Here is a 144,179-nt window from a genome sequence, read left to right as displayed (position 1 = left end):
AGCTTCCCATGAGTAAACAGCTCTTTCTCTCCAAAACAGATGATCAGTCTCTGTGTTATGGGGTCTTTGATTGATGTGGGTGGTCAGAGTTGAATGCTAGTTACTTTAAGCGGGCCCTCGGGCCTTGGAAGCCCTATCATTGCAAAGGCCCCCCTGTGGCGCTCTACCTGCAGGTATCAGGTGTTGTGGGAGCTTTCGTGGGGGGCGGGGTGGGGCAGGGCGGGGTGTAATTACACATGCATGTGAAGGAAAGGCCTCTGAGGGTAATGAGGTTTGGAGGATGCGGCCATCTCAGCGGGTGGTCCCTCCCTCCACTCTGACACCGATCCCCCTGCCTCTCTGTCTGCGTCTGCTCACGCGAGTCGCCCCGGTCCCCCCCCGGTCCCCCCCCCGGTCCCCTGCTCTCCCCATGCTTGGACAATCGGATGGGCTTCAGTGGGGGCCTGGAAGTGGCGCCCACCCCAGTTGCTCCAGCCAAGCAGGCTCCCAGGGCTGCTTCCAGGCATTTCATCACATTACATCAGATCAAAAGCAATAAGCTAATTACAAACGACTGTGGGCATGCAAGCAGTAAATACAGAATCAACATAATTGATTTAATCCTCTCAATGCTAAGTGAAAAACTTATCAATGCTGGGGCCAAAATTACAGCCCTGTTTTCCAGGGCAACAGCGACAATTGGATGAATTAAAAGATCACATGAAGTTCATTCAACCAACGAAAACTCTAGTGACGCCAGCGCAATGCATACAGAAACGCTCGGCTAAATGGAAAGGGAGAAACATGTAATTGTAGGCCTCGGAATTTCGCCTAGGACACATTTAGACTTACTTGTTTTGTTTGTTCATCTGTTTTCTTTTTGCCGTGAAGAGGGTTTTGTGTGCGCGAGTTTCCTCCATCATTCATTGCGGCTGCAGTGAGGGGGGGAAAGGAGGATGTTTTATGCATGCCTCAATATGCATCTTAAAAGCAAAAGCATTAGGAATGATAGTGAAGATGCAAAGGGTTTTCATCAACGTTTACTTATTCATGATGCTCCGAGAAAAGCAACGTATTTTAGAGCAAATCCATGTTATCATTGGAGAAGCTCCCCCACAGAAGTCATTTTCCACCTGAGGACATGCGCTTTAATGACAGTTTGAGGTGGTGCCACTGGAACAGAGATACAGACTCCATGTTCGCAACACATGCAATATCAAAGCAGAGAGGAGGAGGGGAGATCTCTACATAACATTTGTGCTGTATGATAAGGTTATGATTCCTCTCGTTCTTATCCTCTTTTTAATCATCATTCTGGGGTTAACATACAAAATTGATTTTCTTTTTTCTTTGGAGGCGGGGGGTATTTTCCACCTTACCAACCATGCGTTGCTCTTCTACTTTCTCCTACTTGTCCTAGAGGATTGCTCTGGTCTTGTCTGACATAAACGCACAATCTTAACTTATTTATTTTTTTAAATATACAAGAGTATGAGAATAATAATCAAAAGTTAAAAATCACAGATTTCTTTGGCAATTAAAACAGCATATTCTGTGTTTAAGAATCCCCATTGATGATTGCAGTACTGCACACGCCTTGGCAGATACACACCGTGTGTTCATGCTGCACAGTGCCGTACATGTGAGTGCTAGAATGTGTCTGTGTGAGAAAGGGAGAGCAATAGTGTGTGTCAAATTGGCTTGCCCCCTTCCTTGTCTTTTGGCTCCTGCTTTGCGGCGGCAGCCCTCTCTCTGACCTCTCAAATGTCACACAGCACTCTTATCCAGCATTGTTTTCCTGGAAGATGTCGACCATGGCCTGATCGTGAACTGTGAGCCCCCAACCTCACCGACGTGCTGGGAGTTTTTAGTACAAGTAAGCCATCTAATGGACAACAATGGAAACAATTTTCAGCGTCAAGCTCATCTATCTATCTATCTATCTATCTATCTATCTATCTATCTATCTATCTATCTATCTATCTATCTATATCTATATCTATAACTATAACTATATATATATAGGTTTTATTGAGTTTATAGGGTTTATAGGGTTTATAAAGATTAGTGCTCTGGAGTGGAGTTAATTGCAGCGAATGAATGTCCAAACAGCAACCAGTGTCCTCTGCACTGCTGTCTGGGGCTCGTTATTTTCTTATTTATCCTGCATAAATAACCTCAAATTATCCATAAAACATAATGTCTTAGAATTCTTCCCACTTCATCTGGCTCTGATTAATGTTTTTACAGCATGGAATTAAATGTGCTGGAGACACGACCCGTGCATGTATGGGCCCCAGAGGAGGAGAGCTGTGACTCCTTAAGAGGGGGGGGGGGGGGGGGGGGGGGAATTCTCTTTGTTTTCTGTAAAGGGACACGTTGCTCTTAACTGCTTCCATGTGGCCTCAGTCAGTGTGGATCTGAGGAGTGAGGTGGCAACAGATAATAACGCAAATAAAACGCATGGCAGTTAAAGCGAATATACCAGCTGTGCTGTTTGAAATGGCTGGTCGTCACTCAGCCGGTTGTGTAGGCGTGTGATTGCTGGAATGGGACAGAGCGGAGTGTGATAAACTTACAGTCTCACTTATGGAAATGTTTGCATGAGCTCTTGACGGATGAGCGGCACTTGTGTTTGCTGCAGTCTAAAAGAGTTCCCTATTGGTGTCTACCAAGACCACAGTAGCAGGTGTCTAATGTGACCATTTTGGTTATTCAACACATGAGTCCATTATGACCGCTGAGCCGTGAGAAGAATGGGGGGGGGGGGGGAGGGCTGCTCCTTTAAATGGAATCTTTAATTTCACAGGCCTCTTGATATCCCGCCGCAGTTGCGATTGTGTAACAGAAAAGAGGAATCAAGGCTTTTGAAAGCACATTAAGCAGAAAGCAATTAACCAACACACAGTAGTTAATTTTTGTATTAATACTTCAACAGCTGGTGCAGATTGCTTCCTCATTTTTATCTCCGCTCCAGCTGTTCTTCCACAGACAAGAACATTAAAGAGGATTTGTCCGTAATAAAGTGGCTCCATATATAGATACCTCGCTGAGAAACGGAACCCGTAGGGAACGTGGATTTACATATAGAAAAAGTTGGGAAACTGACATCTTTTCAATACCCCACTGGTCTTCCTTTCAGCGAGCACCTCCAATGGGAACTGTTTCAAAGCCCCCTTTTCTTGTCTACCGAGTGTTGGCATTGGTGTACATTTCAAAGTCCATTATTGACATCCTCTACAGATGTGCTGCTTGGAGGAACATTTGTTACATTGTGAATTGGGTACCAAAGGCAAGGCCCAGGAACATTTGATTAATGCTCTACATATGGTGTGTGTGCTGGGCTGCACTGCCTATGTGTGGGTATTTCCACTCTATTAAAAAAAAAAGAAAAAAAAAGCCAGAAGGCAGGGGGAGAAAAAAATATATAATTTTAAATAAAACTAAATTAAATGACTTTTTTTGTTTGTTTCTCTGGGCAACAGCTTTCCATATTTGAAGGATAATGTGGCTTCTATTTCTGTCTACGATAACCAAATGTATTATGTTTTTTGGATCGGCCGGGGCGAGGAGGGCCTGGCCATGGGGTCTTAGCTGACTGTCAAAACAAACATACCAAGAACAAGTTGAGACAGGCTGCCACTAGTGCCACATCCATCCTGCCTTAAACCAGCATAAACCACAAGACATGTACTTATGCACAGGCAGTTGCCACACCATGCCACATGCCCGCTTGATTAAGTGAGTGCTGGGTACGGCTGAGTGACAAGCCTCGGGCTTTCTCTCCTCTGCTCTGCTCTGCTCTCCTCGTCCCACTCATTCTGCTCTCTCAGATGTCGGGTCCTTGTAATAAAGAGGTAAACTAGTGCAGTTTGTCAAGTGGTCTGATAGATTTCCTTCATGAGAGGAGAGACTACGAGGGTCAGAAAAGGCTGGCTTGACGGGGGAAATTCTCTTTCACAGCAGTGCGTAGACGTCATGACGTGAACACAACTGGTATAATACCAGAGAGATTTTGGAGGATTTATGTGTTGCTCTGTAATGGAACATAATTGAGAAAGTGCTTGACACTTGATATGGATTTACAGTGCCACTTACCCAGAGAAATGTTTTTCTTTTGGCTGGTTTTCTGAATGCAAGTCTCAAGTGAGATGCCTGATTTTAGTTATTTGTGTATGAAGATTCACAACACTAATTATAACAATATTGCATGGGTAGCTGTGTCTTGAAGCCAATGAATCATTTACTCCTCTCACTGAAAATGATTTACAAAAGGGGAAAACTAATGTTTTTTTGCAATCTCAACACACGCCATATTTGCTTTTGTTGCTTAGATACGTATAGTGTTAATGAGAGCGATGCGCGGGGAAGAAAAGTGCACTGTTGCCACTTTTTGGCAGCAGAGAATTAGTGGCAAACATTATGAGAGAGCAAGCCATTAAAGTAAGAAATAAGTCTTAATTTATAGCTGGGGTCTGTTTGTTATTTGGCTTGGCTACTGCTTTGTTGCATAAGCATGTGTGGAACAATTACGGACACAGGGAGATGGGATTCATAATGGGGCTGAGGAGGATGAGGACTGTGCAGGAGGAGGAGGGGACAGCGGTCCTCTGCAAGCAGCGCCTCCAGATGTGCAGACGGGGGCTGCAACTCTGTGTGGTTCCACTTTAAACGTAGTGGGAGAGGAACATGGCCTGTGAAGTTGTTGCGCCAAGTTTGGCGTTGCTTGCATGTGTGTGTGTGTGTGTGTGCGTGTGTGTGTTGTGTGTGTGTGATGGTACGACCTTCATGATCAAATATTTCAACTTGAATGTCATATGCATGTGTTTCGGAGAATGTGTTGGCTGGACTTCTCTTTCTGCGGCTGATAGCTTTACAGCAACAGCCAGAGAGAGATGGGCTGTCTGTAAAGCACATGTTAATACACAAAGATTTATCAGTGAAAGGTTACCTGATTTCACCCTGTTAGCCCTGACACACAATTTAAACTCATTCTTTCCACTCACACACACATACAGACGTACACACATTTCCCCATGTTCCCCCAACTCTCACCTAGATGTTTAAATGTCATTGCTAAGTGCCTTATGCCTCAGATCATCAGCTCAGCTGTTGTTCTGGTAACGTACTTGGGCCACTCCGAGTGGTACTGCATGTGCTATCACGATCGGGGCCTCAACGAGGCTCCAGGGGAACCGGGCGTTACTTCCTCCAGCTCTTTCTCTTCTTCTCCAGGACGATGGAGGCTGCACTACTGGCCTGTGAGCTGGAAAGAATTCAAGTCAACTCATTTGCCCAGCTACCCGACACAAGAATCAGAAGTCACATCAAAAGCATAGCAGCACATTTATTAGACAATGTCCTTTGTCAAAAAAGAGCCACATTGTCCAGCCCGGTCTCCTAAAAATTACGTTTCCATACAACGAAACTGCATTGTCAATTACGTGTCAAGGGGAAGCGTATTTTCTCCCAGATTACCATTATTTTTGAGTCCATAGAATAGTCCATAGAAGTCCATGTTGGGAAGAAGGTGGGGTGGATGGGTGGGTTAAACAAACAAAGGACCTTCACCTTGGAGATCACTATTCGTGTCCCGTGTGAAACCAAGAGTTATTAATATTTCAAATTACTTCAATAACGTAAAAGACTTACTTTTTTTTTACACCAAACCATGATGTTTTACTAAACCTATAAAGTAAGTAATTTTGCTGTCTAAACATAACCAAGTGATTCTGTTGCATCTTGTTTCAATTTACAACATTAACCATGTGTTTAAAACTGTGACCGTAATTAGGTTTGAGGCAAACATAATTTGAGAATGCAGTTTAGTTAATTCTGAAGGCGACAGGATTGCATAGTCAGTTTCTATTGAAATAGCCGAGGAGCATTAAAAGCGTTCTTTAGGTCAAGGTTGCTGTGCTTTGTCTGGAAGAAACTTTTATTTGTGGCACAAGATGGCGCTACGCCAACTGTGGCACCTTTTTGGTATATTTTGGGTACATTTTAAATCATTTTATTGGGTTCCTTATACCAGCTGTTGTTCTCACATGTTAGCTGTGCTGTTGGTAATAATAGACTTAGCGTGTTGTCTGCCTCTGGGAAATGTCTTTGAGACTGGTTACAAGGGTGGCCACTGCACACACACACACACACACACACACACAACCAAGCATGTTGGCTATTGTAAGTACCATGGCTGTATATATCTGTGTTCTGGCTCTGAAAAGCATGCCGGATAAATCCAATGTCAGTGTGGGTGCTGTCGCCACTGTTTCAGCCACCCACACAGCTGCGGACAGCTGTTAGGACATGGCGGCCCTCTGCCGCTAACTATAGGCCTTACACCGACTCTTTCCATGGCTCCCAAGCGTTGTATTAAGGCTTTATTGCCCCATATTCACATATATGTGAGCATAGGCTTTACATGCCAAAACAATCTGCTCTTTTTGTACTCTGTCAGCAGCTCAGACTTTACTTGTCCTGGGCTGCTTTTTTTTCTCAGAGCACGTCTCCCAACTTTCCTGTGATCACCTGTTGGCTGGAACCAACAGCCGAAATGATGATTATGTACCATGCCCGGTCATAAGGAGACGGCAAGAAAGTTCACGTTTTGTTCTAAAAAGCTTTCCTTTGATTTTTACATTTCAAAGTCTGGTATCATACAAATATGCGGAGCAGAGATTATGCCACCCCTCCCCTTCCCTCCCCATCTTATACATGCTGCTCTCATCACTGAGAATGGGGTGTATCCATAATAACTTGCACATGTCCCACTTTTGTCTTTGCGGTTTTCATTCGGCTATAAATTGAAGGTAGACACTTTTTTTCTGCGCCTCTTTGGGTGACGTGTAAGACAGGTTTAAATGGATGTAATTTCACTTTGAAGCAATTGTGTGACTCATTAAATGGTGCCAGTTTGCGTGTACATTGCCGGTGGTTTTTGGAGCAGCGAGAGGGCCCTCCGAGTCGCCGTGCTCCAGGTCCTCAGCTCAGAAAAAAAAGACATCTGGCACCCATTCGGGGGAGAAGGCGAGTGCCAACACAAAAACATTAGGCGACGGACTAAATGCTCTCAACCCCAACCTAACACGGAGCGCATGACAACCAAAATCCAAACCTTTCGTCAGCATTTGCACTTCATTCTGCGTTGTGTTGCGCTATAGATTTCCTTCCTCTGACTCCAGCGCTCTCTGTAGTAAAACTGATCCTTATTGAATTATGAAGCAAGCATTGCACAACCGTGTAGCCCGGCCACTCTCAAATCCACTGTGGTCGGCATAAAGAGGATGGTTAATTTTTACATTAGAGAGACGGGAGAGGATTTGATGAGTGGCATGTTATCACTACTCCCCAAATGACCCCCAAACCTCAGTGTTCCTATTGGTACATCACATCCCAGCCACATATTCCAGAAACACAAAAAAATGTGTTTTTGATTAGGCAGATCAAATTCCTATCTACTAATTGTCACAACAGCAGCCCTTTTTAAATTCCTGTTAGCTTGCAAAAGTTATTGATTACTTTCACATAAGTGTTGTTTTTCCAATGGTTGCACACACCCTGCTCTTCCAAGAATCGTTTGTGGTTTGAACTTAGCAATATATGTGAATATTGTTTACATAAAATCCTAGAATCCCTCATAAAAGTTGACTCGAAATGCCTCCTTTCGTTTTATAGCATTTCAAATACTGTATTAAAATACTTTATTATGTGTCTTTAAATATACTGAATGAAAGGCAATTTGTCATTTTTTTGTTGCATTTCTTCAAGTTTGGGTCACAAGTGGTTAATTAAGACACTACAGAAACATGGCACGTGTCCATTTTCCTTCATCGCCACTCTTTTTAGGCAACGTCAAACTTGATCAAAACCTCTCCCTGAACAATTTTATAAACGCTATCTGTCAGCCGGGTTTGTGGTATTTGAATTGATATGCTCCCTGGAATCCTTTCACCCAGCAGATTTATAGCACATTATATTTAGCCAATGATGGCCTGGAAAAGTAACCATGCTGCTTTTCTGTTTTGCAAAATTTGTGATGAAACACCCTTTGAAGTCCTGAAGTGCTAAGTTGTAAATCAGTGGGACATATACACTCTTAATATGGGATCTATTACGTTTGAAATCAAGGTCACAGAAAGGGAATACTACATGTCATATATTTAAAATCAGTGTCACAATCCAAAATTGAGTGTTATTTTTAGGGCCAAATAAAATAACCTGCTACCTTCTTATCTAGTTTTGATGTTATCTTTGTAATCAGTCCTTTCCTAAGACTTCCATCCATCCTATGCAGAGATACGGGCAAGCACATTTCAGTCAAATACCAGATATTGCATTTTAAGGATGATACTGCAACATCTTGAATGCGACTCTTAACGGAAAACTCTGGAACGGTGGTCCATATCTGACCTTGAAGATACGCTAACGCTGTGGCTTCACGGAGATTTAACAGTTGTCATGAAAACATTAAGTTGAGACCGCTGCATCTGGCAGTCAGACAACAACGCCGGTACATCACAGTGTGGCTTTTTAGTGCCAAGGAGCGGTGACTCATTGCTGATAAACATCTGCATCATAAAATAAAAGCGTGGCCTTGCTTGTGTCTCAGTAATGGTACAGTGAATATCAGTTATGCGAGCAAGCATTTTCCCCCCCCGTATTATAGTTTATTCAAAGCATACATCTGCATCTGATACAAATATTGGGCACAGATTGAGTGAGCTCTGTCATGGTTTCCACATTTTACATGGGATGATTAGTAAATTATCAGTATAATTACAGTGTTTCTCTGTTACGCAGTTCCATAAACACTGCTGCTATTATCTACAATAGCAATCAATATGCTCGGGTTTTATGATATACTCCATTTCTTCCAAAACATCTGAGCAACATTTCTTCCAACAAAATAAGTTGTTGATCATAAAGCTGATCAGCATCTGTTCTTAGTCAGTGTAGACTGTGGAGGATATTCCTGATATTGTTGTTTGGAGGAGGTTTTAAAGTCATGTTTCCCACCTCGGGCAGTCATACTAATATATGTACCTCTCACACATTCAGGCATTCCAATTGAAGTTCGGTTTACTTAATCAAGAGTAGTAGCGTACTTCTCAGCCCGTAAAGTTTGAGAAAATAATCCTGATGATGTCATGAGGTACAGATCTCAGATTGTGTGGGGATTCATCTGGGAAAAAATGGAATGACACTATTGCATAGCATTATGGGAAATTTAGGTTTTTGGAGCTTGACGCATACTACTGTGTGAATAAATTGGCCTCTGCTGCTTCGTCGTTTGTGGGTTCTGCAGTTTTGTGAAAGTAAAATATTAAATTGCTGGAGCACCCAAATAAATTTAGTGCACTCGCTTTACATTGCATATTCTAAACTCTTCCCGTTCTACAGGCTGCTGAAAAAGAGAAGCTGCAACAGAAAGTACTCTATTGTACACAGATTATTCACGTCATTGTAACATAAACCTATGTACAATATTTGTAGTTCAGTGTAGATATGCCATATACATTCGTTTTTAGGGGGTTAGTTTCATTAAGAGGATCGCAAAGTACAAACAAATCTCCATTTCATTTGATGTAAAAAGACAAAGATTTCCCAGTGGAAATGAATGTGGCTTAGAGCATTAAAGGGAACCCTGGTGATTTTTTCCAAATCAATCCTGGCTACAAAAAAGTGAACTTAGATTGAGTGCATCTGCAGAAGTCAATAAGATCACTTAAACACTGCTTGCTAGATGACGACCGAGCTGCAGAGCCATGAACTTAATCTCAAGTTGTCCCTCTCTGCGCCAATGTCTGTTCCGTTAAGTGCTAGACATAATTTAAAAAACTCTGCAAGCCAAGTGATAATCAATAGCTTTCTCTCTCCTATTTATTCACACAGCGATATTTTTAATTTGTTTGTTTGTTGCTCAGAAACATGGCTGTTTATTTGCCCCATAGGTTTCTCTTGCTTTGGTTTGAGTCAGAAATTTGCATTGTTAGCAGTCCCAGAGGAATTCTCTAATGACAGTCCCAATTTAAAGCTTTCATTCAGCGCTGAGCAAGAAAACACTACTCTCTTCAGCTGGCTGGTATGAAAGCTGCCTGCAAAGCTGGCCAAAGCCATTGTTTTACAAGTGGAAACCCCAACGACAATTATGCCTTGCTGGTTACGGTTTGGCCGAGTGAGATCGCAGAAGCCTTCTCCTCGTGCTCCTTTACTCCAAAATGTGGCTTCCCACAGTTAAGGCGAAACAAACAAACAAACAGTCAGACAAAGAGAGCAACAGTTGAACAAACCGGAGGGGATAACAACGTCAAAAGACACAGCGACATGGCTGAGAGTTTACAGAGCTGTCACTCCAGCGAGTTCTAGAGACCCGATAATGCACATAAATGGAGGATTAGTGGTCAACCTTGGAAACACATGTGCTGAAAGCAAAGGAAGTGGAGCAGAGAAGGAAGTTTGGCACGTGCAGCAGCTGTGTAGTTGTAGACACTGTAGGGTTTCTTTGATCTTCTGTACTCAGGTGTGACAGGGCTTTGGCAGGCAGTGGGCCTGGTGCAGGCTGAGGCGGAGGCTGAGGCTGGACGGGCCCATATGGTCTCGGTGAGAGCGTGAGAAAGGGCACCTGCCGTGGAGCAAAGAACAACTCAACACAGTGCCGAAACATTTCCCCAAAAACTTCTGAGGCGGTATCAGCGCATTGGACGTGGTCGGCTAGGATGGGAAAATCATTTTTATATTTAGTTTGAAACTCCTTGGTGCTCCAGATGGATTGGATTGATAACACACAACAGCAAAAAGACGATTTCAAAGTAGCTGTAAAACATTACATGGGATTGACGAAGCAACTGCCACTATGTTAATTATCCTGATGTGGTGAGCTCCGCCCATGGCTTGTCGAAGTTGATTGCATTCACAATAATCCTTTTGCACAGTCTGTTAGTATTGCTGTGTACATGTTTTATAAACCGGTACCACTATAAAGGATGATTACCCCAGCATTAATGGTCCCTGGGCTGATTGCATCTCATAGAGCAACTGTCATTGTGTTGACCCTTTCATCCGCAGTGATCAGCTAAGCTCCAAAGGAGCCAAATAGGCTGTGGTATAAAAAACATGGTGCCATCATCAACTCAGCAAATTCACAGTTCGTCTGGTAACCCGTCTTAAGGTCTTTTAATAAATCAGTCCAAGTAAGGATTTATGAAAATGACCCAGAGGTCACAGGCGGTTTAATTGGATACTTGGCAGTAAATCCTCTAATTGTTTTTCAATGCGCCTTTACAGTTGTACAATAATACCACAAGAATACTAGCTTGCATATTTGGATACATAAAAGGAAACAAAATATAATTTTTATGTTCTGTCTGCTGGACACGCCTCTCTTTAATAAAATGTTGCATTTGAGTTTTGCCCTATAAACATTGTCTGCAAAATAGGAAATTAGCCTGTTACCCCAATGCTTAATGAGTTGCATGTTTTTTAGAAATCCAAGTGAACCGTTACCGCCATTTTGTCATGATTTGGCGGGCTGTGTTTCAGCCCTGGGCTCTATTATTTCTTATGGGCTAATTAAGACATCAGCCATTATAGAAATTCCTCCACACTCTTTATGGAGTCAAACCGTCATCTTTCGACTTGTTCCAACTCCCCCGGTGACTGGGCAGAGCTCAGCCCTGAGGTTTTCTCCTCTGCAGCTGTGATTTCTGGTGCAGAGACAGGTTAGCGACCACACTGACCTTTCTGACCCTGTCAGCGTCCGTCCAACACGACAACCTGAATAATCAGACGGATAAAACGTTGAGTTCTTTCTATGTATCTTGAGCAGCAAGGGCCCTCTCCCTCTGTTTCCAGCTCCCACTGCACCCTGACTGGAGTTTGTTAACTCTGTCATTTGCAGGGAGACTTTACAAAGGTCACTGTCTGTGTATTTTTCATTAACAACCCAGCGCCGCTCACTCCTCAGCTGCATAATGAGAACCATCGCCTCGGCAGATCTGGAGAAACATTTTTGGTGTCAGCAAATGTCGCAGCTTGATGGCATATAAATGTAATTTATCAGCGTGTTTATGTTGCCGATTTAGTAGGACATTTTTATGCCCCACTAGAGCAGGGATGCTGTGTCAGTGCATAATGACAATGTCACTTGCAATAACAGACAGATCTGATATTTGTGGCGTCATCTCATAAAGCAGCTCTGCGCAGTTTGTGAACTGTGACAACTTTATGATTGTATTTCTACTCTCTTTAGGAATAACTTTTAAATATGAACATACTACCCGGTCACTTAAAGAGACTAGACGGGACTTTGAACAAGTCTAGAATACCCTTTTTGTTCTTTAACTATTCTTTTACTGTATGTGTATGCTATCCTCATGTGGAAACAATGCATACAAATCCTAATGGAATGGAATGTGTTGGACCAAAATCCGCAGGAGGCAGGTTCTAATGCCATTGGCTGTTTTAATATGAACACTCCAGCTCTGGTACTGCACATGCACGACTGCTACATGGCCATAAAGATACTGCAATCTTCAAACAATATGACGGATTGAACCTCTCCAGCTCTCACATCATGTCTGCGAGAGAAGGGACACTTTTATGGCAGCACTAAAAGAAGCTGGCTGAACTTCTATGTTTGATCCTCCCAGGGAGTAGAAAAAAAGGGTAACACTTTAATCAGTTCAGTACCTTGTGTTTTTTGCATGGACTTAACAGCACTGTCACGAAGTAATTGTCAGACTAATTTTGCCTTTTAACCCATATTCCCTTTGCAGATGCAGAATTTTCCAAAGCCTTATCTTCATCGTATTTTGTAGGCATGTCCCAAGTGTCGTGGGCCAAAACTGCGCTGTCAATGACAATTACACAGACTGACGGCTATAAAATAAGGAGTAGGCTTCTTACTAACTTGTAAACAAGTTGAAAGATGGAAAAGAATAGCACGAGCTTCAGTTGACACTGCTGTAGTACTGGATAATGCTGATCAAAGGGTTTATGCTATTGGATAGCGGCCATGCTAGCAGTACAGCCATTGGCAAGCCACCATGGAAGAACTTGATAACAGAGAGCTCATTTGAATGTAGCCCTCTCGCTGCAGAGGTTTTGCATGCCAGCTTATTCATGAGACATGCATTCTCCGTTGCTGCTGTCATTGCTGGTGAGGTGGACTCCATATGGACGACTGCCACTATATCAGAACCAGACCAGTCTGACAATTCTCACTTTCTCAGATTTATGCTTTCTTTTAACTGAAAGGCACCAAATAATTAAATAAAGAACAAAAACTGGACAATAAAAAACACAAAAAAGAGAAAAGAATATGAACCCAGATGCAGAGAGTGTGTCATGGCAGGAAGAAGAATCATAAATCCTTTTTTAGTTTAAATCTAATCAACAAGTCTTTTTATTTTTCATTTACTTGCTTATATTTGATTGATAGGTCAGCCCTTTTTTCATGGGTCATTTCACTTCCAGCAAATATGTGCACAATCACACTGCCTCACTCAAATGAAAAAAAGAAACACTCTTTCTTTTTGTTGTCAATCTTGTAAACCACAACATTTGTATGTCGTCCAGTAATGACAATGTCAGACAGAACGAGCCCCAGAGGATTTTCTGGGCTTGAGTTCTGAGGGCCACAGGCTGACGGATACATGTAGGAGCACAAGGCAGAGAGGAAGCCTCATCATGGCTTTGTGGAACCACCACCCGTGCCCCTCATAGCCAAGACTTCCTCAGTGACCGGTATAGCATAACCTCAAGTGGATGACATATTCTGATGGCGCTCAGAGGAAAACAATGTTTTTGTTCAAGGGTGTAACTGCTATTTTTTTTATCACCGGCAATTCCACAGTGACTACAATCTATCGACATCTAAATCTTTGCTGATGAAGTATGGTATAATGCATAACCATGCTGTTTGGATTGGATTGGAGGATTACTGTTAAATGGTCATTTGACTCTTGCTACCATTACTCAAGCACATACACATATATGGGCCATCAAGGTCCATCTTCATTTCTGTCTTACAAAGGTATTATGTTTTAAAGCAGTACCTGCATTAACATATTGTTGCCTGAATATGTGGTTATTGTGTTTTTATCAACTTGAACTTAAACAATACAAAGGGACCAGCTGCATGCAGTGGGACACAAGCACGCAAACAGTTTTCTAGCATGGAGAGCAGCCTATGCAGCACTGCATCATATTTTTTCCTTTTAAGGGCACCCATTAGTGCATTATCTTATTTTCTCCACTAAAAGGGTACCCTAGGGGGCACTTTATCATATTTTATGTAACGTAGTGGCATCTAACAGGGCACTTCATCATGGTTTCTTCACATAAAGGCAACAAAGATGGCATTTTTTCATGTTTTCTCTTCTGGAAAGGCGCCCTAGAGGGCGCTTCAACATGTTTTATCTAACATGGGGGCATCCGAAACTAATGACTTTTCCATCAGCTTAAGCAAACGTTTGCATGCTAACATGCTAAAGTAACACAGTGAACATGATTAACATTATACCTGCTAAACTTTAACATGTTAGCATGTCACTATAAGCAAGTTGCAAAAAGGCAAGGTGGTTAGTGCTGTTGCGTCACAGCAAAAGAGCTCTGGGCTTTGGGCTTAAAACTGATCTGGAAATTCTAAACTTTTCTGTTTGGAGTTCAAAGCTCAGCCAACAGCAACTTCCTCACTTGAAAGATGTTTGATACCACACTTGATACAATATTAGTGTAAAAGAATGTGGTATTCCTCTGGAGCAGACTATCAATTGGGGAGAGATGTGAGTCCATCACTTAAATACTCTCACAGTCTGAAGTGCAGGTGGACATGAATTGACAGAGACAGGCTGAAAATGTACTGAGATGAGTGTAATGAAAAGGAAACTTGTCCTCCATTTAAAAAAGCGACATTTACTCTGACAAATTGTTGCTGCAAATTTGATACATTTGGTTCTTGAAATAAATGCACAGACTACGTATCTGATGGAGCGAGAACTGTCAAAGTTTCCTCTGAGGAAACACAACGATCCACTCCGGCCCAGTGCGGATTGTACCTGTGTCAAAATGCTCAACGTATCTTCACAGGCCCTTCACAAGTGCAAGCGCTGCACAACAGTGAGATTTCAAAGAGTTACACCAAGAGCTGTGATACATACGACTGCCTGTGTAAGTGATGAATCCTTACAAAGAGGCCCTCAGCGTCCCAGGAGATGTCCTCATGTTCACGGAGAGAGGTAACGCAGAGGACAAACCATTGCAGATACTGCAACCATCCCTCTAATCTATATTTATAGCACTTCACTTGCATTTAAAAAGTTTAAAAACCTATCTAAGAATGTTAAATATCTTTGATCTCCTCCTGAGCATAATGCAAACAGATAATTGTGTTTACTTTTGTCTGCCTATTGATATATACACAGATTTCCTTATGAATATAACAAACAGTATCAAAGATAAGTCTGTTCCTACAAGGAAGCTTTGTGACTGCTCTCTAGTCTGCAATTTGTCAGTGTGATATTTATATTCGCTTTCATATCTCCACCTGCACTAATGGCTTGTGGTCAGATAAGCAAGAAAAACACACTCCTATATGAATTCATCTGTTGGTTTTGCAATTTATTTCCTTATCATTGTCCCTGTTTATTTCTTTTTTTCTCTGATAACAATAGTCTGACAGTTACAAAATGGTCCACAGGTGGGTTCACATGAAGGTAAGCTAGCCCTATTGAACTCAAAGCTGAGAATGATTGATCCATTAACACTTTAAATACAAAGCTTTTAGGCTTTACCGGCCCTCAGTGGTGCTGCCACTCTGTCTGCCTCCTCGGTTTACCTCTGACAGCTGATCAGTCGCGCTCGTTCTCTGGAGTTTGAGCCGCTCGCCGCTGCATGCTAGTCAGTCATCAGGAACAATAAACCGAAGTTGCTGCAGGCGTGACGGCGTGGAGAGCGGAGAGGAGCATGGCGGCTACTCGTCAGACTAATTAACCATACAGACAGGGCCCAGCGCCATAACCCAAGACAATTCCAATCTGAGGGGCTGTAATTGAAGTGACAAGTTAATTACAGGCTGATATTATCGTGCGTTCCTTGTAACACCCCTCTCTAACCCCCTCCCTACTTCTCCCTTTCCTCCTGTCTCAATCTCCTTCCCGTTCTCTCAAACCTGCCTCAATTTCCATCCTCCGATGTGTTAATTAACAGCGGTAGCCCAACAGGTTTGGAGCTTGCGCACATGCCCTCCTGTACCCCTGACCTTTCCACCTGTGCTGGATGTATAATTAAACGGAAATAAGTCCACTTTGTCTAATTTTCATTTACAACATTTATGAGCTGCACTTTGCAGACTCGAAACTCCCACCAGCCACGGCAGCAGCACTGCCGCCACAGGCCCCTCGGCTCAGCCCTCTCCACCCGATCCCACCCAGCACCTCTGTGCACCTCTGTAATTAGCGTTAGCATCTTCTTTAAACAAGCTACATAAAGTTTAGTGGCAGGATTAAATCAGATCATTACCATAATATGGCTGTGCAATTTGCCCCTATCTCTCTGCTTTTCCGCCACATCAAAGCCCGGCGGAGCACTGGTGTAATTGGGCCATGCCGCCTTGTCAAGATGATTCAGCCTGATGGCTGCTCCTCTCCCTGAAAAACCTCCTGGGCATGATAATTAATGGAGAAGAAAGTCAAGTCAACTGGAAGAAAAGAAGAAGGAGGAGAGAAAAGGAATAAAAAAAAAAACTTTGGACAGCTCCACATGAATATTTCACACCTCTGACTTATTCAAAATTAACATTATCAATTTGATGTATAATGGATATTAACTTTGTCAACGCTGTTTCCTTTTAATCCAGCTATGTTTTTCATGATGTTTCTCAATCTGATTCCTTATGCTGTGACCTTATGAGTGGTTCTAATGATGTAAGTGAAGTGAAATCAAAGTTTGTTTGGCTCGTTGTATCCCTTTTAGATCAATGTTGTCATTTGCTGATGAGGTGTCGACATGAGGACAGCTGCCATTCAATGAGTTCACATGGAGATGATTTTGAAGCTGATTTCCCTTTGGAGTTAAGGTAACAAACAGTGCCTCGTGTATCTATTATAATTTCTTTTTCAAATAGTCTCGTGAGACCAATGCCAATGGCATTACAACAACCTCAGCGTCTTACACAAAATCAGTTTTCTTTGATAATTTACATCATTATGTCACCTTGTAGGAAGAATGCAAATTATAGGCCTGCTGTGCCTTTGTTGACACTCTTTGCCAACACACTTTGGTAATGAATAAGGCAAGGCTTCAAACACAGACAGGTGCTGGGCGTCTAGTAACTCTCACTATGAATATCCGGAGTAGAAAGTCAGCCTGGGTCACTGTTGATTTGTTGCAAATTAGCACCATATGTTTTATCTCTGCGTTTACATATGAATGACTGAAAACACAGAAAGGGAGGCTGGAGGTGGGCGAGGGGATGAATATCGATGATTTCTCTGTATGCCGGCTTTGGGGTAGAGGTGGGGGGCAGAATGGTGCCTGCCATTCAGATGTCCGTCATCTGTTCAGCCAGTGAGGGAGGAAAGACAATGATGGTGACAGTTGGTGACAGAGACAGCTGGTTGTCCCACCAGCCCCTGCCTGTGATCCACTGTGAGGTGACACCTCGCCTAAAAAAAAAAGAAAAGAAAAGTGGAAAAAAAACATCTTTGACTAATCAAAACAGCAGGCCAGACGCCCTGCCTGCGCCAACAGAAGACCAATGCCACGAGGACGCCCGGCTGGCATGTCAGACAATACCTTCTCTGTCACAGTGTCCCACTACTCCTTCTTCCTCCTTCCATCTGCCCTTCCTCGACTCTTCATCCACCAGCGTCGGGGCACGGGGGGCTGTCAGCTAAACCAAGTAACCTTTCCGCGCTTTCATTTCTTTCACCCCAAATTTGAATATGAAAAGGGACTCTCTCTTACCCAGTCAAAGACCATCACTTTAATGACATTTGGCAGTCATTTGATTTATTAGGTTTTAGAGGGAGGGGAGAAGAAATCCACTAAATATTTCATATGCCATGCTAATCCGTGTAATATTGCCAGCTGAAGCCATGTACCTGCACTGCTAAGACGTAAGGCACATGGATTTCTCGCAGTCAGATGGCTCGAAATGCCTGTGAGTCTACTGAATAATAAAATAGCTGTATTGAAATATTTAGACTTTGATTCCCATTAAAGGAATATTTAAAACATGAGATTTACGTTTCGGGGAAGAAACGAATTGTGATAGTAGAGACAGCAATCACAACACACTCACACAGAGCAACCTTCAGCCAGTCTGAATAACAGCGTCTCCCTCTGTACTCCCCCTAAAAAGTAGATTCGGGGAGAAACAGACGGCACAGGTTCAAACAAAGAGCACGCTGCCACGGCAGAACAAATGGCTCACAAGAAGCAGTTTGCGCGATAGCATGTGTTGTGATTCTATGGTTGATGTCGGGTGAAAAGCACAAGTGACGAGAGATAGGACTTACACATATATAAAACATTCTGTGACAAAAGTAGCTTCAGAACCGAGAATGAAAGGAAATGAGGTGTCAGCAGTTTCTTTCCACTCGCGACACTTCTCTCATCTCGGCCCTGTTTGACATTTCCACAGCTGCTCCGAGCAGTAAGCGGCGTACTGAGGATACCAACGCTCCCTTTGTTCGTGGAGCACTTTGTCCATTTGACTACGTTCCAGATAGACTGAGAGAAGAGACAAAGAGTGACAGAGACAGAGACATAAACGGAAGCATGTGGTTTTCAATCTGCATCTCAAGACCTCGAGGCCCAGAATGGCAGACAATACACTGTATTTGCCAAATGTGCAGGCATGTAGACGAATGTGCCACATGGGGCCTTCTTGCCTCCCATATCAGGACACTTCTGGGTAAATTATTCTCTCCCCATAAGTCCTTGGGAGCCACTTCTCCCTCTATCATATTTGACATTGACCTTGCCGTGACATCACCCCCTCTGGGCACTGTGGCATCACTGAGAGATATGATGAAAGCATCCAGAGGCAGGCCACCATGACTACACACAAAACAGACACCGCTTTGAACTCTCTGTCTCCTTTTGTTTTCGCTGCAGTTTAAGAGCGGGGGTGGTCAGAGGCCGGCGCAGCTCGTCGTAATGTGCGGCTCACATGTGGCCAGAGCCTGAGTAATGCTGCCTCTTTGGTCGGGCCATGGCGAGAGACGCGCCACAAATATCCACAGACTGAAATAACAACAACTGTACGACAGTAAACGCTACGGATCTAACATTTCATTTTTAACCAACCAAAACCAGCGTATTTTTCTGTTCTGTTCCACATAACTGCGCTGCTGTAGGCTATTTGCAATATGCAATACCCAAAGGCTTTGGAGCTGGGAAGATGAGAATTCACTCTGTTGAGAAAGAAGAAACTGTGATCTTCTGTTCCCAGCAGATTCTTTTACTTTGGGAATATGTGTCAGAGTGGCATGTGTCACATAATAGTATTGTTTGTAAGTGTGATTTCTATGCTCAAATGCATTGCCTTTAAGAAGAGATGATGCGCCTTAGATGTGACGTCAAATATTTACATGTTGTATATATATATATATAGCTTGTCACTTATTAGCTGATAGCTTCTCTCGACTCATTGTGGAGCACAATGAGGGCCCCTAAGATGCTGAAAGATGGAAATGAAAACCCAGAGGAGACACTGTTCTGCAGGAGTATCTGAGTTTGTTTGTGCCTGCGTGCACGTATGTACTCTATGTGTGCACATGCATTGGTCCTCATGCTGGAATTGCTAGTTATACATGCTAATCCCAGCTACTGGCTGTGTAATTGGACATAACAGACGCCACTCGGGTGGATTGGCCGAGAAGTGGTTCCTTGAAGCCCCGGCTAGCTAATTTGCACACACTGATATTTCCGCGTTGACAACTGGAGGCAAATAAATGAGCTGGGAAAAGGCAGCCAGATGATATGCCACTGCGCACCCGCTGCTTGATTTGCCACCAGGGCTTCTGCACCCAGGTAGCACAATTACTGCCCATCCTCTCTCCCTAAATTGTGAAGCGGAAGAGAAGTGACACCCATAAGGCGTGCATCACTGTAATCGAATCTAAATGAAGGCTGTGCATAACCAGAGCTCCCACCTGAGACAGTGGGAGAGATGTGACCGCGCCAGCCTGTCAACACCGTGTCAACACACCCGTTCACAGCCCCGTCCGCATGCATAATCACACCAATCATTACAGTGTCAATGATGATAATGTAAATATAAAGACTGGAGGCAGGGAAGCCGAGGAAGAGGAGCGTAGCACAGAACGCTGGGCAAAGCCACAACTTAGAGAGTAGAAACAGCGACTGTGACCACGAACAATGTAGCAATGGGCAGGGAAAATGCTCCGTTTAATTCAGTTACACTGGGTTACATTACATCAGGCGATAGGAAGAGCACACACAGCACACCTGTATCAAGGCTAAGATCCCATGTTACATTTTAGATTAGGTGTAACTTTTAGCAAACATCAGATTCAGCTACAGTGGGTTAGATGACAAAAATACAGTGCATTCTCATTGGTGCTCCTTCTAAAGTCATGTTTCAGTGAAGCCAATACAGCCATGCCACAGAGAGTTAAAATATTTTCCTTAATAAATCATTAAATGTATTACTTTTAAAATAGTAACGTTAAGCTAATATTAGCAACAGTACACTACTGAATGGTTTGGGCGCTGTTCAATAATTGACAGAAAAAGTAGTTTAAAACATGTTCACAGCTTATGTGCATTGTGACAGGTGAATTGTAATTGGACTTTTTTGAAAACACCACTGAAATGTATGTTACAATCTGAAATAATGAGCTATGTGCATGAAATATGTCTGACTCCTGGTTTGACATGCATAGACTGTGGCATATATAGCACAGGTCATTGCACATAGTTGTGTCTAATAGCTGGTTAGCAAGGTAGGTTGTTAGCCCCAAAAAGCTGCACAAAAATGGAGGACTCCTGTCACAAAACCAATTACTCCTTTTGAAATCTATCCAAAAGAGCCGTCACATTCTCAATTGTTGGCAGTGGTACGCTAACGTATGTCAGAGCTAGCTAGCTTGCTAGCTTGCTAGCACTGGACAAAGTGCTACTGCAGAAGTCCTGTATGTATAACAAACTCAGCTGGTTTTCACACACAGTTGGGCTTAAAACGTTGTGTATTACAGATAGAATAGCATGCATTTGTTTGTGATGGTAATACTGTGTCCGTGCATGACCCAGGTTTACAGTTGAAAACCAGCTTATTGGTTAGACCTGCTGTTAAAAAATGCATTATAAAATATTAGGAAGACAATAGGTTATGTGAGGCGACACTTAGACAGAATAACTGTGTGCGTGCCGTGGTGTATGTGTGTGTAGGTGTGTGTGTGTGTGTGTGTGTGTGCGTATGAACTTCCTCCCCATTGCAGGAGTTTAAATCATTGTTTATGTCAGAAGGGACACGCTCCATGCCACCCAGCATCATTATCAGCACTTCCTGGTGCCAAAGGGGAAGCATTAAATCCTCTCCACCACCCCGGCGATTGAGACTGTCACTGTCATTAACCTGAGGTGACGTCGGTGCAGGCCGCTCAGCCTGTTAGCCGCTATCCCCATTGACATCTACACACCGCTAACCGCAACAGAGACGTATGTCTGTATAACACTCGAGCCTGAAACCAGCCTGTTTCTGTCACCGCCACCTCTGGAGCCCAACTTTACTTAATTCCAGTAAAAGCCAGAATCTATAGTATAGCTACTGATGATGATCTAGGAAATAGTTGCAGGTAGGATATAGTAGGGTTTTCCACAAATGGACATGATCAGGTCTTTGGTCTTTTACTACCGAGTTCCATGAAATGCCTTTAAAATTTGAGATCTCTATGAATTTCCAAGTTTGACATCAAGGAAGCTAAAATCTATATGAATTGTTGATGATTTTGATTACATCTCTTATTGCACAATTACAATTATTTAAGGATTTTTTGGAAAAAAAGGCGTGTTATTATGTAAATAACCCTCACTGCAATGTCAACGTTACTGTCTTACTTGTCATCTAACAGTGTTTTCCTTGACGTCACCTCTGTAACCCAACAGCAAGGTGCTTCAGTTTTCAATGTTTTCATTGCATCCCATCATGCTTGTGTTTCAGTCATCCCACTGGCCTAAACAGCCTCCTCAGTGAGCAATTTCCTTCCCTGTCATGAACACCCGTGGGGGGAAAAAAACATATTGACAGCACAGCTTCTGGTTAAAGTGAGGATGGCGACACCCTGTTTAACGACAGTGTGTGTACTTTGTGCTGTAAGTGTAATACGTGATTTACAGTACTGTTGATTTTATTTTGAGCCATTCAACTGCCTTCTTGGTTGATGATGAAGTAGCGGTACAGGGATATAGGGAGTCGGCCAGTCTCTTGAGGCTTTGACCGGACATGTTTCCCTCTTTCTTTAGCTCACAATTAGAAGCGATAGTCTCCCGCTCCTAGGATGGCTCCCTCTCCTCAGCAGAGATATATTTATCTGAGGATAATTGGCCATTAAATCCTCACTTGACAACTGTGAAAATGCCACCCCAAGAGTAATCTGGCTGCCAGAAAATGACAACGGTTGGCAGAGCTGTCGACTGCTGGGAGCCACATCAGGAATGGATGGATCTATTCCACGCACTCACATCCTTACACATGCGCACGAACAGAGCTGGCTGTCCTAATCAAATTCTGTCCTGTTCTCAGGCTTGTGATTTTTTTTTTTAAAGAAAACCCCTCATTATGATCCTTATTAAAAGACAGGTCTCAGCCCTCAGGATAAAACAGCATCTTTTTAAACCCTTCTGTCACTAAAGAAAAATACACTTTTTTAGCTTTATTTATTTTCATTAACTTTGCAAGCTCCCTGCTTTGATCACTTGATAGGGGGTACTCTATATTCAATTACGGATGTCGCACTTCTTTGAAAGCCCTTATGTAAAATTGGATTCTTCTTAGCATAGCGTCTGTCTGACTTGGGCTGATCCTTATCATACGGTTCAAAGTATCTGAGCTTACCAGCTTTTTGAGGCTGTCGAAAGCCTGGCCAAGGCAAATGAGAAGACAAGCGCTGCGCTATAAATTTCTGTCCTTTTCATCCAAGTGCCTTGGCTGTCTCTCAAGCTGCTAACATGAATCAGACTGAGCAGCAGATACAGTAAGTGTAATTATTCTCAAAGGATGAAGAAAAGACCAGATCTTTGATGGTGTTTCAAATACTGGCCATAGTTAGCCCCTGGGTGAACATCTTCCTCTGTGTGTGTGTGTGTGTTTTCTTTCTCTCCTGTATCAAATCCATACCAAACCCCTTCTTACATTTGAAACATTTGTATTTTTTAGGTTCGAGCATTAACTAAGTTGTGTTTGCATAAAGGGAGTCCTACTACCACAAGATGGTAACAAAAGTGAATCATGATCAGCGAGCTTAGATTTGTACTTGGGAGAAGGTGGTTAGAGTTTTTGTTGCTCCTGACATCTTGGATCATCGTACGGCATTTGCTTGTTTTATTGTCTGGCAGGAAACCGCTGTCCATGACAGAGTGGTTGCAATTGGAATGTGAACATTATCTCTCACAGAGGAGGTCGAGGGAGTCTCTTTTTCTTAATCTGGTAAACATGTGTTGGGAGTGAAAGGCTGATTGAGTTACTGTATTTGTCCAGGAAAGTGTGCGGCTGTGGCAGAGCGACAAGAGCTTTATATAACGGCTCTAAATTTATGGCTGGCAAAAGAGTCTTTTTTGTCCGTGTCCACTGCAGTGAAAGATTTCTCACTAGATGAGAATGCCGTGTATCCACTCTGCTCCCGATCTAGGCCAGAGCGTGATTTGGACACTTATAGCACAGCACCTGCGTATGGAGATGTTGCTGGCTTTCAGACGAAGGTAGCGGAGAGAATGGTGAAACCATGCCTTAAGTGTCGCCTGTCTTTTCAGATGTCACTTGTGTTGCAGATTCAGGGGTTTCTCAAATCACAGCACACTGCCAGAGCATGTTACAGGAGACACCCATCCCAGATCCCCATCCAGGAAGCTAAGAGCTTTCTCTGATATTACTCAGATGGCACCGGACACCAGGCCACGGACTAAAAGTAATATTACTAATAAAACAGCGAGCAGCAGGGAAAAAGGGTGGATTCCGCTCTAAAAGCTCCAGACTGTGTTGTTTATTAATTCAAAACAGTGTTTCAGTTTCACAATCCATGTTATCAAAAATTCCAACATTGGCTTGAGTGCAATCTCATGTTGGAGCGATAATGGGACAGAAAGTACGGAGGTGAATAGAAGGTACGTAGCATAAACTATTCACCAGAGCGCATTAGATAGGAGGAGAGGGAGTGAGAGAAAGCAGTGTTTCTGTATTTCCGTACCTCTACCCACCGGTGACAACACCCATAACAGACGCACTCTACATTTTAACAGTTTGTCGAAGAAGCTTTTGTTTGTTCCACTGTGTTTCTTTGCCTCTGTTGTTTTTTCTACACCCCTCCTTTCACATCAGTCCTTTACTCTGGAGGCTGCCTCGCCGCTCGCAAACAACAGCACTCTCCCAGTCGGCTCTGTTTGATGACCTACATTACATTCTCTTTGCATGGAGGTACAGCGGGCTTACATGTTGTGTGTGCATAAACTGCGGTGTAAATGACTTGAACAAAAGGGGGGAGCAGCCGTACGGGGATGGAAATGAAAGTGCGTGCCATTGTAGGGGACACATTGCATCAAGAGAGCTCAGTGTACTCTAAACACCGCCGCTGAGGGTTCGTGTCACTAATGATGGCTTGCGCTGGTGCAACGTGTGTGCGAACATGTTTTATGTGCGTGCGTGTGTGCTCATCATGAGTTCGTCCCTCACACATGAAACACAGCCAACGCTCCTCTGGGACCAACTGGCAGCCACTTCCTTCCTCGGGTTTGACGAGCTATATGCAATAACAATCCACAGCCGTACAGTGCATCTTCTTCCTTCGGGGATGGGTGTGGGAGTCTCAACCCAACGTGCGTCTGAAGATGCGACGCACAAAGGATCAGCCCAAATGAGTTTCATCTGGATGGATGGTGAGCACATTGGACACGCTTTGATCGCAATGCAAGACCCCCACATCATGGTAAAATCATGTACTCACTTCTATTGTATGTACAGAGATTGTGCTTAACAAGCCAGTGTGCCTCTCGTTGCAAAACCACATATGTTCAGCAGGGATGAAAAGTCAACTCCATGATGTTCATCCAACAACAGAACCTTTTGATTACTGCTTTTCTAGCACGGGCAATTTCCCCATCCTAAACCCACGTCTCTGCAGTGTCTCAGAGTGCACCCATGGCAGTGGTGCAACTTGTGTAATGTGTCATGTGGACGTCTGTTCGCTTGGAAGTAGAAGCTCAGTTCTGAAAGAGCCATCACACAAATTAAGCCCCTTCGTTTCCCCTCTCCAAAAACTAAAAGTTTTGCTGTTATCCCTCAGAGCAGCACTAAAGCAGAAAGCCAGTTAAGCTCCATTAGGAGCCCGCGCGCTGTGACGATCTCATTGGAAGTGCTGGATGAAAATTGCCCGGATTAATGTGTTAATCCACCTCTTTAAAATGCTAATGTCCATTTTATGCCCATTAAATCTCAGTGTGCGTTTTCTTTGATGCGTGCAATTTCTATCAATTAAACACAGAGGAGTGAAACAGGCAGGAGGGAGATTAGTTCCTCGCTTCAAGCATGAATTTCTCCTTTTGGATTCATATTTATCTTGAATGGGGGGAGGGGGGAGGTTGTTTGGAATGGGTTTTGTGAAATACAGAAGGAGCAATGTGATGATATGTAGAGTCCTGGAAACCCTGCGTGCCTTTCTCAGAGCTTGTAACAAACCCCCAACAATCCACGTGTATATATATGTATTTATGTAAACACATTATTGAAGTGATTTTTCATTTCAAAACCATCTTTACAAATGACTTTAAATCTTCTCTCTCACCTGATCTTACATAATCATATATTTACCCTGAAGTCCTTTATCAAATATTGTTGTTTTATAGTCAGACGAGTTGAGGGGGAAAACGTTGCCTATTATACTGACTATCATACTATAATGTATGCTTGTGTATAATTGTGTATAATTCATCTATACTATAGCTTCCACTTACAGCACTATGAAATTTGATGAACTGGGTGTTTGTGGCGACATTCCCTGGAATTCCAGACTCCGTTGGGAAGTGAGATCCCAAAACGCACCTGCAATTATAACTTAGCACCGTCCCTGGAGTTCTCCTTCACGCTTGGCACAATGGAGAAGTTTCAGTTGGTTGCAATCTGTAAACTCACTGCTAGATGCTGCCAAATCCTACACATTGCACTTTTACATGTGATTTAAATTGTTTTTTAAGTTCTTAAAATGTAAGTACAAAGAAAAAAAATCAGAGAGTAAACAGCATGAGGATAAGAGATTTGATGTGAGGTTTTTCTGGAAGAGGTGAGAGAAGAAGTGAGGGAACTATTGACTTGCACTGTGTCTCTAAGTGGCCAGAAGAGGTTAAATCTAAATCTTCTCTAATCAAAGTCTTGGACATAATAGATAATGGGAATGGGAATCGAGTTATGGCTGATGTAAAGCTAGCAAATGTGCAACCTATGCCACGGGAGAATACTGCACCCTGTCCAAGTCATTCAGACAGCAAAAATAACAAAGTTCACAGTTCACAAGCTGTCGTTCCCATGAGTGTCTGAGTCACAATACTGTAATATACACACATCAGAGCGTTAGTGATGTGATTCAGAGCTATTGGCCTGTAACACTGACAAATCCATTTCCAGAATAGTCAGTGTGAAGCTCCAGAAAGCCATGGGTATTGATTATGGACCACAATCACAAATTACCGAGCTGAATCATGTGTCTGCAACAGCCTGCAGATAGAATAAGCAGTTTGGATAGAAACGAATTGCGTGGTGAATCCTGTGGAATTTCTCATCCCACAAATGGCGGGATGACTCGCGGATGCCCTCGCTGTTGTGCAAAGCCTTTTAAGACCAGGAGTGACACAGCTTGTCCAATCACAGAGGCCTCTGTGGCTGACCATAAAATGCTTCCAGATTTGTCACACACAGACACACACACAGACTCATTGTTCGGAGTTAAAATGCTTCCAGTAAACTCGCATTTATCATGTGAGCACTTTTTTTGAGGTAGAACGCAAGGAATGATTTATGGAGGCATTTCGACTTTCCTCGCGCTCGCCCTCCATCATAAGCAAAATATGCTGCCGTAAAAGTAAAATACACCCTGTGCTACATGGTGAAAATGTACTAACTCATATTTTATTTACTCATGCACTGGGTGAGAAGTTGTCGTGTGCCAATGGAAGGGCCGCTGGCTTTTGGGGAGGTCCAAGAAGAGATGAATATAGATTATTTTGACGTGGAGGTTGTGCAGTCCATAAAGATGACTAGAGATGAAGCCAAAGCCTTAATTGCTCCTGTTTACAAGTGCTCCAAAGACACTAAGCAACTAGGAAGTGCCTACATACTTTATTTGGGTGGCGGCACCCCCAAGCTTTTCCCGCTCTCCACCTCCTCCTCCTCCTCCTCCTCCACCACCACTCATCCCCATCCGTTAATACACATATTAAAACAACTACCTCCCACTTGCAAAACGGCCCCTCCCCCAGCGTAAGCATATGTGGATAATTCAGTGGGATGGGTAATTTATTAATATCGACCTAATTTTCCGTGATATATCAAATCTGTGCCTCAGTAATCGCAAGCCCCATTTCATTGAGCGAATTAGGTGCCCACTGCTTAGTATGATCACAGGCCTGGAAAATGAGGCCCGGTCTGGTATTAGAGAGTGTTCACAGCCTGCTAATGGTCGGGGGATGAAATAGATTTCCACAACATTCATTACAGTTCACCGACAATGTTGAGCAGCCAAATATAATCACACGCTTAGCACTGTCATTACAGAGGCCCGTTTAAACATACATGACGGATAATGGCCTGTGTTATGGAGGTACTGATTTTCTGTGCTAAGGAGAAGCTTTTACTGCTATACTGTTGCCACATGATCCGAGACCAGGGTTGGGTGTGATACAATTCATTACAATCAGGAAGATTTAAAAAAAATTCAAACATAGGGAGCTTCAGAATTTCAGGCATTAAGCTTAAACTGTCATCCAGAGAAACTGACAAAAAATATGTTGATTAATAATGTATCACATTCAACATTTTGAAGGGAGCACTAGTCACTAAACAACTTTGTCACATTACTGTAATGTGTGTGTGAGCTGGAGTCAAAAGGCCGATAAGCGTAGTATAAAGAATGGAAGCTGGGGTAAACAGTTAAAAGATCTTGTTGTTAGCATGTTGTATCTCATTTGCTTTGGAGTAAGGTGGGCTAGCTGTTCCCCCCTGCTGGCAGTCTTTATGCTATGCTAGGCTAATTGCCTCCTGGCTCTAACTTATTATTATTACACACAGACACTCATTTCATAAGAAAATAGTATAAAACAATTGTTGCATGATATCCGAACATTTGATCATTTGGCAACATAAACATTTTGGACTCGCCTCCTTCATGTTGCCATCAATCTTTTATGGATAAGAAGGTGAAATGCTTTGGAAAAGCCACAGACGCTAAGGATAAATTTCAATAGCAGAGTAAACGGCGAGACTGTATCATGTGATACAGCTGGATGGAAAGATGACTGAGAACATAACTCTTTAACATTATTTATTCTTAACCTCTAACAGAGGATGACAGTAATCTATACCAGGATCTTTATCAGCTGCATAAACGCTGGAATCCAGTTAGTGTGGTCTCTCACACACACTATGGTGCGCAAACGGAGTGCTGTCCCCTCAGCTTCAGTTTGTACAAATGATCTAAATGCAAAAAGGTAGGATAAAAGGTTTTTGGTCATGTTGAATGCAATCATTCTGAAAACTGTTCACAGACCAGCATAAAGTGGAAGAAACAACAAGTATAGTTCTCGTCACATCTAGCCAAACCTCAGAGACCATTTTTGCGTGGAAACAGACAAAGCCTGGTCATTGTCATGATGTTCTGCTTGTTTTGGGGTTGAGGCTAAATTAGTTGCTGCTGAAATTGAGGTCCCAAGACGGCAGGCTCCCACAATGTTTGGGCCACCATTTGTCATTATACAATTTGTCTGTGCTGTTTTCAACAAACAGGAAGTCCTTTAAAACTAGTAGGAGAACCTGGCAAGAAACCTGTCTCCATAGAAGAGGAGTGATGGGATTAGACAGATTCAAGATGGTGCGTTTATATCTAATGGCGGGAACTTTTCCCTCCCAGTTTTTCTGAGAAAGGAGCCAGCACACTTGGCCAGCTTGCCAGCCACAATAGCTCGTGAGAGATCTTTCCCACAAAACAACATTGTCATTCTTGTTCTCCTTATGTGTCTGGTTTTTCTCCTGCAACATAAGCATCCATGCGTTCCAATAACTGAAGCAGCATTTGGGTTTTAAGATTTCCATTACTTCCCCTCCCTGTCTTCCAGTGGTTCCAGCTGGTGTTGTTGGATTGCATGTTACAGAATGATCCTTAGGGAAGGCATTGTTATGAAAGTTGGGTCTACTGCACTAGCATCTATTCTGACTTCATTCAACAGCCTCCCTGTCTTAACACCACAGCTGTCAGCAATGTCACTACATGATGAGCCGTGACACCACCGAATCTAGCAACGCTTTGTCACCCTGATACACTTAAGCATTGGTTACAGAGCTCTGGCTCGACAAAGACATGCTGTCAAGTGAGGAAAGACCATTATCTGCAATAGACACAAAAGTACAGGGGATCCCTGCAGACACAGAGATGATTAAGGGCTAAGTGTCATCCTTACTGTCTTGGTGTACTTTTTTAAAGAGCCTTATCTCTTACTGTCTTTCTTACTGTGCGCCTCAGACTCATTGCCCTATCCCTCATGCCTGCTCTGAAGGGACACCGATCCTGGCAACCATGTTGGTGTATTATCCTGATTTAACGGCCCTGGTCATACACCACTTCTCCTCGAGAAAACCAAAGAGAGTAAATCAATGTGATGATTTACATACATGTGGAAAGCTATCAGTGATCAGCACAGGGACAGCTAAGTGCGAGTGGGATTTGCAATGAGGGGAAAGTATTTAAAGAATGCACGCACAAGATAAGTCTTGGTTCTGGGCGCCAATATGATGAAGGTAAGCCTGGTTGATACAGGTTTGGCTATTGGTGTCTGATTTCCCAAAGCCGATTTCACTAGCATGCCGCTAAAACTGCCAGATTTTGAAAGTGTGATTCCCTCTGGGGCCAGTTATGCTCAACGCATAAGCACTCAAGGTACTATGGGGTATTTTGAAAAATATATTTATATTTTATAGACATAGGCCAGTGTATTTTGTAGGTATGGACTGCAATTTGGATTCACACTTTTTCATATCATCAAAATAGTAAATGCCAATAACTATAGCATAACTGGAAACATCAATGCCGTGCTTGTATTTTGAGAAACACAAATGTTCTTTTCCACGAGAAGTTAAATGAGAAGATAGATCACACTATGCCCGGTGCTACAGCCAGCGGCTGGTTAGCTTAGCTTAGCGCAAAGACTGGAAATAGGGGGAAACCACTAGCAGGGCTCTGTCCATAGGTAACAAAATCTCACTAATCAACAAGAGGTGTAAAATGGACAATTCGCTAGGAGCAGTAACTTCCTGGAGTCTCCCCACTTGCCCAGCAATGGCTCTCCAACAAATAGTCCGGCACATAACAACCCGTAAAATGGCAAATTTGTCGTATTTACATTTTGGTTTTTGTACAGATTAACCAAAAAAGATAGAATGTGTGAATTAATGAGCTTTAGCACTGCTGATAGTTAGATTTGGTTACATTAAGAAAGAGCCATGGCTTGCTGGTTCCCTCTATTTCCAGTCTTTGTGCGAAGCTAAGCGAACCAGCTGCTTGTAGTAGCCTTATATTTACAGAAACAAGAGTGTTAATGATCTTATCCTCTCTGCCAAAAAGCAAATAAACTTATTTCCCAAAATGTTGAACAATTTCTTTACGTGAAGAGTTATGATTTGCATAACTTGCTCTTTTTGCCTTCCCCAGATTGTGCAGCCAGTTTGAGCGAGTGGGAAATCCTTCAGTAACAAGTCTGCTTCTCCAACGGCTACCATGAGCCCATCTAACAATCTGGAGTGGCATTAGTATTCACAGAGACAGACAGACAATCAAGCTCCAGTTTTATCACTCAGCATTTGTAGGAATCAGATCTGAGACACAGCAGCAGTATCAATAAAAGATCTCATTTCCAGCCGCACGCGAACAACTGTGCCTCTTTCAACCTACACTGTGGGTATCAATTGTGCACTGAATAATGAAAAGCAATTATGTAGCTAAACAAAGCCATGGCGGTAATAGGCTTTTGTTTTATTTTTATCCACAAAATGAAAATAGATTCTGCGGCTGTGTGGTTTTCTTTTTTGAGATCCTGTGGGTCACGCTCAGGACACGCTCTTCCTAACACCAGTCTGCCGACAAAAATATTGTGTTGGAGGTTCCAATCCAGACGAATTAGACGGCAAGTTAATATGAATTGCGGGGGACAGCGGCAGACAATCTGGCTGAGACGAAGGGGAAACAGAAGTCGGCTGCTTAGATTGTGTCTCGATTAATTATTCAACAACCAGATTCTCTATCCAATGACCCTGGTAAAGAAGCACAAATTATTTAGCAAGCTGCCACATCAGCGCTTGGTGTGGGGACATGAAGCATGGGCTCTCACTGAGGTATCATAGGAGGCATGTGAACCTCCGCTCAGGCTGTTTTCCGCATGACACATGGCCTCATGGGTATTGACGGCTGTATCAGGGTACAGAGGTACGGTTTCTCTCCACGGTGACCCATCCAGCAGCCGGGATCTGATAAGGAGGGTAAAATGTACGCCCTTGTCACCAACAATGAATGTTGAGATGCAACAAATGAAGAGTGTCCTTCCAAAATCAGATACCGATCATGTTTGGAAAAAGTGACACCAGCTCCTTCAGAACAACTGGTTCCACAGGGACTTGTTACAAACAGGGAGCGGCACAAGTATTTGATAGGCAGATCATATGCTCTAAATATATATCGGAGGGGAAATAATGTGCATTTTGAAATACTTCTTCATAAGCAAGCGCGGCTAAAAAACTAAGCCCCACTCTGCATGGGTGACCATTGTCTTTTTCGGCGTCAGCTAATCATGTGACTGAAATATAAGTATTTCATGTAAAACAATGAAATATGTTGATGTATTTTCTGCAGCAGTGTCACCAAGACAAAGTCCTGAACTTAATGACATACAGTGAAATGAGACAGCCACGTCTGACAGCATGATTGTCACCCTGTTATTTTTGTTGCTCTTAAAAAAGCTATATTTCCACAGCCACTCAAAATGTGTTATGATTTCGGAGCGTGCCAGGGAGAGAGAGAGAGAGAGAGAGAGAGAGGTTGGTTCAAGAGGGAGGGGACAGACTGTTTGCGTACACACATGCAGGTGTATGTGTGTTTGTACACTGTGCATGTGATAGGGAGTTAGCCTTGATCTTGTTAGTGGTGATTGGGGTCTCTGTGAGACCTCACACACTGGGCTGTGGGTGTAATTGCCCCTGGCAGGCCGGCCTGTAACCATGTGGAAGCTTAGGGACGAGGAACGGGGAGGAGAGTACGGGGCCTTTGTTTGTGGCAGCCGCCACATGTCTGCCTGTGTGGCAGTGCCGAGCTCCCGGGTGTAGAGGTTTGGCTTTGGGGAGATGATTGTTATAGCACTGGTGTTGGCTTTAAAAATGCCTTTTTAATGGGAATGCATTTCACAGGCAAGAGCAGCGAGGTCTGGGAAGCCAACATCACAGCGGCAGGGGTACAGAAGTTCAGCATGTGCTTGCGTCGGGAGACGGTTTATTAGTGGAAACAGCCTGCCATCTGCTGCTGGACACAAGAATAACAGAGAGGGTCTTGAAATGCTCTCAAGACTTGTGTTTGAAACAAGTATTTTATGACAGATATGCAATTTCTGCATGTAAAAGAGAGGAAATAAATGATAGCATGTGAAATTAACCTGCGCATTATATTCACACACTCCGCATCGCTTATAGTTTATATATTTTATTATATTTAATTTAAAATATTTGGATCAAATCAACTCTTTTTTTCCACGGACTTATGTCTTTCCACACATTAATTCTGCATGTAAACAAACATGATGCTATGTCATCAGTCGTGTAACTGTGGTTGTAAAGTAGCTTAATTAAAGATCCATTCAATACATGACCTTTTCCACTTACCTCAAGCCCTTTCAATGCTATTCCTTAATGAACAAATGAATTATGCAGTAACCTAGGCTCAGCCAACAAAAGGCATTTGCTGCATAATGTGTTTGCCTAAATAGCAGTGAAGAGCAGGCCTACCTTTTAAGTGGATAAGGTACCTCTGTTCGGCTTGCGGTAAGTGTCTAGTTTAATTTAATTCAATAATCCTGATAAATGAAATAAATCCCTTTTGGGACATTCATTCCTTGAGTAGTGAGATAATATAAAATGAGGTTCACAGAGAAAAAATTAGAACATTATGGTTGATTGAGCTTTTACAAAAAGCAGAAATATTAATACAGAGATCTTCTTTATGTTTATAATTTTGCAATAATGAATGAAGGCATCCATGTGGAAAACAATCAGCGCTCGAAATGGATGACAGTGATTGTGAGGCTTAGTGAAAGAATGCATTAGCATTTTCACACACTCCCAATGCAAATTGTTTCACTTAAACTTTTTAAATACCATTTTGTGTTCTGACTTAATTTTAATAAGTTTGCAGATAAGGAAGCATAAGCATTGACTTGAAAGGCAGATCGTGAGTCTCTGCAACACATTTATTCACTTTTTGATTCATGAGAGGAAAGGGGAAAATTGAAAAGAATGAAAGAACATGATCTTCTCTGAGAAATAATACATTTTGTGCTGAATCGAGATTATTTGAATATAATAGGAATATCCATATCAAACATTAATTTGAATTCAATATAGATGCGTGTATAATTAAATGCACCACTCTGCACAAATTAAAACGGGCCTTTCTGGAGGCTGGTGCCGCTTTTATTGAAAGTGTTTTACTCATAGCCATTCAGTTTTGCTTGGGCTGAAATCCATTTAGTAAACATGTTTTGTGCTATATGTATTTATCATATTAAATGGCCAAACTAACTTTGTTTGTTCATGACTCAGCTAAATTATTTTCAGCATAGACCCAAACACATGAATATGATAGTTCTTCAGAAAGTTATTAACTTTAATAAAAAACTATTACCTGTATTTGTATACAACAGATGCAGGGTGCATTTAAGCATGACTTTAGCTTGTAGAAGCAATAGAGCTTAGAGCTGCCAATAGTGAAACCCGCACACCCGCTTTTGAGGATTTTGTAAACTTCAAGAGGATTTCAATTCATTAACTGTGTGTTCTAGTCTTCGGAAACCTGTCAGAAATCTCACTCTGAATAATGGACCTACTGTACGTCTAATTCTGCTGTTCTTCTGCTTCACCTGTGTATTACCACAGTGAACTGTTTTTATTTAACCCCCTTTACCCCCTCGCAGACTTATCACTTGTTACCGGCAACTGCAGCCTCTTGTAAGTCAAATTGATTGAGTCGTCCTTGAACATCTGTTGTTCTGCCAAGCCTCAAAGGTAATCTCGCTAATGGCCCTCTAAGCTATCCACATAAACACACACATAAATAAAAAATGTTTCCAACGAGATTTGGTCATTGACTTGCTGCTAATCAATTCTGCAGCTGCATCTGTTGATGAAGGTTTGGGAAGTACAGAGAGCAAGAAATATGTAGCGATCAATGCCTGGCACTGCACTGGCTAGGCAATGAGTGACAGTCACAGCTCCACCGGGAGTCAACATTTACACGCAGATGGACCGGGCCCGTCGGATGTCTTGGCAAAAGGCTGCTGCACACGCACACAGCAGTGAAACATTGACCAACAGAATGTTGTCCATCAACAACACAAGATGGGAAATTACGGGCTCGCGTGAAGCGGAGTCAGTATGTGAAGAAGTGGCGTTCTATAATTTGAGCTCTGGCACAGACTGATATGACTGCTGTTGGACGAATGCCACCTTAGAGAGCTGGTTTCAAGATGTTTTCTTCTTTTAAAGGGAAAAGGGGCTTTTCAAATAGCCAGGTACATTTTTTATATTTCATCATTGCTTAAGATAACTTTTGTGGTGTTGGGGCTTTGTTATTGTATCCAGGATGTACACGTTCAGCTCAACAAGGGGACAGAAGTGATGTATTCCAAAACTGAACAACATGCTAAACAAAGGCTGAGGTCACACATGCAGTACGGTAGGGGCATCAAAATGTTTCACTATTAATTATCACAGCCATATGGAGAATGATAATCACATCAATGCCGTGCAAACGGAAGTAGCCGACAGCATGGCTCTCTACTTTTGACCAAACGCAAAAAGGGCCGAAACGTACCAGCTGCCTCAACACGACACTCGTAGGGAGGGAGTCGGAAATTACAGCTAGAGAAATATCTGACAGATCAAGCTAGGGTTTTTTGGATAACTCCTGCTGCCGAGCAATATTCATAAATTTAATTTCCAATCTGCTCTCCTTTTATTAGTTTGGGTGTTATTAAATGAGATTGCTTCATCTTAATATATTTCCAGGGTCTGCGAATGTGGCTAGGAGTTGATATTCAAATTCAATAACATGGCCTGTACTTAGTGCATGGCACTAATAAATGCCAACGTATGATGCATATGAGGACGGGGCTCAGCGTGGAAGTCGCAGCGGGCAATAATAATGCTGTGAATTTCGCTCAGAGGTGAGATATGCCTCTCTCCAGCCCTGTACTCGGCTGCTCATATATGCCTGAAGAAGCCCAGGTGACCTATATACAGAGATAGGCAGGATGGGAGTGCTCAAGAGAGGAGAGGCGGCTGTTCATATTTCCATGTATTTTATTAACTAGATGAGACAAATCCCCGAAGAATGTAGGCACTAGTTTTGGCACCGTACGTCAGAGAGAGAACTGTGTACATCACCACTATTTGACTGACCTTTAACCTCTCCATTGGACACTGGAGGAGGCTGACCTGTTAGATCCATCTTTGAACAGACATCTTTATTGTTTGGTGTAAGAGAGAGATAAATAAATGATCAAGGAGCTACAGTATGTATTAGTGCGAATGGTTACAGTGTCACACCTCTTGGCCTCTGCGTGGTTGAAACTTGGCGTCCCAACCTTTTTTTCTATTTTATCGCTGTAACCTGACAACTGCTTTTGCAAAGATTGCAGCTTAGGAAGCTTAGCTGCAGCAGCAAGTGACCTTTACTTTTATTATGAATATTTCCTTTTCCTCATTATTATAGAGTGAAATCTATGCATATGATCAGCACAATGGATTTCTTTTTCATTAGTTGTGTAAAATGCCACTCAGTGAATGGAGGGGTAGCCGGGGTGGCCCGCCAGATTGCCCCTCTCCCCCAGTGGAGGGATTTGACAATTGGAATTAATATGCGTGGAGCTTTCCCTCTCCATTTGTTGGCTGAGGCCTTCCAGGAAACTTTATCAGGGGTAACATTATCGAGAGCTTTGCCAAGAGCTTCTTCATCATGCTCACATCCGAGCCTGCCCAACACTTGTCACTGTCAATCACAAGGTGATAATACACCGATGATTCTCTCATTTGGTTTAATAAAATCTCCAGGCTTATTTGAACTGCAGTCATTACAGCAAATAATTGCTGCATTGAGGTTTTAGCCAGGCCATAGCCTCAGGGATAAGGAAAGACTATTGCTATATGAAGGATTTGGCTGATGGTTTTTTTTTTTGTATTCTTTACTCCCCAGTTGTTCATATTTCTAAAATGAATATTACATTTGAATCTAGAGTTGGCTTTCTTTATTCAAACTAACATTGTTATTACATATTATCTGGATGTGGAATCATCTTTTTTCACTTTTTTATGTCAGTGCTGTGAAGACAGGTTTCACCCGGGACTGCCAATTGTAATTTTTAACTGTCATTTAAACCCAATTGTAGACCTGAATCAGTGGGCCTAAAAGTCTCTGAAGAAATGGACTCACAGAAGGGAACATATTTCATGTTAAATTTGAATTCCAGCTGAAGGCATGCAATGCTACTGAAACCACTATATATAAATCTTTCAGACAGGAAAAATCTGACAATAAAAATATCCCATTACATCATTGATCTACATTGCAAATATAAAAAGGGATCTGATGCTGATATTTAAATGTGTGCACTAGATTTGCGGTAGTGTAGCTCCCAACTGCACCTTAGCACCTGTCAATACAGACGTTTTTTTAAATAATCTTTACTGCTTATATATATCTATATATTAATTTAAATAAAGCGTAATGCCCAGGAAGGGTATGTTATTTGACCTCCCCCAAAATAGCAGTTGCTGTAAAATTTCCAGTATAAAGGAAACCCAACACCAACGGGTCACATATTCAATTAGCTAATCCAATCTCCCCACTTTAATTACATTCATTAGTGTATTTGTTTGACCAAACAAGGTCACAATAGTTGATTAGATAAAGAATCAATGGCAAAAACAAAAAAACAACTCATTACAAAAGCAATGGTGTGAATATTTGCACCCTTGTTTGTGTCAGACAGTTTATCTCAATGTCGATGAAGGCAAACCAGGCATAAACTTATTTGTTTTGAGGTGATCTTTGATTTGTACATGTCAAAAGAGTGATGGTGACCTTGCACTGTTGGCTTCCCCAATGAAGCAGCAGGACACTAATTACCTTTGTCAGTGAAGTGTACTTGGAACAATATACAATCAGATAACAATAATGGAGTCAATAATTTGTATTTACTCTGAAACTTGGACAATGTCATTCCTCCCAATTAATGCAATCACCCATGCATTAAATTAGTTTTTTTTTCTCACCCAGAAAAATAATTAGGGCTAATTGTTAGGAAATCAATCAATCAGCACAATGAACTGCCAATGAAGCATGGTCAAAACTAAGGAAATGTGTGACACAGATGGCTTGGATGCGTCTTATCCTCAAGGGACTATGGCTGTGCAGTACACTGAGACATTCAAATTAAGGCAATAGAAAAGTGTGTATCATTTTCTTATTTATCAGAGTGCCCGAAGCACATTTGGGGGGAATTGAACAGATAATGTATAAAATGAAAAGACACCAAAAAAAAAGACATTGATCTCATGATCTGGAGGCTATGAATAATATTCATATTACATGCCTAATATTCAACATACATGTATGAATTTGGACTTAAATGTAAAGTTAAATGTTTAACAGTAGCTATACTACTAACACTATTTATTCAACCTTTATTGTAGACGATTCATATGATAAAATATGAAATATTTCAAACATGAACCACCCCAAAGAAAATAGCAATGTTGATTTTCTTAAAGAAATGGGTCAGTACAATTTGGGGAAATAAATTAGCTATTAAAAAAAGGACACAACAGACTTGCATAACAACTTAACTTTTTCAAAGCAACTTAATTAAAACACGGTCAACATAACAGGGTGGCCGCGGGGTCATGGACACAACAACCAATAGACATTTAATTCACAGCAGACATCTCATGTCATGTCAGGTGTCATCATCAACAACTACTGCATTCCATTCAGAATATCTACTTTCAATGTCCCTCGCATTAGTTCCGCTTGTGCTTTGTCTGCTGAGTCAAATGTCTGCTGTTAAAAACATGTATTCATTGTAAAATAAATATTTGTTCTTTCTTTCTTCTTTCACAAAATACAAAATAGAGTAACTGCGCTTACGGTTTGATTGACAGCACACCATGGTTACATCAGCTAGTTTTTCCATGTCACGTGATGGAAGAACCAGCGAATCAAATATGAGACGTTTATCCTGTAGACCAATAGGAATCCGTAGCCATGCACCGAAACGCCCCATCACTACGTTAGATTGAACTCTGGTTTCTGTGTCTGTCAAATTATTTAGCTAGCCGATGTTAGCCAGTTAGCCGGTATGTCACTTAAAGTAATGACGAACAGCTGAGCAGTTTCAGCGAAAATTACACCGGGACACACGTTAACATCTCTGTGAAAAGGGTATTTTACAGCTTTCTGTCAAATACGGTGAGTTACATCACTAAGTTTTTGTCTTGCAAGGTTTAAATTTAAGAAGTAACGTTAGTCATTTTGTTGGCAACGCTAAAGGTAGCATTGCAAGCTAATGCTATATATATAATGTTAACCTCAAATGAGTTCAGTAAACGGGTGTGACAACGTCATTGTGTGGATATTAACTAGTCTTAGGCTTTGCACGAGTATTTAGTTAGAATTTAAGCTGTACGGTAACGTTAAGTTAGTTAGTTTTACGTCACCCACATAATGTAGGTGTATAGGGTTTGCTAACGTAACGTTAGCACTGTTATGGCGAATGATACGATAACTCGATATCCTGTCAGAAATGCCACGATATTAATAGCATGTTTTATTGCAGTTTTAACACAGGTCTTTTGTGCTTTCACCCTACCTTAGTTAGTCCGCTACACAACCGAATTTTCAATCGTCGATGGTAGTAAAACTGCTAGCATACTTCATGAAACAGCCAAGTTAGCACAAAGCTAAGCTATCCCAAACAAGACTCCCATCTTCACTGAGTCAACGTTATAACGATAGTTGTTAACCCTTCCCACATTGTACTCCATCAGCACTTATACATATTGCTTTAGTGTTGGCTAGATGACATGAGATCAGTTTGAAGTACTTGATTGTGTGTTTACAAAATGTTTGTGTGCATTCGACCTGAACTACAGCAGCAGTGACTTGTTTAAAGTGTCTTTATTTCCCCCCCATCACAGTAGCGGATGGCCCGGACAGCACCTGTCGTGGGACCGACATAGAGAGAGGGACACCATTCTGAACCTCTGAATGAGTAATGAACTTAAACCCCTTCTGGAGCATGTCTGCCAATACGAGTCGAAAGGTAAAGTTAAACACATTGAACTGTAATGTGTTACATAATGTTCATATGACGGGCTAGACATTGAACTTATTTTCATTTTTATTAACATGGTAGCTATGAAAGTATGCATCATACTTTCACTATCCAAATAATACTCATGTTATTTTATATTGATGAATATATATTGATCATATGCTGACAATGTTGTCCCCGAGAACTTAGCAACATGGACTAGCGGAGCCAGGTAATCGAACCTCCAGTCCTCTGATTGAAGGACGATCCTATCTCTCTATCTCTATCTATCTATCTATCTATCTATCTATCTGTGTCAACAACACTCGGCACATATGAAGAATTTCATTTTAAGTTTAGTTAATAGTGTTTCTTTTGAGCAACCTTTTATTTGTTAGAGGTCTTCGTCTGCACATGTTTCCACTTGTATTTATTTTCCTCGGAATCTCAACAAACTGGAATTATGAATACTTCAGTTTAGAGTGTTCTACTCATTTTTGGAAAGAACATTTTGGCTAATTTCTTCAAATCAAATATAAATATGACTGAAAACTGTATTTTGTTGATGAGAACCCACTCTCTCTCAGGTTACCAGGAAGCATTACTTGTGTCAGTGGTTTAGTACAGTAAGCTAGTGCCAGACTGAAGGTACATTTTAGCATGCTGGTGAAACCCAGGTGAGGAATGGAGGAGGTGTGACGTGACTTGTTTTTTTTCCTGCCTAGTCAAAGGAACATTTCAAACATGTGGTCAAGTCTGACTTCAACAAATGTAGAGGCGGAATCTGTTGCATCAGCACACTATTCACTGCAAACATTCCCGGCATACTGGTTGTAATCATCATCCTCGGCATTCGTTGTGGCCTCCTGATGCTGTTTGCTCGATGTGAGCGGTGACACTGTACTGTAACTACTCGTATCATTCTGAACAGCATCAGTAAGATACAGTGATAGCTCTACTTGGAAGTGCTTGTACTCGTTTACACATTACTTCCTGATAAGCTGCACACTAGACCAGATGGGCAGTGTGACCTGAGATGTTGGTCACAGCACATTGTTAACTGGTCAACTGTGTAATGGCTCAAACGATATCCTTCCTTTTTTTTTTTTTACAGCTGATGTGTTAAAATTCCTGTTATATTTGTCATACCAAACAGCAGAGACCTGACGGCGAGGAACAGAGTGGGCACGGTGATCAGAGAGCCAGCCCAGCCCGGCTGCCCTTTGGCAAAAAGCAGCTTCCACCCATTCCTAAGAATGCAGCCCCCATTACCAAGCCTGCGTCAATGGGCACCCCAGCCCAGTCAGCCAATGGCACACACGCTTCATATGGCCCCTTTTACCTGGAGTACTCTCTGCTGGCTGAGTTGTAAGTATTGGACCTAGTCTGTATTACATTGGGTTCAAAGGATCTCTTCAGTTTGATACCCAAGAAGAAAATAAGTTCCATGCATGTTCCTCTTGCTTTTGCATTGATCTGACTTCTTGCCATGTGACCTGCAGCACACTAGTGATTAAGCAGAAACTCCCTGGAATTTATGTCCAGCCGTCCTACAAGTCGGCACTAAGTAAGGACCTTCTTTTTGAAGTTCATACCTTTTTCATATTTACACTAATACTATGTGGCTAATTTAAAACTAAGCGTTGTGTTTATTGACAGTGGTTGTTTCTGCATGATTCATGCCTGTGTTGATGGAAGTAAAGATTCTTAAATGCCACGTGTCTCCCACTGTTTAGTGTGGTTCGGGGTCATATTCATCAGACATGGCTTGTACCAGGATGGAGTCTTCAAGTTCACTGTGTATATTCCAGATAACTATCCAGATGGAGAGTGTCCTGTAAGTATATTGTACTTTGTTCTTTACAAATATATATTTTCTAGCAGGAGAGGGGTTATTTTGTGCATCCAATCATATAGTATTTGTGCGAATGATGATGATTTCTCCAGGTCGGCAAAACTTTAGAAAAAAAGAAAACATCTCAAACTGTCATTTGGAAAAGCCCTCAACCGTCTGTTCCTTGTGCTTTGTTTCAGAAACTAGTATTTGACATCCCAGTCTTCCATCCTCTTGTTGACCCTGTGTCTGGAGAGCTTGATGTCAGAAGAGCGTTCACTAAATGGAGGTATGCTCGCTGATTTTACACATTTGCAATTGACTCTAGTTTTTTTTAAGTAATAACTAAATTATTAGTTTTGTGTACTAAATGCCAGCACCTCCTCCCCGCTGAGCCAGTCCAGCTTGGTCGGTGCTTCTCTTCGGTAGTTTACTCAGCTGGACATTTTCTGCAAAGTTTTTTTTTTATTTTTTTTAAGTGGAACAAAATTTTGGAAACAAATTTCGGATGGTGTTCAAATGAGTCAGAAAATCTTGAAATATTCCCCTTTATTTCATATTTTAACACAAGGTTATGGATGTAACTACAATTCTATGATGCTAGGGTGTTTACTTTTAGTGGAGTATATCTTTTTAAGGGGATCATCATGCACCCATATTAATGATGTTGTCCATTCCTTGTATTGTGTTCTCGTAGACGGAACCACAACCACATTTGGCAAGTCTTGATGTACGCTCGTACAATCTTCTACAAGATCAATACCACGGAACCACTCAACCCAGAAGCGGCTGTGCTGTGAGTGTCCGAGCCTCCTTTCACTTGTTTTATCCTCATGTAAGAAATGTAAAAAGCAGCATAAGAACAGGTGACTCAAATTGTATTAATGATGATTGCTCAGTTCCATCAAGTGTACCAGTGAGCCAACATTCACAACACCAGGACCTTCCAACTAGCTCACCTAAATGGAATGCTGTCGTTGCTAATGTTATCAACTACACCTGTGATTTTCCTGATGACATGACGAAACGTCTGCTGTCAAATACAATAACGTGCCAGTTTATTAGGCACACCTAGCTTAAGTGAATGCAGTCTAATGCAACAGTCCTACAATAGATCATACCTCCATGAAGGTTATAATCATCAAACTGTTTTAGAGAAGTTTTGATTCAACTGTACAGTCCTTTTGGAGACTACGTTGCTGTTGAATTGTATTATATAGAGTTGTTTCTGTTATTTAGCCATTGATTTAAATGGCACACAATTCGGCAGCAGCATCACAATTTATTTGTTGCTTTTTACCATAGAAAGTGAAATTGTGTACAGGCATTTAGCATGAAATTCAAAAAAAGTAAATCTCTACTCTAATAAAAAGAGACCAGGATCTCCAGTCTTCATTTGTCTGCTGCAGCTTTCCACGTGTCTCTCTGTTATTTCTTGGCAGTTCATATTGCAGAGCCACATGGCAACAAATATGTTTGGATTTGCTTTTGGCTTTAGTTATAACCCATGTGTCATAAAGCATTACTTCTTTCTTAAATTTCAGATATGAGAAGGATGTGCAGTTGTTCAAAAGCAAAGTGGTGGATAGTGTGAAATTATGCAACAGTCATCTTTTTGACCAGCCCAAGATGGATGATCCGTACGCAATAAGGTTGGTAAACAGTCCCCTTTTTTTTACATTAAACAACAATAAACACGCAGTGTAAAGCTCACGTTGCAACTCTTATCCGTTTGACAGTTTTTCTCCATGGAACCCAGCTGTTCACGAGGAAGCAAAAGAGCGGATGTTCACATACAAAGTACGTTTTTAAGAAATCTACAAGAGTTAACTGTCTCTGATTGTATATGAGCAAGAATTAAAACCGAAAGGTTTTGGGTTAAGCTACAGTATGAGCTACACGTCTTTTGATTGGTTAGAGCTGTTCCAGATGTGTAACTGCTGTCTTGCCTTTGTTGCTCCAGAGACGGCCTGAGGACCCCCACAAGGCAACACAGGTGTCCGGGCTGTCCTGGGTGAAGCCTGGATCGACGCAGCCCTTCAGCAAAGACGACGGTCCTCCCCAGAGCTGAGCCTGCACCGTCCATGCAGCCGCCACTAGAGGGAGGCCCACGCATCGGCTTCATCGGCTCGCCTCAGCTGTTTCATGTGAACTGGATCCTTGAAACAGTCGGGAGAATGTTAAATCTCCACATTATTGCTCAGCTTTAAAGGCGTTGTAGGCATCTCCTCGAACAGCTTTAGAATAAGGAATCAAAGTTTGTATTATATGTAAAGCGACGATGACAAATGGATGTCCCAGCAACCTCATTTTAGGCTGTGATGCAATCAAAGAGCTTTGTCAATTAGATTTTCAGAAGCGTGCACATCTTGGGCTCAGTGATACAACATACTGTCCCAAAAAGTATGAGCGAAGCATTCATACGGTAAGTATAGTGGACTACATGATCTCTAGTCTACCACTTGTTGAAAATTGGCTCAGGACTGTTTTATTTGTCAGACTTGGAATGTTGTCAGTCACAGATGTGTGAATGAATCCTCATGAGCACCCCCCCCCCCCCCCCATTTACCAATTACATTGACATGACATGTTTGTTATTGGACAATGATTTCTTCTTAATCCTGCTGTGTAAACGCTATGTAAGACGATAACAAAAAGCAGAGAAGGCAAGTATGGTTTTAAATGAGATGCTAAATATCTAAACTCGTGTATTTTATTTTGTCTGGTTTTAAATGATTTTGAATGTTTTCTGTACCTTGTTGGCTGTTGGTTATTAAAGGTCTGGGTTGTAAATAATGGATGCTGTGCTAAGCTTTGACTTTTAGAGAAGTGTGTGCATTGATGCTTGGATTTTCTAATTTGATTATTTTTTGGTTTGCAAATGTTACTTAAGCTTCATTATAGATCTTTTCTTAAAAAGTCGTTGCAGAATTCCCACATAAGTCTGAAGGAAAATCAGAAATGTATTTTGATAAGGTTTAGTTATTAACTAGCTTCTGAGTTTTGTCCAGGTTCAAGAATACTCTCTTTTTTTTTTCCATTGTGCCAGATACATGTTGTGTTTTATGTAATGTCTTCATCTATAAAGGGCTCTGGCTTAATTTTAGTAATAATGCCCAGACACTTTCAATATGCAAATATTGTAAATGTAAGGGTGTGGGATGAGGATGGTATTTTTAAAGTGTGTGGGAACCCCAGAAGGAAATTACTGTATCAGAATAGCAGATATGGTGCTGAACCCCGTTAAATCTATTTATAGCTGCTGTGAAAGGCAAAGATGGGAAAGTTTCAGTGCTCTTCACACACTGACATTTGGGCGTTGGACCTCTTCATACGTGTGAGTTTCAGTGTCTTTCATACAGACCCATTCTCCTGCTCCGGTTTGTGAAAGGCATAAATGACATGAGGTTTAAATGCTTTTCTTTGAAATCAATAAACTGATCCAAAAAAACTGAATGTTTGTTTTTGCACTGGGGGGAGGGGGACTGGTTTTACTTACAGCAAGCAATTTGTAATACCTGATGGAGAGCAAACATATGCTGTTCAGACATTTCTGGAATAGGGGGTAATGATTATTTTCAAGGCACATTAGTATGTGAGCTACACGAGTGATGTTTTCACTTGTAAACATCTGTACAGTAGGAGTGGTCACTGCTGTCACATCTGCTTCACCCATATCCAATTCCACATTTAGGCTACTTGAGACAACTGCACAAAGTATTGTTGAATCATCAGCATGAAGATATTCTTTTCTGATTTGTACATAGTTTATTTTTTTAATTAATATTAAATTGATCTTGCAGAATTCTTGGGGCCACTGGCAAAATCAGGACATTTCTATGAAATTAAATACGAATTGGATAATGTCAATATGGGCGCACTATTTATTGAGGACCAGTAGCCCACACGTCCAGATTGGAACAGACTTGATTTCAGTATTTTGCCCAGTCAGCCACCAGAGGTCAACATTTACCCACAGTGGAGAGCAGCGCTCCCACCCATGTCATCTTCGCGTTGTGGAGAGACTCCGGTGCATGTGCGAAAGTGAAACCTCTCCGGATTGGCTCTGGCTTGTGCGCGGCCATCTTATGCACTCTGTCAACATGGGGACTTTACGCACGAAACCACGATTTAATCAGCTGCTTGCCGGAGCCGGTTGAGTGCGGCACCGCACCAAAAGCACTTGCGCCTCGCGAACCGGTTCTTAATTTTACGCGTAAAGGTGCAATTGAGCCAAATTGTCGGCGCTCCAATCAGAGAGGAGCTTACTAATATGCAAATGAAGCGTTATCACGGTCACGTCAGCAGCAGCAGTAGAGCCGCTGCGCCGTGGTCGCCAGCAGGAGTACAACTAACAACACAGTCACAAGTTCGCCCGAAAAACACTCTTTGTACATCGACGTCTGGAGTTAAACTTTGGCGTTCGTTTCAGGTAAGGAATCACACTTCTTCGTGTGGTTTTTTGAGAGGTGTTTCGGACTCGAGAGGTTCCGTTTCATTCAGTGCGAGGAGCTGTCAAAATCGCGTACGGTCAGTGGGGCTCGCCTCAGCTGTCTGATGACACACCGCCTCGCTGAGTGGGTATCTTTCACCGGTGGAAATAAGAACGTGACCAGCAGGCAAACTTGTCCGCAGCAGTTTTTCCGCGAGTTTGCAGTTGAAATGGCGAGAATCTAGTACTTTGTCACAGTTTTGCCGGGTTAAATGAGAAATGCGCGTGGCTTCAAAGTAGCGTTCTTGGTCGCGGTGGTCCTGAACTGACAGCGACGAGCCGGGCTTAGTCAGCACCGCACTTATATGTGGACCCGGTAACTGTTAGCAGGGGGGCGGGGGGGAATAAGTCGACAGTTTTATTAGAAATTAAAACAAAAAAAGTCCGTCGAGGGGTAACACACTACTTGTATTACCACGGACACCATCACTGTCGACCTCTTCATCCATCTCCGGCCTCCTCCTCCTCCTCCTCCTCCTCCTCGTCCTCCTCCTCCCCCCACCACCCCTCCTCCTCCTCCGCGTTGAAGCGTCACGACACCTTTTTTGAATCCTGTGGTTTTCCCAAAGTGGAGGTTTTTGTGGGAGCACGTGTGACCGACTCAACGGGCCGCGGCTACCCAATTTGAATCCAGAATCAAATGCCCCCCCCCCCACGTGAATTACATTTTAGCGAGGAAATTCGTTGCTTTTTAAACATTGTCGCCTCGCCGGCTTATCAAACAAACCGCGTTCACGGGAGCTGGAGCCATTGCTAGCGGGCTGAAGATGAAGAGGATGCTGGGACTTCAGAGGTGAGCCCCGCTGTCTGTTTTAATGAAAGCAAGACTTCTTAATAAACTTAGCGAAGCTTCGGGGAAAAAACGCGACGAACGTGTCGCCGACTGTTAACTTATCGTTACAGGCTGCACGTTAAAACATTCGACGCGCTTTGGAATTAAATGCGCTTTCGGTCGCAGCAACGTTTGAACGTTGGGCTACTTTGTTTCCTAACGCATTGCCCTTCGGGTAATATCGCCGCACTTTTGATGTTTTTGCAACAAGTTGTTGTTTGGATGTTGTTCGACTGAGGTGCGCAGAAATGGCCAGATTCAATGGCGACCTCGGGGAAGTTATGTACACGGAGTTCTTGTTGATATTCGGCATGAGTTGCACGTGCCTGGATGGTGCTTACGACGTCATGATTATGAAGGAAACAGCTGGAAGGCGATTTAGGTTTAGGGGATTGGGTTTCTGTCTCGTGGCCAGATTGGGGGGTGTTTTTAAAGGTTAGCAGTAGCTCGGCTAGCAGGCTCAGGAACATGCTGCATGGTACATGAGAAAGATGATATGAAGTGTATACTTTACAACAGATTACTGTTGTAAATCCATCTTGAATGGACTGCTTCATTTGCCTCAGCTTTCAACTTGGTTTTCACTGTCTCTGACTTACTTTGAATGTCTCCTACAAGATAATAGGCTGTGTTAGAGAATCATTTTTTATAAAAACACAAATTGGTAACATTTTCATTAAATGAAAGGACACAAGCACACTTCTACTTCACTACATTGTCTTGTGTTTGGCACAGACTCATTAGTGTCACCCCAAATGATTAGTGCACATCCTAAACAAGTATCATTATCATCAAATCCTTCGATACATTGAAACCTCTTTCTACGAGGATGAGAGATGGTGTAATTATCACTTCTTTTTATCTTAAACTGCTGAAATGTGCGAATTATGCACATTTTCCTTATTCGCTATTGACAGTAATTTCACATGCCTCGTGTTTCGCTTGATGTGAGACAATGAGTATGTTGTATATTAAGAGTTAGGCATTCAAAGATGCTTAAAAAAAAATGATGCTTAAAAAAAACAACCACTGGGAATATCTCGTATCGGGACTATCACATGATTCCCCAAATGAACAGGATAGTAAACCACAGGAGTGCAATTAAAGTTGGAGGCACAACCCAAATTGTCAGGAATAGCTTAGTGCTTCTGTGAACAGATTTTTATTGGGACTTGTTGACGGTGGTCGTGTGTGGGGAAAGTGATGATATACAAGTGCCTGGTGGTACCACAGCGAGCCCCGGAAAGGAACTTTTAGCTTTGGTACTGCTAGAGCGTTTTCCTACCTCTGTTTGTTCCGCTTATGATTTAACTTTGGTTTAGGCTTCTTGTTTTTAGTCATTTGATTTACTTTCACCATATTCTGAATGGACCTGCGAATTCAATCAACTAATGTCAGTTGAGACATTACACCTCAACAAAATCACCTTTTAACAACATAGCCTAAACATTGAAAGATTGCCAGCTAGACTCACGTTTGGTGTAAGACCTCAGGCTTGTGGCTTCGGTTTGTCAAGAGAATCCTGACAATATTTGTCTTTTTTAAATTAGCTCGCATACTGTAGAAGTATAATTTTGTATGTTGCCTGGTGATGTGCTTTGGGATTTAAGAAAGTTTAGCCCCTTATTTATGAATTTGCCACTGTGGGCACGATGTCCACCATTGCAGTGTAATATATATATATATATATATATATATATATATATATATATACTCACTTTCAGAGTAAGTCACTTTTAGTGATTTATTTGACCTTTTGATTACACATGTCATGTGTGTTATTTGCGCCCGTCACAGTTGGTTATGTCTTAGTTAACGCCCATTGTATTTAAACGAATGGTGTACTGATAACCCCACTTTCCTATATGTTTAGCCACTTCTCAGCCTGACTGTCATTTGACATGTATGTCGGCTAATTAAACGATAACTATCTCCACAAGTTGGACGGAGACACTGGTGAAATGGCCGCGCTTGTTTGTGCTTTTTGTGTGCCTGCCTGTGTGCACAGCAAGTCAGCATATAATGACTGACCTGGGTAGGCTTCCGTCATCTTCCGCTGGTCTGTGGTTGCAAAACACTCACACAAGCTCTCAGCACCTCATCTGCCTCTGTCCCTAGCTGTTGAAATTCTATCAGCTGTTTGCACCTCCCACACATTCTGCAGTAGCAGGGCAGGCGGCTTCGTTGGTTGTAGTTGTGTGTGTGTGTGTGTGTGTGTAATAGGGGAGGGGGTTCGTGAAGAGGCACCTGCTGGTGGCTGCACCAGCTGCTTTGCTACACACATGAAAGGCGTTATCCCCCAGACCCTTTTGACCGAGACCATTACCTGCCTTTTGAAAGCTTTTTTTTTTTTTTTTTTGACACTGAGTGGGCATTCATCCAATTGTACTAGCCTCCAAGCATGTATTACTGGTAATGAAATGGATGATAAAAGTAGATCTGGTGGGGAAAAATGCTTGAAAAAGTGTCATGTCATCTGTGTGTGTGTGTGTGTGTGTGTGTGTGTGTGTGTGTGTGGGGGGGGGGGGGGGGGGGGGGTTCTGCTGGATTATTGTAATGAGGAGCTTGTAGTCTGCAATATGTGATCTGTTCATCTGGACCAGGGGTTTCCAACAAGTAGCTCGTAAGATACCAGTCGCTCGCTACCCGTTTGTGAGGGGCTTGCTAAAAGTTAAAAGAATATGTTTATAAATTTGATAGCACAAAGTCACTTTGTAAACCTGTTTTTCAAATCCACAGACTAGGGTTTAGGGTTAGCTTTAAGACAACAGTCTCTGTTTACCAAACTGTTGAAGAAGTCCAAGGCAGCAACAGAGGCTTTAGTGGCGCTTACACACAAAGAAGCCCTTCGCCTCTGACAGGACTGTAATGGAGGGGACGATGTGGAGTCTGAAACGTTAGTTAACGACCAAAAAAGTAAGAAAGAAATTCTATCTGCTATTGGCAATATACAATGAAGTGCTATGAGTAGCTCTCAGCCGCTGTCATTTTATCAAATTATCTCTGAGAGGAAAAAAAGGCTGGAGACCCCTTATATAGACCATACATTACTGAGTAAACACACACGATCTTCATCTTCTCATACTAATGTTTTATTTGATTTTTTTTCTCCTCTCTGTTTTTGGAAAGGGACACAATATAATGGACATGCTGTAGCTCACAGTGAGGCTCATTGGGACCAGCTTGGATCCAGTGGAGTTCCAAAGGTTCCCGTTACCCTCCGGGCTCTGCCATGGACTTCTTTAATGACCCGAACCTCTTTGTTGGAGGACTGGATGGGCTGGACGAGGATGTCTTCCCATCAGCACCATCGCTTGTGGATGAGCTAAACCTCACTGGTGATTTTGAGCCCCTCCAGGTGGAGCCTCTAGTCCCAGGGAAACACCAAGACATGATGCCACCAGTTACTACTCAACATGCCATGCCTTCTTGCAGTCAGCAGATGGGTCACTACATTGGCATTAAGGCACAGACCCCCATGGGGCAGCCATTTTCTGGTCCTGGGGGCCCAGGTGGTGGAGGAGGTGGTGGCATGATTGCAGACCAGCATGGCCAATACCATAATGCTGCAATGAGCCAAGTACCTCAATCCAATGGACTGTTCTGTGACAGTAGCAGTCCAATGTGGAGCAACCAAGACCAGAACGGGAACATGTACCTCCCCTTATCTCAACAGCAACAACAGCTTTGTCATCAGCAGCAACTGCACAACCAGCAACTTCATGTCAGACAACAACAAACACAACAGCAACAACACCACCCGTGTCACCAACAACAGGAGCAGCAGCACAGAATGCAGCAGCTGCAACAACAGCAAAGACATCAGCAACAGCTGTTAAACCAGCGCCAGCACCAACAAATTACCACACAGACTATGTCCCTGCAGCAGCAGCAGCAGCAGCAGCAGCAGCAGCATCACAATTTCTCCTTTCACCAGGGAGGGCAATCTCAGAGCCAACAGCAAGTGCACCATACCCAGCAGCAGGTTCAGCACCAACTAACTGTGGGAGGACCAAGGTTCCATTCAAGGGCTATGCCAAGTAAGTCTTATTTGGATAGTCAAAATGCTCCACTGAGTGGGACTTGCTTGCAGCCACAGCCGCAGCAGGCTAGCTACCAGTTGACAAGGGGAGGTCAAGCCTTCTCTGGATCCGGATCGGAAGACCCAAACCTGCCCTTCCCCATGCATTCGTCATCGATGGTTCACTCCCTGCCCACATGCTCCGTCGGCTCTGCCACCGCTTACCAAGCGGCTCAGTACCCTGCCTATCCTGGAGAGCCAGAAATACCCGGCCTCAGTCAGCAGTCCACAGCCTCAGTGTCTATGCCCAACAGCACCACCGCACCCCTCACTTCTGCAGTGCCTGAGCTCCCAGGGACCATATGTCAGTTTCCATCCACAGCAGTCATGAGGAACCCGGTGAGCCAGGCAGATGAATGTGCTTTCCGGGCCCTACGTTGCTCTGGAGAACCCCATGGAAACAAGTCATCTGAGATGTTTGGTGAGTCAATGAACTGCTTCCCCAGCATAGCCAGCCAGCTGCCCTCTGAGCAGCCTCAGAGCTGCGGGGCCGTAAACACTAATGGATATCAAGCATTGGGAGACAACCTCCTGCCATCAAAGGCTCAGGATGGAGACTTGGAGGGCCTGGAGCCTCCTGACCTCCTGCCTGACCTATTGCCGCAGCTGGAGGCTGCTCTCAGCCAACAGGATGAATCTAACTGTTCCTGGGTCCATTCCAGCCAGGAGAGTGGCCATGAGCACAAGAAACAACCACCTGTTGAGTACAAGCAAGAAAAGGTAATACAATGTTACAAACTTAAGTATTTGTTTCATTTTATATATACAAAAGCATTCATTTGTTTGTTTTCAAGCACATCAATGGCAGTACATTTTAGCCAACCCTCTGAATGTAATATGCTTTTTGCCCTCGTCTAATTTATATCCATACTACCTATGCGCTCTGTCCTGTACCCCAAATGAATTAGGGGTATTTGAGCAGGATGAAGGTTTAAATGAATTATTGAACATACTAATGGAGAACATTTTATTGCTGACACAAAGATAATGTATTCTTCACAGTGTGGCATGGCACAGAATCCAGCCACTTGTGTAATGTTTAACTAACTTTCCCAGTTAGAACATGTGCCTGTCTAGTAGGAGACCTGCAATCAGTGGTGGAGAGGGGGAAGGTGGAGAGGCGGTACCCAAGGCCGTCTGAAAGCCTTCTGAAAATGATAATGGTCTGTCCGGCATAAACCGTCTATCTGCCCAGTGTGCCGACAGCAGGTCAGGCCTGATTAGGCTAAGAGTGGCAGGAGTGTCTTCAGGACTTAGCTGTAAGCATACTTAGGGCTATATCAAGATGTGGGTCAGGGCAAGTCAGAGGCACTTGCACACTGCACTGCTCCATGGAGTGTGGGGGAGGTTGCACACTGTTGTGGTGGCTGCCACATTCTGTGTGTGTGTGTGTGTGTGTGTGTGTGTGTGTGTGTGTGTGTGTGTGTGTGTGTGTGTGTGTGTTTGTGTGTTTGTGAGTGCGTGTGCATGTGCACATGTGATTGAGCGGGCAGCAAGAAAAAAACGAGTGTGGCGGAGGAGAGTGGTTAGCACTTGAGGGAGGGGGAGGGGATTTGGGAGATGGAGAGAGCACTAGCTCATGGAAAAAGGAGAGCGTAGGAAAGAAAGAAAAGAGACAGAGGAAGAGCACAAGAGGGAGAGGAGAAGCAGAGGGGGAGGCTGGGAGAATGCATTAGCTGCCTGTAACAGGCTTCAGGCGGTTCCTGGACCTCAGTTGGCTAGTAACTTAGCAGCATCCCCACTGCCTCTTGGCCAACGAGTGACACATGACCAGCAGCAAAAGCAACAGCTGTTTCATAATGGTTTGCACACTAAAAAATGAACTTCAGCACATCCATGTATTCCTTTTTGATCATATTTTTGTTATTACAAAAACAACATCTGTGGTACTAACAATTAAACAGATTTTTGATGAGGGCAACAGATTGTCTCAAACTAGCAACACGCACATGTGGAAAAGTCACACATTTTTAATAATAGCACTTGTGTTTTCCATGGCCCACCACTGACAGCGATGAGTCTTCGTCATTGCCACTGACGACACAAAACATTTTTGTTGAGCATTATCTTGCAAACCCTACCTTTTCTGTATCCGCACTTCCTCTAGTGTATTAACCGCATGAATGAGTACCGTTTTACAGTGACAGTTTGAGTGACTCATTTGAATCTCTTTAAACAGTGTCCCGTTACTGACTGCAGGCCCATTATGCACCCCCAGACTTCTGAAACCAAACCTATGCCCATGAGCCAAAACACGACCTGTGTGTTGAGTACTGCCTCTGCCATCCCCCAGCAGGCAGCAGGTGACAACTAACCGGGTGGCTTGTGTGAGTAAGCCCTGGTTAGGCGGACCGTTTGCCCATCTGCAGAGGTCCTTGATTGAAATGAGGCCATGAACCACAGCCTCTCCCTGTCTGTGTCAACATCCAGCCCCGTGTCGATGCTTACAGGCTGACTGTGCTATTCATGTGCACCGATGTGTGAAGAGCCTGCTGATAGTGTGTTTGCTGAACAGGCAAGGCATCAGGGGCTAGCTGCCCACTCTTCACTCCCCCGCGGTGAAAGGGGCTAATTAGGATTTCCAATGGTTGTAATGGTCAGCTGCAGCTGTGATTAGCACCTGGGATTCAAGATTGAATTGTTGTCCCAGGTTGCCAAATTCTAAAGTTAAATTGAGTTGGAAATAAAAAGGCTTTCGGGCCTGTTGCAATGGATCTAAGTTGAAATGAACAGATGTGTTTAGCACTCTAGCCTGAACCATGAATCATTTCAACAACATTTATGGACTGCAAGGGGCTTTGTCTGAGGAGTTACTTTAAGCTTAAGCCTCGGTTATACTTCCAAATAGATGCGGACACCACGGACGCGTAGTAGTTTATACCGTTCACTTGGAGGACGCGTTACACACATTCACAGTAGATTGCTACACTACCACTTGTAGCGTAGTGGTCCCGCAATCTTGTTTTGCCCGGTCACAACAAATTAGCAGTATGCGGACATATGCAGAGATTCTACACGTACACCTTTTGTGATGACAAAGTTTACCTCACATGGACCCTAGCCGCCCCTTGCAGATGCGGAAAGTATAATTTCTGCTTTACAGGCATCATCACTCTAGTGAGACTCTTCTGAGCTGGATGCTGGTTTGTGATGCTCATGTGTACTCGTGTGAGTCAGCAGTCTTTATGCTGTATGTAGTCAGGACCTCAAGACTGCAGCCTGTGAGCTCTCCATCAGTGTGTATACTTGTGAGATGTAATATGTGTACGTTGAAAATAAATAGACCATTGTGGGCAATGTCACAAATCAGTGAATGGGACTGCTTTGTGGCAGTATTGGATTAACAGGGTTGTCACTATGTGGATGTAGCCCCATGCTCGCAATGTGCCCAGAGTGTAGGAAAATAACAATGTGCATGCCTAAAGCCTTTGGCAATAACAGCAGATGACACAAATCTGAAGTCATTTGAGGCTGATTGCCTGTTGCACCACTGCAATTTGATTGGCTATTTGCCATGAACTGTTGGCATCATTGGCTCGTAATTGGCATACTTTCTTTTAAAGAAAATATCAACTGTGGCACAAATTTGAAAGCCTGCCTTTTGAAGAAAAACTTGAGATTTTGACGGTATTGGAAAGTACGCAGGTCTATACAGCGATCCAGTATCAGCTCATTTATGCTACGCAGGAATTACTCACTACCGGATCCGTACATCCTGCCCAATCAGTACTGCACATGTGCAAATACTTGTGCAAACACCTTGTGCACCCTATTTTTTCACAAATCTCTGTTGAAATCGCCAGGAGGGGAGCTAGTTAATGTTAGCTGTTAGCGGCCTTTCGGCAGCACAGACCTGCTTGACTGAATAACAGAGCTTCCAGCTGTTAATGGAGGTTCCATTGAGTAAATTAGTTTTGGACAAAGGTCTTCAAATGTAATACTATAACATTTTGTTTATGGCAAGGAGCTCAAATACAGTTGTACAAAAGAGATGTTTTCACAAGAAAAAGGGTATTAAAGAGGGAATTATGACCTTTTTTTTGTTTTTATGCACTGGTATCTGACGCAAGTTCAGGTATCGGAATCGGTATCGGGAAGGAAATTAGATCATAACGCGAAAGCAGCAAGTGTAGACATTCAGTATACTTTCAGTAGCGTGCGTAGCATAGAAGTGCTAACACTAGTTAATGATGTGCTAACGTACTCCACAGGTTTTTACATAAAAACGTAACGTAGCTCCTTCCAACCTCTGTGGGTAATGAGTGTCACTATTACAACTGTTTCAGGCACAACGTTTAACCGTGACTTGCTCACAAGCTACACAACCAGCCTGAAGTTGAAGAAAATCTGAGACAATTGCATGAGAGTCGATTGAGTTTCGGACCCTGGCCAGAGCTGGCTAATGCTACGCTATGTTTGACCAGTCTGTGTTCGAGGGGCGGGACTTAGTGAAGGATTTAATGTATCATACTTGACATATTGCATTTTTCTTTCCATATCACCCTACCTTAGGATACACTTGTAAAATGTTGCACAGTAGTCTGGAAATTGTTGGAGAGCTTGATGATTGTTTTAAATTGTTTGATTTCGTACATGTTGGATGTCTTAATTTGTGCATTTCTTATGGGGACTTTAACTTTGGATATTCAGTTGTGGTTGATTGTCTATGGGAGATTTGTGTCTTCCTTATTTTGTGTTCTTGATCACAATACTGATGTCTTCATTTTGATTTGATAGAGCTATTTATAGGTACAAATTAAAATAATCCCCAAAGGCAAAAAATAAACTGGTTTTGGAGATTTATGGAGCAACAGCAGCATATTCAAATCACCCCTTCCAGGCTTACTCAAACTGAACGAGGATGTTATCCACCCTGGTATCAGTCACGCTTTTTGGTACCTAAGGAGCCATCGTGTTCATTTTGAACTGAACCACTATGGTTCTTGTGCACACAAGAAAGCAGGTTCATAGGAGACATAAGTTAGCACAAGAAACCAGAGACTGTTGAAATGAACTGCAACCTGGTTACTCTAAAACCTGTGTAATATGCAGCTGGCCTACAGTTAAATTGAATGACTACCTCTTACCAGGTTTTTGGAAAAAGTTATATTATATATTTTAAGTGAATTGATGATGCAGATAAATAGAAAAACAGACTAGACCTGTAACAAGAGTATTCAGTTTTTCTCATGTTTCCTATGTGATGTTATCGCATAGCCAGGTATGTTTACCTGTGCTATTACACAACTGTAATATTTAATCAGACCGCTATAGGGGTACAAAGGGCTCCCTTGCTAAGCTGGAAGTGGAGACTGATGGATACTGATGGCCTGGTCTGCTGTAGCCACTACAGGCCCCCGGCAGTGACACCGGGCAGGTGCCTTCTCCCTGCCTGCCTGTATTGCTGATTTAGATTTATTATCTGACTGGGTATCAGATAGTAAGCAGCAACTTCAGATATCTGTCTGCGCTCGCAAGTAGGGTTAGCCTGTTTATGTGTGCAATGCTAGCTTTGTTGCTTCCTGACATTTCTGAGGTTTATATAACTCCTAGCCAACCAGACTGGACAGCCAATGCCATAATCAGCCCTGAGACTTGACACCATGCGTCACCCCACATGAGCCGCACACACACACACACACACACACACACACACACACACACACACACACACACACACACACACACACACACACACCACTGGGAAACCTGCTGCTTCTGGGACCACATGGTGATAGGCTGTGTCATTCACACACTTTCCCTGAACACCTCCCCCAACAGCTATCCATACAGAACTGTCTCTCTCTCTCTCTCTCTCTGTGTCTCTCTCTCTGTGTCTCTCGCTCGCTCTCTCTCACCAGCATCCGGCCTCATCCGCCTGTCTGTTTGGAGGCCTGCCAGATAAGGGCGGGGGATAACTAGGGGTCAGAGGTAAAGAGGAAGTCAGGCGGTCTTTGCTGCAGGCGGAAAGGGAGGGCTCAGTGGAGGAGGAGGTGGGGGAGGAGCTGGGAGAAGAGAGGGAGGAGGGAGTTGTACTTGGATTGAGTGTGTCAGCAGCATGTGGGAACATTGCCAGCTCAAACTGTCAGTAGGTCTGAATTTAACGTATGGTCTTTTATTCTACTTTTCTATCCTTCCTTCTCTCTTGCCTCTTTCTCTTGGGATTAAGTGGCTTTGAATATGTTTCTGTGGTGAAGGGTGGGTGAGCTATTGCTCACGGTCAAATGTGGATTAATTTTTTACTAAAATGCAAGGCTTTGTTGTTGTGACATGAGACAATCTCCATGTACTCGTGTTAACCTTTGACTAGCAGAGAGGGGGGAGCTGGCTGGTTAGACTACCAGTGTCTCTAGGAATAAAAAGAGGAAGACGGCATGAAAATCATTTCATCTCAGTGTAATGTGCAACACAGGAAATTTAGAAAAGGCATGAAGCAGTAATGACCCCTTTGCCCTTGTTTGCAACTGAAACAGTGGTTGTTGTCTTGTGGTAGAAAGGAGGGATTGTTGGTATAAAACATGTAAAGTAAAGCTTGAATAAAGCCAGCTCAAGTAGAGCTAGTTGGAGTTGGTGTGCTGCAATAAGTTTGTCCCGCTGCTCCACTCGATACGTAGTTTTCTCTACCACGATTTGCCTTACAGAACTTAATGCCGGTCACATTGTCCTCCGAGACGTCAGTTGGCTCACTGGTTACTGATTTGTAAGTTAAGCAAACAGGTTTGTGTCAGGAAGTCATTTGCTAGTTGCCATGGACGCCTATGTCGCAAGTCCAGTCTTTGTTTATTGAGTGTTATGCGTGTATTTTACAGCACTTTGAAAGAAAGTTCACTGTTGAAACCGGTATGTCGTAATCTCTCATCACTCGCTGTGTTGTGAGTCAAACAGTACCATCGTACAGGCAAAAAGGTCAATTTAAATGAACAAAGTATAGTGGTTATAGCAGTTCACCTGGTATTTCATATAGTGTTCTATTCTTTTTTTCTTCTTGTTTGCTTTATAGCACTTTTCTAAAAGTGTTTTGAATCATGAGAAATAAATAAGCGTCATACAGCAGGCATGTGAGCGTAAAGCCCTTCTTGGTATTCCTCATGTTGCTCTGCAGGCTTCCTTGACGTAGACCTAGACTCCTATACCCAGCATTAATGTTGCCGCACACTAACATTTACCAAAACCAGTGTGTTCCTGCTACCTTGATGCAGCATTTCATTGAGGAAGCATGTCTGTAGTTCTTATAGCCTTCACTTTGCTAAGTGGGAAATTGTTCATAAAAATCAAAGATTAGGAGGATTTTTTTGTAATCGCAATTTCATATAGTTATTTTACGTAGTGGACAGTGGTGGACTCATATTAGGTTTCAAAGTTGAACCGCTTCAGATTTGTATTATTTCTCATCTTTTACTAAGGGTGTACATATATATTGATCCCTGTTAGGAAACAGGACATACACACACATTCTGATACAGAAATTCAACACAATAGATCCAAACTATCTTCAAAATGTGCCCTGTGTAAAGGTATTATCTGGTAAAATATAAAGAAACTTCCAGACACAATTTGTAACTGCCAGTAAAAATATCACTTATTTAATATACAACTACAATTTTGAAATGTTACTGTATCAAATGGGAGTTTATTTGAAATGGCATCAAATTGTAAACACTTATTTTTTTGGTCTGTTTTGTTTGTTGCATCGTGAAACCTTTTTTTTTTTTTAACCCTTGTTTTTTTTGGCATGTATTTGGCGAGCATGTATTGTATGTGCTCCCCTCTGTACAATCTCAGAGCTGCTCCATGAGGTTCATATATATCTCTCTATCTCATTGTGCGACATATTTACTGAAATATTGATCTACTTGTTACCTGATTTTCCATTTCAATCTAAATTTAAACAGGAAACAACATTCCTAAAACACAGTTTTGGCTATTTATTCTTATTTATTCTTTTATAACAGTCTGCTCATGTAAATGGAGTAGAGGTGATCCTGTTCAGTATATTGGTGGGATAAAGCCTGTGTGGCTGCCCTCTACCATTTCAGTGGAGATCCACTCCATGGACACCGGCCTCACACTGAGCGAGAGATACAAATCAGAGCAGGGGAAGAAAAAAAAATCCTTACTTCATCATATCCTGAAGGCTGCAGGTGGAGCGCTTACCCGCTCTGTCTGTCTGTGCAGATGTACGCAGTTGTGTGTGTGTGTGTGTGTGTGTGTGTGTGTGTGTGTGTGTGTGTGTTCTTTTTTGTGCAGGCAGTGGCCCTGCTCTGCCTTTGCACTGCTTCAATAATGAAGGAGTTGTAAAGGTCTGGCAGTAAGCCCCTTGCTGAATTTCCCCTCCACCTCATTCCTCCCCTCGCTCTCAGTCTCTCTTTTTCTCTCTCTTTTTTTCTCTCCCTCTCTCCCTCCCTCCCTAAGGGACCTCCTCTCAGCTCCACTCGTCAGTTTGCACCGATGTTCCCATTAATGAATGGCATCATCCGGCTTGCTTGTTTTGCACAGTTCAGCTTCACTTCACTGCCTGGTGTCTGACCTGCTGTGCCGTCTCTGATTCAGAGAGCACCACGCCATTACTCGGAACAACGACGGTTACAAAAACAGCCTTAAAGAAGACGCTTCCCAATTTAGTTGGTGACGCATCATGTAAAGTACACAAAAACCACAAGTACACAAAAGTGTTCAATATGCAAAAGACATTTAATTCCTCTAGGGTAGATGAATCATATAACATCTGCAAAATTGTCACTACTTTGAAGGGAACCTGTGGTGCTTACAAGTCCATGTTACTGGTTACTGGGAGAAGATTGTCAATCAAATGCTGGTTAATTAGTAATCTTTTGATTAGTTTAGATCCCTGCATGTGGAGACTCCATATGTAGTTTTTTTTTTTTTTTTTTTACAGCATCAATCTTCTTTCCATACGGTTGACCACTGTTCTACTGGTTATGATAACATTGTTTGTAGCTCAGTAATTGCTGAGATCTGGGAAGCAGGTGCCATCGGTTTATAGGCCTGATTTCCTGGTTCACCTTTGACCTTCTGTATGTGCTGTACTTTAGTACTGACAGTTTTCCTTCACAAGGAGGTACTTCTGCTGACAATAAGGCTGAAGTCACTTTTGTTTTTACATTAGGTGGTTTAGATAATCAAGCTGAAATGATGGCTTTTTTTTTATAACCTGTTTGAATCATAATCAAATCTTGAGGGCAGTAAAGTTTCCACCTCTAATGCGATGGCTACACAGGTTACCTACCTCTAAAAAGTACCCATGTTTTATTTAACACAAAAGAGACTTTCATTTAGAGTGACCTAGGCTTGAACAGGAAAGGATCCACAAGAATGGCACTGCTGGCAAGTCGGCCACTAATTGTGAAGGATGTCCCTCGGTGGACGGATGGCTTCTTGCTTTCACTCTGGCTCATGCTCGGCAGCGTGTGCCCACAGTGCTATCCCTTAAAATATCTTCTTAAATCTTGCTGAGCGGAATCACTGCCTACTCTTCTCTGTCATTGGACCTGAGTGTACTCTGTATTCTGCATTACCCTCAAACCCGAGTCCAAGCTGTCTTTTTTTTTTTTTTACAGGGGTTAGTAAGATAATGAGCAACACCAAGAAGCCAAACTAAACCAAGACACAAAACAGTGGTCAGGCTACATAGATATTGAAATCACAACTTATTTTCTTTTACTTTTAAAACTTCCTGAGAGCTGATGGCAGGCGTCTCCTCTCCTTTCCTTGCATTCCTAACCCTTCTCCTTACAGTCCCCCCCTAGTGGTCCGTTCTGCCCTAGCAAGATAACGAGGTACAACATGCTGCACTTGTAACACTTCACATGGATCTGTCTGCGCTCCTAAACGTCTTTATTAGCTATATAGGAATGGCTGTCTGTGCTGAACTTGATTAAATAAGGGAGTCAATTAGTGGACTGCATAATAGCGAGCTAATAGGTTGTCTTTGTTAAAGCCTGTTGGATTGGAGTTGATTGGGAGTGTAGCAGGGCTGTAGTGAGACACAGCGCTGGATCGCTTGGTTAATTGTATCCAGTGCGCTAATTGCTGTGTGTGTGTGTGTGTGTGTGTGTGTGTGTGTGAGAGAGAGACACGAGGGAAGGAAACGGGGTCTTTGCATCACATCAGTTTGTCTTGGTACAAAATGCTGCCTAGGACCATGACCTTTGTTTACACGTGTGTTTACTATAAATAAGTCAGACACACACTGCTGCCAGTGTTGTATCCTCTGAGGTTATTGCAGTTGTCAGACTTGAGCTTTGCTTACTTCTTCTTTTCACATTCTGGGCTTATTGCGTGGTTAACCCTGAGGATGCTGCAATCGCAACGTGTCATACTGTATGTTTTTAAGTCGAAACAGGCTGACGACTCCTAAATGACCTCACTGATATTATGTAACTCTGAGGTGTTTTACACTCCTTCTCAACACTAAATTTGGAAGTTTAAATTGAGCGTGTCTAGTTTTGCAATCAATAATTCATTTTCATTGGTTATTGTAGCCAAGCACGTACACGACATCATCACTGGTACTGTATGTGTTCATGTCCCTTGATTAGTAAAGTGTGTGTGTGTAGGAACGAGAATGATGTAGCTGCTTCAAAGCTGCTTCAAGCGTTGCTTAAAAAACTGACAAAGATAAATGCATTTAAAGAAGTATTATCATTTAGTTGTTTTCTTACAATGATACAGCGACTGAAGTTTTTGTTTTGTGAGTTTATACTTTCCTGTTTCTCCCCGGGCAGTTCTTCTGTCTGGCTCGGTGAGGCTTTCTGGTCACAGTGGAGCCAACCAGACGGTAGTAACAATGCTCCGTTAGACTTTCAGCAGCTTCTCTAGAGGGCACAATGCTCGGCCCAGCTACTGCTACTGTTGGCCCCGAATAAAGGATCATTAATGCGTGGTGCTGTCTTTAATTGGTAGAGGAAGCATTGCTGTGCATCATGCCTCCTTTCATTTATCAACCCTGCCACGGTCTCACACTTGAGCGTGGCTGCAAACTGGCCTTTAGCGGGGCCTAATCTTTTTGCACCTAGACATAACAGTGCCATCTATTTATCATTAGCGAAGCCAAAAGTATGAGATCTGGTGATACTAATTCTTAGTAAACAGGCAACAGCACTGACAAATGTACTCCTGAAGTGTGAAAAGCGAGGCAATCGGGCATTGTTTATTTATGTTACTATGATATTTTGTGGTAATGTTGTAGAAGAGGGCACAGCTTTTTAATGGTTTGACATCCAACACCTGAGAGTCTGATGCAACACAGTGTAGCATTCACTAATTAACAGCTCATTAGCAAAATCAAAAAAAACTGTGCATGAACGCTGCATTCTGGGAGCCAAAAAAAAATACTATTTAAAAAAAAAAAAGAGAGGAAAAACTACTATCAATAAACACACACACACACACACACACCCACACATACACACACACACACACACACACACACACACACATATATTTCAGGAGTATGCACTCTTTTGTTATGAAGATTGATCAAAATGGCTCCCAGAATGCAGCATTCATGCGCAATCTTACAGATGTGAAAAATGTCTTTGGTAATCAGCTGTTACTTTGTGAATGCCAAGCTGTGCTGGATGTCAAACCACCACAGATGAGTTGTGACCCTGTGAGAGACGCTGGTTGCTGTCTGATGGATGTGAGAGATCCGATCAATAGTGCATCACTATTGTGTTGGCAAGGGCTGTTTCTATTTCACTTGTTGATTAATTAAATCAATCGGTGACAGTTTTGATGATCAATTATGAGAATGTGGATTTTCATGCATCCCTTTTTAATATCATTTTAAATGAAAACGTTTCGGATTATTGGCCATAGATCAAAGAAAGTAAGCAGACGTTGGCTCAACTTCTGGTTGCCTTTTTAAAACATTTGACATTGGCAGATAATTTGAGCTAAAATGTTATCGGCTTAAAAGAAAATGATAGGATGTGTGATTTTGTGTGGATTTGATGGCTTGCTCAAGGACACTACGGCAGGATTATTAGCCAGTGCAAGCAGCATTATATAGCCCAAACCTATAGTTGTGTTTTAAAGCAGAAATAAGCAACAACCAAACACGTGAATTGTTGATGGCAGAATAAGTGCACAATGGATCAAAAGGCCTGTTTGTTTTTTTTTGGTCATTCATTGCACCATGGATAATGTTGCTATTACCACTGAGTGACATTACGTTCCAGTTGGCGATGGTTTTCCTCTCTGTGTGTGAGTAGCAGCGCGCTGTAGACTCTGAAGCACCAGTGGGTGCTAGCCATCTTGTCATTTTCACTTCATTGCTAGCTCTCACCCCTCATTTCCCTAATGGTGAGTTAGGTTAGTGGAGACTCTCACGGTGGCACAGGCGAGAAATGAGCGCAGTGGCGCACTAATACAGGCTCTTTGATGAGGAAGTAATGGAGTGTTCAGAGACAGACACCTGTGCCACTGCAGCCACCCTACCTCTCTCGACACACACCCACTTTTTTTTCCCCCACTCGCTTCCTTTCAGCGGCTCCCCTCCCCTTCCTCTACTCCCCTTCCTCTACTCCCCTCCCTCATCTGTACTAAAGGAAGCCACTCCCCCTATCACAGAGCTGCCAGCCTTGTTTGCATATTAACTGTTTGGTGGCCGAGGAGCAGTGGCTTCACGCCATGTGACCATTGAAGCGTGTGTTGACTGTTATTTCACTTTGCGTTTCCTTTTGACACGCGCACACAGGCAGACCTGTTCAGTTGAGGAAATGTTTTGTCACCACTAACAGCCACTTATTTCTGTGTTTTAAGTGATCTTTGGATTCAGACTGTGTCATTTTTCCACCTGTACAGTGGAAAGGCCATTCTGCTGTGTTGGAGGTTATATAGTTACGTAGGCAGTTGCAGTAATGCAGGACACAGTTATGTCGTCCGTTCATGACAGTGTAGAGAGAGCTTTTTATTATCTGTGCTCACCTGTATTGAGTTAACACCCATTGCACTGTTTGATGTGTTTGTAGTCAAAGCTAACCCCCCGGTGCTGTGCCCTGGGGGGCATTATCTGACAGTGGATTTGTTTAGCTTGGATAGGACACTATTGCGCCGCTTTTGGTAAGTGTGTGGTCTGATGTAAAGTCCAAACTCCAAGGCCTGGCATGACAGCTGGATTTGATGCCTGCTGCTGCTGCTGCTGCTGCTGCTGCAAACACTTGGAAATGACAGCCATTTGTTTTTGCACACACAGCAGTCTTCTCTGTCTCTAAAGGAGATATAAAGCCGTAAAACCACAGAGATATAGCAAGAGAACTTCCACTGTTCTCCCAGTGTGTCATCTCACCGATCTTATAACCTCCCCCCTCTCTACTCGCACAAACATTGACTCACACATACACATTTTAAATAAGGCTGTCCACACCATTCCAGTTGGTCAGTTGCATATAACTTTATTTAGGTTCAACATGCAATGTAAAGCCATATTGTGTTGCTTGCCCACATATTTCACACCATACTTTAATAAAATCACAACAAAGTAGTGTAGTTTGCTGTCGGCTGAGAGGGACATTATTAACAATATTAGTCAGAGAAAAATACAAAAAAATATTTTTATTAGACAAAAAAAAAATCCCATCTAAGTTCCTACCTTGAAGACAGGCTCTTGTCATATATATATATATATGTGACGAGATACATTTGTGTTTTTAAGATTCGACTTGATGTCTTGAGTCAATAGCCTAGTAACCTTAACCTGTTTGTAGATGGTGTTTCAAAGACGTGGTGTCAACAGGCAGACCTCTTCCTAGCTCCAGGTACGGGGCCGGTAGTCCCGGTAGCACTGGGCAGCTCACATGTCTCAATGCGTGCAGCTGCATGGAAAGGGAACAGGGTGTTGGCCGGGAAAGACGCCTGTTCAGCTGATCTCGCACAGTAAATAAAGATTTAAAAGCTGACAAGGTTATCTGTCAGAAACTCAGGCCTGACCCAGTAGTGCTGTGTGCACTGTACCTGGCTTTGGGCCAGCCATGTCTCTCTGCATAATTCCTAACACCATGTGCCTGCCGGTGCACATGGCCCCTGCATCACGCTGTCAGGAGTCCCCTGAAAGGCTGGCCTGCTCCTCCAAATCTGCTCTGGCGCTCAGGAAGAGCTGCATGTCTTGGACACATCCCAGTTTCCCCTCTTGGATTTATTTCCCCCCCCTAAGAGTCATAGCAGGGTGACCAGGCCTTGACCTCACCACTGGAGACGCAGTGCGGTGTAGGCTACATGTTCCTGGATTGGTTCTGCTTTATACTGTGTTCATTTCTTAATGGTTGCATTTGTGTGTGCAGTCTGTATTAAGAATGCATTTCCATCCTTTGGGGGAATTTGTTCCTTCTGTTTGTTCATCTAGAGCAGGGGTGTCAAACATACGGCCCGCGGGCCGGATCCGGCCCGCCACGTCATTTTATGTGGCCCGCGAATCTACCAGCAAAAAAAAAATGGAAATCGCGCACGGCGGAGCTCCTCCCCGATCCGCGCGCACACACCTCCACCAGCGTATGTGGCAGCAGCACCCCCCCCCCCCCCCCCCCCCCCCCCCCCCCCCCCCCCCCCCCCCCCCCCCCCCGCCGACAGCCGGCCCTTTGGGGGCAACCATGATGCCGATGCGGCCCCAGAGCAACAATGAGTTTGACACCCCTGATCTAGAGTTTCTGTATGCTGTTCCATAAATAAATCAGCGTGTCATTGGCAGTAACTTACATGGGGACTAAAAAAGCCACAATGTTGACAATCTGTGGTGTGGGCGAAATCCAGTACTTTGGGGGTTAAGTTGTGAAAGTTAATGTAATAACTGCTAGCACCATCTGCTGGCCTACTTCCTTACAAAGAGAGAGAGGGAGCGTGTGAGTGAGAGAGCGAGTGAGAGAGAGAGGGAGAGAAAAACGAGTCTGGGTTTTAACGACATCTCTAATATTCATGCTGATGCATTTTGCTGCTTTGTGCTTTCATTTTCCGCCGCTCTGCCTGCCAGAGTCTCGAGCCCACCATACACGCCCCAGCCAGGGAGAGGTGAGGGCAGCGAGGGAGAACGAGGAAAAAGACAAGTGGGGGGGAAAGAAGGAGGAAAAAACAACCGGCCAAACAAGCAAGCAAGCTGACACAAAAGCCCTTTTGTGTGTAATAAAAGGAGTAACCTACCTTATCCTGGCCGGTGAAGGACACGAGAGGCGCAAAAAGGGAAACGGCAAAGCGGAAAGAGCAAGACAGAACGAGAAATAAGAGGGACAAGGGCTCAGAGAGGCTCAGGGAGGCATAGAGAGCGCGTACGAAAGGCAGGCGGAAAGAGGAATCAATGAGAGGGGAGGAGAGAGGAGCCAGGGGAAGGCAACTCTGACACACACGCACGGAGAGAGAGCGAGGGAGACTTGGGTGAAGCCGGACGACGGCGAAGCAGCACGCAGCAGCAGAATGAGAGCTTCCTGGACTGCCACGCACCTCCTCTACCGCCCACAGCGCTGCTCCCTCATCACCCTGTGAAGAGACAAACGAGGGTGAGGGTGAGAGAGAGAGAGAGAGAGAGAGAGCGAGAGAGAGAGAGCTCCCATGCGCTCCTCTTGAGCCCTGCCCGCTGGGGGAGGAGGAGACGAACAGCTCCAGAGCTCTCGCACTGCCTGAGGAGAAGAAGAGCTGACCGGGGAGGAGGAGGGGAGGCAAACTAGGAGAGAGGGAGGGGAGGGGGGGGACTCGCAGCTCAAGGAAGAGTGAGAGAAAAACGACTGTTGAAAGGGGAAGAGTGTGTGTTTGTGAGAGAAAGCGTGAGCGAGCAACGGAGAGAGTAAAAACCCGGCGAAAGGGCAAGGCTTTTGTCAGCCGGTTGGAGAGGGGGAGGAAAGAGGAAGAAAAAAACCCAACCATGTCTACAGTGAAGAGGCCAAGAGGAAGGGTAAGTGAGCTGCTCTGAGAGCTGGGAGGGAGGAGGGACGAGGGGGAGGAGGAGGAGGGGCCGGCAGGAACTGAACAACCTCCTCTGCTACTGGCTCATGCTGCACTGCCGCCATCTTGAACTCATTGCTGCTTTATTTTTCTCCCCTCCATACTCATTTGCTTTACTGTGCTAGACCTTATCAAGGCACACTGGGTTTACCGTGCTGTCTGTTCCCCACCCCCACTTTCTATTCATTCCATAAGTCTCTTTCCCACCCTCTCTCCGAGCTGCTGTAGTTTGTGTACAGTGTGTGATGTGTGTGTGTGTGTGTGTGTGTGTGTGTCTGCATGCATGTGTGTGCGTGTCCTCCATGAGTTGAACCTGTCACTCACCAGAGAGCACACTACATGTGGAAGTGAGGGGGGGTGAGAGCGAGGTAAAGCTGGCCGGCCCAAATGGAGCTTACTCTAGCTTTTTTCATGGGCTGTAATGGTCCCCGCCGATTTCACGGGACTACGTGCTGCTAGAGAGATTGAAATCACTGCAGTGCTGGCAGGCTGTAATTTCAGTTATTTATAGATGTATTACAGAGCTGCAGTGCTCCCAGTTTTGGTGCATTTTATCTTTTCTCTCTCTCTCCGTCTCTCTGATGGAAGCCTGTTTTCCTATATTTTCTTCCTCTTGCTGCTTCTTTCACGTGCCCTCATGTTCTTCTGCTCTTGAGTATTACTTTCAACCCCTCCCCCCTCTTTTCTTTTTTTTTTTTTTTACCATAAACTTGAATGAGAACATTCCAGCATGATCCAGTAAATTTCTTCCTAATAGCCTCGGCAGCGTTGCACACGTGAAAATCATAATGCAGCTCTTGTGTGTGTGTGTGTGTGTGTGTGTGTGTGTGTGTGTGTGTGTGTGTGTGTGTGTGTGTGTGTGTGTGTGTGTGTGTGTGTGTGTGTGTGTGTGTGTGTGTGTGTGTGTGTGTGTGTGTGTATTTTTCCCCCCTTCCTTCCAAATGAAACGCTAGTTATTCAACTCCCTCCCCCCACTTTGTTGCCGAGGTTCAAGCTAATTCTCTTTATTTAGCTAGCAGTGAGAAAAAAGAAAAGAAAGCAACCGGGCCGCGCCTGGGCCATGTAGACATACGCACATTTTTAGATTAGGTCATCCATTTATGGGTTTCCTCTCCGCTGGGCTCAAGGCCCCCACCACAAGGCGCTTATATAGGCATAACTGCAGTCACACCATCCATTATTCACATATTATCATGCATAAGCCAGGCTGGATCATTTATGTCTGTAAGGATCACTGTAACGTGCCACACTGAGCCAGTGTTTACGCTACCTTTTTCAATAGCATACTCCACCGAACACAATTTCATTTGTATCGGGCTCGGAGAGAGTTTTCATCTCGCACGTTTTCTCCGCCAACCTGATCTGACTGAATTCTTTGGGGGAAGCACTGGCCCATCTCGTGCTGAAGGTGTGCTGGTAGAGTTACATTGAAGGCTGGGAGTTGGAAGTGAGCATCATGTAGAGCGAGACGGGTCCAACCCCCCCCTTACACCCAGCACATGAGATGGGGCCATCGACGAGCTCTGCTGTCTGAGGTTCACACAGTCGAAACAGTTGTTTTTCTCAATGAGCGATAGTTGCACCACTTTCTGTAAAGGTTTGCTTGTATTCCTCACCTATTAGCTGAGCTGCGTGACTCTATAACGGCCTCATTCATTCATTCATACACATCAGCCATAAAGAGCAACCTCATTATTTACGGCTTTTATTCTACTATCATTACTTGTTGTATGTTACAAAATATTAAGACATGTTTACTTTATGAGGCAAATATATTATTTGTGATACTGGGCTATGTAACCAATATTGACTTGACTTATTTGGTACCTCTATATGTGGAGAAATGCATAACAATTAGCACTCGTAGCAGCTGATTGGTCTTTTTCGTGAGAGACTTTGCTAAACCTTGTCTTTGTGCTACATCAGCTTCAGTCACTCAGCCCTGCTTCAAAGCAGTGCAACTCGTTCCTTCTATAGCACATATAGCTCGGCGTTTGGGTTTGTGTCATCCACAATAGATGACATCATGCCTGTAATATTTGCCTCATAGATGATCATAATTCTAAAAACCTTTTTTTATTTCTCTCCCTCTTTCCTCAGCCTCGAAAGAACGCTAATGGTCCCGGTAGCCAGGTACGGGTCCTCAGTCCCCCAGTGAAGAGCAGCTCATCGTCCTCCTCTTCCTCATCGTCTTCATCCTCATCCAGCTCCTCATCGGAGAAGAGGACGCCACGGAGGGCACATCAACAGATGGAGGCAGCGACACTGGACAAGCAGGAAAAGGCCAATAGGATAATATCGGAGGCTATTGCAAAGGCCCGGCAGCGCGGGGAAAAGAACATCCCCAGAGTGATGAGTCCCGAGAGTTTCCCCAGCTCTTCCTCGCAGCACAAGCACCGTAACCGCGAGCGCAAAGGAAGAGGCAAGGCACGGCTGAAAGAGAAGGCCTGTAGGAAGGCCTGTATTGTACCCTCCTCCAAACCCAATAGGAAGGCAAAGATCGGGTATGTAGACACAGCCGTCAATGCGCTGAAATGCACCATCACTTGTTAAATTAGTCCTGTCAGTAGAGGGATGATCAGGTCCTACCCAAAGCATTTGTAGAATTCCCCTTTTACACAGCTTAAACCACTGCAGCAGTGGATGAGCCTGAATGAACAAGTGACACATTCCACAGCAGTAGGTAAACGCAACGCTTGCTCTGATTTTAGGGGGAAAATACTAACAAAACAAAACCTGATTCTAAAGACATGAGGGGACATTTGAGATTTTTGGTGACATAAGACGGTATGACGTTGGTCTTTTTAAATGTTTATCTTAAGAGGCCAAATTTGCTGCTGTTCACTTATATCTGGCAAGCTGCTGAATCGCTAAGCCATCTCTCTCCACATCATCTATTGATGGCACCATAAATAACATTTGAACTACACTATTAATGTAAAATCAATCTCTTTCAGAGCACAAGTTGGAGCCTGTTGGGGTTGAGCTGAGAATCTAAGCAATGTTGCTTCGTAATTAAATCACATTGTTACGAGGATGCTCGTATTAAACGATGCATACATTTCACTATATTTGGATTGATCACTCACACCTGCTGCCTGTGCTGTTATTGCCTATCTTGTACTGATTCAACCTGCTTGTGTACCGGCTGTTTTTTGCTGGTACCTGGTTTTACTAGCGTGCATTTTTCTGCCTGTGTTTGCCAAGATGGAAGCTCAAAGTTCAACAGAATTTACAGCACGCCATAACAATAAACCGGGCTCAGTCACCAGCATAGGCATGGGAGGAGCAAACAAAGGCTGCATTTACATGTGAGACGGTGCTGCCGAGTATATTCAGGAAAGTAGCGCTGATGTATAGATACCGTGATCTGCCTCCCATCCCCCTGTTTAACTGCTATAAGCAGAGTGTAGCTACAAGCCACACCCAGCACAAGCTATTGAAATATCAGCTGGTGCAGATGTGAGGGGAGGCAGCAAGCTGAAGGAAAAAAGGGGGGGAATGTTTGGACACGGTAATGTCAAATTGCGCTGCTGAAAGTGACTGACAATGGTCAACAATGATATCTGGCTGGCAGCTCTGATGATTAATAATTAGATGAGCTAGGCGGAGGGGGAAAAGCTGTTGCAGACAATGGGTTTTGCGTGGCATGTGTGATGATGAGAAAGTTGTGGCAGCGCTGATGTTTACGAAGATGGTGAGATGATGGAGGAATCGGTCCTAGTGATACGGTTCCATCTTTTCAGCTTCAGTTGGCTGTACATGCCGAGTGTTGCTGACAGTGACTCGGACCTCTTAGCTATTTGTTGCTCTGGTGGCACAACTGAACACGCTCAGTTTTGATCATAAAGTGAAAGCTCTGTTTGATCATGTCATTTAACTTTGAGACAAAACACTCTCGAGTTCAGGTAGCTTAACTCTGCACACCCAAATCCTTTTTTACCTGCCTTACCACCTTGCAGTCATGCAGACGAAGCTCAGCTTTTAATCAAATGCAGTCTTAAAGGGCAGCTGACCACTGCATTCTGTCATTCAAATGTGTTTCTGATAACGCCCCTTGTTGTTACAAGGTAACGAGCTGTGTAACCCATTTCTATTACGTGTGACCATACTTGGCCTACATGCAGGAAAAGCATCAGATTAGGGTGCATGCAGCATAACCTGCTTATGGAGCCAAATATTGTCTCAACCTTTTTATATAGCGTTCATTACGTCATGCTTTTCAGCCATTTTGAAATGTCAAATTCCTATTCTTATTTCTTCCTCTGCTTCTGGTCAGATGACAGACTAGTTTATAATCTCACAGAATCTTTTATACACGCACGACCTTTTATACATGTCTGATAGCGTTGTTCTAATTTGTTAGAGTTTCACAACAGTCAAATGTTTTCTGTCCTGTGGTGTTAGTATTAATGCTACAATGCTGGATTTTGTTAAGCTCTTTTGAGTTTAATAAAATCCAAAGCATTTAAACGTTTGCCATTTATGCTGTACTTTCAGAGTGTTGATTGTTATATACTCAGTTATAGCTAGTAATATATAATAGGCCTCCCACGTAGTGGTTAAGACCACTTTACAAGGCTTTTAAAGCTACCTCCAGAGAACAGGGCAGGTATGCACATTATCTTGTCTGAGCCTCGGAACAGTTCTGCTTGAGTTTGACAAAATGAACAGGGACACCTCTGAATGTGACCCTGTAGTTTGTCTGAATTCTCTGATGCTGTGACTTCACAGTCAGTGGTTACATATGTGTGATGCAGAGTCTTTTCAAAGTCCTTTAGGATGTGGCTGCACTGATCGTTCACAGTTGAAGCACCGACTCTGTGGCCCTCTCCCTTTCTTTTAATTGAGAAAAGTAGTTCAGACGTATGGGTCCTTGGTGCAAATGTGGCACTGACGTATAACTCTGTATATGAGAAGAGGCTTGTGGGAGTGTGTGAATATTTTTTCCGAGGTGTAAAGATTCATAGCTGGTAAATGCTCGTAGTAGAGCTTTTCTAAAGAGCTGCCCTTAATGATGAAGCTTGAGGCCTCGGTAATAAACATACATTTGACTCTTGATGTGGGAAAAATACACTTACAGGACTGGAATGTCCTTTCCCCCTTTTGTTAGATAAACTTACTTGTATTGCATTCCTTAAAGGCACGATGAGTAGGATTTTTCTAAAAAACAATGTATAGACTCGTACAAAAATATTCCCTGTCAATCATCACCTATGACCCACTAGACATGTGTGTCTGTATCTGCAGACACCTAGCTCGCCGCCTGTATTGTCTCTTTTCTTTTCATTTTGCTGTTTGCGACGGTTGCGAGTGTCAATCTCTATGAAAACGTAGCTACCAGGTGCCAGATCGTAAGCGCACGTCCAAGATGAACTTTTATCTTCTTGGAATCTTGGGTTGGCTTTCAACCGCTGGCGAGCATCTCAACCCTCGTTGAGCCGGGGAGGAGGTGCCTACTTTCAATGTTGTGTTTAAAAGCCGCAACTGAGAATACTCATTCTGCCTTTAAAGGACGAGAACGCATCCAGGTCCACTTGAATCATGAGAAGACAGAGAGTGATCAGTCACTGTAATGTAAACAAGAGAACTAAAACATAAAGACAGATGACTTGATTATACTTCTTCGTTTCTACAGCACTAGCTTTTTGGGCTTTAGTCGAACAAAGTAGGCAGATGTAAAGTTTGTAACATCAGTAAAATGAAAGCCGATATAAGATACAAGGCAGACGGGAGGAAGCTTGCCAGCCTAGTGGGACAAACAGTCAGGCCATAACACAACACTAGTGTTAATGGGTGTAACAAGTAACAGCGTTGCGGTAGATCACTCCAGTCTAAAATGGAACATGTTCTGTGAATTTGTAAAGGTTTTTTACAAGAGTCGCTGTGAGTGTGCTGCAAAGTTTTATGTTTCAAACTCTTCCTCTGACTTCTTGTTCTCTGTACCTGTCAAAGCCCTCTAACTTCAGTACTGACGTCTGGGACCCATGGCGTGCTTTCAGTGCACGTACTCTTTTGGGACTGCCTTGTACCCGTCTGTATTTGGTTTGAACCACCAAATTCTAGTGAGGCCAGATGTTTGCTCATCTGCACAGGTGAGGTCGGGATGTGCGTCTATACACAGCGACGTTGGAGGGTAGTTGTTTTGAGAGATTCATACTGGAGGAGAGCCCTGATCGTATGCATGCACCACCCAGGATCTCCCCATGAAATATTAATGCATCATGGCTGCAGAACGTACTGACCTCCTGCTAAAGTCATTACTTCAGCCTCCGCTCTGTGTTCAGAAAGCTTCAGGTAACGGGTCGTGTGTGTAGTTGGTGTGCAGTGTGTGTGTGTGTGTGTGTGTGTGTGTGTGTGTGTGTGACTCTTCTTTAAGCAGGGAATGGGGACTGATATTAGACCGTCACCCTAACTGTAAGAGTCAGTTTCTCTGAGACTACTGTCATTACTACCTGAGTTTCTGCTAGAATTCTCAATTCCATTTAATTGCTAGTAAATGCCTTCTGGATTACTTTTCTAGTTGACTCTAGCGGAGGGGGGGAGGGGGGGGTCATATCATCACATGGAAAATCAGTCTGACTGATGAGAAACATAAATGAAAGCAGCTGATTGAAATATGGATGCACCAGCCGCCGTGGCAGGTGGACGAGCAACATGACACATATCCAAGAGAAATGTGTCTATTGAAGTGCTTTAACATCAAGTAGGCTTTTGATCGGAGGGTGTTTTAGGAAAATACAACCACGGCAGAAGTTTCCATTACCAAAGTCTCAACGGATAACTAATAAAAGTCAGCTACTGTGGAATTGAAACTGCTCTAAATGGGATTTATTTTTTGTTATTAACATTCTCTCTCATTTAATCTGGGCTGAACCTTTTTTTTTTTTATCAAAGCTTCAACATGGACTGTAAGATCCAAAAGCCTTAAAACGAATCAAAACATAGGAGCTCCTGTGCTTTGCTGTCAGATGGGGACAAAACCCCGGAGAATCACTAATCTGTTAAAGAATTTCACTCATTTACAGTATTTGTTTCAAAAGTGGTTCTATTCTTTTATACATAAAAGCAGACATTTTCACATAGTTAAAGAAGCACAGGTGGTGTGGCTCTGTTTGTATTGCATCTTAAGAATAAGAGTTAAGTGGGTTTTCCATGTGTCATTTGACTCTCCCATTTAATATTTAATGGCCTCTTTTCATTGAGAGAGAGAGAGAGACTGAAATGTATCATGCTGCGCATGTATCTATGGTAGTAAAGGTTTATTGCAAATATCACCTCAGCTTTTTGGGAGGGTCTGCATCTCTGTGTCTAACCGAGGAGAGATTCATTTTCAGTAGAGATACTGCTGTGCATTTCAGCATTTTATTTTATTTTTTAATTCAAACAAAGGCACTGGTAGATTTTAGATTTGTGGCCTCCTGTAATAGTCACATATGTGCATCAACCTATTTACTAAATCTACCCTCGGGTGAGGCCAGGGTTATTTAACAGGCCAGGCTTGAATGATCACAGCTCTGTCCGTGCTGGAATTTGCTTCTCCAGGCAGCCTACCTGCTGAAAAATAAGCTCCTATAATCATCAGATGAAAGCACTTTGCCGCTCATTCCCTTTTTTGTTTCTCCCTCCCCCCTCCTTCTTTGCATTTTTTTTTCCTAATATAAATTTGGTTCTTCCAGCTTGCTCAAAGCCGTGCATACGTTTCCTGTGAGCGGGCATGTTCTAAATATGCTGATACAACAAAGCAGCAGGATAGCAAGGACATATCAAACAAAATGGTGCTTGTGAGATCAATTACATGATAGAAAATGGAGGTTTAAGTGTAGCGTATATGCAGCAGCATATAGCCGTTCATATTTCACAGCTTGCCTGCTAGCCGTCTAATCTCTTTTTCCTTCACTTTTTCATTTACAAGAGAGAAAGCTGTTTTTTTTAATTGAGTGTTTTCCGGGTAATCCCTCGCAGGGTGCATATGTGTGCATGTTCATGTGTGCTTGTGTGTGTGATATACAAACATGTTGTGGGTCTGTGTTGTTAGTCCTTGAGTTGAATGTCGTTATAAGTATACACGTTCTTGTTGGTGCGCGTGTGTGTGAGAGCGTTTGCGCATTTTTTATAATGTTTGCTGATTAAAGCAGAAATCCCCTGTGTGTCCATGTGCACTGTGCTGATACAGTATTTGTCTTTTGAGAGGCTTGATGGTGCTGTTACTACTGCTTCCAGTTGTGTGCTCTAACGCACTGAAATTATAGCCCTCCATTCATAAGAAGGGGGGATTTCCTGTTGAGGACCAGCACTACTGTCTCAATAAGCCCCTCAGGATGAGAAACAGACACACACACACACACACACACACACACACACACACACACACACACACACACACACACACACACCGCCCTTAACAGCAGTTTTAAAAGAATTCTCTGTCACACACACAATCAGAATTTCTGAGGTAGACGCACTTAAAGGCGAGGACGATCTCTGAGATGCTGCCACGTTGTAGTCTTGGTCTGCATAGCACTATCATAGCTTGATTATATTAAAATTGAAATCCTCACACACACACACTCCCAGTGGCGGCATGCCAAGTAGGGCAGGACAACACTGGGGGGACGAGGCATGGAGGTTATTTGGCACAATAGTATGGGAGCAAAGCAAGCCCCCGACAGCAACTAGCCCATCACTCTGAGGGAGAAGCTAGCTGTAGCCCATCACTGGGGATCGCTCTGTAATGTCAGATCGGGGGCAGCTGTAGTCTAATTAGAGATGCAAGATTATGTCTGGAGGACGGCCTCTTTAAATCCTGGTGGGGAGGCAAATAAATCCATTTCCTCTCCACCAGTAAACGCGTATTAAGGGCAGCCAGCACCATCCAGGTGGAAGTGCATGTTTATGAAACCAGGTGGTGCTGAATAGGATGGACTGCTCATGGACTAAAGACCTCCATGATTGACAGTGATTTGTGTCTGTGTCAAGACAGTTTTACTGAGAAAATAATTCAAATAGTGGCATGTGAAATATTAAAATAGAATATAAAATGGATTTCAAAGTGAAATGCTCGTTTCATTTTTGGTATCAAAATGACTAAACATAAATCAAGGGCAGCTTCCCACACATGCGTGCTGTCACCATCTCCTTGTGTCGTTTACTGTTTTAATTAGAGAGAAGAAATTTCATTGCTTCCTAAAGTAATTATCACAAAAGACAACTATAGACAGCCTTTTTCGTAAAGGTTTACATTTTAATTATGCAAATACTAAGCAGTTAACTAAACTGTATATTTCAAACCATTTTTACATTCTAAATGAAGGTTTTTATACCATGTTTATTCTAACACTGTCTCTGCGTTGCTTTCTCTAACAACAAATGCTCGGCTGGTAACAATTCTATTCTTTTTGTATTGTTGTTCTTTTTACAAAAGAAACGATGCAGTTTGTCGCAAAGCTCCCTGAATGTGCCTTGAAGTACCACAACCAGTTTTCAAAGCAGGCTTGCATCAAATATCCAGCCTGTTGAGAAGACCAGGTTGAATATGCTCCACACTGTTGTGCACGGAAGATCACACTCAACATTTGAGGCCTTGAATGTGTCGCTCCAGAATCAGCCTTGGGTGTATACTGTACTTAGATATGTGAACATAGCTTTTAAACTCACTCTTGACAGTTATAGTTATAGACTGAGAGTGAGGTTTCATGTGTTCATTTGGTTGACCACGAGTTCCGTCTTAACTGCATGGTTAGGACCGGTTCTCTACTACTTTGCCAGAGGGTAGCATTGTAAGAGGAGACCCCTTCTGCAAATAGACTTATAAATAAATCAGACTCGAGCTTCATATCATGTCATATCATGTCAGCATTCTACAATATATGAAATATTGTAACGCCAACTCTGGTTATTATGTTAAGTTCTCGATTACATTTCTTAAGCTTGTCAGAGTGTTAGCCTTCTTAACCGTCACATAGCGATCCTTCTCTTATAATTCAAGGTTAGCCGGTAGGGTTTCTATGGAATTTTAACTGCTTGTGCAAAAGCTCTATAGCCAGTTCTTCACATCAAGGAGACTTGACTCTGACCCCGAAGAGGAGAACTGACTGCTTTCAGGCCTCTTTTTCTACGTAAGATGTTAATTCAAAAGTCCTTCCTGTCATTTGAGAAAATATATTTCACCTCGTGGCGAGGCTATCTGGGCGAAGGGAGCGTGTGCATTAGCATTTGTGCTAGTAAACCCCTGGGTGGTCCTGTGTATCCGCCACAGCAGGGTTGAACAGGCTGTAACCACTAAGATGTGTGGTGTGACGTGTGTGTGTGTGTGTGTGTGTGTGTGTGTGTGTGTGTGTGTGTGGAATATATACATTTCATCATATTAAGCTCTGCCATGCACAGAAGAGCTGCAGCCATTAATTGATTGAAACTAATTGGATAATCTGTAATCTGAGTAATGTTTCAAGAAAAATTCAAATTCTGTCTCCAGCTTTTTAATATCATTATTTTCTGTTTTGTTTACTCTGTGACCATAAACTGAAAATGTTTAATTGTGGAGAAAACCAGACTTTTGAGGATGTCATCTTGGGCTTTGAGAAACATTTCACCGTTTTCTCACTTTTTATGGACCAAACACATAATTGATTAATCAAGAAAATAATCGTCGGATTAATCTGAAAATGGATATAAGCATTAATTGCAGCCCTGGCTCACATACTGTACAGTACATGTACATTGTACATCAATCAAACGATGACTTCACAGCCCTCCAGTATCTCGTTTCACAGTTGAGGTTTTCCATATGGGGATCGGAGAGATGCTTTTAGCTGCTGAGGTGATGTGACGCTGGTGTTCTGCTCGGCCCGTATCTCAGTCAGCTTTGATGGGGTGGACGATGAACAACGCTGCTTTTTTTTTTTTCTCTCCAATTCTTCTAGGTGGCACAGCTGGTTATTTATTTTGTCATTGTGTCACTCTGACTTGGCACATTTCATAACCATTCATAGTGTCTGGATGTGTGCTGGTGGTGTTTTTCACAGGAAGTGACATCACCATGAACATTGCCGCCCACATTGCCAAATGCACTCCCAAGGGCATGTTGCATGGCAACCATAAAGTGTCATTGTCAAGAGGATTTGTGAAATGTAATATCATCTCGAGGAGGCAGGGACGGCGTGTGTGTGTGTGTGTGTGTGTGTGTGTGTGTGTGTGTGTGTGTGTGTGTGTGTGTGTGTGTGTGTGTGTGTGTGTGTGTGTGTGTGTGTGTGTGTGTGTGTGTGTGTGTGTGTGTGTGTGTGTGTCACTCACAGATTACTTATGTCATTAAGTACATAGATCAGGGTTAGGTACTGCAAACTTAAACTGCCTTAAAGTCGCCATCTCTTGCAAACTGACACCTTATTCGGCTTAGTTGACGAGCGATGTTAAAGTTGAACAAATGCTGGATACAACAAAGATTTTCCATTTGTTTTGTTCACATCTCATTGTTCTGTATTACTCAAAATGCAGTTTAGTGGATGTCTGTTGTGTTAATGTGGTGATTACTTCAGTATCTTCACACACTTTCTTTGACATGTGCAGATGTCACCGGATGGTGACGGTCTATGATGGAGGCTAAACCATGATGCAAGCAGCACTATCAGAGACATAATTAGGAAGTCTGTGGACATGCTGCCACTACATCTAAATACATGGAATCAAAAGAAAAAGGAAGTGTTTCTTTTAAATGGTTGACTTGTTGAACAATCTGATATGCTGTCTTAACAGGTTGGCTTCCTGTTCCTTACAGGACCGCCTCCTGTCTAGTGGGGCCACTTGGTGTCCAAAGAACTGACTTGCTGTCCAACAGAATGAATGTTTGCTAACAATTGAAGATGTTGGCAAGCGTGGGAATCTTTTGTTCACACTCGATACGAGTCCCTGATGTAATAGCGTATGAACGAGCCCTACTGGGACGTCCTTCTCACGAGAGACATACCTGCTCATGCAACAGATTTTCAGTGTGTGGAGCACAGAGCGTGTTTGCCTTCGAAGTGAGGTTTTGTGGCTGTGTAATGTTTATGAAACCGTGTTTGAGAGTGAGAGAGTGAAGATTCCGTTGCGTGTCAGTGTGATAGCAGTGTTTTTACCCCCCCCCCCCCATCACACCAAGCCCGAGTTTTGGCGCCTGTGGCTTCCAAGAGATATTACATGTGGAGAGGCGCAAGATAGGAAGCGTGTGCATATGTGGTGAGAGGATGTATGGGGAAAGGTCACAGAAATAATATGCGACTGTGTGTAAGAGAGCGTTGAGAATGAAGCTCTGGCAAATAGTAGAAGCTTTCTCTATTCATTGTGCAATCTGCTGCTATCTGGGCTCCTGATATTATCACATCCCAGCACTCTGTCTCGGTACTACGATTGTACATTAGGCCATGCTGAGAATTGCAACACTCACAAACTAGCAATTTTAGCTTAAAGGGGAACATATTTGCCTAATTATGATCAAATGATATTGAATCCGTGGACTAGGTGGGAGCACTGAATTCCTTTCTCCATAAACTCGGGCGGCAGCTGCCGTTGTGAGGATGTTAATACATGTAAGCATTTCCTACCATACTTCAGCTGGTACCGCACACGGGAGAAGTTTTCCTTTCTGCCAGAAATATTCTGAGGTTAATACAACAAACCTACTTTCTGGCAGAAAGCCCTTCAGGCCAATGTGTGCGCTTTTCCCTTAGCCGTTAGTGTATGTATGTCAGGGTCTAAAATTGCATGCTGACAGCCGTGCAGTGAGAGATTCTTAAAGAATATAGGCTACTGCTGCATGTATTGTTTATGGACTGCAGTGCTGCAGATGCAAATCTATGAATTCTTTTCTTTCACTCCATCTTGCTTACTGGTGCAAACCTGCAGGGGGCTATGCACGTGCAGCCTGCAATGAAATTAAATAAATGTTATTCAACCTTCAACGTGCTGCTTATTGGTTTGTCTGCCATGCTCTCTTTTTAACGTCTGTATGTCGACACTTATAATCCATGATAGACGGTCCTTCGCCCAAGCAGTTGAAGATATTTTTACCATTGTCAGATTAATTGATGAAATGTTGATATGAACACTGCCGCCATTTGTGAGATTCTTGAACGCGTGTTAAATGTAGCTAGATTTTAATTATACTGGGAATTGGTTTCATTACACGGATCAAACACCTAAAGACTGCCTGTGCAGATGATCTCTGAGCATTGTCATGACAAAATACTCCCATTAACAACATTTAACATTAATGTATGAACGTGGTTTCAATACTTCTGATATCATCTCATCAGACGTATTCATGGTGTGCTTTTTCTCCCCACAGGAAAATTGTGATCAAGATTGGGAAGAAGAAGAAGCGGAAGCCGGAGTCTTCAGAGGAGTCCGATGATGACCCCCCCACTCGACACGCTGCTAAAGATGACTCCGTAAGATCCAGCATTTACACACACACACACACACACACACTCACAAACTGACATATATATGTATATATACATACAATAGTAACCGGGGCTGTAATGCTTGAGAATGCTTGTGTATTTCATCCCACTTAATCATATTACAATATCAATCCTAAACTGTGAGACAACTCTCTTCAGTGAATTGTCTTCATTTGACTGTTTTACTTCCCCACCTTATTCAGATGAGGGTTATGACGTTGATACATGTGTTGTCACATCTCTGCTAAAAGACAACGTATGGAAATTCCTGATATTTTTCCATCGCGGTACAAGGCATCACGTGAAGTGGTGTCTTCGGTCTGGCTGTTGACACGGCTGCCGAGCCCAGAGGAAGGCTTCACAGATTGGGCTTGAGCCTTGGTGGATTGACTCTGTGGGTCACGTGGGGGTCATGCAGTGGGGCGGGGCTATCTCAAGTACACTCGCTTATCTGTGCTGATGACGGAGCTATGATGGAGACATCATCAACTCGGCATTATCTAGGTCAAAGCACCAACAACAGCACCCTGACGGGCACACACCTAAATTTAACTACATTTTCTTTTAAAAGGAAACTCAGTTGCCACAGCAGCCAGTGAAATTACAATCCTCCAGGGATGTCATGTTTGTTTGATAACATAACACTTAGCTAAATCAAGTGATCACATAGTTTTTTATTTAATATCCAGATTCTATTTTCCACTAAACACAAGGTACCGCTGTGGAAAAATAGTAGTTGCTCACCTAAGGTTGAGATTTTTCAAGGTACAAACAAAGTACCAGGGGGAGGGGGGCTCTGAAATGTACGCTGGCTATGTGATCTGATCAATATAACCGTTTAGGTAGGTATATTTTCCATCCATCCGTCATCGCAGGGCTGACACACAGAGACAGACAGCCATTCACCCTCACACCTACGGGCAATTTAGAGTCATCAAGTAACCTACGGTGCATGTCTTTGGAGGGAGCCAGAGAGAACCCGCACCGCTATGGTGATAACATGCAAACCCCACACAGAAGGGCCGCCCAGCCTGGGATCGAACCCGGGCCTCTCTCGCTACCGTGCAGCCGCCTTCTTTTTTTTAACCTTTGGTCACAATAGATATCTGCTATGTTAAGAGTGACATGTCTGAATGAGTGGGGATGACAGCGCGTGACTTTTGTATCCTCCTCCGCCCCACCACCTCCTCAGTCTTTCCTTTTTGCCTCCTATCCGGACTATTGCCTATGATATAATTACTCTCATTAAACGCCGCCCATGGCCTCGATGAATACAGGCTGATGACTCATTTAGGATGATCCTGTGGAAGAAGTCAAAGTACCGTGGCTGACAGCTAGGAAAGAAAAAGCATGGCCACCTCAGGGGTTCAGTACTCTAGTCGTGGCAGGTTTGACTCTGCAGCTTCTGGTCAGCTTGGGTTTGGGGATATGAGGGTATATCGCCACGGGGATGTTATGCTCCACACTTAATTAGCTTTGGCTCAGTGGCATTTATTCCTAATTAACTACATATTACCATCAGGAGGGGCTCATGTATTGATGCAGGATACAGCAGCCCACGCATATGATAATTATAAAGGACGAGAAGAATTAGAAAGAAGCTGGATTTTAAAGCGCTCTTGTTTTGTGTGTGGGGTTCTTCAGTGCATAATGTTCCTTGTTTCATTTAAATTGAATACATATATGAATAGCTAGAGTTCTCTGTTGAATCAAAATTATAGATTGCATCAACAATGTCACAGGGACAGTCGGAGATCTAAAAACCTGCGTGAGTAAATGTTGTATCCGTAGTAACCACGATGTCTGGCCATTGTTGCAAACTCAGAGGCTTGTTAATAAATAAGTCATGACTCATGATTGAGGGAACAGTGTGGTACTGTGTGGTTTTTCAGTGTGGTTTACCGCGGAGCATCAATGTGACTTCATTGGTATACACATATATAATAGTGATATTGATGCTTTTTATGATATACTGTAAGACCATACTAGTTAACAAGCACACACGGAGAATATCGTCTCGTAAATGGCCAGTAAGCATGAGTGTACTGTACATGTGCAAGATAATCATTTGTTCTAGCGGTGTGAACATCTGCTCAGTCCAGATCAAACCCACCTTCACGTGTCAGATTACTGATAAAAGATAAAGTTTATTTTTCAGTGGTGATATTGATGTATGAAGTAGCTGATCAAGATCAGTTGAATATATTGTAAATGTGTTTTTTTTCCTCCTTGGCGTTCCTAGAAGAGGCGATCCAATCGGCAGGTGAAGAGAAAGAAATACGCCGAAGAGCTGGAGGCCAGGTTGTCGGATGACGAGGTTAAGGTTATTGTCAAGACCAAGAAAGCCAACTCTGCAGCATCCAAACAGCCTGCTGTTCAACTCTTTGTCGTAAGTAGTTCTGCCTACAACATCCCAGTTGCTTAGAAGAAGAGTTTAAATGTATTCATTTTTGAGAAAACATGAAAAATAGAGTGCAGAGAGAGACGCATTACTTCCATTGCTGATAAATCATTAATTGTATTTAAAGTATTTGTTGGCTAACAAACAATCCATGCAAATAATGTGTTTCTGGCAATGATGCACTAAATATTGTTGAAAAGAACTTACTTGTATACCGGGAAAAACAAGAACACAGTTTGTGGAAGAGCAACAGCACAACATGCTCAGTGCAGTGCAGCACAGCACAGCTTGTTCTCTTCAGCAACACATTGTGACGTACAAACCAGGACCCCTGCAGTAGGCCTGTACAAACAGAAGAAGGACGACGCAGATTCAGTGCCCATTTAAAAATGTTGTGAAATCCGGATGGGATTAATGTGACGATGGCTCTGCTGAAAAACACGTTTCTACAAATATATTGTCCAAAGGTTCCACCCTGCTTTTCCTCGTCTAAATCAGTGATACTTTTTGAGTTGCCATGCCGGAGTAGCGAACTCTATCCCCTCAAGTCAGTCAACAAATATGCCAAAGGGGTTCACAATCCGTCCGACTCATGACAGCCTCTAACCATAGGTCTTCTATTCAGATAAGGAACAAAAATAACGGGGGGGAAAAGAGTAGACACCTCAGGAAGAGCACAACTGTGTGCAGACGGTGCAGTTTTTATTTGCATTGTTATTATTGCACACTGTGGTGTGTGTGTGTCCTGAGGCTTATGCAAATCATTTCTGCTCGGGGGAACTATGAAGTAACACTTGACATTAACTGTTTCATGTCCGCTGGATTTGTAGGAGAATCCCAGTGAAGAGGATGCTGCGGTTGTTGACAAAATCATGTCTTCTCGTATCGTCAAGAAGGAGGTAGGGATTTTCTGCCCTTTCTTTCACTGCTTTTTAGTGATTTTGTTGGATATCGAGATCTTTATTTGTATATTTTATCAATCTAAATTGACTTCATGAAATGGCATAATACAGCTATTGGCCAAGTGAAAGAAGAGATGGAAGTTGGTCTGTAATTGTATATTGTTCTCTTATTTTAAACCTCTCTACAGGTCTCTCCAGGAGTGGTGGTCGAAGGAGAGGAGTTTTTTGTCAAATACAAAAACTAGTAAGTTCACTTGCAGTTTGTTTGAATTAGCAACTGTCTTTATGAATATCCCCATGAACAATAACAGAAATATTCAAAAATACTATTGTGTTTTATACTTGTATAATAATCCCTGTATAAGTAAGTGTGTGATCTGTTCATAGATACCATTCCAGTTGCACTTCCTAAATTATAACACACATTTTTAAGAATTAAACTAAACTGAAGGCATTGCTAAAGGATGCTGAATACGAACTATGTGCTTACATGAGTACACAAGCATCTCAGGCATCTTTCAGTATTGCCATGTAAATGCTGCAACAGTGATTACATTTCTCTCCTGTGAACTCGGGAGCATTATTAAAAAGTCTATCGAACATTGGGTTTACCACCACGGCCTCCCAGAGAAATCATTTCTTTTCACCTGACGGATAATCTGTCATCAGCCAGATTACATTCATTAAGTTTTCTTCCAAATGATGAAAAGGATTGAAAAATGAATGTCACACAAGAAATTTGATATACCAAACATAATGGAGGAGATCAGCGACTTTCTAAAAAGCATTTCAGTAAAAAGCCCTGTGACCACATCTGCGGTCTGTGATCACACCTGCTGGCCTCAGCGGTTGCCCCAGATGCTGTTTAGAGGGTGTTTTTCAGGGTTTCTCACCTTAGCCTGAATGTGTGTGTGTGTGTGTGTGTGTGTGTGTGTGTGTGTGTGTGTGTGTGTGTGTGTGTGTGTGTGTGTGTGTGTTTGCGTGTGCGTGTGTGTGTGCGGGTATCAGCTCCTACCTACACTGTGAGTGGGCCACAGAGCAGCAGCTGGTGAAGGACAAGAGGATTCAGCAGAAGATCAAACGTTTCAAGATGAAACAAGCACAGAGGGCGCTCTTCTTTGCAGATGTAAGGCTGTGTGGCTGTGTTTCTGTCTGTGGACATTCTGTGTAGTGTGTACTGTCTTTATTATGTGAACAATCATATTTTGGCATTTGTTGTGAGCAGGCATGTGTTTATTGTACATGGATATGAATATGTGTGTGTGTGTGTGGATGTTTAATTAACTTTTTGTGTTTTGTCTGTGTGGGCAGACACATCTGTGTGCATATATTTGAATCTCTTAACTCGCTCACTCGATGCAGTAGTGATACTTGTCTCAGATTCCAGATGGTGAGTGGGCATTTAGGTTTATTCTCTCTTTCTTTCCCTCTTGTCTTTCTTTGTGTCTCTCTCAGATGGAAGAGGACCCCTTTAACCCGGACTATGTAGAGGTAGACAGAGTGCTGGAGGTGTCGTATTGTGAGGACAAAGACACGGGAGAGGTAAAGTGAATCCTCTTCGGTTTGTTAATCATATCTGTGAGGAACATGTGTGTGTATTTGTGTCTACATGCTTTACTCTTTTTAAGTTTTTTTGTGGGGTTTTTCTTTTTTATTATATTCTCCACTCTAGTGATGTCTTTGTATCTCAGAAGGGCCCAAGGCCATCCTAACGGGCTTCCTCGCAGCCTTTTGTTAATATTATAAAAGCAGAGCTTGGCCTCGCTCTAGTCTTTTGCAGCGCTAATTCTCCTCCGGCTGCTGCAGGAGGTGGTGTACTACCTGGTGAAGTGGTGCTCTCTGCCTTATGAGGACAGCACCTGGGAGCTAAAGGATGACGTCGAACAGAGCAAGATTGAAGAGTTTGAGCAGCTGCAGGCAGTCAAGCCAGACTCTCGCAGGGTGGTAAGCTATACATTCCTTACTCTATCGTTCTCAGACTGAATACATGTATACATTTTTATTTTTATTTTTATTTTGTTGCTGGTATTTTGAAGTGCTAATAAGGGAATTTTTTTTAATCTAATTGACTATGCAGATTTGTTGCACCAACCAAACACGTGTATTGTGAGTTTAATGTGCATCATAAGCCAAAAGACCACACTCACACAGAGATATGAACAAACAGAGGAGACTCAGAAACACCTGCTGTCAGTCACTTCAAGAGCAGTGAATGATGTTTCTGCTGTAAAGATATTCACTAGTTAAGATTAAAGCTAAAAAAGGGGATGGTAAAAAAAAAAAGTACCATGTTTTTAGCTGCAAATCATAGACTGTGCCCCATGAAGCAAAACACATGGTTGTATTTATAGTATAGTATTGTAACCAGACTTCACACAGTCATGTGTTTTGTACTGTCTTGGATAAGCTCTAATTCAACAGTCCCTTCAGGATTGTTTTTAAAGTTATATTTACTCTTGTCATAGTCACCTCCTTGTCCACTAGAAAGAGTCTCACTGCTTCCCAGTATTGAAACAAATGCATAAGTGCTTGCGGCCATGCATATACAATAAAACCGGAGTCACTACCACACCACCGCTTGCTATGTTTCCCTCTTTGCCTTACTGTTAAAACACATCAGAGATGAAGCAACCCATTGAGTGCTGTCACTTCTCCTAAGATTGCCCCTTGTCTATCACTGCGTTCATTCGACATCTAAAATGTAAATGAGGAATCGATTTCAAAACGCTCATTTTAACTCTACATTTACAATCTGTCACTCAGGATCGGCCCCCAGCCAATCTGTGGAAGAAGAGGGAACATTCGAGGGAATACATGAATGGCAACAGCCTCAGGGACTACCAGCTAGAAGGGGTCAACTGGCTCCTCTTCAACTGGTACAACAGGTCAGTTTCTTGTATATGCATACATGCACACACCTACAGCCTGTTAGCGCTGCACGGAATTTACAGGAATTAACAGGAATAACATAGAAATATAGGGGTTATCTGCTCAGGCTGAGATAGAAGCAAACCTTTTGCCATATCGTAAACCGACATTTGCCATTTGAGTTATTTAGCTTTCACTAACAGGCAAAGGTACTTTGAAATTCAACCCGGCAAACTTAGGCATTAAAGTGAATTAATTTATAATTATATTTGTTACAGGAAAGAATGAATGGAAGAAGACTAAATACAACTCCTCAATTAGTGCGAAATCATGCTACATCCCTCATGGTAACAGCTAGCTAGCAAAAACTAGCAGAAGATGTTAACAAAGTTATAAAACGAACTTTGCTTTACTATCTGCTGCTTTACTGAAATATCATAAAACGATATATGAAATATAGTCACTCCAGTAATATAATCAAACATGTAATGCTCTTGCTCAGACAGTGTGGGAGAATACACTGATGGGAGAGGGTTGTAATAATATTACTGAATTGCTATTTTATGGAATTCTGGCAAATGATCTGATGGAAGAGTGCACTGCTGAACATAATGTGTTACAATTCAGTAGAATGGAGCTTTTTAACCAAAACATACCATTAGACCTGGTACCTCACATCAGATTGTCATATTGAAATTGCGCAAAAATTCCCAAAAGTCCCGAGCTTGACTTGGAAATGTACCCGACCATTTGCAACTCTAAACACAACTTCCGCACACTTTTCAAATGGAAAGACAAATAGTAGATTTAGGATATACTTCACACCTCAAGCAAAATGGCAACTCTTTTTTGTTTGCTTGTAAACTCTCAGTAATCCTATGCCGATATTAAAAACTACAGTATATTTATTAATTCTTACGTGGGGTATTGTGTATTTCAAGATAATGAATAATAACACAATGTCCTGTTGTGTGCACCATGCTGTGATTTGGCTGTATTCACATTATATGGTTGGGCCTGCAAGGAGAGTCAGATTTCCTGTCAAGGTGCACATTGCTGCAACAACAATTGCTTTTCTTCACCCACAATCACAAAAGAAGTGCTGCACATTACATCTGGAGTATGAAGTGTCGGTCGGTTTGCATTAACCCAGGGAAATGGCTTTCTGTGTGAGCATGCAGGAGTTTGTGTATGCCTACGCAGAGAGATTCATCAAGAGTAGAGCGCTGCTTAAGAGGCCAGTGGGAATATCTGCACGTTGCAATTAGCATCAAGACATAATACCCCCACCCACTGGACAGCTGAATAAATGGTTTGCTGGAGTGCACCACGCAGCAGAGGCAGTTGCATTTGCCATTATGTTGTCTCATCTCTTCGGGGCTGTTATTACTGCTGATGATGTCGTTTTCTCCTCCCTTGTTTGCAGTTTATTCTCTTAGTATCATGGGATTTTTGCATTTTCCTTGTTTTTCCTTTATCTTCGCCACCCACTTTTTTTTTATCCCACTACACATTTCTTTTGTTTACTTTGAAACAGTACAAGCACCAGCAATGATCCCGCTGAATACATGCTGTGGAGAGATAACATCTCATTCAGCAACATACTCTGACTTAAACAAATCCACACATTATGTATGGAGTACACACCAGGGATATGATATCGTTTTCACACAGGTGTCACCGATTGTGTCTCCACTTCTTCCTCTTCTAACTCTTATTTCCACCTGTCAGACGGAACTGCATCCTGGCAGACGAGATGGGCCTCGGAAAGACCATCCAGTCCATCACATTCCTAGAGGAGATCCTTCGTGTGGGCATTAAAGGGCCATTCCTCATCATTGCTCCGCTCTCCACTATTGCCAACTGGGAGCGCGAGTTCCATACTTGGACCAATCTCAATGTCATCGTCTACCACGGCAGCATGGTCAGCAGGCAGATGCTCCAACAATATGAGATGTATTTCAGGGATGCACAGGTAAATGGACAGAGATGGGTTTGCCTTTTATTTTTACAGTACATGTTTATGATCGGGGTGTTAATGCTTGTATTGCATAAGTACAAATACAAGTTAGAAAAAGATAAAATATATTGGTGGCATAAATACATACATTGTGGGCCCACAACTAAATTACCACAGGACCTATTACACAGTTGTATTGCAGCACATACACTATATATAGAGAGATATTCTATATATCATTCTCATTCACTATATCAATTTAAAGTAGGTGTAAAAAGTTGCCAAGATTGAAAGTCTAAAGCCCTGCTAGTAGACCGACATTTCTTGTTAGATGCAGAGTTCTTCTACACATTATATACATTTTAGGTTTACAGGTGTAGTTATAGCAGCGCAACTCTTGCTGTTTTAAGAGAGGACAATGCTTTCCTTCATGTTGTCTGTGTGTTTTGTCACCACAGTAATTGTTTTGGCCTGAGAGAAGCCATGATAATCAGAGCAAGAATCAGTCACAGATACCCAGCCGAGCATTTAGCTTGCCTCACATACCTAACAGAATTGGAATTGTGAGGATTGAGAGGCCTTTTAGTTCATCCTGACATACCTAATGGTCCCGTTTTAAAAACAGATGAGCAGAAAGCAGCATCGCTGTGCTTTCCTTCAGACTGGAAAGCAGTGATTTACTTTGATTAAAATAATCACAGGGCTGCTTTTTTAGAGAACAGCAGCACTGTGTCAGCAACATGAAGTCCTGAGAGTAATCTAATATGTTCGAAAACAGGAAGCCTGCCCTGTATACAGCGATAGGAGTTGTTTATTAAAAAGCCAGGCAGTACGTGATTGCCATGTTTAACACAAAGGCTACATACACCGAAAAAAGGAAAGAAAAGAGGAAAGTGGAAAGTGGAAAGCAGGCAGCAAGGAACGATAGTGAATATCTCAGGAAAATGTTTCTGTAAGGGAAAAGTGTCGAAGTGTCTGTGTCGAAGAAATGGCTAAAAATGTATTTTTTAAAATCTGTACACTTAAATAGCGCTACAGATTTGACATCATTTTATGAAGCCCATAGTTTCTCACCGGGCTGGTTGAGAGAACATTTTTACGAACAAGTGGCTCATAGTGCTAACGTGGCATATAACAGGATTCAAAGGAGGGCACGTGCCCAACAGTAAGTAGGCTGCTGGGTAGTTAGTGAGCCTTGGGAAGAGGCTTTCTGTGGTTGGCAGGCCATGTGATGTGTCACAACAGGCAGTTAGAAGCTCTTAGTATTCAGACGAACCGTAGGAGGACGAGAGCAGAACAGAGCGAAGCCGCCACCAGGCTGTCTCCCAGGCAGCCTGTGATGTCATAGCAGCCCCCAAGGGGAGCTCTCTGTCAGCGCTGCTCAGGCATATCGGAGAGAGAGAGGCTCCTCTACAGCGGTCTGTTGGCTGCCTGGCTGTGGGAGGGGGTTATCGGATAACTGAGTATCCCTCGAGGACTGTTGTCAAGGCAATAGATACAAATGGAGAGGCGGAGTGAAGAAAAGCCTCGACAGACAGACAGACAGACAGACAGACAGACAGACAGACAGACAGACAGACAGACAGACAGACAGACAGACAGACAGACAGACAGACAGACAGACAGACAGACAGACAGACAGACAGATGGCACAAACACTCACATGCAGGTGTGCACATGAGGAAAGTCTGCGATGAATAAACAGTGCATATTAGCTACGTCTATCCTTTGACAGCCTAGTTGTCTTTGAATACAGAACTGGATGAGAATTTATCGTTTTAAATATATCTGTTTCTAGAGCAGCAAAGTAATGATATAAAATGTCTCACTGGAAACACACCTGAAATGTCAATAGAATAAATAATATATATATAAATATAAGTGAAGTTTAGAACGAATGAAGGACACGGACATCAGTCAATATCAGCGGTTCCTCCTGTCCTCTGTCCTGCTGATGTGATTCATTTTGGCAGATTTTAAGATGCATGGCACACTAAGCTAAACAGTTAGAATAAATACAGTAGCTTATGTTTTGGCTTGTGCAGCCGAGGGTTATGTTGCGCCTATACTTTATGAAGGTGATAAAATATTGACACGGCCCCAACACAGAGCAGGAGAGGAGCTTCAGTGTTCATCGCGTTTCAGACAGTCTTTTGCGATGCGTTTATGTTCATATCGCGATGACGATGAAAATACAATTTATCGGTCAGCACTAGCACTCGTGTCCTGGTTATATTGTAGATGGCTTCACAACCAAGAGGTGTCTTTTTAGATTGTCTGCAAAATCTTATGATAAATTAAGCTGCCATGTGTTTGCTGTCAACAGCATATGGCTACAAATTAGTAGTTTTCTAATGTTAATAGTTACATACTCATTACATTCTCTCAGAAAACAGCTTTTTTTAATGACGGTATGCGTTCTCATTGAAATTCATAGCACAATGCAAATGAAATATGTTTTTACACACCTCCACAGACGTGCATAGAAACAGGTTTGTCTAACATCTCCTCACCTTCTTTGTCTTCAGGGCCGTGTGATGCGAGGTTGCTACAAGTTCCACGCCGTCATCACCACGTTTGAGATGATCCTGGGAGGCTGTCCCGAACTCAACGCCATCGAGTGGCGCTGCGTTATCATCGATGAGGCCCACCGCCTCAAGAACAAGAACTGCAAGCTGCTAGAGGGCTTCAAGCTCATGAACCTGGTACAAAAACCATCAACTTCCAGAGATACAAATTTAAAAGAACAACTCATTTTTAATGTGTGCATTATTAAACCTGCACTTTCTAGGTTTAAAACTAATTCCACCTTTTTTGATTTTAGTGTAACACTCAAACCTTTGTTTCTAGTTCCTGTCATTCTCTGCAGTGTTGTCAAACGATCAAATGAGACTGAAACGTTCTCTTGTTGTGGGTGTTCTTCTCTTTCAGGAGCACAAGGCCCTGCTGACGGGTACTCCTCTCCAGAACACGGTGGAGGAGCTCTTCAGCCTGCTCCACTTCCTGGAGCCAGCACGTTTCCCCTCAGAAAGCACCTTCATGCAGGAATTTGGAGACCTCAAGACTGAGGAGCAGGTGAGCCGGCATATACAGAGAGAAGATGTCCTGACATTTATAGGTTTTGTGTATTCAGTATTGATAATAGAAGTCAGAAATCCACATGTCACACAATCTGGTCAGACAATGTTGTCTGAGCTTCTGGTGCTTCTGTTTAATAAATGTAAAAATCATAAAAACATAATTTTTGGTGTAAAAACTACAGTTATTTTTTTTTTTAGAGCTCTACAATACACATTGTTGTTCAGATACAGTATGGCGATCCTATTGGTACAGATGGAACACTTTAATTGGGGCTTTTTTTAACTAGGCCACAGCGACATTTAGTACAGCGCACACACACACACACACACACATGGTAGATAACAATAACAGATAATGGGGTATTATGCTACTGATTATTACACTTTATATCAACACAGTTGCTCACAAGAAAAGGGTGTTTTACCTTCCCTCCTTCATATCGCTGTTTGCCATTTCATTTTTAGGCAGAAGCACTAAAGAGATGCTCGAGAAAGGACCATCAAAACATGTTTTGAAGAGTAGTACTCATGCTGAAAGTTAAAATATTGGGAACAGCTAGTACTCAACACACGGTACTAAATCTAGAAGCTCTTTGTACCAGTGGGGATATTATATCCTTTTCATAGTAAAGATTGGTGAGAGTACATTTTCAACAAATGTCCTAACCGATGTTAGACGAGGGCCTGTATGTGGAATAAAAAAATGAACGCTGGTAGTTGTAAAAGCTGTGACGCTTTACTGTTCACACAAACTCATGATTTGTGAAACGTATTTCTTAATTATTGAAAAAGACGAAATCTTAACACTGGTTTTAAAACTTAAATTATTCATATGAAATTAAGAAATTCTACCTAACAACCCTACTGCCATATACAAAAATCAGTATGACATCATTAGATTTGTATATAGAAGAAGTAGAATAAGCATTGATGGGTTTATTTTAATGGGTGGTGACTCCTACTTTGATGGACAGTCAGGTGTGTGTGTGTGTGTGTGTGTGTGTGTGTGTGTGTGTGTGTGTGTGTGTGTGTGTGTGTGTGTGTGTGTGTGGAAATAATAACCAGGCAACTACTGTTGAGTTAAACTTGGTGCTGGCTAACGTTCGTACAGTCATTATCAATGAAATGTATGGTTTTAATGGTTCTTTGCATCTGCGTCCACTACAGTCATGAAACACACATGAAATGGAAATTCGAAAGGAAACGTAAATGCTTCGTCTGATGTTGCATTGCAAATACAATAAAAGATTCTCATTTTGGAAATGGAAAAGTCACTGGAGCATGCAAACATTTCCATAATGATGTGTATGGCACTGCTGTTCCAGTTTTAATCAGGACCAGCACAAACGCTGCACGTGTAACCCCATAACCGTGTGGCGTAAAACATCCCACAGTTACTGAATGCGATACGATAACTCTCTTCTCATCTTTGGGCCCACAGGTACAGAAGCTTCAGGGTATCCTGAAGCCCATGATGCTGCGTCGGCTGAAGGAGGACGTGGAGAAGAAGTTGGCTCCAAAAGAGGAAACCATCATCGAGGTTGAGCTGACCAACATTCAGAAGAAATACTACCGCGCCATCATAGAGAGGAACTTCTCTTTCCTGGCTAAAGGAGCTGGCCAGGCAAATATGCCCAACCTGGTCAACACCATGATGGAGCTGAGAAAGTGCTGCAACCACCCCTACCTCATCAAAGGTAAGCTGGCGCCTCTCTAAAGGTTCATCATTTAGGTAAAAGTAGACATTCAGACAGAGGAAAGGCATTTTTTTTTCTTCTCAAGATTCTGAAGTTATTTTTCATGTACTTAAAAATGAGTGGACATTGCACTTTAAGGGAAATAAAGATCTGGTAGAAAAAGCATGACAGACTTGCTGATGTAGCCGTGTCTTTGCTATGTCAGGAGCAGAGGAGAAGATCCTAGAGGACTTCAGGGAGGTGTATAGCCCCACTGCAATGGACTTTCACCTGCGAGCTATGGTGCAGTCTGCCGGGAAGCTGGTCCTTATTGACAAACTGCTGCCCAAGATGAAGGCCGGAGGGCACAGGGTGCTCATCTTCTCCCAGATGGTGCGCTGCCTTGACATCTTGGAAGACTACCTCATTCAGAGAAGGTAATGGTGACAGATGATGAAGGATTTGTTGTCCTTGAAAAAAATAAAATGTGTGCTTATGATTCGTTACATACGTTTTTGTTTTTTTCTCGACCATATAAAACTTTTTCTTGTTAACTTGGTGCTGCTGCTCAAACATGTAAAGTCACTCATATCATCTGGCTTTATTAGATCCGTTGTAATTCAAGGAAAAGCTAATTCGTGGTACAGTTTACTGGGAACACTCAGTAGCTGCTACACACGTTGTAAAGGATGATCTGACTCCTATCGCTGCAAATGGTTAGGGTCAGTATCTCTGTAGTGGTGTGTCCCAGCATGCAATACATGACAGCCAATTGTTACTGAGAGTAGATGGCAGCAGAAGCATTAGTGATTAGAGGTATGGAGCCTGGTGTTTCATCACATCAATTAAGTCAAAACAACACATCCATCTTTTTCTGCATCCATTTATCCTGTTTGGGCCAAAAGGTGCTGTAACATATAGCATGCACTAGACAATAGGTAGTGTACCCACATGCAACATGCAAACACAAATAACCCACCCATTTTTCTCTCTGTGCAAAATGTATGATTTGTTAGGTCTATAATTAGAGTGAAAGAAAAGGGGAAACTGTTGAACTGGAGCTTTTAAATACAACCGTGACTCTGCCAAAGTATAACATTGCTTTGAGAATCATAGAGCTCTCCCTTTGCTTGCGTGCGTGTGCGTGTGTGTGTTTGTGTCAGGTAATGCCCAAAAGTCCCATAAAAAGCTGAAATGGAGTGAGTGGTCAGTTAAAATGACATTAAAAACAAATGTAATGGCATTTAGGAATTTGAATATTGCATAAGAGTTTTCTGGTTTATAGTTCTCATCTTTAACCTCATTTTCCCAACTTTTATGTTTCATATACCTGACTTTTTGGGGTCTCTGTATATACTTTTGTTGCTCTCATGTCCGTCCCCCCCCCCCCCCCCCCCCCCCCCCCAGCAGCAGCTGGAGCAAACCCTAAACTATTGTAAACATGTGAGGTGCTGCGCAGTACAGACCTCAGACAGGGTTCAGCAGCAGGTCATAGAAGCCCTCGGGGGTCCACTATATTTAGACGAGCAGGTTTTCTGTTCTGTGAGGTTTCTTCTGACTGGAAGTGATTTGCCCTGGGGTTCGGATTGTGGGAGGGGATGAGAATGGACACAAGGATGAAAGAGCATATAACCACTCCTTGTAGAAATAGTTTTATTTATTGATTTGGGATACAGCTTCCAGGTGCAGAAGGGAAGCAAAATGAAAGTAAGGTTTTGGGTAAATATAAAACTCAGTCAACACAACAATTTAAGAGTCAGTAACAAAAATATACTATAAAAAATATTATAACAAATATATAAAATATAAATATTTTGGATTGAGAGAGCTGTACTGTTTTGTGAAGACAGCGAAGATATGCAGAACAAGCCATGTATTCAATCAGTTATTGCAATGCATACATCATGGCTCACTTTTTTTGTGTTGCAGGTACTTGTACGAACGAATAGACGGACGTGTTCGTGGGAACTTGCGGCAGGCAGCTATCGACCGCTTCAGTAAGCCCGACTCGGAACGCTTTGTTTTCCTTCTTTGCACAAGAGCCGGCGGCCTGGGAATCAACCTCACAGCAGCCGACACCTGCATCATCTTCGACTCGGACTGGAACCCGCAGAACGACTTGCAGGTACGACACAACCGCACACAGAGACTCACTGAGCAGTAGGTGCAACGTAGTGCTGTCGTAGATTTGTCCCATTAATGTGCAGGCATTCGAGAATTTTGGCATTCTAATGGTTATCTCTCGTGTGACATCTGTTCATGTAAAGAACTACCAATAAGTCTCATCACCACAAAAAGTGACATTGTCCCATAAAGACCACATGCACATTTTACTCAATAAAAAAAATTACCATGATTTAGGATCAGATGACATTAATGCCAAACTAAAGATGTCATCACAAAATCTCCTTTTTGTATGTGCAGTGCATTTTACACATTTTTTTTTTTTCTGCTCTTCACAGGCCCAGGCGCGCTGCCATCGTATCGGTCAGAACAAGGCAGTGAAGGTGTACCGTCTGATCACCAGGAACTCGTACGAGCGAGAAATGTTCGATCGCGCCAGCCTCAAGCTGGGCCTGGACAAAGCGGTGCTGCAGAGCATGAGTGGCCGAGATAACAGCCTGGGTGGAGGCGCCGGGGGAGGGGTAAGTTTGAGAATTGTCCAAATGGTCTGGAATCAAAAGGGGGAATTAAATCATTTAGTAATGTAAATTATGTTCAGTTGATTTTCAGAGAGGTGCTTGTTGTCAGACAGTGCTTGTGATGAAAGCGATCAATTTCACAAGAAGATCTTGGCTAGACATTCACTATCTCGTCATCACAGAACACACAAACGAGCAGGAAGCGGCAAAAGCCTGGTGTGGCACTGTTCTAATCATAGAGCTTGTTTACACTTTTTATTCATTATTTGTTTACTCTTCGCAGCTTATTCTCCTACTACTCAGTTTAGTGTCATATTAAATAACTTCTTAAAATCTTAAAAAACACTTTGAAGTGAAATTTTGAAGTGGGTAGAGCGGGTTATCCTTTAAGTTTCTTATCCTCACTAACTCAGACTTTCCTCTAACCATCGTGTGAGAATGAGTGTTGTTATAGAAATAAAGGACTAAATATTTCTTCCAATAGTCTCAACAAAATCATAGTCAACCATTTCTGATATCAGTCTTGAATGATGCCAAGCAAAGAAAATAAAACTGTTCACAAACCCTAAAACTTGGAGCTCACGCTTAAAAATTAGTGAAATTTAGTGAGTGTAGCCGATCCTATTAGAGTCTAATCTCGTTGTGAGGGAGTGTGTCAACAGTGTTTGAAGTGTGTAGGTGGGTGTTTTGCTACAGTTGGTGTCCTCTGAGAATTAGCAGAAGGAAATGGAGGTTGAGCTATTAGCAGGTCTCTACATCTGGTCTGACTGAACATATTTGCATCGTAAAAATCTGCAGGGGTTAGATACATGGCTGCTGATATTAGAATTATAATAAGCCATCATGTTTGTTGTGTATTTAACAGAATTTTTTGAGAACTGAAAGGTTTTGCTGGTATCGTTTAATATTATGTTCCATACTCTTTCATTTTGCTCCTATTTACTGTACATCGTTTCTTGACCCTAAATGTTGCTCTCCTTCTCCGTACCTCTCAGGCAGCGCAGCAGCAGCAGCTGTCTAAGAAGGAGATTGAGGATCTTTTGCGACGTGGTGCATACGGGGCCATCATGGATGACGAGGATGAAGGGGCCAAATTCTGTGAGGAGGACATCGATCAGATCCTCCAGCGCAGGACAAAGACCATCACCATCGAGTCTGAGGGACGAGGATCCACTTTTGCTAAGGTGAATGAAATGGATAATATGGCTGCTCTAACACTAAGTGATGTCAATTGAAATGTTTTTACCCAGTCCCCATGGAATTAGGGACGGCTACATTTTACAGGTCACTGGTTGTCACTGTTGCTTTTGACGCACCATACAGGGAATGTCAATGTGATTATGTTTTGATATCATATTCATGTCTGCTTTCAGGCCAGTTTTGTGGCGTCCGGAAACCGCACAGACATCTCTCTGGATGACCCCAACTTCTGGGACAAATGGGCCCAAAAGGCTGACATTGATATGGATATGGCAAACGGCAGAGTATGTACTTCACTGCAAATAATAAATTATACAGATAATTAGGACCTTTCTCACAAAGATGTGTTGCATCTAATAAAGACATAATGGCTGGACATCCAGTGGGGCTGCAGCCTTCTTTTATCTGTGTTATAGACCTTGAAAGCCCTTTGCTGAAATGTTGTCCGCCCTCCATTCCCTCGCTACAGAACAGCTTGGTGATCGACACTCCTCGTGTCAGAAAGCAGACAAGGCCGTTCAGTTCCACCAAGGATGAGTTGGCAGAGCTTTCAGAGGGCAACAGCGACAGTGACGACACCAAACCCAAGCTCAGGCGAAACCACGACCGCCTCAACAGCTATGGTCGCACAGAGTGCTTCAGAGTAGAGAAGAACCTGCTTGTTTATGGGTAAGACTTTTGAAATTGTTTAAGCCATTATAGCAACTGTGCTGATATTGTTCATAGATACGACTGAACTGATGTTTTAAACAGAATTCTGACAATGTGTGATACATTTTTGTTTTTGTCCCAACATCCCTCACTATATGTAACTAATGCCGGTTATAAAGAAAACAACAGTATTACTATAATGGCAAAACCAAGTACATTCCACAATACAAGTGTCCTTGAATTAGTATAGCTTGTCAAGTGATTTTAATCTGAACTGACTTTTCTTTAATTTTGCTTGTGCCCCTTGTCTTTCAGGTGGGGTCGTTGGAAGGATATCCTCAATCATGGGCGTTTCAAGAAGCAGCTGACAGAGAGGGATGTGGAGTCCATTTGCAGGGCCCTGCTGTCTTACTGCCTGGTCCATTACCGTGGAGATGACAAAATCAAAAGCTTCATGTGGGACCTGATCGCCCCTACTGAGGACGGACGCACCAAGGAGCTGCAGAATCACCTGGGTGAGTCTCAGGACTTCTAACCTACATGTAGCTGGCCTTATCGCAGCAGACAGTGGCGCATGGAGATATTGGACTGAGTGGGATTTGGGAAACTATTTCATAACCTGTACCTGTATGACTCAACTTCCTTTTGTTCCGATAGGTTTGTCTGCGCCAGTCCCTCGTGGCAGAAAGGGTAAGAAGATGAAAACCCAGTCCAGCTCCTTTGACATCCACAAAGCTGAGTGGCTGAGGAAACACAACCCAGAGCACATGCTTCAGGACGACGGCTACAAGAAACACCTCAAACATCACTGCAACAAGTAGGTGTTTCCTTATTCACCCGTACGTTGTAAATTCAACGTTTAAAAACTGTCGCTTAAATCCAGTTCAGTTGTCTTCGAGTAGGACACTAAATTAGATTTTAGTCCAACATCACCAACTGTATAAGAAACCAACTGTTTATAAGAAAGCAGAAGTAGTAACCACAAAAGATAGATGTCACTAGATGGGACAGATGGTTGAAATATGGTATAGTCGTGCATTTATCTTGATAACAGTGCACATGGTGACGCGCCTATGGTTGGTTTATTTAATGTCTTGTGGGTTGAGGGTGTGTGTTCGCGTGTCTGTGTTCAAATACACTCCCGTTCATGCTGTTATAGCAACTGGCAGGTGGTCATTATTGTCTTCTAGCACATGATTTTATCAGATTACTTTTAATAAAATGAAGCCATAGTGTTGGAAAACACAGTTTGCAGATGGCTCAAGTTTTAACTGGGGCACCTGAAAGCCACAGTAATTAGGACACACTAAAATGTCTATTGGAGCCGACAGTAGACTGATTCATTAACAGACGTGCTTCTCATCGAGACCAGCTGACTGATACGATTCTTAATGAGACTTCAGCCGAGCTAATGGCCGTCATAGATCTCTCTTATTTACAGACGGAGGGAAAAAGATGGCTGCTATCAAAACATGGGCTGCTGAGATATAAAGCCAAATAGATGGCTGTTTCGTTTTAAAAGTGGGGGGGGGGGTGGGCTTGTGTCTGTAGGGCTTTGGATGCCGAGCGCTGCAGCTTCCATAGAAAGTTCTCCATTGTTTCCTGGGTCAGTTGTGCTGAATCCAGGGATTGTCTGATATGTGACACGCCAGGCAAATGGGGACACGCAGTCAGCAGGGTTTGCTGACTTCTGCATTTTCCCTTCGAGGACCTGGAATGTGACTGGTGGGGGTGGGCTGGACTGAGGGGGGTGTTCACTGCCTTCCTTAACAGGACCGTAAATGTAAGACTTTTACACAGGCATGGAAAATATAAGAAGTAGTGACAATTGATTCTGACAGGTTTCCAAACGTTTTGATAAGTGCCATGGATCATCACGTTGTGAATGTTCTTGTTCCTCAAGCAGTTTGTGTGGCCTTTTTACTGTCTGACTATAAAATATCCTTTACTGCATACTGTAGTAAAGATGTGAAACTGAGGATTAAATCTGCTTTGACATGGAGGACACGGTTTTGAGAAGACATAAAGAACGTAAAGATTTCATGGTGTTGGTGCGTTTTGAATCAGAATTGCGTCTGTGACTCAGTAATCTCCCGTCGTTACGCTGGTTTTTGATGGATTGTTTTTCTGTGAACAGACCATGAGGGATTCTTTTCATGCCACTCATGTCATGCATACTTGGCTTATTTGCGTCTAAAAGACTGTGTATGACTGTGCTGAGATCCTCTGCTGCCTCTCAGAGTGAATCACACTCACACACACACACACACACTCGCAGACTAACAAAGGCTTGGAAGGAGAGTGATAAAGGGCTGTGCTGACAGGCAGAGGAAGCAGCAGCTGCTCCTGGGCGCGTCCAGTCACACAGGAGGATGGAGGGTGGAGGAGTAAAGGGGAGGAAGTTTAAGACTTTGATTTACCAAAGCTACAAGTCCAGACCAGTCACCACAGACATCCATCACTCCCGCACACAGACAGACCTGGGAGCCCTGCAGTTTTTCCTTGTCCTGTCAGTGCATCGGGGAAGGATTCAGGGCTCATTTATAACAATATTTAGCTGAATTACAGCATAAAAAAGATGGAATGCCTGGCATGCTATATTTCAGAGCGGCAGTCCACAACTCTCACAGTGCTCTTAAATCTGCTTTGGTAGAAGAGGCCACAGGTTTACATGATGTGATAGTTGTTTTTTTAATTGGCTGCAAATACAAAGTCGTAGCAAATATAAAAGTTTATCTGGAGATGTTACTTCACTCTCCATGTTCTTAGTCTTATTTAGGAACAACTGTTACGACACTAGTCAGGCAACAGGTTTCGGGGCTTCTTTCAGGAAAGCTGGATGTGCCAATTTGGATTTTTCCTAAATTTCCCTGCTCATTTGGCAAAGTCAGTGGCGAATACAGTATCCTCTGAGATGTAACCATTCTGTGAAGAGTAATTGTAGGACAGCTAATGACTCCACATTAATAGCAATGCCCCACAGAGATTTCTACCCTCGTGCCAGAAATCCTCAAAACCTCCGTGCCACGGCTTTACAGGATGAGATATCAAATAGTTTTGTGTTTGGACAGAAATCATTACACAGAACGCTTTCCACATTAAGCAAAATCTCAAGGCATACTAGGCGTTACATCCTGGCACACCAGCGCACCGCAGTTCCCACCACTTCACTGCGTCTTCGCTCAAAGCCTGCTGGCTCTGATGTGTGATCATGCATCACAGAGCTAATGTCTCCCCTGTGAGTCAGCCTCTCGCTACCTTGTCAGCCTCGACTTCCCAGCCTTCATCTACTGCCAGAGCACGACCACACGACGACTGGAGAGCGACCGTTTGTCTGTTCATTCAGTCCTCGGGGCCTGGCTGTGGAGCTGCCCATGACTCCCCATGTGGTCCGTACACGAGTGTCGACTTCAGTGAAACTCTAATTCAACAACTTAATTGATGAGGCCTGTTGTGTATACCTGCTCTGTGGAAGGCCTGTACAGCTATAAATGATTTATGATTTATAGCTGTAGAAATCCTACAGTACAGGTGTATGTATTAAACATAAATTCAGTAGAGTATATGCTGTTTGTGTGAAATGATGGGACGAGGACTATGCGGGGCAGTTTTAGGATTAAATTGTCACACATTTCACTCGTTTGCATTGTGTTCAACAAGTTGCTGCGCGTGTGTTGGTTCTGCTCGCTCAGCATTTGTGCGTGGTCAGGGCTTTGTTGTGACCAGTGGGTTTTCTCTGTGCAGGGTGCTGCTCAGGGTCAGAATGCTCTACTACCTGAAACAAGAGGTGATAGGAAGCCAGGCCCAGACGGTGCTCGACGGCGTGGACTCCAGGTGAGCAGCTGTTACCTTACCTTACATACACTTGCTGCCTTATGTTTTTATCATTGTTTGCTTTTTTTTAGAGACTCTTGAATCACTTGATTTAACAAATGTAATACAGTAGATGGTACCCAACACTGCCTAGTGTGGTTGTAGGATTCCAGACCTGCTCAGATAATAGAATAGTTTGGTAAGATGGATTCATGGTCGTGAGCATATGGTATCAACCTGTTGAAGGAAGAAACGACTGATCCGCTAAATGAATAAGACGGTTGCAGAGCTCCATCTGCTGGTTAAAGATGGGGACTTTTTCACTTTTGTTTACTTTTACACAGCGATGTTCAAAATGTTTAATAAAGACAGCCGTTAACAAGAAAATCTGAAGCTTTTATTGTTTCACAATTCCGATTTTGTTGTTTCACAATAAAAGCACTCCATGGGGAGCTCTGTGTTGGACCTCATGAACAGTTATTAGTGGTATAAAACCAAACTAAGACCGCATTTGGGAGCAGATTAAAAAAGTCAGTAAATGGATCTAATCAATAAAGATTCCCCTACATGGTATCTGTCTAAATGTCCTCCTCCTCCTCTTTAGTGAGATAAAGATCTGGGTGCCAGACCCTGACCATTCGGAGCTGCCAGCATTGTGGTGGGATGCCATCTGTGACAAGTGTCTGCTGCTGGGTGTCTATAAGCATGGTGAGAAACCTCAACCTGTACTGTGACTTGTTTATTTTAAATAAGGTAATCCAAATGAGAAATGTGTGCCCTAGAGTTGAAGTTAGTCTCGACGATACTCTGAAAGCATATGTGGTTACTTTACAGAAGGGGAAAAGTCAGTACCTGATATAAAACGAGTAACTATATAACTGTATTTAAAACAGGAAAAAAAAGTTATAATTTTTGGCTTCACTGTCCGTACTTTTTCCTTTGATACCAGGTGATTGTGGGAAATCCTCCAGCTTGTGTATATTGCCTGGTCACTATCTAAGAGTTTCCGTGTGTTACCCTATGCTAACTTTTTTTTTGTATTTGCTTTACCGCCTGTGCTCTCCCAGGTTATGAGAAGTACAACACAGTCCGTGCCGACCCTACCCTGTGCTTCCTAGACCGTGTGGGACGACCAGATGAGAAAGCCATCGCTGCCGAACAGAGAGGCAACGATTTCATGGATGGGTCAGTACTAACATTATGTGGCCTTTTTGTTTTAATGTGCTTTGCTTAAGTTTAGATATTTAAAAACGAAATGTGTCTGCTCAGTTGTCAACTGTAAAACTGACAAACTTTATCTGTGTGTGTGCAGGGATGTGGATGACCCCGAGTACAAGCCTGCTCCAGCTCTGCTGAAGGACGATATGGAGGTAAGGCCACGTGAACCAGTGGTGCATGTTGATCCTGTGATAAAGCATATCAGTCTGACTAGTTGATGGAATTATCCCCCCTGTGTGATTTATAATTAAACATATCACAGTCTGGTTTGAGTATGTTTTGTCATAAACACACACTGTCTTCTCATGCAGGATGATGCCTCTTCTCCTGGAGACTTGGTTGTCACTGACAATGCCGGAGGTGAGTATTAGATGCTTGTAATCCACAGTGGATTATCTTTACTATGATTATTTTAAATACAGGCTTCCCACATACGGCAGAAATCTGAAAAGTTGTGAATTTTAAAGTTAAGAGGAAAATGACACGTGCGCCACATGCTTCCTACAAAAATTAACAAATGTGGAAATAATGGCATGCAGATTTGGGGAATTTGAACGTTCTTTGTGCTATATATTATTCTGATCCAGACGCAGTTCCAGTGACAGGAGGTGAAACTTCCTACTGGCCATCCCCCTCGGTGCTGACAGCCAGGCTGAGGCGACTGATCACGGCCTCTCAGCGCTACACCAAGAGCCGGCAGATCCTCCAGATCCACCAGATCCACCAGACTCAGACTCCGTCTCCGTCGACCATGATACTGTCTGCTCCACTGTGTCCGCTGCCCCCCTCACTCAACGACACCCTCAACCCCAAGATGGTTGCTAAGATTGAACGGCAGCAAAGGTCAGAACACAGAGCCGGTCGATGTTTGGCTGAGACATGAAATGCATCTTGGAGGTTTTGATCAGTGAGAAAGAATATCAAAGATTAGATTGTCACTACAGGCTGCTTTTCTAACTTTCCCCAGATGGACCAGGCGCGAAGAGGCTGACTTCTACCGTGTGGTCTCCACTTTTGGTGTCGTTTTCGACCCAAACCCTGGCCGGTTCGACTGGACCAAGTTCAGGGCCATGGCTCGGCTGCACAAAAAGACTGACGAGAGCCTGCAGAAATACCTGTGTGCTTTTACCGCCATGTGCCGAAGGGTGTGTCGCCTGCCACCCAAAGAGGGAGGTCAGAAATCTACTTGCTTATTACCACATGTAGACACACACACACACAAGTCGTTAATTGTACACCTTACACTAAGTGAGGAAGTGTGGAAACTCAGACAAACGCATCTGTGTTTTTTTACTTGAAGCAGTCACTCACAGAAACTGTTAAATGCTATACCCTATGATCATAACAAGCAGTTATGCTCGTCCAATTGCTAAACATTTTTTAGTAACAAATGAATTGATGAATGAAATGAAAATAAGTAAGTATGATGTGTCTTGTATCTGTCAACCAATAGCTGGTGTCAGTGAAAATGCCATATTAGGATTTATTCTTTATTGCACAATGCCCTGATGTGACATCTACAAGGCAATGTAACCGTGCTTACGGTTATTGCCGTATGACCTGCACTCATTCATGGTTTGATTCTGGAGAGAGGTCAGTGGCACCTTAATAAATAAGCTCGCTCAGCAGTATTGAGGCTGATAAGGTTAATCATTTGTAGAAAGACAAACAGTGTGATGTTTGGACTCCAGGCACAAACAGGTCTTTGGGTTGTATCGGTAGAGCAGCGTTTATTTCCTCTCACTCTCTCTCGCACACCTTCTTCTTTGTTCCAGACTCTGCGGTGGATCTGTCTCTGACCATCCAGCCCATCACAGAGGAGCGAGCATCTCGTACACTGTACAGAGTAGAGTTGCTTCGCCAGGTGAGGGAACAGGTTCTTTGCCATCAGTTACTCTATGAGCGCCTGCCGTTGTGCCAGATGAGCTCAGACCTTCCCGTCTGGTGGGAGGCTGGTAGCCATGACCGTGACCTGCTGATTGGAGCTGCCAAACACGGCGTCAGCCGCACAGATTACCACATTCTGAGAGACCCTGAGCTCAGCTTCATGGCTGCCCAACGCAACTACAGCCAAACAAAAGCTACCCAGCAGCAATCGCGCACATCCACCCCACTTCTACACCCTCAGTGCCAGCAGGCCCCCAGCTCAGTGTTGACAGCCTCTCCGCTGCCTCCCCCTGCCCAGAGAGAGACGGAGCCCAGTGGGGTTGTACCCAAAGTGGAACCAGCCTCAGAGGGGGAGGAGGGCCGGGAGAAGCAGGAGGAGAGTTGGAGCCCTCCTCCAGCACCGGCTACTCCCACAGGTCTGGAGGAGAAGCCGTTGTCTGAAGCGAGGGATAAAGAGAGGCAGATGGTGGCGGCACGAACCAAACCGCTCACACCCAACTCCTCTGAGAGGAAGCCTAAGAAGGCCAGCAAGAGGAGACGCAGGGAGGCTAGGCGTGGCTCAGAGTCCAACTCAGGTGGCTCCTCCTCAAGCTCTTCATCGCGCTCCTCTTCCTCCTCCTCATCCTCCTCCTCTTCCTCGTCACATTCCGGGTCCAGCTCCTCCTCTTCTTCATCGTCTTGCTCCTCTGGCTCTTCATCATCATCGTCCTCATCATCATCGTCTGATGACAGTGAAAGTGAGGGAGAGGAAGGGAAGAACAAAGGTGAGTACCTCAAACCCAAACTCTTTCTAGTAATGTGTAGGTGACAAAAGAAGCTTAATATACATAACTTAATACATAAAACTGTGTCTGCACACTTTCTCTCTGACTCAGGTTTAAGTGTGTTTCTAATGTCTGTGTCTGTGTCCTGTGACATTCTCAGTGCCTGCAGCAACAAGTGTGAAGGGCTTCGATGAGGACAGTGTGGCGTCTCTGAGCACTACGCAGGACGAAACCCAAGACACCCATGCAGCGGAGAACGGCATCACCAACAACTCGTCACATCCTTTCCAGGGAGGAGGATACATGCTCGCTGCATCCTACTGGCCAAAGGTGAACTGCTGTAACTGTGGTGATGCAGAGATGCATAACAACACTGCATGGCTTACAAAGCATCAAATCACGTATTCAGCTAAAGGGGGAATATTTAATCACTAAATAAGTATTTCATGATCATAGCTCATAAAAACAATTTGACACAAAAACTTGCAACATATATGTGTTAATTAGGGAAATCAAACTGATTTCACCGAGTTTGAGTGCTGATTGTGTGTGCTGTTCATTTAGGATCGCGTGATCATCAACCGCCTGGACAGCATCTGCCAGGCGGTGCTGAAGGGCAAGTGGCCCGGAACACGTCGGGTCTACGAGCCTGGAGGTGCAGTGGCCTCCTTCTACACCACCAAGCTGCTGGACAACGCCAACAGCCTGTGCGAGGACCCCTCTGCCTCACCACAGGGGTCAAAGGTGACCAAGCATGTTGCAGAAAACAAGGAGTTCTCAGTAAAACTCAACGATGTATGTTGATTTCTCCCTTCCTCCCCTCCTCCCTCCGCTTTGCCCTAATCGTAGGACCCTACTACTTCCGCTGCCATGGCCGGTGCTAGCTGCCGTGTTCAGCATGTTTCACTGGTTTTCTTCCTTCTTTCCTTTGGGTATGATTAGTGGTTTTGACTGCCTGGCAGGAGGAAAGATTAATTTAATAGCAGCCTTCCTCCCTTTTCCCACACACTCAGTTTGAATTGGGCTCTGAGGCTGTGATTACATGAGCACAAATCACTCAGTCATGAGAATATAATAAGGTTCAGTTTGAAGCCTCTCTATACTGAAGGGGTCTTGCTTATAATCTGATTGAAATGGAGACCTTGGCTGTGGGTGTTCTGTAATTTGCTTCAAGGCGACATGGCTATTAACTTTACAGGCCTCTCACTTGCTTCCATTTATTCCTTGCTTTTGTGTTGCTTTTTCATTCTTTTCCGTGGCAGACCCTCAGACACCTGCTGTTTGTTACCTATCAACTCTTTTTATGCTGACAACAGCGATCTCTTTGGCATGGCTTCCCACTACAGTTCAAACTGTGGATAGACTTTACTCACTGCCCTACTGGCCACTACCCTCTGTGTGTTCATGTGTCCCAATATTACCAACAAGGAAATACCTGGAAATATTTGCTTTTATTGTAAGAAATTCTTTCACATGAAATGATAATTGAAAAAGACACAAGACACATTTGCTTTATGATCCTTAAAACACTGGATAGACAAACTCCCAAAACAGAAGAAGACCATAAATCATCAAAGATGTCTCCAACACCATGTTTGTCTGTGTGTACAGCAGGAGGGAAGTCTGAAGTTGACCTTCCAGAAACAAGGTTTACCTCTGAAGAGGCCCCTGGAGTCGGAGGAGGGCCCCCAGGCCCAGCAGCAGTACCTGGCGCGGCTTCATGAGCTGCAGAGCGCCTCGGACACCGGCCTGGCTGATATCACCAAGCCTCAGTGCAGCTTCCAGACTGGTGTGTTTATTTAAAATACAGCAAATGCAGTAAGACCTGTGCATACAGCATGTGTTGAGCGAGATGGTCCGTCCTGTTTTCTTTACCACCACTAGATGGCAGCAAAGTCTTGTTTTTGTGACTTTGAAGACTGCATCTACACAAGCCATCTTCTTCAGCCCTACTGGCTTTTTACATAGTAGAAACATGTATATGTTCAGTCCGAAATATGTCATCTGACCGTTTCATAAAATACCTAGCTGGAGATGAATATCTTAAAAAGCTAATTTAAAGCAGAAAGAGACTGTATCTTAAGGCTTCATCATTTCACTTGTAATTAGGCCAAACTTCACACAGTAGTTCACAGCTAACAAGGTGCTTCCTCTGCAGTGCCTCCAGGTCTTACTGGTCAGATGAGGCTGAACGGAGTACTGGATGGTCAGCCAGTGGTGAAGAGGCGGAGGGGAAGGAGGAAGAACGTGGAGGGGATGGACCTGCTCTTCATGAACAGGAGTAGAGTCCCTTCTGTTCCTGATCAGGTAAGCAGCTATCTGAGGAGCATGTGTGCCATAATACAGGTTCATGGTACCGCAAACCTTCAAATAAGAAATGATGGTGATTTGTACATATTACAATGCATGAATAATAAGAAAGTCATTGTTTGCCCCAGTGTGCTCTATATGATGAGCTGTAATGTAAATAATATAAAACACTGATTTGTGCTCGTGTGTCTCCAGGTACCTCCAGGGTGGGGCGGTATTGGCCAGGTGGGCATGGCTGTGGCCCCTGTGCCGGGTTTCAGCCAGAGCTCCAATCAGGTCCCCGAGGACACCGACAGCAGGGTCCCCGTCATCAACCTCAAAGATGGCACCAGGCTTGCTGGGGATGATGCTCCCAGGAGGAAAGATCTTGAACAGTGGCTAATGGAGCACCCTGGCTTTGTGTCAGACACGGGAGCTTTTATCCCTGTGAGTCCTTTTTAATTCTTCCATAGCATACAAGGTTTGTGTGGCGTTACAGGAAAGTTAACAAAAAAATATTTTTTTAGTGAGTTAAACATCTGTTTATAGTGATGGTAAAGGTAAATCCATGATCAGATCATATGCAGCTGTATGATATAAAAAGATGTTCACAGATTAAATTAAGATTTCATGGAATAAATATGCTGACATTTTCTGTGTCCAGGGTGTAAATAAGATGCAAATGCAGTTCCACTTCCAGGACGGGCGGCCCAAGCAGAAGAGGCACCGCTGCAGGAACCCCAACAAGATAGATGTGAACAGTCTGACCGGAGAGGAAAGGGTTCAGATCATCAACAGGAGAAATGCCCGCAAGGTGTGTTGTATGTAGTTATTGTACTCAAACACACTAAAAACCTGATATCATAATCACAAACCATGTATTTAATGCCCAATAATTTACCACGCCAAAACTAGGTTGTAGCTCTGTGAATAATTATTTAACAGTATGCTGTAACTGCTGTAACTTTCACTCTGTCCAAATAATGTACACGTGTTCCTGTCAGATACTACTTATGCCTTTTTAAACGAGTTTGCAAAGGAAGTGATGTTTGAATGTTCTGTCAGTTAGGTTGACTGTCGGAGTGCCCTTCCCCGTCTTAGATGACTATGTTTCCTAAATGTAGAATATTTATCTGGCCTGTTGTGCACTTTGGTTCATGTTGTCTGTAATCTTGCTTGTAGGTTGGTGGAGCCTTTGCTCCTCCTCTGAAGGAGCTGTGCCGGTTCCTTCAGGAGAACCCAGAGTACGGAGTCCCACCTGAATGGGCTGACGTGGTCAAACAGTCGGTGAGTCACAAAGTAACACATTCATCAGATCAAAACTGTTACATCATGAAAGGCCATATAACAGTGTGGATATACAGCCAGTTGCCAGTTTATTAGTGACTCCCAGCCAAAACTAATACAACTGCACAGCAACAAATCCTTTCATGAAGGCCATAATGTGTTTTTAGGGAGGGGATTTTATAGGTTGTGATGCTTTTGAATTGTTGCAGGGCTGTTGTATTGGACTTCATTAGTGTTAGCTCGGTGTACCTAATAAACTAGCAGTGAGTGAGTGTGTGTGTGTGTGTGTGTGTGTGTGTTAGTTAACCCCACTGGTAACCATGCATATACCTTCCATGTTGTCTCCAGGGTTACCTTCCAGAGAGCATGTTTGACAGAATCCTAACGGGACCCATCGTTCCTGAGGAGGTGAGCCGGCGTGGGCGTCGACCTAAGAATCCTCTGGCCAAGGCAACGGCGGCGGCGGCGGCGGCAGCAGCAGCAGCTGCAGCAGCACCCAACCAAGCGGTCTCCGCCCTGGGCCTGAACCCCCTGCTGGCCAACGGCCTCCTCTCTGGGATGGACCTGACCAGCCTGCAGGCCTTCCAGCAAAACCTCCAGAGCTTACAGTCCCTGCAGCTCACCGCGGGCCTGATGGGGCTGCCGTCCGACGCTAGCAACATGGCTGCAAGTAACTTGGCTGCCATGTTTCCCATGATGCTGTCTGGTATGGCTGGATTGCCAAACCTGCTTGGCATGAGTAGCTTGCTTGGGAAGCCTGCTCAGGAGTGCACAGGAAGCTCTGAGGAGAAGATGAAGGGAACCGCCAGCGGTGTAACAGCAGAGCCGTCTGCCTCTAAGGCTCACACCTCAGACACCAAAGGAGAAAGGACAGAGGGGTCGAACACTACTCCTTCCTCCACTTCCAGCTCCTCTTCCTCTGCCACCGCCCCACAAAGTGCTTCAGCTGCCTCTGCAGCCTCCAGTCACCCACTGTCTCTTAACCCCTTGTTACTTTCCAGTATGCTTTACCCAGGGATGCTTCTCACTCCAGGCCTTAACCTTCCTGTGTCTGCCACACAGCCGCAGAGCTCAAACGGTGACCCCGCCCTCCCTCCTGCTCGTCCTCCTCCGCCGGCGGTCTCGCAGTCATCGGCGCAGGAGATCGAGCGGCTAGCGGCAGCGAGGGACGGAGACGAGGATGACGAGGCATTAGACGACGAAGAAGAAGAAGAAGACGATGAAGAGGACTCAGCAGAACAAAAGGAGAACAGTGGTCCTGAGGGTTCGGGGAAAGCGGAGTCGTCTTCATCAGAGTCTGGGGGCTCTTCTTCATCAGATGATTCAGACTCTAGTGATTAGAACTGAACCCATGAATATATAATTATAAATTTATTTATGTATCGCCTAGAAATGTATACATATATTCACATATATATGGATTTTCCAGCACTTATGTTACGATTTCTTTACATGTAAATACAAGAACTAACTAAAATGTTGTGTAATAAAGACTACAAAAACCTTACAAAAACAGGAAAAACTGACTTAAAAAGAACTGAAATAAAATTTCAGTGTTTGTTCACAAGGTACAGTCTTGTTTTGAGACATTTTGCATGTCAGACTTTAGTAGATTTCTGAACTCTGTGAACCACAATTGTGTACAATTGCAACAAAAAACGGCATTATTGTAATTATGTCAGGATTTAATTTTATTAAAAAAGTGAAACTACATCAACACGCTCGTTGAGCTGTACTATTAATATATTTTGATTGTTGGGGGGCCGGGGGGAACGACTCTTGACAGACACTTTGGTTTCTCTTGTAAATAGTCGGTACTTTTACAGGTTCGTTGACACTTATGCTTTGCAGATCATACGTTGGATATGTCAGCAATAACTTGGGCAGCTAATGAATGTCACTGAAGCTGTAGATTCACTGTCTGCCATGTTCCACGCCAGTGCACAAGTCACGCAGCCTCACTTACCCGTCACTTACCTTCATATCACGTTGAGTTTGTTTCTGCATCAGTTCACGTCGTTCTTTGGAAGCTGAATAACCTGAAGCTCCCGCTTTATTATCGCTTTGATTATGGAGGAAAAGATGTGAAAGTTTTCCTTTTTTCAATCAAACACACAAACTTAAATCCGTCAAAATGGATCATAGTTCATTTCTCTGCCATTATTTCTTTTTTTATAGGTTTAATTGTTCACATTGATATCTAATTTCAGAAACTCCTCATTTTCACCATAACCTTACAAACATGTCACAACATGTCCAAGGCGCACTTTAGCTACTCTCAGTCGGCATACACGTTCACTTGCACATCTGTTGATTTGGACTACAGCGTCAGAGTCTAATAAACTCCCCGAGCTGTGAGGATAGAAAACAACCTTTTACTGTGTGCCAAAAACTGCCCTTTGACCCTTTGAGGTCCTGACTTAGTTTAGTGGTCTCTTCGTAGAAGAGTCATTCAGGATTATTGATGACGTGGATATTATTACTACAACCCCGGCATATTAAACTGCATCTTACCTCAACTGTGCTCGATGGATTGGCTTCATTGTGCATGGCTGTGTTTTCTTGCTGTCCGTGTACATAATGTCCTCGTCTCTGCTGGAACGTGTGTGTCAGAAGCCTTTTTCTTTTTTACTGAGAGCTTCCACTGTTTTGTCTCTGGCTGGACTCCACTCACCTGGTGTCTCCTGCTTCCATAATGTTCCAGTCTGAATGTTGTGTATTTAGGAAGGGGGGAGGGGGGCCTTGCAAATCTCTGACCAGTAGAAAACTACTACTAATGCCAGTGTTTTAGACCTTCAAACATCTCATAAGAAACTCGGGGGGGGGGGATTACAGTTCTTTGGATTCTGTGTTGCATGACCACCTGTCTACCAAAGTCTTTCACAACATGCACGGCACAAACGCAACATGCACAAAATAGTTCAAAACCTTACTAAGATTGTAGTAATTGAGTATTACATTTTACACAGAGTGCCAGACGAGTTCGCTTCAGGAAGGGCTGAAGAAAAAGCAGCTTGTGTTGCTGGGAGTTTGCAGCGTTGGTTGTGTGTGTGTGTGTGTGTGTGTGTGTTTCTCTTTGTCTCGACTCTATTCTGCTGATGAATGGAGCTTCAGCTAGATGTAGAAGTGCCCTTATCCCGTTCCTCACGCTCTCATTCAACTTCTGTCTGACTAACAAACTGCTCAGATTTTGTGCGCCGTGTCCACGCTTGTGCATTTTCTTCATCGTCTCTGCACATGTTCACCTTCAGCTGTAACCAGGATACACGTAAACACTGGAGTTCGATCCAGCTGAAGTACCTTTTTTGTTTTGTTTTTTTGTAATTTTTCTCTCAGCACAACAGTGCTCGCTTTAGGACTGCTGTTACACAGTGGACTGTTAGATACACGTTTCAAAAATGATTTTTTTTGGTTTGGACTGGGTACAACGGATCCCCACTGAATTAGCTCAGTCTATTGAGTTCTGAAGTATTGCTGTAGCATTGTTCTGTAGTTGCTGAAACCACGAGCAGCCTCGCAGTCTGAACACAAAGACTGAAGACCCTTTTTGATTTCTAATTTTGCTTTTAAGTGATTTCCTTGTATGTCTGTTATATATAGACCTCGTCATGGGTTTTTGCTTGCAATGCAATCACTTTTTTTTTCTTTCTATATTATTACTAACAGTACGAGTATTTTTCTATGTCTGAGCAATGAACTTAAACATGCCACTGTCATTTTGTATATCTGCACCTCTGCTGACTTTTAACTCGTAGTGCCCTTATGCAAACACCCAGCCATTGCTACTTCTGCTGTAGGTGATTGGTCCAACGACTTTTGCTACTTTTTGTTGCTGTGCAGCGATGGGTTGAGGGATTGATGACCGTGCTGAGCCCCTTTCGGACACAAATCACAAATGGGGGGGGGGGGGGGGGGGGGGGGGGGGGGGGATGGTAGACACAAGATTGGACTTTTTCGCTTTCATTTTGCTTGTCTTTTCATTTTGTTTCTAGGTTGTACTGTACAAGGACTCCCAAAGCGCTGGCGGTGCTAGAGAGGCAGTGTTGAATCTGCATTAAACACAAGTAAACGATGACCAATATGCAAGAGGAATGACAAAACTCACTACTGCTGTACAGGGAGGTTTTTTTCTTTCTTTTCATATTCATACATGTAATCACTGAGATGACAAACCTAGCATCATTGGTTTTGTATTTTGATTTCAAGCTTGATAATATCCTAATATCCTGGTCAGTCGCTGTCTTTTTTTTTTTTCTTTTCATTGGACGGTTGTAATATTTGAAGTTGTGGTCTGTGTAGTCAAAATAATTCTTTATGTAGTGCAGGAAAATACGTCTTAAAAGTCATTTGTAATTTATTGGATTACTTTCTATGAAGTTCTATAGAGGAAATTTGAGGTTTAATTATTTTTATTAAACATATTCTTCTGACTATCACTTGAGTGTGCCTTTGCCTGTTGCTTTGTCTGGGGCCTTACTCAACAAATCATCAGCGTCAGCGACTTCATGGCACTTGTGCTCCTCACACGTTATTACTGTTCGGCTCCAATTTGTTTCCCACACTGGCACTCGGAGCAGATTCAGGAGAAGGCACAGAAACACATTTTCTTGTGAGCCTGGATGAAAGCGCTTAAGTTTTTCTATGCATGCAACTCTCCAGAGACAGAAATCAAACTGTACTTGCTTATGTTGAGGTAACTGAACCCTAACTACCATCCTACTCTTTTAAGTTGAAATTGTTTCTCTTTTAAATCAAAGTGCTATTCGCAACAAGGAGCCCTATAAGAGTTATCTCTGTGCTAAATGTAGCGGTTGTAATCAATGCAACATTCAGTACACAAGTACTGCACAAACATTTCAAAAACTGTCGGGATGTTGCTGATCCACTGCATGTAGAAATATGTAATTGGTTGATGTTCCCAACATTCTTTGCACATTATATTGGTAGTCAAACGTTTTCCAAATTCTCTTACCCAACACCACATGCTTTAAAATACAGTGTCCTGACCAGACATCAGTACACCTGTGTTACAGCAAAGGGCTGACAGGTTTTCCTCTCTGCTGTAAGTCCTCCACTCCTCCTCTTGGTGGTGCTCAGTAGCCTGTGTGGGTTCCTTGTACAGCTGTTCATTGCTTCTCATAGCAACCAGACCCAAGTGACAAGTCGGGGCTTGTCTGACAGAGGCCACGTGATATGAACTTCCTCAATAGAGCAGCAGGTTGACTACTCTGAGCCATGCTGCACCACTGCTCTGTTACCAGCCGGACATGAGAGACACACAGGGGATTGAGATCAGAAGACCCTCAAGCTGGCTAACAACTCACAAGAGTGACAGACACTGGTAAGTGACTTTGACCCACTTTATGACTTCAGTCTTGTTTGTAAGTCAAAATGTCACCTTAGTTGACATCGCCAACATGTTGCATGGAAATTCAGCTGACAAGCAAAATGTTTCACTGTCATCATCATACAGTTAGCCCAATAATGACTCCGCTCTCTGCTGTAGCCAGGACTTAATGCACTAACAATAAAGAATATGATCATAAAAGAACATGAATTAAGTTATCTAGAGTAATGTTTAAATGTTTAACGTGTCTGAAGTGAAACAAAGGCCTAAATCAAACTTGTCAGTGAAGAAAACAGGAAATGGGTGTAACCCATAAAACATGGCAAGAGTTCATGCTTTTCTCGGCGTGTAAATGGATTTCTGATTTATTACAAAGTTTCCAGAGAAATAGTAACACCAAACAAACATGTAGTGTCGGACGACATGACATGGAAAGCTAGTTTCTTTCCTTATAATGCAAGTTTTACATATTATTATACATATAACTATGGTTGAAATAAAATAGTTCCTACATGAAACTGCTCACAACAAGGTCTGTGGATTATCTTGAGTAACCGGGTTATGATTTGTTTTTGAAAGAGACATTTCTGTTGAGTTTTTCAAATGTATACTTTAGGCGCTTTGCTCCACAAGCCGAGTGCCATATAGCCCCATCCCATTATACTGGAGAGAAGGCAAACATCTCTACAGCCAATATCTCCAAAAATAAGGCAACTCACGCCAAAACTATCTAGATGAATAAATACCATTACGGGCACAATGAAACATAAGTGTTTTTCGATAACTTGGTGTTTTTTTTTAAGACAAAAGGCAGAATGCGGAAGATAATGAAGCATGACAACAAAAGGCTTTTGTGAGTCCCATCCGAGTTTAAAAACTTTGTTTTAGCTATTTTCCATTTGCTTCAGTCAAGTTCTGATTGACTGATATGTCTGGTTTTAAACCTTCAGCTGTGGAAAGTAGTCACAAACCGTGAAAGAGATGACATGGCATTATATTGTCTACTCCTGTTGCGTCTCAGAGTAAAAGAAATGAAGAACGTTTTTGTCCATTAACTGAATGAATGAATGCTCATTCAGAGGAAAGAAATTCTTTGACGCCTCTGCTCCGTCCACACAGAATAACTTACACTGCAGACAGACTCTGGTCCTTTAGGAGGAAAGCATCTGTTTAACTGGAGATGAATCTGTTGGAGAAGACATATCTTTTACATAAATGCAAGTGTTTCTTCACTCTGTGCCTTCTTTTGATTATTAGTGTTGTCTCTGTCAGTTTACACTCACAGAGGCAAACCTGGCCTTAGAACAACAGTAACAAACAAAAAAATGTGACCCCAAATGAATACTAAAATTAAATGTAATGGGTAAGATGTAGGGATTTTTTTTTTCTCAATAGGCCTAATAAGGATAGGTTGCTCGATCTCTCTCAACGTGGTAACCTGGTCAAATTGTCACTAGACATCTATGCAACACATATGACTGCACCTATGGATCTTATGGTTGGCTAACATTACACGACTTTAGCCCCTCCCCTTGATTTGCCAGTCGCCGGCACTTTTTGGAGCTCCCCAACAGAAGGGTTGAGGGGTCGCATGCACCAGTAGGAACTTGTTGTACGTGTTGAATTTGCAACACGGACCAAAGTTGTCGTTGCACTGAACATCAACAAGCGCACGATCACAAATTGCTCAGACCAAAGCAATGGAGGAGCACTCATGCATTGCGGATGTGTGAAGCGAGCTGTGCCACAACCTGCTCGAGAAACAGAAGAGTTGGAGAGAAATTGCAAATTCTCAACAGCCAGGTGAGCCAAATCGATTTTTAGTCTAGCAGGAGTTTCTTTATCCAGGTGTTATGACGAGAGCTAGACTAGCGCTACGTGATGCCATTATAAACATGTAAACGCAGTTTGAAACATTGTATTCTGCAATGCATAACAATGCCTTGTTTATTTAAAAATTATATTGTTCTTTTTGTTTTGATACAGGCAAAATACAAACGTTACAGTATGACATGACAATATAACCTATAAAATGCCATAATAATACAAATGTCACATATAGCATATAAAATGATTTGTCAAAGTATGTTGTAAAAAAGTCATAGTATAGTATGACATAAAAGTCTTGGTGTAGTAAAATTATAACATTTGATGTCTTGAAATAAGTCTTAAAAGTTTCATAAGAAACGTCAAAAATATAGTATGTTGTGCCACAAAATGTAAAATATCATAGTGTAGCAAGCCATAAAAAAAGTCATAGTATAGTATGTCATAAACAGTCATAGAACAAGTTTGCAATCAGTCATCAAAAGTTTTAGAACCACTATTGTTGTAGTAGTAATAGTAATAGTAGGCACACATGTATGTGTTGTGATATTAATATATTCTTATGTTGTGCTATTCTTTTTTCCCCAGATGACAGCAGAGTTCTGGACCAAAAGAAGACAGCGGAGTTTCTTCACTTCTTCCGTTTTGTCCTACGTCACGTTGTCCACTTTATCCGACTTCTTTTATTGTATAAACTCAGAGGGCAACAACCTCATTTCAAGTTGACTCTCAGATTATGACATTTTCCCTAAAAATAAAATAAGAAAGTGTTTTTCTGTCCCATAACCCCTGCTTCAATGTGTCTGATGCATTGGGAGGGGACACGTGTCTCCTTTATTCTGCAGTGATGCTATGGGTACCGGTGTCCTTTTATCGTGGAGGAATTGCCCCGGCGACTTCCAAACCGGGAACTAACCAACAACACCACCAAATGCTACGCACATTTAGAAATATTCTGTGTAAATCATTTCTTTGTTAGACCTCACACAACCTCAAGTACTCAGACCCAGTCCTCTATCACCCTGAGCTGTCTTATCTGACTCAGTTTACATTGTTTCGTAGCACATTTCACTTCCCCTATTTGGGTGGTTGACCTAAAACTTCCCTGGATCACATCCACATGAATCACGAATAATCTTTCATTTTTGCCTCACATAATAGGGTTAATTGATCGCAGCGTCGTTTATTTATTAGCCTCAAATAGCCAAAGACCTTATAGCATAAGGTAGCTGTTAGCTAGCTAGCTAGCAACGGATGCAGCAACCATGTGATTCTGTTTGTTTGCGTGGCCATTCAGCCTCTGAATGACCTCATAATTCACAAAGTGGCCCCATGAAGCAGGTTCATGGGGCCACTTTGCCTGCTGAGTTACAGACAACTAATAATTTACAAAAAATAAAAAGAAACTTTAATAAACATGTTGCGTGAATTGGCACAGTGGTAGAGGGACTGTCTTCCATTGAAATAACATGTTGGCTAAAAGAATTACAGCAATTCAACAGTGCAATTTTCAATGGCTAGATTACTTCAAGACGTGTAACCCCACCCGATAATTATGCCCTTGTGTATCACCACATGTCGTCTGCAGACACAGTACACTTAGGTCTGTCTAAGTCAGACAGAGGAGGGGAACAAACACACAGCTAAACTGAAATGGGAGTTAACAGTGTTCCTCTAATGGAGAAGGAAAGAGTACTCAAAGTAAAAGAACCACCGGGCCTAAAACAAAGGAAAGGTTGAAGGGTGGCGTTACGGCCTATTTAGTGTGCCTGTGTGTACACAGGAAGTAACATAACCCTTGAGTTTTAAGAAAATGAGAGGATAAGGCAGCTGCAATCAGTTACATTTATTAACAAAGTATGGATGAACAGAAACAAACCAACTAAAGTGGAAGCGTGGAGGTCAGGGTCTCTAAGGCCAAAATAATAAACAAAACCCCCACGCTATAGAAAAGAGGTCAGCTGGCCTTCGGAAACAAGCAGGAAAACAATACTGAGCTCCCTAACTTGCCACAAAAAAACACAGGAATTACAAAATAAATGGCAGAGAACCCCTAAACAGCTTCCCCAAAGTTAGACCACATAGTTCTGTAGTCAGAAACAATCAAAAGCCCAGATACTGCAGTATCAATGCTCTTGGCAGCAGCAGCAGCGAACCAACAGCTCCACACGCCAAGAGAGAACAAAAGAGGAGAAACACTGGATCTGGGGGCTGATATTAAGCTCCACTGATTAACTGAGGACTCTCAGGTGTGTTTGCGTCAGCGATCACAAAGGGGCGTGGCAGACCTGAAACACAAACAGCTCTCTTCTAAAAAGAGGCATAGTTAAGTCAGGTGGTGTTGGAGGTGAGGCATGGCCTCTATTATGATACTTTTCCACATACAGCCTGGGACAAAAGCTCCTTTAATGTAAGCTGACAAAGAACACAGTCCGTTAAGCCTACAATAATCTTGTTTTCCAAGCCCTCTTACAGACACAAGTCTTCTCTGGCATCTAAAATATTTGTAATTTCACACTCAACCCAGTAAATGCTCACCATCCTCTAACCGACAAAGTAATACACTTGTCAATCTTAAAGCAAAGTTGCCTGCTGCCAAAATGGAGCAGTAGTCCATGTTTGAGAACTTTTACTATCTAAGATGTACATGTAACACACCTACCAGCACCTTTAAAATGTACTCAATAATATTTAAATACAATACTAAATTTCTTTTCCTTGTTAAGATTCCTGCTCCGACTCTCATCTTCTGTGCGTGCGGAGGCCACCATGGCAGCCGGCCCTCAGAGTAACCACGGACGGCCACGGTTTGGCCCCAGGGACCGCCTGATCGCTATGTTCAGGTTAGCACTACAGTTTCACATTATCACTCATACAGTGGTCCATCTAGTGCTAGAATTCCAATGTTATCTGTGTAATTTATGTTCGCACATAGCAAGTAGTGTAACAAAGCAAACATTCTAAATGTTTGATCTGATCGGAGTGTGAAACCACACCGAATAATTCATCAGTGTGACAGAGAGAATGCTGTCTGTGTGATAGTGCTGCAATATCACTCCACATATCTCTTACATGCATGTGAAGTATTGAAAATTACCATGAATATAACACGGGCTACTTACTGCATTTGCCATGTGGTGTATTGGTATAAATAAAGCACACAGGTTTGCATTGAGACAAAGGACTGTTTCACTCTGTGTAAACGGTGTGCTAAGTTGAGTAGATGTCTGGATGCTATAACCTTGTGTGGCCTTTTATTTACTTTTCAGATGTTTTCCCCGTTTACTTAACCACTATGTTACTATACCAACTGATTCAGGGCCTGCTCCAGAGATCCAACCGAGGCGATCAAAACAAGACTGAGATGTTTGCTGCACACATTTCTGCAACACCACAGAGACAATGCAGGAAATGAGAACACCAACGGTATACTAACATATTTTAGGATCTTAAAATAATGGGACAGGGGATGTGATAGTAACTTGAATGTTTGGGATGAATGCAAGATGAAGGCTTTCATTTGACTTTAAAGGAACACTGTTACCCCACTTTAAATATTTCTGAAGAACAGGTGATTATGGCCTTCAAAGTGTTTATGATGTATGAATGGCTACAGTGCCCAGCCCGACACAAAACATAGCAGCTTTTAAATATTCACTGTTTCTATCGGAAGCAATGTCTCTTTGAGCACAGCAGGGAACGACTGTCTGCTCACAGTATTTTTAATCCCTACATGATGAGAGAGCTGGCTGTGTTTAAATGATAGGTATCATATTCTAGAATTAAGCTCTTGTTGTTGATACATTTCACATTTAATAGGTGTGATATTGTTCACAGAGTTGGCCGCAACGTGCTGCTGTGAAGCCGGGATCTGGTATTACAGGATCCTGGAGAACCTCATCGGTCAAGAAAGGAATCGGCTGGGAATCAGTGACATCTCGGTGAGTCTACCGCCCCCCCCCTGTGACCACAAGTGGAGCCGGAGTCTGACAAACACTAGGACCACAGTGTGAACAGTCACAGAATTTGTTATACTACAAGTTTATGTCCTCTAAAAATTTAAGTTTTGATCGCATTATTTTTCTTACATTTTCGTTTTGAAGTCAAGCACTTTTGCTTGTGATGTGTGAAGTGTTTGTCGCGGTTCATCTTGCAGGTCATCTTGGAGAAGGAGCTTTTCCAATGCTGTCTGGTGGCCTGCTGTCTGGAGATTACCATATCCTCAAACCGTCTATCATATGAGTTCCCTCTGCTCCCTCAGATCTTAAAACTGGCACCATACAACATCCTGAAGGTGTGTTTCCACATTCATGGATATTCAATGAAAAATGTATGTCCATGATATAAGATAATGTACACAGACAGGATTTTGCAAATAGCCGTTGTCATGGGTTGCATTAGCAATTAGTAGCATTAGTTACTATACTACAAGCTTGCAGTTTGCATTGCATATAGATGTCAATTCAGTGTTTGTCACTTCAAAACAGACGCTTCTTAGAATAAGCATCACAGCAGAAAGTCTGTTTGCATTCCTTCCTCATAGAAATCTTAACAGTGGTTTTGTTAGAGGATGGAGAGAGGCAGTCACTTTTTTACAGATAGTTTCCTATCTGGTTTGAGATTTGAAACAAAGCAACATCCCCTCCACATCTAACGTTGTGGAAACATCCGTTTGGTTTTCCTAATCTGACAGGTGATCGAGCTGGTGCTGCGGGCTGCAGTGGGCCTGCCTCGCACTGTGTTCAGACACCTCGCCCAAGTGGAAGAGAAAGTTCTGGAGAGCTTGGCCTGGACCAGCGACTCACCACTGTGGGAAGAAATCAGAGCCAACGAGAGTCATCTGCCTACCTGCCAACAGGTTGGCAATAACACACCAAAACACTTTACCTGGCCCCAGGAGTTATCCAGGATTTAATGCTGGGAACAATTTCTGAGTTAGATTAAGTTAGAGGTATGATTAAAATGCTTCTTTCTACTGGTCGAATGATGATGACCTTTATTAAAACATCAGAAGCAGAAGAAGTTTCTTCACACATACATGGCTTTAATGAGGGCTTTGTGTTATCGCAGGTGATGCTTCCTACACAACTTGAAGATGCCAAGAGAACAGACTTTCATCCTGACAGAAACCAACCAGGAGGTATAGTAAATGCAGTGGATTAAAGCTCACATTATTGTATTTCAAATGCATTTAATACATCCCTCAATTTGATACACTTCTCAATTGCAAACTTGCTACATTGTTCTTATTGTGGATTGAGTTTAGGAGCTGAACCGTCAGTCAGCACTGACCAACAGCGTTCCCCATCAGCTGTAAACAGGCCTCAGAGAAGCAACCCCCTCCATCTGTTTGCTCGCAAGGTCAGTTCATCTACCACACCGTAACATTCTCTTAGAGTGCGATGATAATTGGGGCCACAATTACAATCACAATTTTCTATCAAGAGAAAAAAGCCAGCTCATCCTAGTATCTGATTATTGTTTTTTTACATTAAAAATGATTAAAATGATGCACGAGTTAGTGACAGACTACATCGTAGCCTCTGCTCTGTTTAGCTCATGTCCACCTGATCAAATGGCCAAACTATACTTTTACTATCTATTATAGCCCATATACTATATTATATCTACAATAACATTGTCACAATGTAATGTGGGAATGTAATCATTTCTCAGGGGAGGTTGTTATATATATTAATATTTGGAGATGATGATGTTGAGTGAGGTCATGTTGTCTTCTTTGGTTTAGGTGTACAGCTTGATGGGCAAGCGTCTGAGGGAGCTGTGTTCCACACTGGGCATTTCTGATGAGCTGCGGCTGAAGATCTGGACCTGTTTTGAGTACTCTCTGGTGTACCATACTGACCTCATGGTAGACCGTCACCTGGACCAACTGCTCATGTGTGCCATCTACATCATAGCTAAGGTGGGCTTCGATAGACCAGAGATGTCTCAGCACTTTTTATGGTCATTTGATTTGGTAAACATGCTGGCCTGGTATATATGCAAGGATGTCTGTGTCAAGGGGATATTATTACTGTAGGTCAGTAAGTTACTGTTTTTACTGCTTTACACTTTAAATGTGTCTGTCTGTTGTCCTGATCCAGTTAATAAACCTGAATTTTCATATTTGTTCCAGGAAATGCACTTGTTCAAAGTACATAATGAATTATTAAGTTCTGGCATTGCTTTTACAGATTACCAAGCTGGAAATACCTTTCAGACGCATAATGAATTGCTACAAGTCTCAGCCACGTGTCAACAAAAGCGTAAGTTTTTGATCATTCCTGCCCTACATCTTTGACCCATAAACAAAACAGTGTGGTTAATAAATGGAGCTGAAATCACTGTGACTGTTATCTCAGGAAGCTGATTTGCGGATGATTAAAACACAAGATGTGTGACTTAAACATGTTACTGAAACCTGTGTCACAAAATTGACAAATTAAGAGTGAGTAACATATTTTGTGTTTTAGACAATTATTAGTTCAATAGTTGTGAATACAGACATTTTCTGTTCTCAGGTCTGCAAAAATGTGCTGATATCCAGAAGAGGCATCAAGGAAGACGGACAAGAAAACAGTAAGACACTATTTAGTCAGAATATATGTAAAAAAACAACAAAAACCCAAATGAATAAGTGTTAAAGGTTAATAAGGAATTGTGTGATACAGTGTAGTGCGCTGTAATACAAGCTGATTTACACAGGTTAAGAAATACATCTCAACATACACCACACATATACATAGTACAATTACTTTATAATGTATAAAAAAAACAAATAAAGTTACCAACATAACTTACAATATAATACCTGCAGTATATCAGTAATGTAAGAGGAGACAATGTACTGCAAATACCACAATGAGAAGTGACCATTTATAACATTGATTACAGATGAAGAAGACCACAGCGTCAGTATCCTGACACCCAACACGCCATCAACACATTATCCAGGACCGAGTCAGGAGAAGAAGGGAAATCTTATTGACTTCTACAACCAAATCTACTCAACAAAGATGCAGCACTTTGCCGAACAGTTTGCCCAAACATCTGGAGTAAGTAAAGAATTTCAAGTCTATACATTTTGACAAACTGAATAAGAGGGTCACAAAAAAAAACACAAAAAGCCCATTAATGGATATGTAAACCGCTGTAATATACTGTATCACTTCATCTTTTAAGATGGGGTTTTCTAACACATGCTGTGTCACTCTCGTACAGGAGGACACTCCTCCTTTGTCTCCATATCCCCGACAGTGGAAAGCATCTCCTCGCAGACAGCGGCTGTCCAGCAGCCACCTCATCTACATTTCACGACTTGACTCATACACCACTTCCCCCAGTACACCCGGACTCTGCTACGTTTTCAACTCAAGCCCCCCAGAGGTCTGTGGATATAATTTTACCATAATTCTATTTTGGCACAGTGTAGATAGTATATATTGCTTATACATTTACATAAGGTAACGCTTTTTAACAGAACTCAATTATTGAGTTTGTCATGATTAAGTGAATAGTAAATAGTGCTTCAAATATCCTATTCTGTTTCCACAGTGTCTGCGTCAGATCAATAACATGATCAGAACGGGCCGGTCACCCAACAGGCGATGCTATGGGGGGTTGGACAGAGGAGAGGAGGACAAGGGAGAAGGGGAGGAGGAGGAGGAAGATGGTCCTCCAGTGAAGAGGCTTCGTTTGGATGGCCCGTCAGCCTGGCAGAGGCGTCTAAACAATGTGGTGAATGATCGCGTGACAAGAAGGGACCGGGACCAGGACCAACCGTCTCCAGTTACAAGGCTTAACCTGCACTAGAGCAGAGATGAGAAAGTAGTCTCACTCTGCTCCTGTTTCTGCGACTGTAATAACAATGTCAGGTGTTAGAGAAATACAGAGCAGATTTGTCTTCCTTCCCTGTTTCTGACACACACACTATCCTTAAAAAGAGCACTTAACCCCTTAGCTAAGTGGCCAATGGTAGATGATTGTGGTCATCCTGAGCAGCTCCTTGGTGGAGGTGTATGATGCTGTAAACATTTGAAGTAGGGCAGCGCTGAAAAGTGCTCAGTAGATTTTCCTTGGATGAATACAATCAGACTGATAACTACAGTTAAAGCTGTAGGAGGAACTTGCCTGCCCTTTACAGCATCACGGGGACAAGCAGATGTCAGGCTTCCCCAGTGTGCACTGTTGAAGACATGGTGGAACATTTTTCTTTATTTCTTCGCAAGAATCAAGAAAAGTGCAGAAGTGACAGCATGCAACTTTATTCAATGGCACTTGAAGTGTAGAGTAAGATTTGAGAAACCAAAAACATGAATGACAACGCTTTCATCAGGTGCAGCCATTACTGATTGCAACCTTAATATCATGGATGAATCAATAGGAGATTGCATTTTATTAAAGCCAGCCGCCACTCAGACAACGGTTTCACTTATTGTGACATCAATCGAATGTTTGGCCTTCACGGTGGAGAATGATGTATGTGCAGCTCGACAGAAGCCTGTTTCACATTCAACTGCTGGAGTGACAAAGTTTCTCGAAATGATATCTGAGTTTTAGACTTGTGCATACGAGCAGGATTTTGTGACATCTCAACTAGTTTGTCAGCCAATCATAGCCCAGTATTCAACTAACACAAATATGATGAGGGAACTTGAAACCTCCATTGGACACTCACTGAGAACTCATTCTACAGTGAAGTATTGGACATCTCCCAAGTTTTAAATGGTAAATGAAGATACATGTAACAATAAACAGATTTAATTGACAACATGTCTCATATTTGCTCCTCTTTATAATATCGTTCCTCTTCAAATAAATCATTCTCTTTATTCTTTGATAAAATGATCACAGACATTACTAGCAGAGACTGTTTGGATTCTGTTGAATATCCACTTTAAACGGTATCTCTGGTCTACACTCAGCGTAATGGCCTCACTCTGCTGTGCTTCCTTTTTTAGAAAGTTAATGAGAAGCAACCAGGAAAACGGGCTCACTCACATAATTTACACTCTAGACTTATATGATTAAATGTAAATCTGACTCACCTTCTTACAAAGCTGTGTATCGGCTAAACTAAAGATCTACAGTACAGTTTTAGACTCCTAAGATCTAGTAGACCTGTAAATAAAGACCTGCACTGACATTAGCTGACTGGTGATAAACCAAATTCATAAATACCTCTGACTGAACGAATTCAGAAACTCCCAGAACATCCATTGTTTGTAACCATGGCTCCCCTGCACATGACACACAATCCCCTTCAGTGTTTATCAGTAACCATGTTCATGCTGTGGAGTTAATTCTCAACCAATGTTGCTTAGGAGGTAATAACAAAAAGGCAGGGAGGCCGGCAGACAACGGCTCGTAAAATAAAACCAACATAGAGTTCGGTGCCCAAACTCAACAGGAAGTATTGAGGTTGCCATGGAGAACAAAGGCAACCTGCGCCCACAACACTTACACAGGTCTTGAGGTTATGACCAGTGTTTTAACACTCTATAGGCCTCTGGACTCCTCAGCTGAACAGCGCACTGTAGACTCTTAGATTTCGCCAAATCATGGGTTGCAACACGAGCCGGGGCACCACAGTGGTGGACTCTTCTGAGAAGCCGGAGGAGAGGCCGAAGACAGCCACGTCCACAAGGGAGGCTTCTACAGAAGAAACCAATGGAAGAACAGACAAAGATGAGGATGAAAAAACAGAGAGTTCCAGCTGAGTGCCATCTTCACAACTCAATCTAAGCTCTTCTCAAAGTAAGAAATATGCTAAATTCTCTGAAAGCTATTTTTTTCCCCAATGCCTCCTTTTCATAAAATCTCCAATATTCTTCATAATCTACATGAAAAAAGGTTTTCCCATTTACTTATCAGCTGACTATGACCTTTCGTTGTTTTCAATTCTATCAATGGCACAAGATAATAGTACCTCACCATAAAGCCGGCAATTTACGACCACCGCATTGGGGTCACTTTGATACAATCACCTCTATAACTTGACCGCCATGTCTCTCTGAGGCTATTTGACATGACAAATGGGCTGTGTGGTGACTGAGATGGGCTCTATGTGTCTGTGACGCTGTGTGTACAGATTGGCCTGTCCGGGGTGAAGGAGGGCCTGTCGGCAGGAGGAGGCGACGATGCACTACTGTCCATCAACCCGTGTGTCATCTGTGCCAGCCACACACACACACACACACACACACACACTTCAAAAAAGATCCAGCTCTTATGTTCATATTGCAGAAACTCTTTTGAGATAATACACTGATTCAAATACTGCGTTGTGTTGTTGTGTACCTGTGTTGCCTTTATATTCTTTTCTAGGCCTCCGTTAGATCTTTTTTAAAGCCCCCCGCGGCGTACTTGCATCGCCTTTGTTGGTCTTCACGGTCCCTATATGTTCTTTCTCCTCTCCTCCTCCACTGCAGCGCTCACACACCTCTGGTCAGGGCTGATAGTTACAACACACTCTTTCAAACGCTTCCAATTGTGCTGCAGGCTAAAGCAGCAACCCTTTAAGATAGTCAGCTTATGTTTCAGCTGTGGATACCTTGCAGCTCTTCGACTCGATAGTATGCTTTGCATATCAGAGACAGTGAGTGCTTTACACAGCAAATAATGAAATGCTGCCAAGAGTTGGGTTACAAAAATGTTCAAGCACTCTCCAGTCCACCAGGGGGCATGGGCAAACACTGAAGGAGTTCTCTCTGCCGCCACCAGGGAGCAGAAGTGATCTTTCTCAGATCACTATGAGACATCAGAGGCTGGCTCCATTTGCTGAAGACAGTTAATCTGAAATATAGGTTGTAAGTTTATTACCAGCTAGTGAATGGAGCTGGAATGGAATAGCCATTTTACAAAGCCATATCAAAAATACCCATCTCAGAGGCAGCGGGAAATTACATGAAAATATTACCATTATACAAATGGAAAGTATGATTGAATAATGTGCTGCAGAAGATAAATGAGAAGCACTTTGTCGGAAAACGTGGTACTAAATAGGTTTTTAATTTCAGTAGAGGGATAAAAGCACATTTTTACCCCATTTCATTGACAATTGATTAGTGGTTCCACATCTGCAGATAGAGAGGGGGCCTTATCGGCTCATTATCAGTTAATTAATATGCATGCACACATGCCAATTATCTTTCCTCTGCCATTTAGCAGAAATGAGACATTGATGTTTTAATGGTGCCGGAATGGATAACTCCTCTGTTGCTTTAAAGACAAGGCAGGCACATTGATTGACATAGCCGGGAAATGTTAAGAGGGACAATTGAATTAAGAGCAACCTGAAACACTTGGTTATTATATTAATACTTCTCCCCTACCAGGTGTTGTAATCCTATAAGTGTTTTTTGTTAGACTCTACAAAAAGGTACAAAAAGGGCAACACATGGTACGGTGGTGTGTGTAAGTGTATATATATACGTCTCTCTCTCTCGCTCTCTCTCTCTCTCTCTCTCTCTCTCTCTCTCTCTCTCTGTATGTATATATATATATATATATATATATATATATATATATAATTTATTTGAAGGACATGCAGAATAGCAAGCTATTACATTTTTCCACTGTGCCATGACTATTAAAAAGAACCCAAGGCCACACCAAGTGAAGCAAACCCAAGATGAAAGTTATATTAATCATTATTCGGTTTACTGTACTGTGTGCACTGGATTTATGTGCATGAGTCACAGGCCAGTGTTATGTGCCAGTGAAATAAGCAATATTATGGAGGGAAGCACTATTGACATTTTTCATTTCTGCATAAATGCTCGTGGTTGCACATTATGCCAAAGGCTGTTTTTTTTTTCTTTTATCAGTGCTTTGAGTTCAAAGCCACTATGCTATGTTGTTGGGGTTGATTCTTTCAATAAAAAAACAAAAAAGAAAGGCTCTCCTGGCTTAAAACACACCTATAGGATCCATGATGTTTCCAAACCTATAACGTCACAGAGGACAAACTCGTGCCACTGGAGGCAGCTGCTCACAGGATTGTGCCAAAAAAAAAGAGAGCAAACAGAAAATGAGCAGGGTAACTAAAAAAAACTCTCTGGGGTGTAATCTCCTTACTCAGTAATGGACCATTTATATGATATCTATAATGGGATGCCACAAATATTCACAAGTAGTGGTATTATTTTTAGCCAGCCTTCTTTAAAGATGTGTTCTTCACAGGGTATCTTTTGTGAATATATGATCAGAGGCACGACAGCCCCGGTCTTTAATCTTACACTGGCCTTGAAGAATGTCACTGATTCCAACCACCCCACCCTCCTCCTCCACCACAACTGCAGGCTACAGACACCATACTATTCGCACTGCGGTGCAGCAACACATCTCTGGTTGTTTAGAGGGGCATGGGTTTCTTTATTTTGAGTAAAAAAAACATCAGCTAGTCATAAAAACTTCTGATCCTGAAATGTGTCACCGAGGCCTCTGAAGTGCTGGTTCCTAAACAGTTGATTGAACACGAATAGCAAAGGCTCTCTCAGTGAGCTACCCACTTTGAAATTTGTTTTGTTGACCTCTCTGGAAGACACTGGGTTTCAATGTCAGGGCAATTTGTACATCGACATCTTGTCTCTGTTCTGAGATGATCTGCAGGCTGAGTGATGATCTGCAGGCTGATTTGTTGTAGTAATATGATTTTGGTTTTCTGGAACAGAACAATTTTGCATGACATACCTGTTTACTGGGCTTGACCTTTTGTTTTTCTGCAGGATTAATTATCCTCTTCAGCCATGAAACAGAAAAAAGAAACTAAGTAAGGCTTAGCAGCAGAGTCTATAGTAGCATACTGGACTGCCTGATCAACGTAATGCCATATGATCATATTCACTAGGTAATGATAGAGGACACTGATTTGAATAAATACTGTCGTTTCAAGACAAAACCCACAGGTTACCCTAATTGACCTCCTGCGTTTCAGCAACAAGGAAATGTTGTGAAACGATGCTATCTTTAGTGGTGCTCATTATGAAGAGTTTTGGTGACATTTTTAGAAAAGTGTAAACTCAATCATGTGTCGTAAATTATTTTGAGTTTGGTTTTAATTTGAGGGGGAAACACATTTGAATATAATGTAGTCCAGTACAACATCATCACTTACTATCACCTCAACACTAAAACACCTCTATGAGAGTCTAAAAAAACACCTGAACATTATAGGCATCATAAAAGTATACGTTATGGCAGAGCAGTTGTATTGGACTGCAATAGACCGTACAGGTGTACCCAATAAACATTTCCCTATCCAAAAGAAATCTTTGCTCTGAGAGGCTGTTCACAAATGAGCAGCAACTAAACCCAGCAAGCTCGTCTGAGTGTTTGACTGCAGTAACAACACATCTGCTTTGTGGCTGATATAGTGGGAGGCACTGCCACTGCTCCGCATATCACGCACTGCCTCTACAGCAGTGACCGGCTGCAAGCCCATGCGTGATGCAGCCCCCAGAGGCTTCCGCTCAGCCCTTTCGGTCCAAGCCCCCCGTGAGTTGCATCGGAAAGCAATACAGTTTTCATCATTTATCAATTCATGTTCATTATATTTGGTGTTCCTTATAATAAGATGAATTTGGGAATTTTGAGGGGGGCACAAAAGCTAAGTTGGTGCCACCACCACAAGAACACAGCAGATGGACGATGCACAGTGTCTGCTAGTGGTTTTGATAGTTGACTGTTCTGTGAAACCCCTAATGCATTCATCTTCATCCATTCATCTTAAACCATTTGACTTGTGTATTTTGTGTTTCATTCACTCAGTGTCTCCCTGTCTCATCTAATTGTAAGAGGAAAAAGTCACAGAAAACACCGGTGATTCCTCAGTTTGTTATGTAGTCCATTAGACTCTCTTTTTAAAGGACAGTAAACAATAGCAACTCCACAAAGTTTTCTGAGTATTTTTCTGATTTGGGGAGCTGCTTAATGGAGCACACATCCAAAAAGGTAATCTTCTTGAACTATGGGAAAAATGTCCCTGGAGCAAAACTGCTCACAATCCATCTACCCATTGCTTCCAAAAAGATTCACTCAAAGTCGACCGCAAATGAATACAGGGACTGAAATATCTTACCATTAAGTTTTTTGTCAAATGTCATAGCAATGAAAATTCTGTAGGACACTGCAAATAGATTATGAATGAGTGGAAAACTCTATAAAGTCCTGAAGGCAAATAAGATTTAGCTGAAGATAAAGGTCAGGGCGCTGGAGGAGAGATACAGGGAGGCATGTGGACAAGGATGACTTGATTATCCTGGAAGGGAGCACAAAGAGACGTGTCCTTTTGCAACAGGGTTAGAAGAAATGCCATCTTCTAATAACAGGAGCAAAAGTACCAGATGTAAATGGTTGAAAATTCATATTATTAAAAAGTAATAAATGATGTAAGAGTTCTGATGCTGTGAAGTAAACCACACTCATATGGGAACTTAGTCAACCTAAACAAATGTTTCTTTAAATTATAGATTTACAGCTGAGGAGTCAATCCAGTTTGCAATGTTGCTTTATCTCGTACCAAAGAGAAAGGAGAGTGAGTCAGGGACCCGCCAAGTCATTACTGTGTGTATAACTCATTGCAGTAAAATACAAGAGCTTAGTGGCTGCTGAAAGCCTTCAGTATGAGTGTGTGTGTGTGTTAATGTGTACACGCATGGGTGTGTGCTTGCGTGCATGGTGCGTACATGTAGAGTAACGTGTATCAAAGAAAATGGGGAAAAATAGGAAATTGTACTCTAAATGTCATTCATTCAGCTCGGATGTCGGGGTGACCTTCAGCAGAATCAGCTCTTCCTATTGTGAACGTGGACGAGTGGGCTCTGTAAAATATCAAATTTGATAAGAAAAAAAGTTGGTGTGCAAGCAAACGTGTGATGGAAGCACTGTATGGTCAGTATGGGTCCAGATGTCACTCTCTGTTATCGACATGGAAAGGTACTATTGTGTATTATAGGTGTTGTTGCTTTGTGTTGTTCTTTAGATAACCTTTGTGAATACAGGGACAATCCATACACTACATACATTTTATTTTTTGATTGGCCATGTTTCAACTGGAACGATGGAGCTCACTTCGCTCAAAACCAAGCAACGTGAAGCGAAGGAGGCTAATGTATGGTAACATTTAAAACTCTTTGCCATCTTGAACTTGAATCATACATTCGCTAAACAGCTATTGCTAAATCATAGCTGAGCAGCTGTAATGGCTGGGTTTTTCGTGCTTTGGATTTCTCAACATGTTAAAGCGGTGTGCTGGGGGCTGTTCTTTTATTCCCCTTTGAAATACCAAAAACACAACAGCAAAAGTCTAAGGAAGGGATTTAACAGTGTTAGCTGCTCTTATGTAAGCTAGCATGCAGGGCTGAGCTAAATATTGATATTATATCGACATTGTCAAATGGGACTAGATATTGTTTTAGATTTTGGATATCATAATATAGGGCATAAGTGTTGTCTTTCCCTGGTTTTCAAAGGCAGCGTTACAGTAAAGTCACGTCATTTCTGAATTTACTAGGCTGATCTAAATTATAGTTAATCTGCCTTGACCAACTTTCAGCCATTATATCCACATTACTGAGTATTAATCTAAAATCTCATTGTGTTAATATTTTGTGAAAGTACCAATAGTCAACCCTACAATACTGTCGCAATATTTATAGAGGTATCTGGTCCAAAATATTGTGCTATTTGATTTTCCCAGCCCCACTCAATACCTACATACAGTAGTCAACTAGCATTATCTCCAAAGCTAGGCCGCATATGATTAGCTAACTACATTGTTTTGTTGGGTTATGGGTACTATATCAAAGTTCAGAGGAACTAATGGGACTCTGCCCTGATTTAAGGAAGTTGACATTTCAGCCATGCCTGCCAAAAACTCGTTACCCAAGATAGAGTTATGTGTATGTGCTCTCTGTCAACATGTCATTTTTAAATGTGCTCTATAAATAGATTAACTTGATATTACTACGAATTTTGATTGATTTTGCTGCCATCGTTATAATTGCATGTGGATAGGCAACATAGTAGCCGAGCACGACAGGCGTAACAACAGTAAAATAAGAGGGGCAAGGCTTAGCGAAAGGTCATTTGCTCCCTGGTGATTGTTTTGAAGGTACGGAGAACGTCCTTCAACCATAGAGCCCTGCGCTCTACTGAAATTTCTTTGAGCAGCAATGAGTCCAAAAACATCTCTTAGAGCTTTGAGGATACGTACAGAATAATACATATTATGTACACCGGACATTAAAATGAACATGACGCAAATGTGTTCATACACAATGTACGTGCTTCTCATTATGGTTTGTTTGTTGGGCTTGGTGTGTTCCTCATTTAACATCACCAGAAAGAAAAAAAATCCATTAAAACAAGAAAGGCTTATTATCACAACAATTTTCCCCAACAGTTTGCTGGGGCCTTTGTGTTCACCATGACAACAGGCCTAATACCCCTGAACATTACTAAGCCATCTGTACAAGGGTTGCTTAACGCACATCAAATAACAATAATAGTCTGCTAATGGCATTATTGCCCGCTGTGTCATCATGCCATAGTCCTGCGTGCCTCGAGGGAAAAGAGAAAAATCTGTTCTATTGTTCCAAGTTAAAGCTCTCATGCTAAAAATATTAAGAATTTTTTATAAATAACATTTGTTTACCTTACTGCGTTTCTACATTTGTTAGTTTGAATTTGATCATTATGAATAGAGCAAAACGCTCTAAGGGCGTACGCTGAATGGCTGCCTTTTAGCCTGCATGTTTGTTTGTCTGCAGATTGTTGATAACAAGCTCTCCTCAATCCCTGATTGGGCCATGAAGAATGTGACCTCATCTCTGGGAAAAATAATTAGGACGGCCATCCCGAGCATACTGACAAGCCCCATCAGTCCCAGAAGCAACACTGCACAAAGACAGTCCTCTGTTCTTGACGCTAGCTCCGCCTTGATATTTCTGTCTCGGCTCTGGTTAAATAATCTTAATGCGGGTGCTAAAGACTGTAGAGCCAAGTTTGTGGCCTGTAAAGGGGCAGCTGCAATTAGAGTAAGATTAGCCAGAAGACGGACAAGTTCCATACTGAATGCAAAGGCTGATTACAGGTTTCATAGAAATAAAGGCTACATGTCTGGTTCGATCTCTTTTCAGCTCATAACAATGTGTGTCATTGTTGCAGGAAGCTATTAGTGTCCAATCATAAATAAATACCACAAGCTGTGTCATAAAGAATAAGAGAAGAGCATTTGCTTTGAATTCCATATGATATTATAGATAGCTATATGAGCAAAGACATCCATCATTACACTGCAGATATCGTTAATGGATAATAATGAGATATGTGCCGCTGATGTTTTGCATATAGTGCCATTATGTCCCATAATTACTGCCTGCGTTGTGTCTCCTTTAGACCTATTTTAGTTATTAAATATTCATATGAAAACCAACCCTTCAGAACAGGCCATTACTAAAACATCTTTGATGTGCTTGTGCAGTTGAACAATTTGCTTAGCGTGTAAACATAGGAAACGGTTTCTCTTATGACAAATGATTGGCACACAGAAAGGGCATATTTGATGTTGCCTGCTTTCATCTTGCGCCCATTTCATGATGAGATATACATCTCTGCCTTTTTTTTGCATACAAGCCAAATGAATCCTAATGGTCATTTGGAGGCTAGGCTAGTCTTTTAATTAGCTGGAAAGCCTTTAGCCAAACTACTCTCATCCTTTACCATCCTTCATTCTCTACATGCGAGCTGTTAGGGGAGCCTGTTGTAAATGGTGTAATTGCCAAGGTCCTCAAAGCTATCCTCTGTGAGGCTGCGACACTGATAGGCTGTGTGCTTGGAAAAGTACATGTGTGCGTCTGTGCCCGTGTGTGTATAAGCTGTCTGTTTGCATGTGCATCTGTGTCTAATGTGTATATCTGTATGTATAGAAGTACTTGTATGTTATTGCCAACATTAATGTTTCCACCAAACAAAAAAATCATCAGGTTCCAATGCACAGTGGTGACTGATGATATAATGACTTTAATGTTTAATGATCAGTTTAATGATTTAATCAGGCCTTTGGCCTTAATCAGGCCTGGCTGTGTATGGATTAGTGTATGACAATTGTTTGTATTACTGTCTTTTCTCGGTTTCTAGATGTACACCAATTGTTCACTCCGGTGACTGCTAAGTCTTTGTGTGCATGCACCCATTGATGTGCCCTGTGTGTGCATAAAGTCCCTCTCTGCATGCATGTGTATATGTAGCATCTGTTCATTGTTGGCTGAATAGTGCAGTGTGTCAGCGCTCAGGTGCAGCTGCTCTTGTCTCCTGTTGCTATGATCTTTGAGCTGAAAGGCATTATTAGCAGCCTGCAGCTCTCATAGCCTTTTCCACTCTAATTACATACCCATCATTAAAATGCTAATTCATACTGTTAAAGGGGCAATTAGAAGGGTAATTAAAAAGGCTTTGTTCCACCAGTCTACCTGCATGAACAGTCTGACCATTGCTGGTCCTCTTTTGATCTTTACTATTTCCATAAAGCCTGAGGTCTAATCCTCTTATCCAGGTTCAACTGGGTGTCACTGGCTACTGGTGCAGGCAGCTTTGGAGGTTAACAGATTACGATGTAAAGGACTGAAAATACAAAGCATTTGATCTGAATACAGTTACTGAAATAAAAAAGCACTGACTGACTGCACAAAATCAAAAGGAATCACATTTACGTTCTTAGTTCTGCATTTTGTGCAGACTGAGAATATACACAATGCAAGCACATCTACAATTATGGAATGAACATGCAAGTGATTTTACAGATTTGTACTTGTTATATTATAATCTAAATCAGGTCTGAGTCAATTATTTCAAGCAAATTGTAATGTGACCTTCCCCATGCTAAAGGAGGTAAGCAAGTCTCTATGCTGAGAGGCGTTACAGCCTATTTCAGACGGAAATTAATCACATTTCTAAAATTAAACAAAACCAGCAAAACAAAGATCAAACAACTAAACAAAAACTTTTTTTTTTGGATCCTGTTACAAAGAGCAACAAATAATTTCTGGGACGTGGGCTTTTTATAAAACTCGAATGAGTCATCTAGGAAATCATTTTATCCATCTGTACCATTCAGTGCCAAAAATATCTGATTCAAACTGGAGCACAAACATTTTGGACGGAGTTGTTTTCCTGGCAAAACAGAGTGAAACTAACTGTGGCACACACCAATGTAAATAATTATTGCTATGTTGTATATAATGAACAATGATAGCTTTAACCTATCGGGGATTTTTCCAAATCCTATACACTGTATGTTTTTATGGGATATCAAACAATGGGCCCTGGTGAATAAGTGGTGTGGTGTTTATCTATTATAAAGCAGTTCAGTGCAGATACAGCCAGTGTTAATGAAAGTTAGCACAGATGGAATCCTCTAAAAATGAGAAATGATGGATTCGCTCCAGCTTGCTGATGCTGCGGGCCCTATTTGGTTTCAGGGCCGGTGAAGTGTCAGTGGTTTAATTTTATAGTGCGTAGTTTTCCCTGATTTCCCTCCGGAACGGAGTGCTGCTGGAGAATGCGGAACATCTGCCGCCACTCAGAAAGCCATACATATAAAAACCATCATTCCTATCAATGCTAGTTGCAACCGAGTCATGTAAGAGAGCCAAGCACACATTACAATAGCTGCCTTTTCCCCCTGTCTCATGTTGGCTCCTGGGGATTGGCAGTCAGAAACCTATTAAATTATCCTGTGTTTCTACAGCATTTGTAGCATTTCAAATATGAGCCCTGCAGCAATGGTGGCTAAAGGTACAGTATCAAACACCATAAAGAAAGCCTGCAAACTCTGTAGCAGAATGTTATCATTTCAGATGAAGAAATACTTTTATCTCACATCAATGTTTTATAGCGTGGAAACAGCCCTCCATCTTCGTGGGAGCATAAAAATGTTCAAATATTATATGACAGGGTTTCCATTGCTAAATTTACCCTCCTTCTTAAGATCATAAATAAGAATCAAAACTTCATTTGACAAGAAAAAGAAATCCCTCATCCCCGAGCGAACCCTGATTCAGTTATACAATATGATTGTTGAATGGAAACAATTTGAAACTGAATCCTTCCAAAGCTGTTTAATCCACTTTAAAACAGGATAACTATAACCTATTATGTAGGAAGAAACTCTGTTTTTTATTCCGTCTTCACATTTACTTCTATTTAACCATATTTCAAAAGTGAATACAGTTGTTTTCGTTAGTGAGTTAGTTTGTTTCCTCTTAAATATAAAAGTCAATGTGACTGATAACATAAGCAGTAGATGTTTTTCAATATGAAGGCTGAACATAATTTGTAGGAGATGAAATGGCCTTGTCCTTGAAAAAACATACTTGTCTAGTCTTCACAATAATAACTGCTTCCATTTTGATTGCATAAACATCTTAAATTATGTATTTTCTGTTGTTGTGCAGCTTTATTGTACCGTGATTGTATTTCTTGATAGGTCTGTATGCTTCTTTAGTTGTTCTCTATCTGGTTTCACTGAGGGCATGTAGTTCTGCTCGGGAGCAGAACTTAAATCACTTAGTCTGTCATGTCTGCTGTCATTTCTGGCAAATCAGACAGAGGTGCCTGCAAGTCATTAGATGGGAATGAAGCAATAGACTGTGAAATGTAATGTATACAGAGAGGCAAACAAACAATGACCTTAACAATGAAAACAGAATGAAAACAAAGTTCAACACGACTGTGTGCATCTTTTCTGGTAAACACTTATCTATGCCCAGGGAATGATTACCAAAATATCATGTGGTGGTTACTTGCTTCTGTTTTACTTCAGTGGGACACAAACTATTTGAGAGAGAATATACTTTAATCATTTTAGAGGTACTAAGGATGATAATTACAGAACTAGTAATCATCTTTAAGAGTGATATTTTGGCTTAAGTTCTATGTGGAAAATAGATTTTTACCTGTTTCAACAGAGACCAAACACAGAGCTAAAAGACAGTAAATAGTGGACTTACATCCACCAGAGCACCAGGTGTTTTGTTGTATCGTGTGACCGTGTTAACCGGTGACTTTCAGCAGAATGCGTCCGTGGTTGCTCTTAATAACTAGTAAACACAGATGAGTATATATTTAAAATAGCTTAAAAGGCTTTCACAAGGAAACCTACAGTACATGATCTGTTTGTATATTTAACAGCTGCCATCACAATGAGCAACCACGGAAGCATTCCGCTGAGAGACACCAGTTGACACTTTCACTCAATAAACCGAAACACCGGCGGCATCTATGGCGGCAAGCTATATTAAACGAGGTGACTGCTACTACTTGACTGATAAAGAATGCTTGTGTTTGAAGCGCCCATTTTAAAAACTCAACAAAACTCAAAACTCTGAGTCTATGTCATGGTATTAAACTTTCTGTTCAGAGTTGTAAGCATCTAGTGGCTGGTAATATCTTGTTGGTGCTATGTTACACGCTAAGTATCTGGCCAATAAATATTGGGCAACTTGCTAATGTATTCTACCCACTCACTACGAGCACACAGATCTGTTTAGGCTGCGTTTGCTATCTTTGGTAGTTAATTCCCTTGCATAGCTTAACAAGCTATTGCATTTTGGTCGTACCTCCGTTGCCAAACTGCGTGCGCACACTTCCATACGTCATCATTGTTTACAAACCGTAAAAGGGTCTATCAAGCTAAGCTTTGCCAAATACATTCCAGTGGAGAGCTGACTCAATCTAGAACCAGTAAGTGTACTGTAAACATGACGGGGTCAATCTGTTACATGGCTAAATAAGAAAATTAATTTAACAACAAAAATGTCTTTGTCCTTTTAATAGTTGATTGTATGCAGGCATGTCTTGGTGGATAACAAACAAATATAAACTAAATTAAAGCAGTAGAACATTAAAAGCAGCGAGTAAACAATGTGCTTCTTTTTGCCCAAAGAGCAGCTGCTTCTGGGAAATGTTTGCATAAATAATACTCCAATCTCTCTCTGCCAGACTACCATTTTCTTGTCTTCTTCTGTACTGTCAGTTTGTTTTTTTAGTAACCTTTATACCTCCCTTTAAGCATGCCCATGAGCTTGTCTGTTTGTCTGATCATCAATTTCATGTTTTTTTCAGCAAGGTCTGTTGTTTGGCTCGTTGTACAGCTGGACCTCATGTCTGAGTCATACCTAGCCAAACACTGTGCCCTGTGGAATCATGGGATATTTGAGACAAGGTTGCCATACTCGATAGTGCCCCCCCCTCTCTGGCTCTTGGTTCTGGACAAATGTGATCTGGACCAAATCTTCCCAACTTGTTAAAAAAATAGGCTCTATTGGAGGTCCAGAGATGCATTTGCAAATGTCAAATTGGTCATGGTGCAGATTGGGAGACGAAAAGACAAAACAAATAGACAGCTGGTTCCAATTATGGTTTTACTAGGCACTGATGGGCCAGTAATTACAGGATTAGAAACGTGTAACTGCACACAGCTTTGGGTGCTGCGCTCCAAGTTTGGAGAGGCAGAGAGGCTAGTGCAGGCCAAAGCCAGAACAGCTCAAACAGTAACGTTTGCGCATCACAGCAGCAAAGGCCCCGTACGTCACTCATTGTGTCAGTTGGCCAAAGATCTGCTGAGGCTGTGGCCGTGACATTTGAGGGTTCTCGCTCTCTGAGGGTTGTAATCTTAAGCCTTAAAGTCTTTCCCCTCCATGGCCAATGCAGCTAAAACCTTGAAACTGCTTTCAGTGCACCCCGATTCTTTTTAAGAATATTTTTAATTAAATCACAATAGATAGAACTATGGGCATCCCAGTGAAAATTGAATCAATGAATAGTTATCAAGATGTTCCGAAAACAACTTGAATCAAGGACTATATAAATACTAATACATTTGAGCGCAAACTAAAACAATATGTATATTGATGAATTTCTGTTTGTCAGAATTTACATACTGAACACTCTGGGTCAGGTGTAAAAGGTAGATCATGGATAACTCAATATGTCTGGGTCTTTATATATTGTACCCATGTTTATACCCCTTCAAATAACACAGTGCATCATAGATGTAAGAAGGACTGTATCATTACACCATTACATTTTGGGGTCCTTGATGCAGAAACTCATTTTGTTTTGTCTTTTGTTTTTACCATGACAACTAGCCGTAACCAAATGTTTTAGTAGCCCAACGCTAACCAATACTGCAAACACAACATTTAAAAACATTGTCATTGAAGGTAATGTTGGGATTTGCATAATGGGCATACAGCAGTGTTACAATGTCATGTTTTGGATAAGCTTATAATATGGTGGCTAATTGCAAATATGTTTGACCAAAGTGGAACATGGCCTAAAACTATGTTTGAGTCTGAGTTGGTTGCCTGGCAACTTCAGAGCGATGACAAGACTCATTGCGACGGAACACACAAGAAATACAGTAGTTGCTGCATACGTCCCCATGAACCCACATCTTGTCGTTTTAAAATGTCTGTTTGTGTACAGATAATCTCATTTGTATAATATGAGAGGTGTGAGTAGGCATTTAGTTTTTTACTTTTACTTTGGGCAGAGGCAGGCTTGCTGTGTCCCCCTGTTCCAGTCTGTATGCTAAGCTTAACTACCTGCAGGCTCCAAAAGAAATGCACATGAGAGTGGTATATATTTTAAGTATTCCTTAAAAAAAACAAAACACTTCAGCTTAACCTGAACACTCACACCTAATACATCTGGGCACCACTGCTGTGCTATGTTTCACTTGTTTCTCTGTGCACCCCTTTCTCTCTATTACCTCCTTTTAATTTACTTTTCTCAAAATCTAACAAAGGAAAATGCAACATGCAGCAAAGACCCAACCCACTGTATAACAAAGACTGAAAATACAGACCATGTCAATGTGTAAAAAATAACTAAAGCTTCATTCCATTAAATCCATGTAAGCCAAATCAGAGCTGTGGCGACAGGGAGGGCATCATAATGCAGTCACAGGCTGGGAGCTTTAAACCTGACACAAGTTTTTCCCTGAGGTCCTTAAGGAGAAGAGGAATGGCTGGAGCTGTGGACGGGCCTGCCTGAGGTGTCTTAATAAATTGTAGACATAAGGGACGGAGATGTCTGTAGGGCTCTTTTGTTATAATGGGGGCTGCAGAGACACTGGTCTGTGTTAGCAGTGGTTGCTCTGGAGTCGTTTGACTGCCCAGTGTCATATAAAGTTAACAATGGTGGTGCAAGATACGGGTAGGGAGAGCCAATTGTCGCTGATGATCGTGTCACTGTGTAATGTTTCTACTGGTATGAGTGATTTTCAAAAATGGACAGAGCTATGAAAGAGGATGACTAACATATAATACTTTTTGAGCAAACCATGACCCAATCAGCATTTAGTACATCAAAAGAAAAAAATAAAATCAGCTACTATTTTTGTAATTTTTCAAGCAAAAATGGAATTTGCTGGTTTCAACCAAAGTGTGAAGGTTTTCTGTTTTTCTTTGGCACCTTTGATTGGATACTGAATGTCCTTGGGTTTTGATTACATCTCAGAGTCATAGAAATACATCTATTCATTTAAAAAATATTTTTCAACTGAATCAATAATGGAAATTGTTGCAGACCCAAATACTAATTACTTATAAATCTGCAAACTGTGCGTGCAGGTGCAGAACACGTGTATGATTGCTTGTGTATGTGTGGCGGTAAGCATGTCTTAATTATGCAATATTCTTATTTGTATACTTACATTTGCAGTTATGCTTCTGTTGTGTGTAGGTATACATGGATTTTTAGTGTATATTCATATGAACCTGAATACAAACTTTGATGAAAACATTTCTAAGCTGTTGAGTATCAAACATTTTCTACTGTTAAGTCGAAAACTGTCCTTTTTTATATTAACCCAAGAAACCTCCATTATAAAAGTAACATTATGAAAGCATATCCAACTGTCTAAGATCATTAATATACGGATAAGCATAATTTTGACAACCATGTCAGACAGCTCACTACGTGTCCATGTGCATATACACGGTGTTTACACATTTCACTATGTGTACTCAGGATTTCATTTGTCCATATGTGCAGTACAGTTTATATGTGTGGTGCAGTCCGTGTCCCTGCTTACACAGGCAGTGAGCAGACAAGATGTTGACAGTGAAGACACAAACAGATCTCTAGCCTTCTAGAGGCCCAAGGCTGATCTCTGTGGCCCCCGGGATCATTCTCCATGTTGTCCCCGTGTATCACGTCAGGGAAAGTCTTGCTTTGTGCCACAGCTCAGCCTCCCTCCGAAGGAAGAGCTGCTGGGGAGCATATGTTGTATGTGACACATGGTCGCACTGACACACTTGTGCATGGCCATGCATTTATACAAACAGCAAGCCCCTACCTCCCAAACCACACACACAAACATACACACACACTTTCTCTCTAAACCACCTGGAAATAACCATTTACACACATACTTTCATGCACGCACACCGACATTAAATACACTTATTAACCTATACACACCCACATAGACCATACTTTAGCTTACTCAAGATCTCCAGTTTGACAAATCATGATTTCCCCAGCAGCACACATTTTCACAGCCACCCTTTAGTGCAGAGGCAACAATACCATAGCAACCAGCTGGATTACATCCAGCATAATATGTATTAGATTTGATGGAGTCAAAGCGCTGCCCACAATCTAATTAAAGCTAATGTGTTTGTGTTGTGTGCTGCTGATTACAGTCTCGATGGACTGGAGAAGGGCTAACGCGGACATGATGAGGCCAGCGTTTTGGCTGCTCAGACGTTCTCTGTAATTGAGGCCGATGAGTTAGCTTGCTCTGATTGGTTGGCTTTTGGTTCTTCTTGAAAAACAGACGTTCTAAAGGCTTGTGTCCACCAGGCGTGCTTTGGATCCAGTATTTGACATGCATATGTTGGAGCCGACACGGGGTCATTTTGTTCAGCTGCTCTGTGTCCACCAGGCGTGGATGTGGCATGACAGCCAGACTGGAGCCTCACGGCAATCTCTGCTGTTCTTTGTCCAATTCTGGTTTAGTTATTTTCTGGGTACATGTGAGCCTATTGTGGCATTAAAGTGTTGTGTTACAGTATGTACAGTATATATTGACAAGGACGAAAATTAAATCTATTATTGGCTTGGCCAATTTGACGGGATTATCGTTCAACACGATATTGGTTGGGCTCAATAATGGTCCTCGCATGTCCGTGATAACAGATCAATATTCAATTATACAAATCCTGTGATGATTTTTTTTTGTTGCATATATTCAGTCTCTCTCTTTCTCTTTGGCTCTTGCTTTGTCTATGCTTTACTGCATTGTTGTAGCCTATCAAAAAAAGGAACACCATGCCAGCATATGTCTGATTTTATGTCATAGTAGTTATATACTTGTAATTTATGGTGTCGTCAGATAGCTGCTCGACTGCCTCGTCAAGACATGTGCGTTCCGTAGAGTAAACAGTTCATGACATGACCGCATTGAAAATGTAGTTTTGGGGAGTGAAAGTACTGAAAAAAACTAAATTTCAATTTTATTGAAACCTATAGGAGGAAAGGCAGCATTACTTTGTGCAACTTAAAATTTAAGAATAAGGAGATGCAGGTGGCTGGAACATGCAGACAATACGGTATAAAGACTACAGTTTCTGCACAACATGTAAAATACTACACCACCATAGGGCTGGACAATATGGCCAAAATCATATTGGTTCATATCATAACAGTTTATATGAAATAGACGTTTTTTTATACTGTTGTGTGAAAAAAAAAACATGACAAATAAAAAGAACATAGTATTTTCTCATTTAATTAGAGAACCAATTCAAGACTAAAATCGGGCTGAATACGTTCAGTGACTGAGCGGCTTGAGCCTTCTATGACAGTAGTAATATCTAAATATCAACTTTCAAATCTGGGAAATTGTGATGGACATGTTTCTGACATTTTATTGACTAAAGATGAATCCATTGAGAAAACAATCTGCATATCATCAGCATTGTCTCTTCTGTAGCCACACATTAATTCATAAAGACACCGTATCATTGTATTAGTGTTATTGTGTCCTGATTGAAGCCAATAATTGAAATCCAATCATTTTTTTTGAACCAACTTTTGAATATGTATATATCATATATTGTTATGGAACCATTCATACAAAATGTAAATGTGTGTTTGTAGATTGTGGAGACGTAACTGATTTATTTAGATGTTTAAATGTGTTTTTCAAACCACAATGTATTTCCACTCCAATTCACATTTAAAAAAAATGTGCATCACCTTAAGAGACGTACAGTATATCATCTCCACAGTGTAAACATGATAACTCATGCTGTGACACTCTGAGATTTTCATATCATGATGAAGCAGAGTCAATCTGCAGCAGAGTGCAGTATTGGATAGAGTCACACACTCCTCTCAGCCTTGTAAAGTACAGAGTGGCTCTTGCAAGGTAACCATCTTTCTTGGCCGTCCGTCTCATTCACTTGTAAAACATAGCTATACTTTATAGGCTTGTTACTGCCACAGGGTTACTCTTTTATTTATTAGCCTGTCCACAGTGAATGGATGTGTTTCTGTCTGTGATGTGAACCTCTTGAAGTGAGCCTGACTGCTGTGTTGCTTCTATCAGGGTTGGACAGGAATGCTAATGCTATCAGACAATCAGTCCCCTGCCTGTGGGTGGATAAGACCCGTG

General features: G+C 42.5%; 3 protein-coding genes across 7 annotated transcripts; all 3 read left to right on the top strand.

Moving 5' to 3' along the window:
- The first annotated feature begins 39,068 nt into the window (after nt 1-39,068).
- On the top strand, nt 39,069-45,318 carry aktip (akt interacting protein). Of its 2 annotated transcripts, none has more exons than XM_079164976.1 (10): nt 39,069-39,203; nt 39,932-40,056; nt 41,207-41,415; nt 41,550-41,614; nt 41,784-41,884; nt 42,082-42,170; nt 42,579-42,677; nt 43,426-43,533; nt 43,621-43,681; nt 43,845-45,318. In XM_079164976.1, the coding sequence occupies exons 2-10, from the start codon at nt 40,009-40,011 to the stop codon at nt 43,950-43,952; spliced, it is 888 nt and encodes a 295-aa protein (XP_079021102.1). In that variant the 5' UTR covers nt 39,069-39,203; nt 39,932-40,008; the 3' UTR covers nt 43,953-45,318. The 2 variants fall into 2 exon arrangements, with proteins under 2 accessions (XP_079021102.1, XP_079021101.1); XM_079164975.1 differs by having other exon boundaries at nt 41,204-41,415.
- Nucleotides 45,319-46,217: 899 nt separating this feature from the next.
- On the top strand, nt 46,218-111,024 carry chd9 (chromodomain helicase DNA binding protein 9). 4 transcript variants are annotated; one of them, XM_079167354.1, is made up of 39 exons: nt 46,218-46,313; nt 50,335-52,006; nt 69,335-69,738; nt 80,556-80,658; nt 82,916-83,062; nt 83,905-83,973; nt 84,165-84,220; nt 84,985-85,102; nt 85,432-85,518; nt 85,783-85,920; nt 86,740-86,861; nt 88,576-88,819; nt 91,333-91,509; nt 91,736-91,879; nt 93,326-93,581; nt 93,787-93,997; nt 95,490-95,685; nt 96,023-96,205; nt 97,198-97,386; nt 97,576-97,686; nt 97,872-98,071; nt 98,369-98,568; nt 98,711-98,870; nt 101,798-101,887; nt 102,471-102,574; nt 102,934-103,051; nt 103,179-103,236; nt 103,396-103,444; nt 103,672-103,927; nt 104,052-104,257; nt 104,860-105,735; nt 105,896-106,065; nt 106,300-106,479; nt 107,347-107,524; nt 107,894-108,042; nt 108,241-108,471; nt 108,689-108,838; nt 109,207-109,311; nt 109,660-111,024. In XM_079167354.1, the coding sequence occupies exons 2-39, from the start codon at nt 50,438-50,440 to the stop codon at nt 110,650-110,652; spliced, it is 8,997 nt and encodes a 2,998-aa protein (XP_079023480.1). In that variant the 5' UTR covers nt 46,218-46,313; nt 50,335-50,437; the 3' UTR covers nt 110,653-111,024. The 4 variants fall into 4 exon arrangements, with proteins under 4 accessions (XP_079023480.1, XP_079023478.1, XP_079023479.1 ...); XM_079167352.1 differs by having other exon boundaries at nt 106,300-106,530; XM_079167353.1 differs by lacking the exon at nt 46,218-46,313 and adding an exon at nt 47,139-47,166 and having other exon boundaries at nt 106,300-106,530.
- Nucleotides 111,025-114,525: 3,501 nt separating this feature from the next.
- LOC306697685 (retinoblastoma-like protein 2) lies at nt 114,526-125,251 on the top strand. Its single transcript, XM_079161707.1, has 14 exons — nt 114,526-114,652; nt 119,212-119,328; nt 119,805-119,911; nt 120,323-120,426; nt 120,642-120,779; nt 121,179-121,343; nt 121,556-121,625; nt 121,752-121,846; nt 122,235-122,411; nt 122,683-122,754; nt 123,010-123,067; nt 123,383-123,543; nt 123,710-123,874; nt 124,043-125,251. The coding sequence occupies exons 2-14, from the start codon at nt 119,255-119,257 to the stop codon at nt 124,298-124,300; spliced, it is 1,644 nt and encodes a 547-aa protein (XP_079017833.1). The 5' UTR covers nt 114,526-114,652; nt 119,212-119,254; the 3' UTR covers nt 124,301-125,251.
- The last annotated feature ends 18,928 nt before the right edge of the window (nt 125,252-144,179 follow it).

Source organism: Pholis gunnellus (genome assembly GCF_910591455.1).
Source record: "Pholis gunnellus genome assembly, chromosome: 1".
Taxonomy (NCBI): domain Eukaryota; kingdom Metazoa; phylum Chordata; class Actinopteri; order Perciformes; family Pholidae; genus Pholis; species Pholis gunnellus.
The sequence above is the reverse complement of the archived record's forward strand: the minus strand, read 5'-3'. Positions and strand labels throughout refer to the sequence as shown.

Excerpts from the sequence above, each read along its gene's own strand:
- aktip (XM_079164975.1), top strand. The coding sequence starts at position 40,009 with ATGAACTTAAACCCCTTCTGGAGCATGTCTGCCAATACGAGTCGAAAG. Across the intron at positions 42,171-42,578 it reads AGAGCGTTCACTAAATGGAG|ACGGAACCACAACCACATTT; the intron begins GTATGCTCGCTG and ends GTGTTCTCGTAG. Across the intron at positions 43,534-43,620 it reads GATGATCCGTACGCAATAAG|TTTTTCTCCATGGAACCCAG; the intron begins GTTGGTAAACAG and ends TCCGTTTGACAG.
- chd9 (XM_079167352.1), top strand. The coding sequence starts at position 50,438 with ATGGACTTCTTTAATGACCCGAACCTCTTTGTTGGAGGACTGGATGGG. Across the intron at positions 80,659-82,915 it reads ACGCTGCTAAAGATGACTCC|AAGAGGCGATCCAATCGGCA; the intron begins GTAAGATCCAGC and ends TGGCGTTCCTAG. Across the intron at positions 103,052-103,178 it reads GGCAACGATTTCATGGATGG|GGATGTGGATGACCCCGAGT; the intron begins GTCAGTACTAAC and ends GTGTGTGTGCAG.
- LOC306697685 (XM_079161707.1), top strand. The coding sequence starts at position 119,255 with ATGGCAGCCGGCCCTCAGAGTAACCACGGACGGCCACGGTTTGGCCCC. Across the intron at positions 121,626-121,751 it reads TGACAGAAACCAACCAGGAG|GAGCTGAACCGTCAGTCAGC; the intron begins GTATAGTAAATG and ends GATTGAGTTTAG. Across the intron at positions 122,755-123,009 it reads AGCCACGTGTCAACAAAAGC|GTCTGCAAAAATGTGCTGAT; the intron begins GTAAGTTTTTGA and ends TTCTGTTCTCAG.